The sequence below is a fragment of the Paramormyrops kingsleyae genome, chromosome 17, assembly GCF_048594095.1.
Source record: "Paramormyrops kingsleyae isolate MSU_618 chromosome 17, PKINGS_0.4, whole genome shotgun sequence".
NCBI classification, from domain to species: domain Eukaryota; kingdom Metazoa; phylum Chordata; class Actinopteri; order Osteoglossiformes; family Mormyridae; genus Paramormyrops; species Paramormyrops kingsleyae.
Window position 1 is genome coordinate 20,884,660 of NC_132813.1, and position 103,403 is coordinate 20,988,062.

Sequence of the window (103,403 nt, forward strand, 5' to 3'; positions counted from 1 at the left end):
AGCTGCTGGAACCAGCTACGTAACCAACAATCAAGCCATGTTGAAAATTGCTCAGATGAGGCGTTTTAGCTGTTCTAATGCACAGTCTGTGCACTCGATGTATTGAGCTGTAGCCACATAATTTGCTGTTTGAAGGAGCAGGTGTACTGGGTAAACTGACCACTCAGTGTATATATAGCTATATATATATATATATATAATGTTGGGGTATCTGGGACCTATTTTTGTGCTGTACTATCTAATACGCCTCTCTTCATTTCCAAGAGAATTGTTAAAACTAAGAAAAAAACACAAATACGCAATGAAAAGGAGAAGAAAGTGTCGCAATCGAAACCAAAAAGGGCGTAGAAAAGACAAAAAGTTGCTGGCCAGATCGTCTGCATCCGTATAATTAAGACGGAATTCCTTTTTTCCCAGCTTTCATCCCGACTGAGACACTTTCCCACTTTCTTTACAGCTTCCATGTGCTCCATAAAACATCTATTTTTGGGCATTTTGAGGTATTAGTTGCTGCAAGCAATTTCACACACTGTAGTAGAGTACTGCTTTTAAAGACTACAGACCATCAGTTCAGTAAATGTGTATGTACTGGCAGGATTTGAAATGATCATATTTAAAAAGAAATTTATATACAAGTCAGTTGCGAACACAGCTTTTGCGATGATTATCCATTCATCCATTTTTGTTCCTCTTGTCCAGTTTAGGGTTTCAGGCAGCTGGAGCTGATCCCAGAACGCACAGGGCATGAGGGGGGGCACCCTGGATGTGATGTCATTCAGCTTTGTGTCCATTTTAATATTCATACCGAATTGCTGTCACCCTCGCAGGTGTAACACAATGTTCCATACACAATTGTTTTTGTGTTTAGAGGTTTTTGCGCCACACTACAAGTTTCTATAAAATCCATCCATTCATCCGTCCATCCAGCCATCCATCCATCCATCTTCTTGCCATTTGTCCTGCTAAGTGTGATGGGCCTGACGGAGATCCTCCACCTGGTGCATCTCACTTAAAGCATTGTGACATTCATGTGTTTTCCTAAAGCTCATAATATCTTGCTAGCTGCATTATTTATAACTTTTCAAATCAGGCATTGAAGTGATCAGACTGTTATATTTTCAGCAAGAATTCTTTGTCTCCGTCAGGGTCTGTCGGCAATGGGGAAAGCACTTGTCAGCTCCTCCCTGTTCTTCTGCTGCTTTTCATGCTATTGATCACTCTTCATATGCCATACTATCTTGCTGATTCATCAGCACTTAATTAGACCAAGTGATGAGTCATCAGATGAGTGGCACGGAGGCTCAGTAATTAACATTTTGGCCTCACACCTCCAGGACAATATGAAACTGGGTTCCATTACCCTTTTCCCTGAACACACTGCCCCTTGTGGATGCAATTAATAATTGCAATGCACAACTATTTAAGCTTAAAATACACACCAATCAGCCATAACATTAAAAACACTCACAGGCTTAAGTGAATCACATTGATTATCTCATTATAATGGCACCTGTCAAGGGTGCCACTATATACAGTGGTACCTCGGTTCTCGAACTTAATCCGTTCCGGACTCCGGATCGAATCCTAAAAAGTTTGACTTCTGATCGAATTTTTCCCATAAGAAATAATGGAAAAACAATTAATTGGTTCTCGGCCCCCCAAAATTACACCTAAATATGTTTTTTAGCATTTAAACATAAAATGAACAGGATAAAACAAGAAGAGCATTTTTTCTTAATGGCTTCCAAAACAATTAAGATCTTATCCCAACATTACCCCTGTCCTGCCCCGATCGTCTGCTCCTTCCGTGTGCCACGCCCCCTCGTTAACCTCGTGTGGGATCCCCATGTGATCAGCTGTTTTTTGTCATTAGTCCTCTATATTAAGTCCACGTTTCAGTTTGTTGGCTTAAAGCAACGCATTCTAATCCTGACGCAATGCATTACGGTTAGATGCACTGCGACCTCTCACCCAGCTGCACAAACTGGAACCGCCTCCGTGACGACACACCTTTGCCCTTATTGGCTGAAGTTTAGTTACACGCATGACGTTTGTATCCCAGGCAATTCCGATGCGTAATCTATTTCTCCCGACTATCACGTAAAGCAGTGAGAACTGGTTTTCAGTTAATTTACCTGGTAAAATAAAGTTTAAATAAATTACATAAATGCTCTAATAGTACACGTAAGTTAGTGGTTTATTTGTTGTTAGTTACTGTAATGTTGCGCTGCTTTATTTGGTTAATCGTCCAGTCTGTGAAGAAGGCATTCAAGTAAGAATTGCATTGTAGTATGACTCATTTCCTGGCACGTACAATTTATATTAGGTCAGCATTGATGGTTCGACTTCTGATATTCAGATCGAGTTCTAGGTCAAACTGGTTTGTTCGACTTTCAAGTAATTCGAGTTCTAGTGAGTTCAAGAACCAAGGTACCACTGTATTAGGCAAGTGAAAAGTAAGTTCTTGAAGTAGTTTTGTTTGAAGTAGGAAAAGCAGGCAAGACTAAGGATCTCAGCAACTTTCACAAAGGACAAATTATGATGGCTAGACAACTGGGTCAGAGCATCTCCAAAACAGTAGGTCTTGTCGGGTTTTCCCGGTATGTAGTAGTCAGTACCTTCCAAAAGTGGTTCATGGAAGGCCAACCAATAAACTGGCATTAATGCTGGCTATGATAGAAAGGTGTCAGAACACAGAGTGTCAGGGTCGGTACCCGTCTGGCCCTGCCCCATGTGTTTTGTCCCCATTTGGCCAGCAGGTGTCACTGGCCATCCTGTTCCCACCTCTGTCTTGTAGCCCTAAGTCCCTATTGTGTTTCCCTGTTCCCTGTTTCCATGTAGCTCAATGGGTTGAGTGTGATTCTGAAACTCACATCCCTCCACTTATGGGCTCTAGGGTGACAAACCTCACCTTTTGTTCAATTTATTTGGTATATTTTATCCATAGCTTCTGGTATTGTTTTTTCTTTGACTTTGCTTTGTGTTCCTGTCTATAGTCTTCCCTGCCCGTGTCTTTTTGAGTTATGTTCAGCTTATGTTCCTAGTCTTTCCTAGTGTGGTTTTCCCTCTGTGTTTGTTAATGTTTCCTAGTTTCTTGTGCTCGTTTATTGCAATGCGTTCCACCTGTTTCTTGTTCTCCCATGCTTATATTGATTGGTTGATTTGGTAATGGCTCACACCCTCCCCGTGTTTACCTTGTTGTCTGTACGTATTTAAGTGCCTCCCCTCATCTTGTTCTTCAGTTAGTCATTGCGTGTGGTTAGATGTATGTACATGTTGAGCTGTATATAGCTGCTACTGTGTGTTTGTAGCTTTGGTTGTTCTCCAGTCTGGCTCTCAGTTCTACTCTCTTCCATAGTATGTTACTTGGTGGTTCTTCTTCTGTTTTGTTTCTGACCCCTCATGGTTTCTTTATTTTGTGGTTCCTCCTCTCTGTTCTGTTCCACTAATAAAATCCTCAGTGTGCTGTCAGCCACTGCATGGATCGTCTTTCCCCTTGCCATGCCCCGCTATACAACACACTGCATCGCGGCTTTCTGCATATGGAGCTGTGTAGCCACCCAGCGGGCCAGTCAAAGTGCCCATACTGACCCCTGTCCACTGCGGAAAGTGTCTACAATGGACATGTGAGCAGCAGAACTGGACCATGGAGCAATGGAAGATGATGGCTTGGTCTGATGAGTCACACTTTCTGTTACATCATGTCGATGGCCAAGTGTGTGCATTGTTTACCTGGGGAAGAGATGTACTATGGGAAGAAGACAAGACAGCAGAGGCAGTGTGATGCTCTGGGCAGTGGTCTCTTTCAGCAGGATAATGCGCCGTGCCACACTGCAAAAATTATTCAGGAATGAAGAACATAACCAAGGGTTCATGGTGTTGATTTGGCCTCCAAATTCCCCAGATCTCAATCTGATGAGCATCTGTGTGATATGCTGGACAAACAAGCCCAATCCATAGATACTCCACCTCGCAAATGACAGGACTTAAAGGATCTGCTGCTAATTACTTGGTACCAGATACCAGAGGACACCTTCAGAGGTCTTGTGGAGTCCTCAATGTTAAGCTATTTTGGTGGCATGATTGGGATCTACACAATATTAGGCAGATTGTTTTAATGTTATGGCTGAACAAACCCTGTATATAAATGATTATGGATAATCTCAGATGATGACGTTTCTCCTGCTGTACTGTAATAATATTGAATCAATATGGAAGCAATGTTAATCAGCCCCACAGTGCTCACACATACATGTTCAGGCTTCCAGCTGAATCTGGATGACGTCTTTGTCAATTCAGGTGGTCTAACCGGCGGTTCTCAAAATGTGACATGCATATCACCATTGGAGCTCAGAGCGCCCCTAGGTGGTATGTGAGAAGACTATATTTGTTTCTGTGAGTAAGGTTACTTGGATTCCCTCACGTGGTATGTGGCTGGTGTGGTTTGAGCTGAAGTGATACTTGGTCCAGAAAGTTTGAGACCAACCCGCTTAACAAATACTCTGGTGGTACAGTGGACCAAAACAACACACTGCCTAAGGATGAAGCAGAAAAGTTGATCCAAGCATTCCTGGATTCCAGACCAAACCTCTGGTGGTCAGAGTGCAGCTTTAACAGTTTTTGTGTCTGTATTACGCTATACTCACCTCTCTGTATTACGCTATACTCACCTCTCTGTATTACGCAATACTCACCTCTCTGTATTACGCTATACTCACCTCTCTGTATTACGCTATACTCACCTCTCTGTATTACGCTATACTCACCTCTCTGTATTACGCTATACTCACCTCTCTGTATTACGTTATACTCACCTCTCTGTATTACGCTATACTCACCTCTCTGTATTACGCTATACTCACCTCTCTGTATTACGCAATACTCACCTCTCTGTATTACGCTATACTCACCTCTCTGTATTACGCTATACTCACCTCTCTGTATTACGCTATACTCACCACTCTGTATTACGCTATACTCACCTCTCTATACCGGCTGCATCCTGGAACATCTGAAATCTTTTTTCTCATCTGAACAATCTCCTAACACAGATGTATTATTCCCAATAAGACGGTTATATTGTGAACCAAACATAATGAAAAGGATACTAAGAATAAAAACCGCAAAGGTACAAGAGTCCATAAACGCAGAGATGCTATATTCATCTAACCACTCCAGTGCGGTTTTTACAGTATAGTGCACATAAGCTCCCGCACTGTGGGCTTTTTAAGTGCAGTGTGATGCCTCCCTGTTTAGCGCCTCCTGCAGGCGGCTGAGGGTGCTGTCTCCCTGGTGCTCCTGTGGTCAGTCAGCCCTGTAGGCCTGGCTGCGGTTGGAATCTTCCTTTCCCATCTTCCCTCCTGCTTCCTGTCTTTGCTATCTGAACCACCGAATCATGGAATTGACCCAGCGTTTCTGGTCTGCAAGCATGTCCAAAGGAAAGGTTAAGGTAACGGCCAGACTCAGTGTGCTGGGAGAGCTGTCTATGTCATTTCCCTGTCTGCCGCTGCTGCCATCATCTTACTATCCCAGGTGCTGTAATCTACTATCAATGGACTTTCATACATTACTTACACTTTATTCTACCACTTGTGCTTCTATATGCCTTATTTTGCAGAATTACCACCTCATTTCCTTCTCTGAGTGAATTATTTTTATCTTCTACCATTACTGGGATTTTTTTTCTCTTTGTCGATTGCTTCTGAACAAATGATTGGTTAAGAACTACTTGTCACTGCTTGCTTGCAATATGTTCCCTGAAAAAAACATCAGGGAGCTCTAAAGAGCTATCACACAACTTTCAGGGGATGAGGAGCTGAGCACACAGGTCTCTGTTATGATGGCAGCTGCAAGGGCACATGGGTAGAAAATGGGTGGCGATACCAGTATCTGCAGTGCAGTTATCGAAACAAACAGCTGTCATCATTTAGAGTAAATGATGCATAAACATTAACATCATCAGTGTTATTATTTATCCATGCATAACACAGACCAGCCTGGAATGAAATCAAAGGAATTAATCACATTAAAACACCACTAAAAACAGCCCCACACACACACACACACACACACAGCCACCTCCATCCTCATAGACTGTTTGCCAGATGCTGCCATTTTCACACCTGATTACTCTGAGGGTCCGGAAAGCCACTTAGTGGAATGCACGCTTGGCGCTTTGTTATTTTCAGGGAAGGAGGGGCCTTCACCAGGTCGGCCCCCCAGACACGTTGGCCTGAGGAGATCCATCCTTCATGAGACACATCCTCGGGCAGTTTGACCAATGCCAACTCGTTTCCTGGCCCCAGTGTTCCTGACTTGGTGAAAACACAGCGGTCTTGTCATGCCAGCATCTCACCTAGGAACAGAGGAATCTCTCTCAGTCCATGTGCTTTAGACTGTTCCTCAAGACCATCGCATCAGGAGACCTTAAGATGCAATGATCTTACCAAAGTGCATTATACTTAGTAATATAAGATTCACTGCGCAAAAAGTCAAGGCCTCCATGGAAAATATGTCGATGTCCTGTTTATTGCTGCAGGGAGGAAGAGAGAAAGAGACAGTTTTAGATGCTTCTCATATGAACCAACTGATTGATGCTTGAGAAATATGTCATCCTCATCGTCCATCTGCTCAGCATAAGCTTAAACAACCCCTTCAGGGAGAGAGAAATCGCCGTGTTTATGAAATCTCTCTATAATCACTGAAGACAGGCAGATAATCTCTAAAGACAGGGAGTGTGGTGTGTGAATCCAGCTCACTGATCTGCACAGTGCAAAGACGTGAATCTTTTGCTCCCTGTTCCAGTCCTTTATTCTGCTTGAGGGCTGTTTTGATGTGTTGGGGCGGTATAGGAAAGGGAGGAAAGGGTATAGGGAGGAGGGTGCAGTTTATAAGCTGTACACAAACAGGTGGCTATGAAGAGCCACCCTTACTTAACCGTGTCTTTGGTTCAGTATCCAGTGAGATATGATCTCTGAGTGGTTGTAATGCTTGGGACCTATTGTCTCTTGGTGTCTTGCGGCTGGTTAGGCAGCGTCGCTTAGGAGAGCACCTGGGGGGTGGGGTTTTGGGGAGGGGAGGGACAGGCTGCTGGCGGTGCCCTGGGAGGCTGACGTGGTAAATGGAAGAATACGGTACCGGGATACAAGTGAGGGGCTGCATGTGTAATTGGCAAATGATTTTACCGGCTGCCTGTTGCCATGGAAGCGTGGCGAGCTGTGCTGCACCATAAGGTGGGGCGGCACATGGGTTTTAATGCGACACGTTTCCTTATTGATTCTAATTCGATCTCATGTTATTAGATCTACGTTTCCCCCCCCCCCCCCCCCCCGAGGGCCATCTGATAGCCATACTGCTCTGGTACGATGTATGTAACCCCCATACAGCCAGCTGGACATGGGGGTGCCACCCTTACTGCGGGGCTGGATTTAAGAAGCAGGCAAAGTGGAACTTGGCAGGTCCAGAAGCACTGAGATCGACTGCGTAGAATGTGGTTAATGTCGAGCACGCCCCATTTTCCATCCATTCCTAATTGTTTTCCTGAGACGCCGCTACTCGGCTGACATCAGGAGTGTGATAGTCGGCTCGGTGGGGCAGTTATTGACTTAGGGTGAGAGAAACGCTCCTTTCAGTTCACACAGCAGGCAAAGGTCCTTCTCCGGAGCCCGGGACCAGGTCAGGGCGCGGGGCCAGGGAATTAGAGAGCCAGGCTCCTGGAGATGTTTAATTTGTGTCGCCACGTGAAGAGGCATGTCCAACCAAGCGAGGGTCCGTACCAGCGATTAGAAGGTCAGGCTTTTTTTTTTTTTTTAGAAGAGATTGGTGGAAAAAAACACATAGCAACGACAAAAACAGGAAAATCACAAATGAAAAGAGAGTTTGACTCTCACTGCTTGAGAAATGGATAAGATTGGAGCGTTGTGTGCGAGAATGCTAACAGGCACATGCTATCATGGCCATCAGTGCACCGTATGCCTGCTAACATCAGCACTGGGGTTATTGCCATTTTAGCAATATTTCATATTTTCCTGGATGTGTACGTTAAGAACATCCGACTTGCGCACTATGATAAATCCTATTATATTTATAATTTACACACGCACTACTTTGTAACGCTCATGAAAACGCGGCTTCAGCAGTTCAATGGCTCGAGGTACCATGCAGTATGTAGCTACTATTATTGTTACTGTGTTGTTATTATTGTTTTTATGTGCTGTATTACTATTTTCCCAGCTAACCTCGTTCACAGATCCGCTGCCTGTACAGCGGAGTCTTACAGCCTTTCCCTTACATATTGAGCTTCTCAGTCATTCATCCATCGAGCCATCCATCTTCTGATTGTTTATTCAGAACAGGGTCATAGGGCACCTGGCGTCTATCCCAGGTAGCAAATGGCACAAGGCGGGGGACACCCTGGATGGGACGCCCTGGATGGGACGCCCTGGATGGGACGCCCTGGATGGGACACCCTGGATGGGACGCCCTGGCGGGGCACACCCTGGATGGGACACCCTGGATGGGACGCCCTGGCGGGGGACACCCTGGATGGGACGCCCTGGCGGGGGACACCCTGGATGGGACGCCCTGGCGGGGGACACCCTGGATGGGACACCTTGGATGGGACACCCTGGCGGGGGACACCCTGGATGGGATGCCCTGGCGGGGGACACCCTGGATGGGACGCCCTGGCAGTGGACACCCTGGATGGGACACCTTGGATGGGACACCCTGGATGGGACGCCCTGGCGGGGGACACCCTGGATGGGACGCCCTGGCAGGGGACACCCTGGATGGGACGCCCTGGCGGGGGACACCCTGGATGGGACACCTTGGATGGGACACCCTGGCGGGGGACACCCTGGATGGGACACCCTGGCAGCTCTGAGACCATTTTATCAGCAGAAATTAGATTGCTTTCTTCCATTGATGTACAATACTGTTCCCAATACGAAGCCGATTCTGTGTTTCACCAGATTAAAAAAACATTTCATTTACAGGACAGGAAACAGTGATAAGTAGGAAACGTACAATAGACACAGAAAGCCTTTGGAGACTGTGAAAGGTAGCCGGGCAACCCCAGGGAAGAGAAGGGGAAACCGAGGGTGAGGAAACACGCGGAAACAATCAAGCGGAGTCCTTCGGCAGGAAATGACACGCTCGCGGCTCTTTGTTGCTTGTTCGGAGATGAAAGGAAACCGTGAGGAATTTGGTTTGCCTTATCTTTGCAACATGCTGGTTAATATTTCCTTAAAATCTGCACCATAGACATCTTGGAACCCCTTGCGACAAAACTAAATGAGGAACACTACTGAGAGAACCCACAATCCTTTGAGATAACATTATTATTAAAATATTATTCTTATTCAGTGCTGACAAGTCGACTCCTGGTGGCCATAGACACAACCAGCATTGCACTGGAACCAGCAATAATGGTTGAACCGGTTGCAATTAGAAGATCTGGTTGTCTATATCGCTAAATGGTGTTAACACTTCTGTTTGTAGTGCTATTTACAGCTACACTTTCTTTTAAAGAGTTACAGTGTTAATTTCATGAAGCTCGCTATTAATCTGGAAGCTGTTTTGTGGTATTGGAGAGAGTTAACTGTCAATGGTGTAGGAAGAAGAGCAGATCAGAATGACTTGGAGATCAGCTTTAGCATACGGTTTCCATAACGCTAAAGTATTGTAGCCATACAGCATGTATACAGCAGATAGTATAGTATAGTATAGTATAGTATAGTATAGTGTGAGTAGTGAACTGAGGCCCTGGTGTAGAGCATGCAGACTGTGCCTCAGCCACTCGGAGAGCCCAGCCAGGGAAAGACCTGCCCCACTAATTAGCCAGATGATCAGAGAAGCCCAATTACCAGCAACAATCCCGGGGGGGGGGAGGGTTGTTATGTGTCAGGCGTCCCATAGATGAGGGTGGCGTGAATATAGTCTTCCTGGTGAGTGTCGGGTGCGTGCCGGTTATGAAACAACTCTTGCACGTTTATGGGATTTTCCCCCTGAATCGAATCAAAATAAATCACTTTTATTATTGCGTCACTATCACTAGAACAAGCAAATCGGTGAATGAAAGTCTTGGGTCCAGAGTTCCCCATCAGCAATGTAATACGCCAAATTATTTCAATCTGTACGAAGGACGATAACTGTACAACCATATATGCTAAACATATGCACAAAATTCAGTACAATAAACACTTCATACAATCTGTCGGTACAGTTTAGTGCACAAAAAGGCATTCTAAGGTGTGTAATGGAGAGTGGGGTGGAGCGCAGGCAGCAGACACCGGGCTGGGAGCGGCAATCGGATCGCCTGCCCTGGGGAGTCAACAATTTACTGGCCGCTTTGACCCCCCAACAGGCTCCAAGAATCCTGACGCCCCTGAACTGTGAGGAAGATGACTGACATGTCACAGGGGGGAAAAAAATCGAAAAAGGCCAAAAACAAAAAAGAGAAAGATAAGGAGACAATGCATGAGGACGGGAAAATGGGGGCAAAGGAACTGCCCTCGGGGCAGAGCAACAGACCCCCAAGGAACACTTAGATTAAGAGATTCAGGCAATACGGCTCAGTATTGCTGAAGATGGACCATTGCCTTTGATACTGCCCACTGTGGTTTGGATAAGTCTCTGTCACTGTTACAATACAGAGAACTTTCTAGAAAACTTGTCAAACAGTCAAATAAACTCCACACTCTTTTCACCACTTGGAGCTTTGGAGCTTTATTTTCACATGGAAAATTAATTATGAAACTGCTTTATCCATCCATCCATCCATCCACGCATCCATCCATCCATCCATGCATCCATCCATCCATCACCATTTATCCAGTACAGGATCTTGGGCCGTTAGCTTACATCAGGAGACGTAGGACACAGGGCAGGGGACGCCCTAGAAGGGACACTGGTCCACTACAGGACACACACTCACACACACTTAGCTTCTTTGGCAAACAAAAAGCAGCGATCCAGCTAACCACATGTCAGACTGGAAGAATAATAAGAAGAAGCGTCTGAGAGGAAGAACGTGCAGACGGCAGACACCGGGCTGGGAGCGGCAATCTCACCGTCTGCCCTGCAGCACTGTCTGCCCTGCAGCACTGCTGCCATATTTCTTAAAATGGCAAAGGAAGAAGCATGACACATTCCATTCAGAAAAATCTCTGCAAGGTGCCAGCATGAAATATTATCCCATAACTTATTTTCCTTTCCACCATCTGAATAGTGAGGAATATTTATATCTATGTGTGTAATAATAATTTTCATAATTTAGGGCTATCTGCTCTTACTCTTCATGAAGTACAGGCAGTGGCAAGGACTCCATTATCTGGGTTATTCAAAAAATTATGTTTTTTTTAAGAAATATAATAATATCCATTATTATGGAAGATGGTGTACATTGTTGTAAAATTGGCCCTAATTAGGTTGGACGCTTAATGTCAGCCTCTAAAATTAGCTGGCATTGTTGCCTTTATTGTCCAGCCTATTTCCAAGCCCAGGGCTCGGCCGTGCCTCATGCAACCTGCTGTCTTTGAAAGCAGCTTTTCTGCATATGGATCACATTGTTATTTCTGTGCTGCTTTTTGTCTCTTTTTGCAGCAAACCTCAGGGGAGGGGCACATCGGTGTGTGTCGCGACGGTATCCTCCCCCAAGCACGCGGCGTCCCCTCCCGCAGCCCGGCACGCCTCGTCCTCCTGGCCCCGCCGCGGTGCCGGGCCTGTCCGGGCGTGCCCGGGCGGAGCAGAAGGCCGCCGCGCGGTGCCAGCTGGGCCTGTTTACTTTAGAGCCGGCGCTCGGCACTCGGCACTCTGGAGGACCTTCCTGCATGAGCGTCCCCTTTGGGCCCTAATTCCACACATGTGTGCTACTCCTCTAGACACAGACACATATAGCTAGATGTATCTAAACCTGCTCAAGATTCTATCAGGTATTTATAGTGCATTTTTATCACAGAAGTTTGAGAAAATCAATATTATGACCTACCTACTAAATAAAGGGGCGGAGCTAGAATTTTATGACATAAGTTCAGAGACCTAATCTGCCCCCCCCCTCTAAGAAAATTACCAAAATGATAGATATCTGTACATAATTAGTGTTATACTCCATGTTTAACACATTTACCGAAGGGGCTTCCCATTAACATTTACAGCAGTACGATCATTATTACGTGGTACAGGGATCATCATATTGAGAATGGTTGTTTAAACATCTGCGCTAAACAAGTCATTCGGGGCTCATTCAGATCCACTTGGGGCCTGAAATTAAAACAATGTCACTGTGGATTCATTCCTTTTTCACTTGCTATACACTTGCAGACTTTCCCTGCAGGTCGATTTTGCAGCTCCATGAGAATTACCCTTTTAGCTTTTTAGATGCTAATTATTTACTTGCCCATTTTCAGCACTTTCTCTCGCTCCCTCTGTTTCTCTCTCTGGCTCCCATAAGTCTTCATCGCAATTAAATTTCGCCTGCTGTCAGACTGATCGCTCAATCAATTAGCCCGCTTATGGTACGCTCATTAGCAAAAGAGACTCTTTACGTTTATCTGGGACCTGCTCGCGCAAACAGCCCTCGGGGTACCGAGATGAGACAATTACGGAGGGTGACAACAGATGGTACACAGTCCATGACGCGTCACAGTCACCTGGCTGTATAGTGATATAGCGGAGGCCCTGAAAATGGCTGTCAGTGACGTCCACATGTTCACGCTAATAGTGCTCGGTGCCAAAGCGCTCTCTGCAATCCCCCACCCATCACCTGTAACCCCATTAGCAACACTGCCGCTATTTACTTATCTGGGCCTATTAAATGGCAACTGGCAATTAAAATGGTCATTGCTTTAATAATCTTAATTAATACTCTGATTAATATAAATTTTCCCTATGTCATCATCATCATCATCATCATCTTCTTCTGTTTAAGGTTCCATGCTTCTGTGACTGGACACAACAAAGTGTATCTTGTCTTCGCGGGGGATCATATTGACACCTGAGGCTAATTTGGTTTTATTTTTTTTAACTTGGTTTCTGCATGGGAAATCACCAATGGTTTGCTGATAAGATAGGATAAGCATTTTCTAATCTGCGGCAGTCGATGATTAAATTGATGATGGGTAATAACATGAGATTAATTCCATCACCTACACTGTCTTGGGAGACATTGTTATCTTTTCATATGCAGTAGAAGACCCAGCTATCTTCCCAAATATCACACACCCTGGGCCCTGTAACACTGGCAGCCCCTTTCCCAGGCTGGAGGGCATTTTAAGTGGGGCGGCATGACGAAATCATGCCGAATCCTTCCCTCTCTCCCAGCGCCTGTCACCTGTCACAGTCAGGGTCAGATTTATTTTTGTCAGGCTTCAGTAACAATGTAACAAAAGATGCTTCATCTAAGAATAAAATGTCGCACAACACAGCTTGCGTTGTCTCTGTGCCCAACAAGAACCGATAAATGTTTTCCTGGAAGCGGCTGGCTCGGGGACGCCGTTGCACATTGAGGAGCCGGTTCACGTGCGGGGTGGTACGTCGGGGGGGGGGGGAGACCGGCTGCACAGCAGGCCCTGTTGGCTCTCCCTTCACTGGGAGATGATGAATGGGGCTGGAAAGGCTCCAAGCAACAACTGGGGCAAGGGGGGGCCAGGGTGAGAGACGTGGGGGTGTGTGCGGCAGGGACGGAACAGGTGGCAAGCGCAGACTTGACGGCAATTAGGTGTACAAATCTTTGATTAGGCTCCTGGGAAAACAATCATTAGGGCTGGCAAATGGACCCCTGTCCCCCCTTCTAAAGCACAGACACACAGACACACACCACATGCACACACACATACACCACATGCACACACACATACACATACACACACACATACACCACATGCACACACACACACACACATACACACACACATACACCACATGCACATATACCACACGCACACATATGTAGGGTAAACATATCCTTATGGGGACCGCTCATTCACACCACACACACACAGACACACCACGCACACACACACACACACACACACACACACACACACACCCAACACTCTGTGGCAAAATTAGCCTCCTATTATCTGTGACCAATCTTTTGCCTTTTCCTTCCTTTTCACCTCCTCTGCCTTTCTTTATCTTTCTTCACCTTTCTTTTCCTCCCTTTGCCTCCTTGTGTGCATCTGTGGGCCAGAAGAAGCTGAACAATTTGCCACCTGTGGCTCTAAAAAGTGTCTGTTTGCCGCTTCTTCCTGCTTCCTGCTTCTGCTGGAGATCGATGATCAATCTATGGGGGAACGTGTGTGGGTGGGGGGGGGGGGGGGGCGGGGTGGGGGGCTAGATAAGCAGGGAGTCTGGCTGCTCTCGGCTCTTACAGGGTAAATTTCCAATTTCCAGGCAATAGTGTATTGCTTTTATAAGACAGAGAATATCTGGAAGGCAGATCCAGTTCTAAAAATCCTGCTTTAAAGGATTACAATGAACAAAATACATCTAATAACCGATCTTTTCCATTCAAGGTGTGAAAATCAAGGAATTGCATACTGTAAGCCAACCTCGGGAACTTTCCAAGAAATGCAAAGCCTATCAGTGTGTCAGCCCTGGCCGCCGCCTCCCTGCTGCCGTGACGGAATGTGACGGAATGTGACGGAATATTTAAATTAGCCTGAATTTGTCATAATATGTTAGTGGATAATCCTGTCCAGTCCAGGGTATATCCCAGCCTTGTGCGATAGGGTGCAGCCCCCCCCGGCAGCCCCGATCAGGGTACACAGCCAGAAGAAGGAGGGAGGGATGGTGGGATGAATGGATGGATTTTTTTTCTTTATCTCCTTTTACTTCTCCTTCTGGCCAAAGGAAACCACACCTCAGCCAAACACGCCCTGGTGTGTCATGCATGTCAAACTGAGCCATAGCTGCTCTAACATGCTGTTAGAATGTAATTTGGCATTCTCTAGTCCAAATATTTCCTAATTATAACATTGCTTTCAGATAATGATGGTAGCAGGCCACTAAGTGCAAGATAATGCATTGTCTAATGTTATTCTGAATTTGAAAATAGATTGTCGACCCAAGGTCTCAAACTCAAATCACCCAGGGGGGGGGGGTGCTGAAAGGGGCCGCAAAAAAAACCCATATATGTATAATCTGATGGTAAAACCTGGGGAATGGTGGGGAAATTGCTGAGCTTGGTGCTGGCTTATAAACATGATTAAAAACATGTCCTAGACTTAGGATATAGGCCCAGAAAAATAGCCAATACTGTGTTGTGCAAGTTATTTTGTGAATGTCTGTTTCTTTTAGACATCACAAATGTGGCAGACATCCATGGCAGCACCGTAACTGTCTCTCCTGTACTGGCTTGCGGTGATACCCTGCCGGTGATGCTACTTCAGGATAGGAAATGTGTACCGGGGTGTGGGTCGGTGCTCCACGCTGCAGAAATGTGTAGCGGGGTGTGGGTCGGTGCTCCACACTGCAGAAATGTGTAGCGGGGTATGGGTCGGTGCTCCACGCTGCAGAAATGTGTAGCGGGGTGTGGGTCGGTGCTCCACGCTGCAGAAATGTGTAGCGGGGTATGGGTCGGTGCTCCACGCTGCAGAAATGTGTAGCGGGGTGTGGGTCGGTGCTCCACACTGCAGAAATGTGTAGCGGGGTGTGGGTCGGTGCTCCACGCTGCATAAATGTGTAGCGGGGTGTGGGTCGGTGCTCCACGCTGCATAAATGTGTAGCGGGGTGTGGGTCGGTGCTACACGCTGCATAAATGTGTAGCGGGGTGTGGGTCGGTGCTGCACGCTGCATAAATGTGTAGCGGGGTGTGGGTCGGTGCTCCACACTGCATAAATGTGTAGCGGGGTGTGGGTCGGTGCTACACGCTGCATAAATGTGTAGCGGGGTGTGGGTCGGTGCTGCACGCTGCATAAATGTGTAGCGGGGTGTGGGTCGGTGCTCCACGCTGCATAAATGTGTAGCGGGGTGTGGGTCGGTGCTCCACGCTGCATAAATGTGTAGCGGCGTGTGGGTCGGTGCTCCACGCTGCAGAAATGTGTAGCGGGGTGTGGGTCGGTGCTCCACGCTGCAGAAATGTGTAGCGGGGTGTGGGTCGGTGCTCCACACTGCATAAATGTGTAGCGGGGTGTGGGTCGGTGCTCCACGCTGCAGAAATGTGTAGCGGGGTGTGGGTCGGTGCTCCACACTGCAGAAATGTGTAGCGGGGTGTGGGTCGGTGCTCCACGCTGCAGAAATGTGTAGCGGGGTGTGGGTCGGTGCTCCACACTGCATAAATGTGTAGCGGGGTGTGGGTCGGTTCTCCACACTGCATAAATGTGTAGCGGGGTGTGGGTCGGTGCTCCACACTGCATAAATGTGTAGCGGGGTGTGGGTCGGTGCTCCACACTGCATAAATGTGTAGCGGCGTGTGGGTCGGTGCTCCACACTGCAGAAATGTGTAGCGGGGTGTGGGTCGGTGCTCCACACTGCAGAAATGTGTAGCGGGGTGTGGGTCGGTGCTCCACACTGCAGAAATGTGTAGCGGGGTGTGGGTCGGTGCTCCACACTGCAGAAATGTGTAGCGGGGTGTGGGTCGGTGCTCCACACTACAGAAATGCTCACGGTACCTTTGCCAGAGGGGAAAGAAGAAAGTTACGGATGGTTACTGCTTCCCTGTAACTAATCCTTACCAAATACCAAGCCAACCAAAAAGAGCCCAACATCCTTTTCCAAGGCTGAGCCATGCCAGTCGTGGGACATAATTAAATAACTCATGTCCTGTAGGCCTCGTAGGGGAATGAAGCAGAGTGGAATTTCCCCTCAGACAAACAGGCACAGTGTTTCACAAGTCTGCCTTCGACTACAACTGCACCAGTCAAAAAATACTGACTTACCTGTTCATATTGGTAACTGATTGACTAATGTGATTAGCAGACCATCAAGGGTTGGACAGCTAGTTCATCATGAGATGCTATTTTCCCCTTTTGGTCCAACCGTTCTATTGGTTCAATTTTGTTGAATTGAACTGAAATGAATGTACAGTAAGAATTTGTCAAGAATGGATTATGCAAACAAGTGAAACTGTCTGGGTTCTGAGAATTTCCATATAGAACCGAAAAAAGCTGATAGGATTAATGTGGAAATATGGAAACTGGAGGAAGCAGTGCAGAAATGTGACAGGAGTGAGCAGGGAGTGACCGCACAGAGGTAGTGACAAGACAGAGGTAGTGACAGCACACAGAGAGTGACAGCACAGAGGGAATGACACCAGCATGGAGTGACAGCACAGAGGGAGTGACAGCATAGAGGGAGTGACAGCACAGAGGGAGTGACAGCACAGATAGGGTGACAGCACAGAGGGAGTGACAGCACAGAGGGAATGACACCAGCATGGAGTGACAGCACAGAGGGAGTGACAGCATAGAGGGAGTGACAGCACAGAGGGAGTGACAGCACAGATAGGGTGACAGCACAGAGGGAATGACACCAGCATGGAGTGCCAGCACAGAGGGAGTGACAGCATAGAGGGAGTGACAGCACAGAGGGAGTGACAGCACAGATAGGGTGACAGCACAGAGGGAGTGACAGCACAGAGGGAATGACACCAGCATGGAGTGACAGCACAGAGGGAGTGACAGCATAGAGGGAGTGACAGCACAGAGGGAGTGACAGCACAGATAGGGTGACAGCACAGAGGGAATGACACCAGCATGGAGTGACAGCACAGAGGGAGTGACAGCATAGAGGGAGTGACAGCACAGAGGGAGTGACAGCACAGATAGGGTGACAGCACACCATTGGGGAGTGACAGCAGCAAGGAGTGACAGCACAGAGGGAGTGACAGCAGCCAGTGAGTGACACCAGCACAGAGTGACAGCACACAGGGAGTGACAGCAGCAAGGAGTGACAGCACAGAGGGAGTGACAGCAGTATGGGGTGACAGCACAGAGGGAGTGACATTGGAGCAGGAAGTGACAGCAGCACAGAGTGACAGCACAGAGGGAGTGACAGCAGCCAGTGAGTGACACCAGCACAGAGTGACAGCACACAGGGAATGACAGCAGCAAGGAGTGACAGCACAGAGGGAGTGACAGCAGTATGGGGTGACAGCACAGAGGGAGTGACAGCAGTATGGGGTGACAGCACAGAGGGAGTGACAGCAGTATGGGGTGACAGCACAGAGGGAGTGACATTGGAGCAGGAAGTGACACCAGCACAGAGTGACAGCACACAGGGAATGACAGCAGCAAGGAGTGACAGCACAGAGGGAGTGACAGCACAGAGGGAGTGACACTGGAGCAGGGAGTGACAGCAGCACAGAGTGACAGCACAGAAGGAGTGACAGCAGACAGGGAAAGCTGAGGTCTAGAGCAAGGGGCAGTAAAAATAATTCCTGATTCAGTAACAGAACTGTGCACATTTGTGGGTGTTGGGTGGGGGGAGGGGGCTGCTGGGAACTACAGAGCAGGGGCACAAAGGCAGCCCTGTTTATATCAGAGGTCAGAGAGAGGGGAGGAGGGCAAGTGCTGGCAGAGAGACTGGTGAGAAGAAGAGGGAAGGATCCTCTAAGGCCATCCGCCGTAAAGTGCCCCCTTCTGGCTAATTGTAGAAATTCAGTCAGCAGGATTCAGCTTTCAGCCATGTTTCAGGAACATGAGCTGGAGGACTGGAGGGGGCTGTACCTGGTCCATCCAAAGTTACTGTCACCTGTCCCACATTTCCAGAACCGTGTGCCTGCATCTGTAGTTTCTTCCAACCACAAAACAGGAAACTGACAGAAGTAAATTGATGACAGAGAATAAGAGACTCCTGTTATTTCTATAGGTGGAACCCATGTAAAGCTGATACATGCGAGTTCAGGGCACCACGGGGAGTAAGATCTGATGCTTATGGGAGTCTGCTACAGCGATGTCTCTCTCCTTACCACTATCCCAGTGACGGCCGGCTCTGTGCTTTCCCGGCAGTGATTGTATTTTATCATCAGAAAATGTGTTTAGCAGCCTGAACTTCCAAACTTTCGTGGGAGAAGAAATGTGCTGTGGGCCTCTGTTGAGAAATGGCCAAATGCTGTGGGCAGGGTCAGTACCTTCGGCTGCAGGACGCGACACAGCAAATGTGCAGTGTTTACTTGACATATCCGTCATTAATGCAGCGTGCGTCCTGCTAGACTGGTGTGGTGGCTTGGTGGGCAGCACTGCGGTCTCACACTGCCAGCGTAGTGGGTTCAGTTCGCACCCTCTGGCTCAGAGCTTAGAGTTTGCCTGTCATCTCTGGGTTTTTCCTCCGCAAGTCCAAAACCTCACGGTCCTGGTGGATTGGGGATGACCCTTGCTGGCCTGGCACCCCGTGATGCTGTCCCGAAAGATGGAGGGATGACCTACCTCTGCTGGAGCTGTGCCGCTTTTAAACATTGGCCTCTGAATCACTTGGCAGTGAAATGCGTTCCAGTATTTTGAAGTATCATTCCTGTCATAGAGATCCAAGGGTCCGGTTTCTGTTACCATTTGTTAAAAGGCTCCACGCTTTGTGTTATTCTGCCCCGTGTTCCAGCCTTAATCGCTGTCCAAGGAAAATAAACACGGTTTGTCTTATGGTGTTGGACTCAGCAGCCGCAAGCAGCAGTCGGATTACAAATGTGAGAGTAACATACGGTCAGGGATAGTTTTAATACAGCAGCTCATTTTGCTGTGCTGGTGCTGGGACAGAACTTTGTGCAGAGATCTCACCAGCTATGTCTCAGGGGGGAGTGGGGTACCACGGATCATTGATAGGGGTGGGGTGGGGGGATCAGAATTAGGCAGACAAAACAGGAGGCTCATGGCCCGGTTATCAAACCGCCAGATATTCAACAAAAGAAAGAAAAAAGGTGAAAAAATAAACAAACTTATGTCAACATATTTTAAGAAAACTTTTAAACCTGACTGCACACCCCTTTGTCTAAATAAAGGCGGACAAACCATAAATTCAGACCAATTAAAATGTCACAGCTCGGTACACCGAGTGTCGGCGTAAATCACGGCGGCCACAGAATACCAAAAATATGAAATGGGCCGGTGGAGGGATGGGCCTCGCTGGCAGGCCGTGGCTGCGGGAAGCTGCGGGGGCGGAGCCTGCGTGATAGAGGCCCGTGGGCCGCTGCGGAAACATAGAGCGCCCTCTTCTCAGGGGCCTTAAATAATTCAGTACCAGCCATGTCAGGCGCCATAAATATTTACCCATTTAGCCGGTCTTTCAGCTCAAATGCAGCTATTAACCATGGGACCAGCCGGATAAATTAGCAATTCAGGTTAAACACCAGGCTCGTTAGCCATGATCTATAGTTGGACGTTGGACTTTATATATAGTGTGTGTTAGTTCTGAGCCTTGGGATGATAGGAAGAGCCCTGAACTGACTGCAGAAATGGCCTGTAGAATTACTCTGCACATGGGCGAGCGTCATTATTTTTCACCAGTGAAGCTGTTTAGGGTCCCTACTATTTATTTTTTTAAGTCCCCTTCCTGCAATTGTTGAGTGTTTTTGTGAGTGTTAATTTTTTGTGCGTTTGTTGGGGGGGGGGGGGGGGTTAGGGGGGGCAGCCCACAATCAGCATTTATACCTGCCTGAGGTGAACTTTTTTGGTGCATAAGTCTCAGAAGTGGTGTTTGCTCACTCTGGGTTGGACAAGCTGTTATTTTACTGAAATAAACCCAAAACAAATTGAGTATTTCGGGCTGTTGTTCAATTTTAGCTTTCAGTGGCGTCAACTCGGACTACCGCTGAGAATCATGTGTGTAACTTTGAAGAAGTGCACCTTGTGATCAAACATGTCAGCTCCAGACACCCCCCCCCCCCCCACGCCTCTCTATCGGAATGCCAGCTGCACCACTGGGAGCGGGTGGGAGTGGGCCGGGGAGGGGTGCCAAATGGGACAACTGACTCTCCCAGAGTCACTGTGTTACAGGCTGTTCGAAGAACTGGGCTCACATCCAAATTCTGTGAGGCGGACATCTTTGGGAGAGACTCTGGGTGGATGCGGGCAGGGCTGCCATGCAGGAGGGGAACATTAGTGATCTGGGTTGAAGGCCCAATATCATTAGCTTTCATGGAGCCGAAAGTCTGCAGGTGTCTCTTGGAAGACGTGTGATTAATCCCGGCATCCGCCAGGAAGGTATTCAAACAGCAGAGGCGTAGCACTCGCTGGCGTCTGTCACGTGAAGTAAACGCCATCTGCTGAGAGATGGGATACCGTGGTGAGAGAGTGTTTAGCCTGAGAGTGTGTTAGACACTCTCTGAGCTCTCAATTCCCATAGCTCCACCCATCGGTGTGACTCGCGTATAGAGATGCCCTCGAAAACACCATCCTTGCGGGCTACGTCTCTCATGGTGACGGACACCTGCATTAGGTTTGTGACAGTTTCCTTCCTGCCTCGATGCCAGCTGGTTTCCATGGAGACGCTTACAGTAAGAAAATGCCAATTACAATGGACGTGTTGTTTCAGATGTTTGGCTTTTTTTTTCCCTCCGCACGCTTGGTTGAAGGGTTCAGACAGTTTAATTGATGACTAATTCTTTGTGCTATTTTACCTTTAGCGGGCAGCTGCCAGGGGGCAATTTTCGCAAGTAGGTCACGCGAGGGGCACTATTTACCATAAATGCCTTAATGATGCACTGCCACCAAGGAACTCCGATTTCCAAAGCTGCGACTATAACTATCAACAGTGAACTGGACTTTAGCCAAAAAAGGCAACACGCAGAAGAAGCAGTCATAACAAACAGATATGTTGCAGACGGCTTTCGGCAACAAGATGCGATTGTAATAAAAAAACACGGGAAAGGAAGTGAGCGCCAAAATGGAAACGCGGGCTGGAAAATGAGTGCATGGAGTGAAAAATTAGGATGTCAACAGTTGAATGGTGCCATTGTTATAATACCTGGCCTCTCCGTGTCGGGGCATGGTACGCGGGAAGCTCTCTCCTGCAGGTCCTGTTCTGCTTCCTGTGATGGAGCCTCGAGACGGAAGTTTTCAGTTTTCAGCCCCAGGGCCGACTGCGCATTGTTAATAAAACACGCAGCTCTCAGTGTCCCTTAATGACCCTCACTACCATAACTTTTAGTTCATTGTCCCATGATGCCCTATGATGGACTGGCATCCTGTCCAGGGTGTCGCCATGCCCAGTGCAGCCTGGGATAGACTCCAGGCTCACCAAGGCCCTGTACAGGAGGAGCGGTTCATTCATTTTGTGAAGATGGATGGATGGATGGATGGATGGCCCTTGGGTGAATTTTGCCTTGATGCAAAACAGTGTTCAATATTGGCTGGTGAAGCACTCCGCACTGTGCTGTGGGAATGTGTCACTATATTCGCTAGTGTCCCTTCTAAGATGGCCAGATGTCAAACTTTGTTACGCATTGAATATTTAAAGCTGTAAACTTTGCGATCCTTTGCCATGGAAGATGGATCGACTCTTTGAGGGTTTCGGGGGGGATCAGTGTCACCATGGCGATGACTGCTGTGACCAAGCAGCGTTTCCTCAGCAGCGTTTCCTCAGCAGCATTTTCTCAGCAGCATTTCCTCAGCAGCGTTCCTCAGCAGCGTTTCCTCAACAGCATTTCCTCAGCAGCGTTCCTCAGCAGCGTTTCCTCAACAGCGTTTCCTCAGCAGCGTTCCTCAGCAGCGTTTCCTCAACAGCGTTTCCTCAACAGCATTTCCTCAGCAGCATTTCCTCAGCAGCGTTTCCTCAGCAGCGTTTCCTCAGCAGCGTTCCTCAGCAGCGTTTCCTCAACAGCGTTTCCTCAGCAACGTTTCCTCAAAAGCGTTTCCTCAGCAGCATTTCCTCAGCAGCGTTTCTCAGCATCATTTCCTCAGCAGCGTTCCTCAGCAGCATTTCCTCAGCAGCGTTTCTCAGCAGTGTCCCTCAGAAGTGCTCGCTTTGCAGCCCCGGACTCACATAGCTTTGGTCCTTTGGAGGCCACCGCTCTGCCCTGCCCGTCCCACGCTACTCCGCTCCAAGGGGCTCTGCTTACCCCAATCATGTGATGACCTCATGCCCTAAAGCTCCCAAGGGACCCCCGACCAGACCCCCCCCCCCCCCAACCTGACCCCCTGAGCAGCCCTGCCAGCTCTAGAGTTACTCCAGTGTCATTTCCTGCTATGTCAGTGTGTACATGCAGTGCAATGCGCACATGATCAGCCCCACCCCCCGTCACGGAGAATTCAATCAACATGTTTAAAGTTGCCTAATATGTTTTGCACTGTTATTCCTCAGTGGGAATGCTTATGGATTCAGATTTCAAATAAGTTAAGTGCCAATAACTGAACGGTGATAGAATTCTGGATATGATCATCCTGAAAATACCACCAGTGATGTGTCACAGCAATTTCACTCGTGTTATGCTGTCACTTTTCATCGACCACAAACATCCCTCAGTGTCACCCCCATACACGTGGAAGGAGGTCGCAACTGGAGGCGCATGGAATGCCGGCTGTAATGTCGCAGGAAACGCAGCAGGTAGACGTAGCAGGGTCATGCTCTGGATCAGCTGCCTCTGTAACCTTTGCCCCCCCCCTGTTCCCCCACCCCCCGCCCCAGCGATAAAGAGTCCGGTTACTGGAGATAGGGAGCAGGTGACACAGTGTTTCCTGGACTTTGCGCCCAAGCGATTGCGGAACCCGCCTCTGGATTCAGCAGCTCCACAGGGGGCCCTTAATTACCCCCCCCCCCGCCCTGTACCAAAGGCCGTTCACCCCACTATGTCGTCATGATCTCCACTAATCCCATCACCAGCCACGAGGTTACACTTACACCCCCTTTATAGATTCATCAACAACCAGCCCCACCCCACCATAGCACCCATTCACATAGCTCATCCAGGGCTATATTTGCCACAAATCCACTCCCCCCAGCCAAATAATTAGACAGCCATTGTTTTGCTAATCTGGGAGCTTGTGATTCCTTTCCTGGTGCTAATGCTGTTACAACAGCTACTCGCTGGCCGTCCGCGATTGCATTAGGCTAAACGAGGCCGCTAGCGTCTCTTTCAGTCGCTTTCAGAGCTACTCGTCTCCGTTCCTCCTCAGGAAAAAGGAAGCAGGATTCACTAATGGTTCTCTTTTTTTGTCGTGCTTTTCACATGCCGGCCAGCTCGTGAGGGATCGGATTCAGGCGTGCGGGGTAATCACGGGAGTCACGCGGGCACTGTGCACATCACGCGCTCTTAGACACCGCAGACGGGCAGGTTGTCCACCGCTCTGTTTCTCTGTCTCGTTTCCAAGATCTTTGTTTCGCTTTTGCTGACCTGCGTCATGAAGAGCAGCATTCCACAAAAAGGGACAATCGAAAAATTCCGCATTCCATGTTCCACAATCCGTGCTGGAATTGCTGCATTTGGTTTCAGCATTAAGGAAATCGGAGTGCCAGACCGCTTTAATTTCGGTTGTTAAATGTGTGGCATTCCTTTCTGAAATGCCCTTGGCGGCTCCGTATCGCCCCTCCTGGTGTAATCGTGGCGGTTCAGCGTACACCCTGGAGAGGGCCGAGTAGATTTGCTCCACCTCTGCCTGAAAGCCCCCGTTATGAATGTTTGGCATGGATTTTGGAAGCGACTGGATAAGATTATCTAATAGGATATAAAAAAGTAGGACACACTGTGCCTGGGACCGGGAACATGAATAAGCAGGGCCTGTTTCTGGCTCCGTGTCTCGCTGTTCCTTCAGCTCCAGTATCACTCTATTCATTGGGGGTCTCCCTGGGCCAAAAAGGATAAAAACTTAAGCAGGGAGTAGCAAACTGGAGGGACAGATGACCCAGTCTGAGAAGGGAACACTGACGGAGGTCAACCGGTCACTCTTGACTGGAATGTACCAATAGGAAAACGTCACAAGGTGATCAGGCATCCATACAAGTGTGCTATGGAGATTAATTTCAGCAAGGTGTCATTTCAGTAAAGCATCATTTCAGCAAGGCATTCTCTTTTTGTCCCTTCAGGCTTGCGTTAAAAGGTAGCTGTGCCACTTGCTAGGCCAACCATTCCCTGGCAACCAAGAGGTGTCCATGCTGGGAAGATCTGGAGGAGAGGAGAGGGGAATGTTAAGTGCAAGCTGGACTGGGAATTGGAATAGGAATCGCAGGTAGGTGCAGGTCTGGATCAGGCAGTAGAATGGTGTGGAATGTTACATTTTTAAACGGAATACTGCTTTTTAACTCCCTCAAAAGTGTTTTGTCTATATTATATATCAGAATAAGATATGCATAATTGATATGTGTGCACCTAAGCATCTTCAGGAACTAAGGTGACCGGAGGTGTCACTCAGATGTGACATTTAAAAGGCTGTGATCTCCGGCAATGCAGCAGGGTCACCCAGCCTGTCTATTACATAGAGGGCAAAAACACAGCACACCTGTGTATATGCAGTGTATGTTTGCTTACTCTGCAGACATGTTTGTCAAAGCGACATACAACTGAGGATCAGAGAGCAGGGTCAGCTGATGTCCCCGAAGCAGATTGGGTTAAGGACCGTGCTCCAGGGCCCAGTGGTGATATGATTAGTCTGCTATCCGCAGGATAGGAACCCACAACCTTCTGTACATGACCAGAGAGTGCTAATCCTCTATGCTACACCCTGTCCCTGTATGATCTCATTTAATTAAAATATATACATGTATCTAGACAATACTTTTTAAAAGTAAAATGAAAACAGTTCCAGAAATGCATTACTTGGATGGAGACAGGGAGTGTATTCACTTACCCAAAGGACTGTGAAAGCTGGCTGTGTCATTTCTGAGCTAGCTCGTTTAAGTCTCAGCCGGATTTTACTGCGGGATTCCTTTTTTTGAGAGAGATTGCATCCTTAAACCAGCTGGTTCCAAGCCTGTTTTAATTTCCACAACTGAGAGCAGAGTAGCTATTGGATTACAACGAAATACTGTGCGATCCAAGCAGCACGTGTGTGTGTCTGTGTGTGTGTGTCAGGCAGTCCCTGATGTGGGGGTCAGAACCCGGCCTATCCACCCCGTGAGAACATCCCCAGTGTCGGTCCAGAATCCTCACCCCTCCTCCCTCCCGTTTATTGTGCAAGCCTTCCGAGCGGCCCTGCACAAATGTGTTTGCTTAGCTAATGTGAACACTTTGTCCGGATTCCTGGAACACTCTCAAAGAAAGGTTACATAATTTCCAAATAATGCCACACTAGATGGCAGCACCCCCCCCCCCCCCCCACACACACACACCCCCCACGCTGTTGTTGCCACGTTCTGTTTTGGCGCACCGTACGACGAGGAGACAAATTTTAACATATTCACGAGGACCTGCGGATGGGTGTCGGAGAAAAGCGCTTTGGGACACAGCGACCCCCCTAGGGCGAACATGGAGGCTTCGTGCAGGTTCGGATTGGGGTGCGCTGCCCCCTTCAGAGATCGAGTTATGGGCAGGCGTCACAAACCTCCCGTCCATCAGGAGGTATCGTGTGTCTGCTGACCCCACGCCCCCCCCTCCCCCCCCCCCTTGCCCTGTCCCCGAATTCCCTGCTGCGTTGGAGCAAGCTCCCTCACACTGACCATCACCCGTCGGTATCTCCTCTTCCAAAGATGTGCAGAAATAAACAAACAGTAAGCGGTGGGTGTCCTTCTTCTGCACCGATTCCCACGTACGAGCGCCAGGCGGGGTGGGGGCTGTAAGCGGAGCCCAGTGCTTTTTAAAGGGGCAATACAGGACGGCTAGAAGCTGCACCTGGTCTCTGCCAGCACCCAGCAATGACCTTAAATGTAATCATCACTACTACTATTCTGATGCCTGGCACTTTATTACCAGGTGATATAGAATAAAATTACCATTTATTTATAAGATCAGTTTAGGTTACAGGCAGCAGCTCCTGCGCTGCATCCCCCTTAACCACCGGGGGCTGGGGGCTGGGGGCTGGGGGAGGGCAGGTCTTTAACTGCAACATGAGCTCCTGACCCTGAAAATCGCATGTGTCATTTTCTGTCCCAAAGCTCCAGATGTGGTGCGGGGAGTTGTTCCCGGGTGGATGCGTGAAGGTAGAAAGTCCCACTACGGGATCGATGGCCGTCGTGTGGCAGGAGATGGAGGACAGGGAGGGAGGGATGCTCGTGCACAGACGAGACACCACGGCGCACGGCAGCGGGAACAGCCCCGAGCCGCCCAGCAATAGTGAGCAGGGTCACTGGAGTTATGCGAGATGGTGACGTCCCACTGGTCAGGTGCCAAATCCCTGTCCTCCTGTCTGCCCGCCTCGGCCCCCACACCTCTCCAGGCCCGAATCAAGGAGATTCCCCACACAGAAGGTCGTGTGGAACACCCCCCCCCCCCCAGCCAGGTCGTGAGAGGAACAAAGGAGACATGAAAGAATTATCTGCGGCATGTCACATGAACCCCCTCCGCTAATTACAGGCAGGAATGTCACAATCAGGATGGGAATTCCCCCCCTGCTGCCGCTTTCCATCCTCCTGATTTCGAACATCTCCCGCTTTCTGCGTTGAGGCTCCGGGGAACATGATGGCAATCCTGCAGGAAGGCAGAGGGACAGGCAGCGGAACAGGCAGCGGAGAGGAGCAAACGGAATGGAGGAGGCCCAAGAAGCCAGCCGGGGGGGCAGGGGGGGTGCTGGTTACTCAGTAACCCAGGGCTAGAGTCAGCTGTCACCTTTGGTCTAGTACCCCCTCGCTCGCTGGCCCCGGCAGAGATTCCCCGGACGCCGTCCCCTGACGCATGAACCACGAGAAGGTGCGGCGGGATTGCTGACAAACATGCATGCAGACACGTGCGTGAGTGAGCACACGCTCCGACACGTGTTCACGGCCACGGACGCGTGTGCAGATGCACATATTAGTGTGCAGAGACACACGCTGAGAGGAAGGGAGAGAGCGAGAGAGAGAGGGAGAGAGACAGACAGAGAACTGGCAGAGAGGTGAGGGGACAGTGTGTCTCCGACATAGTGAGTCAGAGAGCGGTCAGCTGGGGGTGGGGGGGGGTGCGCGTTTGGGGAGGGTGTACAAGTCCAACACGGAGAATCATCCGCAGAGAGAAGAACACAATGACCAGCCAGCAGCATTCACCACAGACAAGACAGCACAAAAGAGAGACCTAACAGCACAGTTGTCAACACACCAAGGTGTACAACCACAAATGTACACATCAGTAACTGTGTGGAGCACAGACAAGGAGCACAGAACCCAAAACAGCCGTGAAGGTATCAGAAGGACATGCAAACTCCACACACGCAGAAGCAGCATGCACAATCCTGCAAGCACAAGACAACACACATAATTGTTAGTATATAAGAATATACAGTATATACTATATAACACTATGTATGTGCACTTACATCTATAGAAGGTTGTCATCTAGCCACGTATTCTGGGCAGGGTGGAGGGCAGGAGTACACCCTGGTCTAGCACAGGACACAAACACACACACTGCCAAACTGAAATACAGTGTCCAGCTACATATACCACTATGCACTGTATGTCATGTATCCTGAACCCAGAGTCAACCCAAGGAATGACGTCCCAAACAAAGGGAACGGTCTCCGCAGGCTGATGTGGCGAGTCGAGGCCGCATATATATATCAGAGTAAACACGCAGCCCCTACCTCAGTCCGATCTCTACATTCCTGAATCGCTACCGATCCGGGTGTGTGACCTTACCGAGTACACCCAGCGACAGCAGTCGGAGGAACAGCTCCCAGCAATCCAGAAAATGAAACCAGATAACCGTAACAGAGTTCATCCAGCAATGGTAGCAGGTTAATCAACACATCATCATCTAGTCAATTAATTAAGTGAGCTGATGGTGAAATTTAAGGAATATCTGGAATGGCTGGGGTACCCCTGAGGAGAGGTTTGGAAACCAAACCGGTGTCAAAGATACCAGTAAGGACCAGATTTTGGAGAACAGACGAAATTCTTGTTGGTTTTTTATTCCTCTAATGTTAACTGCTTTTTTTCTGAGCAAATATAGACGTACTACCCAAGATAATATAATGCATTCTTCTTCTGACTATAACAGTAAAGGTTTTTGAAGGAACAGTCCAGATGTAGCTGAAGAATTGCGGCTGGCAGGTCCTGCTCTGTGCAAAAGCAAACCGTCCGCACTGCTGTGATTAAAGATGAGAGAGATTTAAGAGCTGGGCACACGTCCCTGTTTGCGCATCACGGCATTAACCACACACCCGCCAGAATAAAAACGCCAGCTCTGAAGCCATAGTGTGAGGCGGCGATTCCCAACCCGGCCCTCGGGGACAGACCATCCATATTATTACTCCCTCCTGTCTGCGTCGACCGGACTGGGAAACACTGGTGTAAGAGAAAGTGGTTAATGGGGGCTGTGTTGACAAGCTACATTACAGAGAAAAGTGTAACCTTGATTGCCGCTGTGGTCACAGGGTTCACAGTGGAAAATAAATGTTATCCGGATGAACAAGAATAACTTAAGAACAATAGTAAGAGGCCCCTGTGTGAGGAAAAAGGGGCCAGCATGCAGTGGTGGCAGGTCAGTAAAGCGAGTGAAAGGGGTGGGCTGGGCGTATGGCCACACCCCCTCCAGCTGGGCACATGGCCACACACCCCCAGCCTCGTTCATGCCACTGCATTGTCTATCATGTATCAGTGCCTGTGTGGTCACTCTGTAGATCCTCTGCCTAATGAAGGGCAGCCTCTTGTGCATCACAGGCCTGTCTCTTCTGCATGGCTCACAACACGGGGGTGGGGGGGGGGGTCTACAAAGAATAACCCTCAGTGCCACACCAAAGGAGTCATTTCAGTTTAGGACCATCTCTCTGGGAAGGCTGGGTACAGAAAAGGGCACCAAGAGGATCCAAAAACGAAACGAAGCAATTTCAGCAGGCAAACGCTAACGTTTAATATGCGCTATTTCCTGAAAACACCACCCCTCTAGAGGCATATTATTCTGTAATGACTCAAGTTATATTTCATTTTAGATAATGGTGCAGCCTTACAGCTCCGAGGATGGGGGTTTGAGTCCCACCCCTGACTGGGCCTCCTTTCGTAATCCAAAAACATGTTAGGTGAATTGGTTTCTCTAAATCATGTGTATATTCCCACTGGTGGACTTGCATCCCATTCACGGTGTCCATAGCCTTGTGAGCAGTGCATTATGGGACATGATCCAGACTCATGCTTGCTAGATAATGGATGTTACAGAAAATGGATGGATGACACACAGATGAACTCATACAGGTGTGACTCATGCACTCAAACAAAGACACCGCGACACTGAATTCGGAGACATGACCACAGAGCTTTAATGGTGAGAATGCTGCCGTTCATTCAGCTCCTGCCCAACTTAACACGCCAAGCTGAGTGCGATTCGACCAACCGGTACATCCGAGGTCCAAACCCAGCGCTATGGACTCATCATGCTGCCGAGACAGGGGGGCAGAGATCATTTTGGCAGCTGTCTCAACACGCAGGGGTCGCGAGCTGTACCTTGAGCCAGATGGGGAACTTATTTTCCTTGGGGTGTGAATGGGGGCCGTCCTATTTATTTTCACGCCAGGGCTTTCCAATTGATGTTCTTCTTCCGATCATTAAAAAAAAACAAGCAGTTAATCCAGCTCACAAAGGCGAAGGAAAATAAATGGCCTGAAAACAAGGGGAGGGATTGCACGTAGGCCGCAGAACAACACGAAAATCCGTTTTGAACTCCGACACTTCAGATAAACTTCTCTCAGGTCCCTTCCTGCAATTCAGCTTGCAGTCGGCTTTCAGCAGAACAGGCACCTTGGCACTCGCTAGTAGACGGGGTTAATTCTCGTAAGGCGTGTATTTTGCGTAAAAACAGCAAAACAGCATAAAAGTGCCATAAAGGACTCAAAATAGGAAAGGGGCCCAAACAAAGGGATGGAAGGGTCTAGAACACAAACAGGGAGCAAACACGTTTACCCAGCTCTTAACAATCAACCAATCAGCAGCTTCACCTGTTTATTTCCTGCACTGGACCGGCTCCTTGGTCCCATTTCAGATTGTTATGTAGAGACCTCCTCTCAGCACAAGATGTTGAACACAACTGGAACCAGTAATGCACTCAGAGCAAATCTTAGCTTTGATCTCTACGCTACAGGCAGCCATTGTCAAGGTTGCAGCATACAGCTGGACCTTCAGCTTGGACCACACTCAGCAGGCCCTCATTCACGCTGCCCTCGTCTTTCCATGCAGCGGTTGAAGTGAATAGTCACGATGAAACCCGACTTGGGATTTTATGATGGACTGACTTCCAGTAAAAAATAGCACCTTATGACACATCAGTCTAATCGAAGCAGCTTCCCCTGCAGAATGTGTGTCTATGGCGATGCTTCCGCCTTTGAGATCATCTTTAGAACAGCATCATCAGAAACTCATTAAACTAACAAGTGATGATCCTAATTAGTGTTCTTACACCAATGGGCCAAAGGAGCAAAACCCAAGAAGGTTCACCAAAGTGGTAGCTTCTAAAAAATATATAATTAAGAAGCAAAGTACCAAATCGTACAAGCGGTGGAATATTTAAATATCTGCATTTGCGCTTTAATACAAAGAAGCACAAAGAAAATCAAGTAAAGCTTTAGGTGGTCACCTAAGCTGCTAATTACACATTAATTAAGTGTCAAACTTGTGGAAATGAGGGTTTCTAAGTTACTGCTGGGACTCCATGGAAACCGTTAACATTTCCCCCAAATTACGTTTACACTTTATTATATAATTACGAGTAAAAATCCACTGGCACTGTGAGGATTGCGTCAAATGATTATTTTAATAAAGTCCCTGCAAACCTTCAGATGTCAGGGCTGAATGGAGATAGCTGTGGGACATAGAGGCGTGTGATGCAGACCGACGGCACAAACTGCTTCCAGTTACATCGGCAGGTGTCGCCGCCCACCCACGCCCCACCCACACCCCAACCACGCTCCGCCCACCACATCCACGCCCCGCCCACACTCAGTCCACGCTGGAGGGTATCTCCCAGTCAATCAGGATGGCGTAACTGGCACGCTGGGACCTGACATGAAAGTGGCATTGGGTATCACAGTACAGCCAGCTCTCCCCCTACCAGGCCTCTCTGAAGGGGGAGGAGCCATGGGGGACAGACTCGCATGCGCGAGATTTTGATGGTTAACGGCGTTTTTCAAAATGCTTAAGGAAACGGGACAAATTAAGAAGAAAAACCAGGTCTGTTCCTGATAAGAGACCGGCGGCAGTGTGGGGTTCTGGTTCTGGTTCTGGGCTTGGTGTCACTGCCAGCTTTAGTGACTAAATCGCTAAAGTCATGACTAACCCGCTACAGTGACTGGGGAGCGAATCACAATGTGGGTAAGAACAGTAATAAGTCCCAGACACGCATCAGTCATCCCAGATTCCACAGAGATCCGAAGAAAGGTCGGTAGTCTTATTAGAACCAATCAAGGCCCAACACCAGGATCGAAGACAATGTATTCACAAAATAAAGCATGCTTAGGTGCTGTTCTTCGCCTTGGCCAGCTCTCCACTGGTGGACCTGTAAGGGGAACAGGCATGGACAGCAGGGGGCGCCAGGGCTCCTCAGGAAAGCAGGGTTTGCACCTGCTGTGTGGTTCGGTGCAAGACGCTCTCTGGCTCCTTGTAGCCGCTAGCTGGGTCGGTGACAGCACCGTACACATCGCCATAGGCCCGGCAGACCAGCTCTGTGGACTGCCGGAAGATCTGCTCCCTGGGAAGACAGGGCGGGACAAGGAGGAGCCATGAGGACAGACAGCCATGGAGTGGAGGAAGACAGACTAACAGCACAAAACACAAAGGATCCACATCATCAGTTCAGCTGCTTTCACGGACATCAAGGCGTGCATTACGCGTTTCATACATACGGGTGCCGAGAGGGAAAAAAAATGCAAATATATATTCAGCCATTATTTTATTACTTTAGCTTTACATACCTGCTAGTAGTCATTTGCGTTATGGGTACAAGCTGACCTATTTACCGTTTACTGATTATTAAAACCTGACTTGTGTACCATCATGTTCAGGCAGGTTAAACAGGACTGTAAAGTCTGACTGGACAAGGCCATTACGTCAGTAAATCATTTCAGTGTTTAATCACTGACCACAGGTCCTGTTCTTCAGCCTGAAGCAATGATGTTGTCTAAGTGACCTGTACCTATTTTTTTGCTTTTATAGTTAGAATTGATAGTATTATTTATTGATCATAAAACTATTAATAGAATTAATAATCCTGCATTGATTTATTACTGTGATTCGCCAGTCTGGGTTACACGAAAATAAATCAATACCCTTCAGATTTGTGAATTCGACTATGGGGGTACAAAAAGCAGTAACATTCAGGTGCCCGTAATTGTTGACGACAAAAGCACAGGTAGCTTGTGTGAGCTACACGTTCTCATGCCAATATAGGAATGGAGTGAAGCTTTAACTTAATCAGTGGCAAGGACAGGACCTGAACTCTCAAGTGCTGTAAACAGAGCAGCCGTTTTGCTTAATAGCTGGCAGGGACAATCGTGTGGCTTGTAGCACCATCTAGAGGTGCAGTACCACCACCATCTAGCCCATGCAGACGTGTGCTTGTTTACGGCGGTAGTAAGAATCCACCTTAAGTGTGGATTAATCAAATGCTTCAGTATGTTTGGGTCTAAAAATGCGAATGGTATGACGAAAATCAAATAATATCCCAAAGCACGGGCTGAGGACTCCGCAGTTTTAATAGAAGATTTCACAACAGGAAGTGGCAGCCACCCCTGCCTGGCGGCCGCCTGCCAGTCCTGACGGCCTGTTTTGGGTTTGCTCCCCACTGCGGGGGCACTCTGGGTGGTACACAGCACATGTCCCTGATGCCTGCCCCACCCAGAGGCTGTAACGGCCAGTAGGAGCCACCTTAAGTTCCAGAACGGCCTCCGCCTCCCAAAGATTCCAGTTACAGTCAGCAGAATAGCAGGCCAGAAACACTGAGCCGGGCTTTTATTTATATTAGGGTGACTAACAAAGGGAAGCTTTTTTTGATTAAGCTGTTTGAGTCTCTGCTACAGTCTCACTGCGAAACGCTGCCAGCGCATCCGAATTTGGAGGTGCCAACGGGAACGTTCTCATTCTTCCCAAAATGTTTGTTCAGTGTGTGCCTAATCTTTTTAGAATCTAGCATCTTTCTTGAAATTCCCACTGTGTCCTGCTGTTTTTACCCTCGCGGAACTGCGGAATTTGAAAATGATGGATCCCATCTCACTGCATACAGTGACCCAACTGAAGGAGCCTTTCCCTGCAGTGCTGTTCCTCTAATGGTCCTCATTCAGGTGAATCGATAATGGGCTGCGCGGGGGGTGGGGTGGTGGGTGGGGGGGGGATGGGGATTATGCTGCCAGTCATATCTTTGGTACTGAAGCCAAACGCCTTGAAGGTAATGGAATAAGCGACATCCCGGCACAGGCAGTGTGTTCGGGAACACGTGAGCCCCGTACATGCGTGTATACGTGCACGAGGCTGCACTCCCACCTGAGCAGACGGCACGCGGGTTTATTTGGGCCTCACAGCCCCGTTAATGGAGAACATTAACCTCAGGTACATCGTTCGAAGCTGCCCTCGGTTTCCAGTAATTCTGATTCATGGTTCTAATTTCTTCAAATGTGGCCGCGCCGTATCCAAACAGAAATCCACGCAAATCACGCTTTCACTGATGTTGTTGTTATTGCGCCAGTACTGAAATGACGTGACCCAAACGTTCTGGTTGGGCTCAGACTATAAACACAAGACAATCGGAGACCCGATGTACCTAAGATCTGATTACGATGCCATCACCTCCACATACACATACAATCCCCAGCCAATAGAAATCCTCTGACAGCATTCAGAGTCCAATGAGCTTTCGGTTTACATCAGAACTTACTTCATTGCTGCACTAAGCAGGAAGTTGAGCTGGGGCATTAGCAGGGTGTCAGGAGAAGCCAAGTAACGGTCAAACTGCACCTGTGCATAAAAGGAACAGGGGTGGAGGTGACCAATGAGAACTAAGCACTGATGATTTAAATAAGCTAATTATTATAATAACAATAATAATACCATAGCTGCCTTCAGTGACGAACTATCCATCCCAGGGATGCTGGACAGGGGACCCTTTGTGACAGAAACGCACCAAGTGAGTTTCCCTCCAAAACAGCAGAGGGATTCACCCTGAACCCCCCCCCCCACCCCTCTTTCCCACTGAGCCCAGAACGCCACCTGTTTCCCAACAGCGTCTCCTGGTCTGTCTTTTCCATGCTGTTCTGTTCCATTAATGGGACATTTATATACCAAAGCATAACGGCACGCTGCCATGTGGCAATATATTACCTCACCGGTCACAATTTATCTCACATTTTAAATAATCTGATGCATCGGTGTGACTGATCTAATCACCTGGACCACAGTGCGGAGTCCCAAGGCACACGTGCAGACACCCAAACTCACACAGATCACGTGCAATTTAGGCAGAATGGCGTATTACCTCTGCATTTCTTACGCAGAACAAACCCCTGGGATGCGATCTTCACACCCTCAGAGCTGGGCGTGCAAATCTAACCCTTATATATTTAGGGACACATATTTACTTTCAGAAACTATACACAGAAGTATACTGCCTATTTGGGTTCCCATGCCGAGTTTCTCTCTGGAATCGTGTCCTCATTTTCTGAAGTATTTTCATACTTTTAGCACATTTAATCTATTTCTTTTTTCCAGCAGACTGATGGAGCTGAAAGCCATGCCAGGCTTGGAGGGAGGCCTATTAAAGGCCAAAGTCACCACGGCAACGGCAGCACTGACGAGAGCCCACGTGGACCGCCAGCAATTTACCCGGGAAAGAACCGAAATAACCTGTGCTAAAGCCTGCATTAGGCAACGAGGGCAGGGGGGGGCCGGGGGGGTCATAAAGCCTGTGATATGGGTGTTGCTCTGGATACGGGTGTCCACTCGGCAGGCAGAAACACGGCGAGATAAAGGGGTGTGTCGGGCAGAGAGACTTGCGCTCGAAAACAGGCAGGGATGGGCACCTTCCTGCCCCCTACTGGTCAGAGGGGGAGGACGCAGGGGTGGCGGGGGGGGGGGGGGGGGGGGGGTCACCTGCTCCTTCCCGTGCTGCTGCACGCAGTTGTAAATGTAGCTGAGGCCTGCCCGCGTGAGCACGTAGGAGGCCTGCTCGTTGATCAGAGTGTCCAGGTGCGCCTCAATCTATGCACACGTGCAGAAGAGGAGAAAGACTTGGAAGAGCGATTGCCACTGACATAGCCACTCTAGACATTATCTGTATTATCTGTCACCTATGACCTGCGACGGACATTCTAATATTAATCTGATATAGGGTCTCTCTCTAAAGATCTACAGTCAGACACAATAAATGCTATGAAAACCTACACACATCGACTGTTTAGACTGTCATCCATTCATCCATCCATCTTCAAACTGCTTCCTAAATATACAGGCATAGTCAATATGAAGGCTACCTCAGAAAGCACCGGGAGAGGAACGGAGCCACCGGCCCCAAAGGGGGGAGGCTATGGTGGTAGTCGCCCATTCAGATAAATATGTAGTATAAATTGCAGATGGTGTTAATAATTTAAAAGTAAGACTGTGGAGCTGTATGCCGGTCAGGAAATCAGGTGTGAAAGGCTGATTAAACGCTCGAAGGCAAAACCCTGGGCCAGACAGACACTCAGGGTGCCGCTTGACCGTCTGCCTGCTAGCTCAAAGTTTAATGGTGTTTCTCCCGCCCCAGATTGAGCAATAACTAGAAAACTCAATTACAAGCCAAACCAGTAACACACGGCGCATGAGGAAAGTGTGAGGTAGATAATTAAATTGGTGCCCTCCTTGACCAAAGTGGTGAAAGCCACCGTCAGGGAGGAAGTGACATGCGCCCGTTCCGTCGTTAATGATTGGCTGGCACAGAAATCGGATTTTCCCCTCAAGTAAACAGGACAATGCAGCAGTAACAGAGGCGTTAACATAGCGACACGTCCTCTGACTGAAATGGGGGGGAGGGCCGGGGGGCGTTGTGAGTGGTGGAGCTGCACGTAGCCGGAGTGAGAGGGTTTTAAGGGGAGGGGGGCCGCCCCAAGTAACCTGAAACTCGAGCATCTCCAGCCGCTTGTCGGTGAATTCGAAGAGTGCCAGCGAGGTCTTCATCATGTACAGCGAGTTCACCATGTAGGTGGCCATGTCGGCCGGTCCCAGGTTACTGGCTGAGACCGTGCAGAGCTGCAAGAGCGGGTCCAGGATGCAGGACAGCACCTGGCACAGGGGGCAAGAGAGACTGAGAGTCCAAAGCAGCTCGTGCAAGTTTACAGGGTCCATCCATCCATCTATCACCATGTGCCAATTACACAAACTAGACTGATGATATTAACAACATACAAAATCCATTTTAAAATGAGATTGATACTGAACAGAGTAAATTTCAATGAAAAATAACCACCATGGACACATATTCTTCAAGTAAACTCAGGTGTACTTTGGATGCCTGATCCTTGGTGCTGGTCTTTAAAGGGAAATCAAGAGGGAAAACTCAGGGACTTTCAGCAGGAAGGGTTAGGCAGATCAGGCTGGGTGTGGGGCACGTTACCTGGGCAAAGTCAGCCTGGCGGGCATCCAGGGGCACCACCGAGGAGTCATGAGAGGCCAGCACCTCCCTGAGCAGGGACAGCGTCTGGTTGAGGGAGCCGGTGGGACCCAGGTCCGGGGGTGGCAGCTCCACCTGGTGGCCGGAGGAGTGCGTGTGAGAAGAGGAGCCAGAATGGGAGCCAAAGCGCGTCCAACCAAGAAATATCCCCAAGACGTAGACAGTCAATTAGAAAATTAATACTATAAGCTGTAATATATCCCATAATATGCGGACTTGTTTTAATAACCTGATCTCAGTTCATACAGAGTGCTAGTGCCCCTCTACTCCAAACAGCATGCTTAAAAACACTCTGGCTAATTGGCTTGATTCAGAGGACCTTGTGTCCCAGACATCAACGGGGCCAGAGGGCAATGAGTAACGTTTCAACGGCACCAGGATTCAATCAGCACCAATCGGAGGGCTGCCGTGCAGAGCAGAGGCGGCCAGCTGCCGCCATCGATCGGCGGCCTGAGGCCTGATCGCAGTGAGAGGCCGGCGTGGCTGGCCTTATTTTGCTGCCAATTTTACAGTCCCTGAGAGTATCGCTGATGTTCCTGAGTGCCACGAGCTCGATCACAGAGAAGAGAAACTCCAGGATTCAAGGAACCTTGTTGACTTCCAGAAACTTCTATATAAAGGTTTCCAGATCAACAGCACCTCTCCTTTTACCCGGAAAACTTCAATCTTAAACAAGGGCATCCATCTGTTATCTATCACGGTACAGAGTCCACATCCCAGAAAACAAGAGGGAAAGACGAACAAGGCAGGTGCCTAAATCTCATATTTATACAATGCATAATGCATTTCATTTAAAATGTGTTTATATACTTCACTTGTAACTGATCTCTTTAACTACTACACCCTGAGAAACACACTTGATACAGATGCCTACTAGAGCGATGGTGTGCAGCTCAGTGGATTAGGATGCCGTGCCAGTGATCAGAAGATCCCATGGAAAAATAAATCAAGTAAATGAAATCCCTAGCAACTGCCCTGGCTTTTGGATGTCTCGGGGGCCTCGCACCTTGTCCATGAGCCGGCTGGCATGCAGACTCAGGCTGTTGAAGAACATCTTCTTGCTGAGGACGTGCATCTCCTCTATGGTGATGAGCAGTGTGGCTACGGCCGTGCCGATGATCCCGCTGTGGGTGGAGGGGAGTGCGTGCTCACTTCACAGGACCGGAGAGGGTCGTGAGTACTCAGGCGGTTCTGGCCCCCCCAGGTTGTACAAACCAAGGTTGGCCTCTACATCATCTAACATGGTACTGATGTATGAAGACCACTTGGACTGGTTGTGATATTGTTTTTTTTGTTGCAAGTTTGTCCCATGAAAAAGTACATTTTGTAGGATAATGTGCAAAAGTGCAATAAATAATAACCAAAACTGGTTGAATATCGAAGCCCCAAACAGCCTGCATAAGGAGATCAATGTCCATTCTTGACTTGCACCTCTTGGATATTCCCCCACTGAATCCATGTATGATCAGCAGGTGACAGTACCTGCCAGGTAAATCTGAAGCACAGGCTTTAAGGGTGCTGGTCTTTGCAGTCCCAGCCCGAGACGCCCCCCCCCCCCCCCCCATCCCGCCTGCCCTCAGCACCCACCAATCCTAATACAGTGGAAACTGCTTATAGTGATCAACTGCTTACATGGATCAAAAAGCTTGGGGCGGAATCATTCCTGTACCAATACTGTTTAAAGAATTGGCTCATAGTAATCAAGCTGCCTGCTTTCAGTGTTCATTTTGGGTCTTTTTATACATGACAGTATATTGAAAAAATTAAAACTTTTTTTTTTTAACTTTACTTTGGAGCGCCTTACTCTGCTTTGAGGTAACCCATCTGCTTCTGGCAAGCTACCGGAGGCTAATGCTGCGTGTACAGAAAACATGATGGGCCAAAGAAAGTCATTTTCTCTCAATAACAAATATAGACTCATCAAAGCTCATTATAAACTGCCAAAACTGAGCCAACGAGATGCAGCAGCAAAACTACAATAAGCGCTTTGAGACAATATAACACTGTGAAAATGTGCTTTATAAATAAAATTAAATTGAACTGAATTGAATATATATGTACAGTACCATACTGTATTATAGCATATTTGAATTGCATACAGTCCAGTAATTTCATTTGTGCAGTACTGTAATTTGAAAAGCATTTGAAACAGCTGCACTGTATTTTGAAAAAGTCAATAAAACTAAGTAAATAGCGACACTGTCCGTTGTGTTACCTTATATCCATGTAATAAATATACAAATGTCAGACATTTATCTGCCTGAGACAAAGATAAATCAATTATAATGATCATCCACTTATAGTGATCAATTTGACAGACAGATAGAAGTGATCACTATAAGCAGTTTCCACTGTATCTCAGGCTTGCTCTGATTGGCCGGTGTCAGGATGACCCAAGTAGGTACCTGATTGTGTGGTGGTAGAACTTAAGCAGGTTGGACAGCTTATACAGCAGCACTGGACCCGGCTCTGCAATGACGACCTGCTCTAGACGCACCTTGAAGAAGATGAAAAACCAGGTAACACCTGGACAAAAGCCGACAGACACAGGTAAGCCAGCAGTAACAGTAAGTCTTAGAGTTCAGTTCCATGTAAGGTCCATTTGCTGATAAAATGCTATGTATTTAACATATAAATTAATTTGTCTACATTGAAAAATACAAATTTACTCATCAATAATACTGGTGCTTTACCATTGTCATACAAGAACCGACCTGTACCCGAGCCGTACCGTGCAGAGAGACTAGTTACAGCTCGCTTCAGTTTTCCACTGCAGAACGGTAGGCTTGGTAAAGACGTTGCTGGATTTGGAGAACGACAGTGACGTAAAACCGAAGAGACTTTTTTTACTGATCACACATAAGAACATAAATTTACAAACGAGAGGAGGCCATTTGGCCCATCGAGCTCGTTTGGGGAGAACTCAACTAATAGCTCATTGTTGTTAAAATCTTATCTAGCTCTGACTTAAAGGAACCCAGGGTTTTAGCTTCCGCTACACTAACAGGAAGACTATTCCATACTCTAACAACACGCTGTGTAAAGAAGTGCTTTCTCAAATTGATTTTTAAATGTTCTCCTGCTAATTTCCACTTATGGCCACGAGTTCTAGTATTTAAACTAATATTGAAGTAGCCATTTGACTGAACAGCATCCAGACCTGTTAGAATCTTATATACCTGGATCATGTCCCCCCTTTGCCTCCTTTGTTCAGGCTAAACAGATTCAGCTCAGCTAACCTCTCCTCATAAGACATTCCTCTAAGACCAGGAATCATTCTTGTAGCCATACGTTGCACCTTTTCTAAGGCAGCAATGTCCTTCTTAAGGTATGGTGACCAAACCTGCACATAATATTCTAGGTGAGGTCTCACCAAGGAATTGTATAATCGTAGCATCACCTCCCTTGAGTTAAACTCCACACACCTATAGATGTAACCCAACATTCTGTTCGCCTTTTTTATTGCTTCCCCGCACTGGCGAGAGTGGGACATGGAAGCATCAACATACACACCGAGATCTTTCTCGTAATCAGCTACCTTTATTTCAGTGGAACCCATAAAATATCTGTACTTTATAATTCTGCTCCCTGCATGGATTACCTTACGTTTATCTATACAAAATTTCATCTGCAAGGTATCAGCCCAATCACTAATTAAATCAAGATCCCTTTGAGGCCTCTGTGCTGCTAGTCAAATATCAGCTATACCACCCACCTTTGTGTCATCTGAAAATGTAACCAGTTTACTGTATGCATTGGTGTCAATATCATTAATGTAAATTAGGAACAATAGTGGTCCTAAAACTGAACTGTAGCAGTACCCCACTATGAATGCAGGACCACTATGACATTGTGCCTCTAATTGGTGCACATCATGATTTATTAGGTACAATAATTTGTTTACTGTATGTCAATTTCTGCAAGCATGTCACTTATGCAAATATCTAACACTAGCAGAATTAATATTCGCTTGTGTAAATTTACATTATGAATTAATTCCGTTCAGCTGTTCTATAGTACTTTATGTGAGGCTGGAAATTCCAAGTTATTGGGAATGCATCAAATTGCAATGTGCGATACTACCAACAATGAATAATAATGATGAATAACAATATCTCCTTATTTCCTTCAGATAATCCATGCGTATCGACACAGAACACCAGTATCGTGTATTTTAACTAATCAGATGGTGGTGACACAACCAGTGGAACAGCGCTATAAGCTTGTCCGTGCTTAGTAGCTTTCTGTTTGCTAATGAGTCAAAATATCACTACCATAATGCTGGAATTTCCACAAAAATATACCGTCCTTAAAACTTGCAGAGGCATCTTATAGGGGTCAGGTTTACATAATATGGGAAAAACATTTATGGCAAATAACACGCAGAATAGAGGTGATGGGAGATTTTGGCTCTTGGGACCGATCTGAAGGTTTCCCTGGTACAACTAATGCTGCGTTTCATTTCAACTCATAACTCGAAAAATCTGAGTCCCTGGTTGGTAATTTCAACTGGAGCACCCCCTGTAATCAGAACTCCTACTCGGAAAGTCGGAGGAATCTACACAACCCCGACCTCAGAACTGAAGATAGCTGCGCCCTTTATCAACAGAAGTTAAAGCTATAGTTTTATAGTGTTTATCAGCACTTACAATTTATTTATGGCTCATTAAATCAGTCATGCACACAGTACTGTCCAACTGCTGTCTGTGGACTACAGTATTTTTATGCACAAAATTCCACATGATGTGTTGTTATCAACTGATATTGTTAACAATGGCTAACAATGAACCTGGCTAGAACTGGAGCCTGATAAAGAAAGTAGGATTTCTTGCTTAGCTGGATAACTTGTCGGATTTAAGGTAATCCGGGCTAAATGTAAATGAATAAAGATAGATGTCATTCCAATTTGGGTAAATTAAACTTGACAAGTTATCCGGCTAAGCAAGAAATCTTGGGTCCCTGGTATTGCTTAAGTGGCTTTCCGACTTGCTGTACTGGTAAGGGGTTAATTCTGGTGTGACGTCATTTCCAGCTCAGACCTCCTCAGACCTCTGAGGTAAATGGAATGCTGCATAAGCACACCAACAGATCTAGATCAATCAACACTCTAGAGGCCAGTCAGCTGACTCTCTCCCCAAAGAGGAAGTTAAAGAGCGACACAGCTGCCTCATTGGCTTTACCTTGAGAGGTCTGCACACTCCTTCAGTGATATGGCCCACCACTTCCTGCATGTTCTCCTCCACACCTGTAGGAGGCAAACAGACAAAATCATCCACAACCGCTTAGCCAATATTAGTGTCTCTGTGTGGGCAATGGGGTGCGAAATGGACTGCCATTCCAGAGTTCCCTGTATGGTGCTCGATATTTCCCGTCAGATTCATTAGGTACAGATGAGAGGATGGAGCAGTGGAAGGACGCCGTGTAGGGCAGTAGGGCAGGTTCTGTACCTGGCATGGTGACCTGCTTCAGAAGGGCCTCCAGGTGTTCCCTCTCTGAGGCGGTGGCCTGGTGAAGCCATGCCAGCATGTCTCCCACGTACCTGAAGGGGGCGCCAGCTTCAGAATCAGCAGGTACACTCTATACATATACATGTAAGACTACATCATGGATGTCAGCAGACAGGCATGGTGAGAGTATGTTACAGTGTAGTACAGCCAGGAAAGCTGGGAGATATCTGAAATCAGATAGTGAAGAGTTGCTGGAAGTAACTCACACAGTGAAGCACATTAGAGCATGCGACGCAGTTGTAAAGTCAGGGATATTCAGGATATGTAATGAGGTCATCAATACCTCAGGGGATCATGGGAATGCATTTCTATGGGACGCGGTGTTCCTCCTGCCCCTCCCCGTGTGAGGGCATCGATAAACCCCCGGACCACCGCAGATCTCCGGGCTGTCCCGAACTCGTCCAGTGTGTACCTGTGAGAAGCCAATAAGCAAACAAGGACAACGTGAACTCATGGAACGCGAACTGTCCAGTGGGGCCACTGTGAGGAGGAAGGAAGCAGCTGGAGAGATGCAGGCCACATCTACAGAAGCATTGCTTCACCAGGAAATGAGTTAGCACCCGTCGATGATGTCAGAGTATTGCCCGATTGAATCAGATACAGCTACATTTGCGCAACCTTTTTCTAGCGAAAACAGGTAAAATGTGGTAAATGCTTGAAAACAGTGATGTTTGCCTTGCTAGTTTATGGTCACTGGTGACCCTTTTTCTTCAGAGATGGGAACTCAAAGACAGATGACTATCTACGAGCAACATCTGACCCCTAGTGGTAAGAATGTGGCATCACAGCAACACAAAACCACCCCTAAACCGGCTCAAGTGCCAGAGCCGCATTCCTGGTTGTTGTCGCCGGTAAACACAAGAGTAATAGTGACAATGCCAACATTCAGGTCGGCGAGGTCACCAAGTGCTTTGGGGGTGAGAGTGATGCGGGAGTAAACGGGGGCCATATGATAGTGCAGCTCGTTGGATGACCATTTTTATTGGGGGGGGGGGGGTTACTGACTTGTAAAGGATGGGTCTGTCCTGCAAGGCCTCCATAGCCTGGCTCAGCACTGGGGTGATGTCACATGTCTCCTGGGTCAGTCCACGACACTCATCTAACGGGGGGAACCAAGAGTGTCACTATTAGCATCACGGATACCTGAGATCTCTCCGGCAAGGACGCCATTTCAGTGCGGAGGGCTGGGTGTCACCCAGTTCATTAGGTGTGACTGTGCGTATGAATGCCAGCTTTGCGCCCAGTGCGGCGGTACATGACCATCACGCCCTCACTCCAGGGGGCACTGAGTCACAGCACTCACTCTGTGCCCAGCGGTACAGCTGCTCGTAGGACGTCTCCTGCAACACCGCCATCTGCTCCATGATCTCCAAGCTGCAGAGAAGAACCACACGGTTAGTCAGCGCTGAGCAGCAAGGCGACGCTTAAGCTTCCCCTGCCCCCCGCCTGCCTTTTCCAACGCGATGAACAGTTTCTTGTGAGTACGACTCCCACACTCTGGCTGTAACACAGGACTGAAGTAGCGGCAGAGGTAATCAGTGCGCCCCCTCCCCCATCAGGACACCCCAAAGCCCCCCCCCTCCCCCCCACAATTCCCTTACCCGGCGGTCTGCTGGTTGGTCCGCAGCAAAATCTTCACGTCCTCATGGATTTGCTTCACCCGCCTCAAAGCCCTGAAGAACTCCTAGAAAAAGCATCTCCAAAGCTCAAATATCCATCCATCCACCCATCCATCCATCCATCCATCCATCCATCTGTTTATTCTGGACAGAGGAAGCCTAGAGTCTGTCCCAGGCTGCACTGGGAGGAAAGCTGAGGTATTCCAGTCCACCACAGGGGACGCATACATGCCAATTAGCCTAAACGCTTCACTCTGGACTGGAAACCAGAATACCCGGGAAAACCAGAACCGGAGAGAGAACATGCCAACTTCAAATGCAGGGCAGGGGCAGGAGTCGAGGCCGCATTCCAGGAGGTGTGGGGAACCCGTGCTACCTGCTAAGCCAGCGAGCTGCCCTTCTAAGACACTGCACCTAAAGGACCCGTCAGGAGGTGTGTAGGCGCTGAGAGCGGCGTTACCTGCGTGACAGGGCCGTCCCGCGCCCCGCGCAGGGTAGCCATCTCCTCCCCCGACAGCTGGAATTTGGAAAGGAACACCTGGGCGACCTGCGCTCGAATCTCCAGCCGGTGACTGGGGGGGAAAGGAGGGGATCGTGAGAGAGGACACCACTGAACCACACTGCTGACATCATCTGCATGGAGTGAAAGGCTGTGCGCTTTGTCTTTTCAAAGAAAGATGACATTTCCTATTTACATAGTCATACACAAACCAATCCCCACCCCAACACCCAATCAGCTCAGATTGCCTGCACCATCATCACACAGCCACTAGGAGGAAGCAACGTGCCACTCCACAATTCCCATGTCTGCAAAAGTGTGGATGAAGAGGCTTTAACACAAAAGCTCCATTTGCTCTCAGATATTTTGAGCTTCATTCCAAGCATTCTGAGTGGGGTCTCAGTCTGAGCTACCTGACATTAACAGTATGGGGTGCGGACATTCTCTCTCCGAATCTGTTTCTGTGGATGAATGTGGGACTTACTGAGAATACATACAAACAGACATTATAAAACACGATCCACACTGAACACAAATGCTTCATTTATAACCTAAAAACCTGAATACGTTTATTAAAAAAAAAACACACACACAAATTTAGACACAAAAAATACTGCACGATATCATGCAATATGTGATTTTTCCACGAGTAGAACTTTTCTATCGATAGGTGGTGTCTGCTAAGTTGGTGGTGTTGCTGTGAGTTGTGTCAACAAGCAGTGCTGACAAATGTGATGTGATTACTGCGCATGAGCACAATATATCCTGCAACCTTAGAAGCACTATATCAGAAGAAGATGGAAACACGCAAAAATCCCTAAGACTTTTTTTAAAAATGAAGCATCATCCTAAGATTGCATGTCACTGTAACCAAGCCAGTACATTTAGGAAATGTAAAAACAGTACGTGTTGTACACATCTGCATATAAACTTAAAATCATTCTGTAACAGCAAACCTCTAACATGCAAATAAACTACACAGTGGAAAAGAAAGAATGTCTGGTGTCAGATGGTAATTATTCTTTATTAGTTGGATAACTTGAATTATGAATAAACTATACTCCTGATAAATGTATACAGGAAGTCGTTCTACTCTGGGCGTTAACTGCTCCTTCCGTACTGTGTGCAAGACTTCCCACTAATTTCTACCATTGTGACCCACTGCTCTTTAGAGCATTAGTAAGCTGCTAATTAATAAGATGCTACATCGAGTTTCTCTGATAAGGACTGTCTGGTTCGCGCTGAAATTATCCTACCTGACATGATGCACCCTGTGGAGCAACCAATGACAATGTAAACTAACACACATAATATGTGATTCAAATCTCTGCCGGGGGAGTTTCACAGGTCTTCAAAAATCAGAGAAATCTTACGGCCACTTTTAATTCCGGAAAAGACCGGCCAGAGGCAGACCAAGGAAAATCGACTCGAACCCCTGGCCTCCAGAAACGAGCTGAGCTCTGCCCGTCTCCCTGCTCCTCCCATTCGTAATCTGAATGAACCCAATCGTCTGCACTTTTACTAAAATAATTAACTGCAGGGAGACCTTGCATCCCCAACGAGGCTGACCGGCTCATTCTCCTCCAGTCACTGCGCAGCTGCTCAGTATCTTGCCAAATGGGAGCTGCAAATCTTTCACACGCACAAAAAAAATTGGGAATTGGGAAAAATGGAGGGAGGGAAAAAAGCCTGTATTTCACAGTGGCCTTAATATGGCTTTCGCTGTTCGCTATGCGTGTGGGAATATTTCTCTAGCTCCCGACGAGCGTGAACAGAGACACGACGAGCAAACGCGCATACGGGCAGCGGTGGGGGTGCCGGAGCTTCCGTGGACAAACAACGGCAGCCTAGCGGGGGTCTTCCGCATGCCAGGTTCACACGCACAAACTGCACTGACAGCTACCTGTGGGGAGCACCATCTGCCTGCTTCTCAGCGCGGGAACCTGACCCTCACTGGCGGCGACGCCCATGCCCCCTCCCTGCCTCTCCTCTCCTCTCCTCTCCTCGCCCACTTTGTCGTTCCCCCCTCCCTTTCCGGATATCACCCTCTGGTTCCCGCGGCCATCGGTGGACCGTAGAATCACCAACTGCTGACACCTCACGCCTGCTGAGCTCAGGCCCAGCTCGCCGGGTCACGCGACCCCTGCCTCCATCACAACTCACAGGCCGGAACTGGAGCCAGGGACAGACGGGGGGGGGGGGGGGGGGGGGGTGCTGAGATGCACTAACAGGCATTAAGATCCATACAGTGAAGGAAAGACAGGCAGGCAGGCAGATAGACAGGTGACAGTGACAACCGACTGACCAAGACTAATGGACAGCCAGGCATCAGAATCGACAGACAGCTGTCAGAATCAAGACAAAGAGACAGACAGGCATCACAGTCAAGAGACAGACAGGTGTCAGAGTAAATAACAAAGAGGTGGGACGCCACAGATGGACAGATGCACAAACACTGAGGTTCAGACAAGACAGTGTCCAGAAACATGACAGGCAGACAGGCGTCAGTGTCAACAGACTGACTGAGACAGACAGACAGACATCAGAATCAAGACAAAGAAACAGACAGTCATCAGTCCACATACAGACAAACAGGCATCAGAGTCAACAGGCAGACAGACAGGTGTCAGAGTAAACAGGGGGATGCCACAGACAGACAGAAACACAAACACTGAAGTCCAGACAAGCCAGTGTCCAGAAACGTGAGCGGCATACAGAGAAATGTCCAAAGTCCCAGACTGAGAGAGACAGACACAGAGGTGCCCAAAAAATTCACCATGGTAACATCAACCCATTTGCCCTATTGCACACTGGCTAGACAGATAAGTGTCATTTGATGTATCAATGCCTACTGACAACACATCATTTCTTCCCTTTATCTCCCCTAGACAGACACCAGGACACTCCAGGCCAAACAAATATAGCGTCATTAATTACCTTAAGCACAGGAGCACTGAGCTATTCCCATCTTCACAAACATAAACCGTTATATGTTTCCTTTATCCTTTCAACAAAGCCTCAGCTTTCACTGAAAGCACTGAAACTCTGCGGTTTGCCACTTTTAAAATGTCATTTATTCCCACAGCCTCAGGCAGCTGAAAACAGATACAGACCCAGGCTTTTTTCGTTAAGTCAGCAGGGGGTAAACGGGTGAAATAATATTGGATGACATTTATTTTGAAGCACACAAACACACTCAAGGAAGCGCGACGTCTCGTTCATTCAACAGGGGGCTGCCCTTTATCTCCAGATCTCGCTCTGATTGTCCCATAATCGGCTCCTCTGAGGAGAGGCGCTCGACAACTTCCTCAAAGGAGACTTTTAAGCAGAAACGAGGCTTGAGGACCGACACGCTGCTGGTAGAATGAATCGCGCACAGCATGATCTCGGGGCATTGAAAAAGGGGGAAAAAATGATGGCCGTGCTTCCAAGAGATGAAAAAATAAATCAGGCATTGCTATAAAATCAACAGGATGCAAATTTGAATAGAATTCCCTTCCTCTCATTCACAGTCATGTATTTAGCAGACAGTCTTATCCAAAGCGAGGACACATTACTGAGAGAAACCAGGGTCAGGCAGCTCTTGGAGCGACTCAGGTTAAGGACCCAAGTGTGACATCACTCTGCCGACCTCAGGATTTGAACAGACGACCTTCTGGTCAGAGGCTGAGAGTTCAAATGCGCAGAGCCATACACCAACCCCTGGTGCCACGGGCTTGGCCAAAACGGGCTCCTTCAGCCTCAGTGAGGTTCCGGCTCAGTCGGGTACAGGGGGGCTGTTTGGCTCAGCAAAACGGATTAAGCACAGAAACACAGGCACTAAGGCAGAACCGGCACACGGGGAAGCGGTCACAAGAGTGGGTAGGGGGTGGGGGTGTGGATGGGTTGGGCGGGGGCAGGAGAAAGGGCCTTGATTCAGTCAGCTGAGAAGCTGCATTTTTAGACCAGTCTCAACCGGGTCTTCAGAGACCCAAAGATGGTCCACGCTTTTGTTGCCTGCCAGCTCCCAGACTTGATTGAGAAACAATGTTTTAGACTCTTATGCCTAGCTTTGTGTACACACTGTACTCTGGTAATCTCTCCCCACCCTATGATTTGGAAAAGCAGGTGACCAAGCCAGCTTACTGCTACTTTCTACTAGGCTTGGGAGGTATTGCAGTAATACGATTTCAGGTACTCTGCGGTTTTTTGGGTATACTGCAGTATTTTGAAATCTTGGCGACAAAATACCCGCACCCTGCCTTCCAAGCAAATTCTATTGGCAAGATTGCAAAATACTGGAATAGTGTTGTTTCCGTAAATATTGTAAAAAATACCATGGTGTAATGTCTGGAAGGTATAAGGGTATGAAAATTAGACACTGCTTAAGTCTACTTTCCAATACGTTACACTGTTTCACACAGAAATGATTAGAGGAAACGTTGTTAAACAACAGATATTTAAGCTGCCGTCAAAACAGTCCTTAACAGACCTAAGACTGACTTCCAGTTATACCTCGTCTCTGAATTCTTTTCACACTAGGCAGAACCCCCACATGCCCCCCAGCTGCAAGCCCAGAACTGGGACTCACTTTTCTGCTTGCAGCTCATTGGTTTTCACGATCAGGTCCTGTGTCTGGTCCTTGGCCGCCTGCATTGGGAAACCCAGGCAGAGATATCAATCAGAGCCAATCAGAACCAACCGAAGGCCACTCACTCCAACTGAGGCACAAATACACAACCACTCAGAACAGTGCGTAAAAAAAAGTGTATTATCACATAGTGGAACATTTACCTAAACAACTCAAAATGTCAATCTGTCACAAGAGCATAACAGAATTACTTTTTTTCCCCAAGTGATCACATGGGCCACAAGAGTGATGACTGACTGACACCAAAAATAATCAAGGTGTTCCATGATGTATTGCTAGGCAATTGGGGGGGGGGGGGGTGATATTTATCATTTTTATGGTAATAAGAGAGGATAAATGGAATATAAAATGACACAAAAATAAATGACTATGATGTTACCTTAAGCCGGTTGGTCATCTCCTCACAGCACGTGCTCATGGCCTGAACATCCTCCTGCACACCCTCAAGTTCCTAAGGGGGGACAAATGGACACAGTTTAAATGAATATTCTTTACTCATTAAATGTATTTGGGTGACTTTTTCAGTTAAAAAAACAAAAAAAAACATGAAAAGTCTCAAAAACAGAACCAATACAACTACCTGTATCTTACTATATCCAAGGTTTTTTTAAAAAATAATTTAACTTTATAAAAATGAGGGGTGTCCATTCTTAGAAGACAGGAAGCAGTGTTTTTCAACCCAGTCCTGAGGGACCCCCTGAGAATTTTTTTGCTCACCACAAAGTTCCTTGCATACCTGAACCAATCAACAAACAACACAGAAATCTTGGTACAAGTGTGCTGGGAGCTGGGAGGAAGTAAAATGCAGACTGTTGGGTTGAGAAACACTGCCCCAATGACTGTGTGGTGGTTATACAGTGTCCGCACCACATTCCTCCACAACATGTTTCATACACGACAAAGCATTATGATTAAGGTCTATATGAAGCTGGGCTCAGGCTGCCCGGTATTTATGGGATTTTTTGTTGCCAGTAATAAACGTGCGATAGCGCATTATCAGCTTACCTGCTTGACATCCTTAAATATCCGGACGAACTCCTCATTGATGGACAGGCTGCGTCTCTCGATGTCGCCGCGGAGGTTCCTGCGTGTCCGAAGCGTGTTCTCGGCGAAGAAGGCCGACAGCGCCTTTAAAGCTTCCAGCATCTCCTACGGCATGAAAACAGGCCAAAATAACTACATTATAATTAATCATAGAAATATGACAGGCTTGTTGTGGAGTAATATGTCATGCATGCGCAAACACTTTCGGCTACTTATTGCAAAATAGATCACTTTAGAGTCAAATTCGATATCAATATCTAGCGAATGTGCACTGAATTTAAGTATGAAGCAACTTGTTCATAAGAGTGCGTGGAAAAGACATGAACCTAAGATCAATGAAACTAATCTGAAAAAATAATTGTCCAACCGGCAATGTATGCTTAAAACTGCAAATTGTACAGTATTCTATTACTCCATATGGCTTCAGTATAATTAAGGTAACTACCTGCCTGTCGGATAGATACCGGATTCCGGCTCTCAGGACATTGACAACTGGAAGGCAGCTCTATACGCATTTCTTGTTAACTAACCTTGTCATTGTCCAGCCTGGTTTCCAGGATCTTATTGAGCTTCCTGGACAGGGGATTATTGGGTTGAGGTGCCGCATTGCCTCCACTCTGAATGAAATTAGACGTATCCGATGATACCTCTACTTTAGCGTCAGCCATCATCAACAGCTTCACACGTCACAGCAGAAAGTGTGTGTCCGTCTGAAATTCGAGTTCGTGGGGAAACATGCAGTGTTACATCAAGGTTCCCACCGCGACCAGGGAGTTGTTTAAAGCATCAGTAGCCTATTATTATCGATCACTGATAATTTCTTTCATTTTTACGATTCATATAACGTCATCCGCGTGCAACTGTCAGTTAAACTACAGTGAAAGCATCAAGAAGTGATTGCGTCCGTTTTGAATGGGAGTTCCTAGAGAAACATTTGGTAGGCTATTATAACAAGGTTCCCATCGTGCTAATTAAGGGAGCCGTTTGAAGCCCCTGAATTATATAAATCAGTGACAATCTCTGTTATTCTTACGATTCGTAATATTCCGTCCGTGTTCAGTTGTCTAGTTAAACTCTCATGATACAGGCTACTCTCATAATTCTGGGTTGAAGGCGAGCCACCGAGTCCAAATAATATATTGAAATTAAGTGGATGGAATAAATTTGATTTTTTTAAATTTTCTGTAACAAATCAACGTTATGTATATAGGCCTAATGTATAGAAATACATAGATAGTTATTGAAAAGGCTGCTTTCGTCGTTTAAAAAGGTTAAAGGTATACTAGGCTAAATAAAATATAATAGGCCTATTTGTAGTAGAAAATTCTTTTATGTGATGCTTACGTGAAACAAGACGTTTTGGTAAATTAAAATGGAAGTGACAAAATAGTGGGAAATAGCTTTTATAATGTATTATCATAAAACAGGAAGACCATTTGATTTTTAATATCCACGTAGGTTTTGATGGTATTTGGGGGCGCCACAAGGTTAAAGCTCCACAGGGTTATTTCTCATATTAAGATGTGAATAATTCAAAGCCCATGTCTCGTCAGTTTATTACTGAACAATTTTACCACCTATTATACAATCCACATAGAGCAATAATTTCTGGCCCATATAAATAAATCATCAAATAAACCATTATTCATCGCAGGTTCGAGGATTATTAATCATGCGACAGGAAGGTTTTAAGAACGGTAAGAAAGTAACTTCCATGCAGTTCCACTTTCAAAGCAAATACTCCAAAAATGTTTTTCATTAACGATGCATTAATTTTGGCGAACGTTGAGGGTTTCTAAGGTGAAAACACGATTTACACGGTTAGGCTACATTTATTTCCCAGTCTACGTTCCCAGTACACAGGCAGTTCGATGTTTTAAAAATTATAGCCTACTACAACGGGAAATAAACGGAAATTACCTAAAAATTGCTGCTATTGGAGAAATTAGAATAAATGGAATAAAGTTGTATAGATTGCTTTCTGTGGTGGTGTATGTTCACATTTAAAGTGTGTTATTTGAATAGTAAATCATTGGTTCATGCAAATATTAAAATTAATTTCAAGTCTTCGCCAAATGATCCGCCTGCATGTTTTCGTGGGTGTGTCTCTATGCCAGTGAGGAGAGATACCGCGACCGCTAGTCCAGCCCAGTGGGTGGAGAGACTGGATGCAGGGTCCCCTCTTGATCCGACGGGCTCGCATGCTCAGGGCATCTTACTGTGGGCTGTCATCGCAGTAAGAAAACGCCTCGCAGACCGATCGCAATTAATTTTCCAGTATTCCTGTCCGATGAACCATAAGGGACGCCAAAGAGAACGCCTGACATTTCTTCGGATATATCGGTATCTTTTTCCTCGAATGGATCCATTATTACTTTAGATGGATTCCTGCAAAACTTTCTGTATATAATTTCAGTAGATCATTTTGCGATCTGAAAGTTTGTCGCGCTCCGTCTCCATTTAAACCAATGGGATAGCGTCCATCGCCATGTCTTGGAATATGTAAGTTTTGATATGTATAGGCTAATTTCATATTTACGTTTCCGTATAGTTTTCATAGACGTGTCTAACTCAGAAACGTTACGATCACAGTTGTCTATAGTATCTACAGCTGACTTGCATGGAATACCATTCCTGATATGCGTGAATGTTTCTCAGTTTAATTTTAATTTTTAATTTGCATCAGCTCGAGCATATTTAAATAGCTTCCGAAGAAAAAAATAAATAAATGAAATTCCTCAAACTTTATGTGGATACTTTGTTACTTTTGATATAACACTGTTTTATAGTCTACATTGTAGATTTTATTCTTTCACACATGCACAGCCTTAAGCTGTTTTTTAATGAGCATGATGATGTTAATTAGGTTGTTTGTTAATCTTTTGTACGCGGCTTGTTGTCTGCATTTGTCTGCTAACCTGTAACTCCTCACAATCCAGGTGACAGCGATTTGTCACTTGTCTTCGCAGGTTTCATCATACAGTAAACCTGAGAATGGATCTACCTTTCTAGCTACGTGGGCTTTAGATGTAAGACGTGCAGGAGATCGTTTTGATTAAGTGAAAGTTACGCTTCAGAATCGGCTCATCTTAACAAAGTTTGAGATCGGCGATGGCGTCCAGCCTGACTTCCGTCGGCATCGTATGGGCACTACTGTCCTTCGTGAGCGCCGTTGCTTCCTGCGTGGGCTTTTTCATGCCCTACTGGCTGCTGGGCTCGCAGATGGGCAAGCCGGTATCGTTCGGGACGTTCCGGCGCTGCTCGTACCCTGTGCGGGACGAAGAGCGGCAGGCGACGGTCATGCTGGAGCAGTGCGGGCGCTACGCTTCCTTCCAGGGCATCCCCAGCCTGGAGTGGCGTATCTGCACCGTGTTAACTGGGGTGGGCTGTGGCCTCCTGCTCCTCGTCGCCCTCACCGCCCTGATGGGCTGCTGCATCTCCGACCTCATCTCCTGCAGCATCGGTCGCGTGGCCGGGGGCATCCAGTTTGTGGGGGGTGAGTCCACTGCCAGGCAGTTATACTTTCTTCCAAATAGGTCTTCACTTCTCCCCTTAATCGTTTCGTTTTCCTTCTTAGTTTTAACGTCAGCCCGCAGGTGAACTGACTTACTTTTTATGTAATTAGAAAACGATAAAAAAAAAACATGAACAGAATAAATGTGAACACACCCTGTAATTTTGAAGGAGCAGAGCTGTGTTCCTCTACCTTATATGTATGTATCTCTACAGTATACAGTATGTTTAGATGATATAGGTACCTTATTAGTGTCTCCCACCTCACCCCCATGCTGTAGGAATTCCAGAGCCGCCCCCCCATCAGATTTTATCCACAAAAAGCTGCCTGGCTGTAGCAGAGAGCATTCTCTAAAGACTACCTCCTAACTCATCTTCTTCTGCCTGGCCCTCTCCCTTCACATTGACCTCTCTTCCCCAGGCAATGAGAGCAGCTTTGACGGGGTTGGGGGGGGGGCTTCCATTTATCTTCATTTGTTGGCCAATGTTTTCACCCCGGTGGTGCTGCAGGGCAAGCAGATTTGTGTAGTGCACAAAATTTCTGAGGGTTTTGGAGTCATGGTTTGTGCAGCAGAGGCTTATAAACTTTAGCTCCATGATCTGAGACTCCATGATTGGCCAGTCAGGGTAAGGAATTCTGGAACAGGAAGGAACTGTGTGTGAATGGCTGCACATGATGCTCTCTTGCTGCTGAGGTTTGCTTAAGACTCATATTTTGTTTTGATTACTAGGTCTGTTCTTTTTCTTGTATGTAACTGGTGTAACAAACAAGAGGGATGCCAGCATCAGCCTGCAGAAAACAGCAATTTTGCATAGTTATCTTTTTTGTTTTTGTTTACAACTGAGGAATTGTACATTATTGATTTCCAATTTCCAGTATGCAAACTGTGTAAAACTAAGTATGAGAGCAGTGTGCATTGTGTGTGTCGATTTATGCTACAGTTTGTAATGCACCCTACAGATTAACTAAGGAGCCAATGAGCAGCTGAGGAGGAAAAGTGATTATTTGGTGGCTGTTGAAAATGTTAGCAGACACTTTTATCCAAGTATACAGTTTGAGAAAGTATGGTGGGACAATCTATGGAATAGTTGGGGTTTAGAGTTTTGCTCAAGGGTGAAATCGTTCTGCCGACCGTGGGATTAGAACCAGCCACCTTCCAAGCAAGAATATAGCATCCTAGCTGGGCGAGCAACACACCGCTAAGGACAATGTGATCTTATTCTTGAATATATCTTCCGTGGTGCTTTTATATAAGTATTCATTTAAAAACACAGCCTGCCCTTCTACCCAGTACAAACGGCCTCGTCTTCGTACCACTTCAACAGATCAGGGAGAGAGAGGAAACTAGAAGGAGAGAGCCAAGAGAGGCAGAAAGTGCAGGAGGGGAGAGCTGCTGTCCTCAGGCATTGTGGCTCCTGCTTCCTCCATTGTCCCGCCGTAATGAAGAGCGTCTGGCTCACAGAGGCCCACGAACAAACGGGCTACCAGCGATGAAAGCCCTTCCCTGTTTCTGCCACTCTTTCACATCTCCCTCCCTCTTTTTCGGTAGATAATGAGTCAGCTTTCCCCTATTTCAGTTGGATACAATCGTTTGATTAAAAGGAATTGGTAATATGAGACCCCGACAGGAGCAGAAAGGAGGCCCCCTGGTGGTTCCTGTGACAACCACCAGCGGCAAGGTCAGGAACCACAGTATGGAGAATGTATCACTGGAGATGTCTTGTCAAGATGCCACTGCCGGTCCCTTAAAGATGGATTGGTGCATTCTAGTCTATTACTGCATAGATATTCCACTGCAGCGGTGGGGCTGAACTGGACATGTCCACTGGGGTTTGCCAGCATGGCATGTTAATGAGGCTGGCGATAAACTGGCGCATGTGCGCGACATTCAGGCAGGGGGCCCCGCTGAGCCGCAGCCGGATTCCCTCTCAGAGGCTCCGCCTTTCATCTCGGCAGAATTAGTTATAGCCGAGTTGCTGGAAAAGAGGAGGTTTTCAATTAGTGTTCTGATACTTAATTAAAATCGAGGGGGGGGGGGGGGGAGGGTGATCAGAGTGGGGGGTGGGAATCATATAAAGAACGAATCCTGCAGAGTGTGCAGAATGAATCCATGGATGTCATAAAATGCAGAAAAAGCAGGCCACTGGACATGTACAGGGTGTCTCACTGTGTGAAGTGCCAGAGAAGGTGCCGGAATGTCTGAGGGCAGATGAGGAATATTTATGCGAGACCCAATGTTCATGATGTGCATGCAGATTTGGCCATTTTTTATGTTTGTGTAACACTTAGACTATAGATACAAAATGAGCCTTTAATAAGTAAACAGGACTGCATCAATAATTCTGTGCCGTCTTCTTAATATTATTTTTGTCAAAATTCCCAGATGAAGCCCAAAAAAATGTAGCCTAGTGTTTAATGCTGCATTTTCTATATGTTTATTTTATGTTAAATCTTATATCCCTTCCACTTGGAAGTAGAAAAGCAGTAACAGAGATCGATGTATTGATGACATTAAGCTCCAAGCATTGTAATGCCTTTATTCAACCCATAATTGATTGTGCACTAGCAATGACAAACAGAAATATCAGTAACAGTTAAGATAAGAAGTATTTCCTATCTGAGCACAGATCTATGATAGAACTATATAGCATAGATCTAGAGTAGCTCAATTTTACCTCAAATGGTAACCTTCCTTCTCCTCCATTTATACTTGCTAAGGTTCCAGGGATTTTTCTTACCTGCTGTGTGCTTGGGAAAAAAATGGAGTCTATAATAATTTGTTTTGTGTTTTACTCAACATATAGCTCAAGTTTACCTCAAATATTAACCTTCCTTCACCTTCTGCCAAACAAAATGCCTCACACGTCCCATTAGAAGAGAATAATGATCTGGGAGATGAGTGGGCCAAGACGTGGTCCATCAGTTGATGTTTCTGCACATTTAGGTAGGGAAAAGAGGAGCTTGTGGTGGCAGACAGAGGGGGAGGCATATTTTGGCTCTGGTTTGGAAAGCAGAAGGAGGAACTGGACCGAAACAGCTTGGCAGGTAAAAGTCCCCTGCTGGACTCCTGTCTGGCACCGGTAAGGGAAGCGGCGGAGAGATGGAGACGGGGCTCTGGTGTCCTTCTATCCCATGATTCATCCTTGTGTTTCTTAAAGGGAAACAGCAAGTTGAAAATCCGGATCAGCTTTCGCTCACAACTGCGAGCCGTCACAGCAGTCAAAGCAAAGAGTCAAACAGATGTGGAGGCCAAAGCAGGTTCTGAGCGCTGGACAGACCTCCTCACACCAACACGGCGGGGCGTTGGGGCGTGTCCTGGACATCTGCCATTGATTTATGCATGTCTGTCATTATGGGATAGGCTGTCAAGGTCGCATTGCAACACGAGAGCCCAGCTGCTCGTTAAATAATCCACATCACCCGGCCGCTACGGGATTGCATGTCGTTGATCTTGATGTTGCAGCTAATGGGCTGCTGGACTCTTAGACCAGGGGCAGGAAGTGAGCCTGGTCACCATATAACCCAGCCTCCAGTGGACCAGTTCATACCAGTTACCCTTACAAGGTCATACTGGACAGCAGATACTTTAATTGCTTTACGTACCCTATAGACAGATATTAGAGGTTTTAGAACCATTAATACTTCAATATTAGTTTAAATACTAGAACTCGTGGCCATAGGTGGAAATTAGCGGGAGAACATTTTAAAATGAATTTGAGGAAGCACTTCTTTACACAGCGTGTAGTTAGAGTATGGAATAGTCTTCCTGCTAGTGTATTGGAAGCTAAAACCCTGGGTTCCTTTAAATCAGAGCTAGATAAGATTTTAACAACTATGAGCTATTAGTTGAGTTCTCCCCAAACGAGCTTGATGGGCCGAATGGCCTCCTCTCGTTTGTAAATTTCTTATGTTCTTATTACAGAAAGATCCTTAAATACCTGACTGTGGATAATAGCGAGTATGAGAAAGAGAAGCTTTCTGCAACCTCCCTTCACCTCTCACTTATTGATCTAGAAGTTTCCAGAGTCAGCAGTTGAAGCTTTAAAAGCTGACCTTGACCATGCCAGACCTGTTAATGTGTGTCGGCATGGAAAACCAGGATCTTACTGTCATCGGAAATACTTCACTACACCTTACTGCTTTGTTTTTGGCTCTATTTCAGTATTAAAAATGATGACAAGGTCACTGGTTTTAGATTTATTGTACAGTAGAGCATTTTTTTCACTCTAACGAATAATTAAAAAGTGTCTGTCATTCCAATTTGCCTGAAGCCTGGAAACACAGGGCACAGGGGACATACTGGATGGGAGACACGGTCCGTCACAGGGTACAGTCTGGGGGATTAGCCATGTCAGTTCATATTGTCGATTGGTTTGGGATTGCAGGTGGAGACGGAAATGTGTAAATGCCACACACTGAGTGCAGGCGGGTCGCTAACCCCCATCACTGAAGGTGTGAGATAACAGTCCTTCCCAGTCAGCCACACTTCTTTCTGAATCTTTTGTTTTTGTCACCCGCAAGTCTGAAGGGTATCCCTTTGTCAGTCATCATTTTTGCTGCCAGCATGAGTTTTGGATTGTATTTCACATTACAGCTAGTCAGAGCCGTTTCTCTTCCATAAAGAAAAACCGACACGACAGGGGAATCGGCAAAATGAGGTCCATTTGTACCGGAGAGCAATTTCATCAGACAGACTAATGTCCACATTAACATTTCCCATCGCATTTCAGCTGCTTTTTTTTCCCCCGCATCTGTTTAGTAATGAGATGCAAGATGAATGAGGCCCATCTGCGCAGATTTAAGGAGGAGGATAACAGAATGAAGCGTTTGTCTTGATGTGGGACAGATTTGTTCTCTGCCTGTTTTGATGCCTTACCTGAATGGAAAGTCTCTCAATCACCTGGGCATTGTGTTTTAGATAAAAGACACACTTTGCCTTATTAAGCATTTTAGTATGATTAGAGGTGCTGGAAATGACAATATGCCTTTATTGTCAGAGTTCTCTCCTGGTCTGTTTATCTCCATCTGTTTTTTCTGAGCCAGTGTCATCATCTGACTCCTGTGACTCTTTCTTTTCCTTCCTTTATTCACCTACATTTTCATTTGTTACTAAGGTTTCAGGGATTTTTTTAATACTTCACCTTCCCCTTTTTTCTTCATACTTTTCTCTCTTTGTCTCCACCGACGTTCCACCCGTCACCCTTTGGGTTTAGTGCTGAGGGATTGGCGGTATGGATTTGCTTGTGGAACCAGTAAAAACTCAGCCTGTTAGGATAAGAGTCTAGCTTCTTTCTGGATTTATCTGGCTGAGTAACTCAGCAGGGGAAGCCCAGGAAAGGTAAATCTCCAGCTTTCATGTTGTTTACACGCTCGTTAAATCAAGATCTAGTTTCTTGGAGCAAGTGGTATCTGTGGTAGGATAACCACCTACTCCATGCACTATTAGCTACTTCAGGTTTTACAAACTGCTTTAAACCTGAAAGGTTCCTTTGCTTGGCTACAGGAGTTCAGTTCTTTTTGTTTATTGACTGGTTTGTTTCCTTGATTGAAAGACTCATCCAGCTGTTTCACATTAGACACACATGCATGATTATAGGAGACTGACCAATCAGCACACAGCAAGAACTCAGCGCTTAAGTGAAATCCAGGTACTTTTAATTGAAATGGTTGAAATGGTAGTTTACAAACCCTATCCTCGTTCATATTGTCCCCCCCGACATGAATTACATGGTCCCCCTAATTTGGTGCCATTGTATACCTGTATAAATTAGACCAATGAGCAGCAGCCGTGTAAATTCCAGAAGCGAGTGACATGGGGAAGGGCAGATGTGAAGCTCTATGCCAGCCTTAACAAGCCCCCTCCTCCCCATTTGATCTACACCTTTGTTGCTGAACACAAAGGTCGCTCAGAAGTGGATCTTAAGGTGTCGCCGAGCATCTTCCTGCTGACTGGGCTGAGCTGTTTGCGGCAGACGCTGCTGAGCTCAAAGGCAGGTTCTCCCTCTGCCATCGGCGTGTGTTAGGGAGCGCCGTAAGAGGACGGCAAATGCACCTCGCGCTCTCAGCAGCGACCTCATACTGTCACAGCATCAAAGCAAGATTCTGTCATGCTTTTTTTTTAAACTTCTCCCCACGATTAGAGGAATTCATTGGGAAGTCAAAGCTGGCAGAAACGTTGAGTTTTGTGGGAGGCTCCTATTTAACTTGTTGGGTTAGTTTTATATGATCTATCTGTGGACGGAATTATGAGCAGGCTGGAGTGCTTGTTGAGATGGTGTTTTGGCTTCCTGTCAGCGTGGCTCTGCCCGCTGAGCTGTTTGCCAAACCTTAGCTATTTTTACAGCCCCCAGGATGCCCTGCTTACCCAAATAACAGCTCTGTGTCCTGCAAACGCTGAGTGATGTCAGCCTTTCCCGTGTCTCTGTCTGAAAGCAGACTGCATCGCTTCGGTGCGGTGGCGCTCTCTCTGTCCCTGTTAGTTTAAGTTAGGTCAGGATGGAGATTTAGGAAGTGGGCTTTATGCCCCAGGATGAAGCAGCTCAGCTACAAAAATGGCTGCTTCGTTTTTGCTTATTTATTTAGGCTTGAAGTGATCCAGAGCTTTACGAGTCCATAATGTTATGGCACTTCTCCACTGCCACCCAGAACTGAGGTGCACGGGAAAAACACGGGTTTTCCATTGTAAGATATCTGAGCCATACCCATGCTGACACGACTCTGCTTACTAGCAGGGATGAAAGCATGAGTAAACTGAACTGGTTGCATCACCACCATCTGATTGGTCGAAATGCAGACAGATACCAGTGATCGCGTCGATATGTATGGATTATCTGAAGGGAAAAAGGTATATTCTATATATTATTCATTATTAGTACCATCAGATATTGCAATGTATTGATGCATTCCCAATAACTGAAAACGTGAACATTTCCAAGCATCCGCTTTAAAAAGTATTATAGAACAGCTGAATAGAATGGATTCATAATGCTAATTTACACAAGCGAATGCTAATTCCGCTAGCGCTTCATGCTAACATAACACGGTGATCCTCGTAGGCGTGCTATTGGAAATAAGTGCATAGTAAATCATGATATACACCATGTCAATACTAAATAAGCGCCTCTTTGGTTTTATGTCACTGTCGCTCCCAGTAGTGCCTTTACCGAGTTGGAACCGCGCGGTAGCTAGTCTGTCTTCGCGCTTCGGCTCAGGTACGGCTTGGTTCCTGTATGCCAGAGGAAAAGTGCCGATAGACGTAGAGGCTTGCACGAGCCCCCCTGCCGGGAGCACTACAGCTGATGCTCACCGTGCAGCACATGCCCGTGGAAATCGCTAGAGCTCCTGCCATATTTGTGCAAATTCCGCTGTTGGCTTCTGCATCTCCATATTTGGCTTTGTTTTCTAATGGAGGGAGAACCAGCCACAGAGCCGCTTCCAAGATTTATTTATGACAAGCCGTTTTAAAACTTTGTTTTATGAGTCCCAGAAATTACTATGTATCCTGAGTATGTTTAAAAAGAAAGCTTCCAGTAATCATGTCACTAACAAAAAAAAGTTGCGAGCAAAGTTAAATCTTACTTGGGATTATTGCACCTCTATACTCATACAGTTCCTTATGTATTTTTCTAACATTACATTTATGTGTTATTCTGATGCATTATGGGTACTATTAGCATTTTATTCTGGACTACATTAGCAACTTATTTAGCAAACGTCTTTAGCGAAGCAAAATATAATTGAGAAAGCTGGGTAAGTCAGTCCCTGGAGCAGCTGAGGTTAAGGACTTTGCCTCATGATGAACTTCCTCTGCCAACCTCAGGATCTGAGCCAGCAACCTTTCAATCACAGGGGCAATGTACGGAGCCACTGAGCCACACACTGCCCCTCCGTTGTTCTCGCTGCTGAAATAACCACCAAATTCATCACATCCGTCCCCGGACTTCACACTGGCTGGCAGTAGGCATGCGAGGGAGGCAGAGGCTCTGATATGGGAAGCTGATTAGTCTCCTGTCCTTCAACTCACCTCTGCTCATGTTTCACATAATTACTGCTGAGCAGCCCCAGGACATCATGAAGGTCCCTGTCTAAGCATGATGGACAGCCAAATATTGTAAATAGTTCTGTGCCCATATTTTTCACGTAGATCATTGTTCGGTTGTTGCACACCTGTCAAGTTTCTAAATAACTCTCTGGACGTTTTGGCTCCAAAGCATCTCCTCGCCGACGGTTCCCTTCTACCCTCTTTCGCTTTGCCTCGTATTTCCTGTCTGCAAAAATATAAACCAAAAATATAAAACCTTACAGTGGTCTCCTGGGTCTCTGCCGATAATCTCAGAACTGCTTCTGTTTCACCTACTTTTCTTTTTTAAGAAATCCACTTCTTTTCCATTTCTGCTCTAGCCAGTGAGAGACAGGCGAGTTTAAAGATTTGGCTGTATTTCTGCTATAAGTGAATATCTGTTTCGGAGCCAAAGGCTGAAAGCGCAGCAAGATGGCCGCCCTCATGCACCTGACCAGGGGCCTGCACCGCTTAACAGGTTCTGGGTCGTTTTTAGGGCCTGGTGCTACCTGGAGAAGGTCTCTAGACTGGATTGAAAGTCGTTCTTACGCAAAGTGTTTGGGGCTGCTTGAGATTCTCTGTTTTTGTCTTCTATGAGCAGCTGACCTCCTCTCTTTGGGTTTGGCCCACACACACAGGGCAGCAGACGGTGTCTGCGTGTGCGGTTTCGGGTTCGGAGCAAACCGCCCCCCCCAACCGCCCCAGCTTGTCGAAAGCAGCTCAGTGAGGCACCGTGGGTAAACACCGGATAATCTCTCCGGGTCTCAGGCCCATAATTCGATAGCGCATGTTTGTGAAGGCTCTATTCCCTCACCCCAGAGGTGGAGGGGGGGAGTCTTTTATCACCCACAGCTGTGAGGGTTCTCAGTGTCAAGGTCAAGCCCAGTGGGAACGCGAGTTGACATGACAACAAGCTCGGGAGACTCAATTGTCGATCCAAAGTTGTCATCAATATTCTTACACGCCATTGATATTTATGACATAAACTTTATTGAACCCAGGGGGGAATTTTATACTTTTGTTTCGACATATATATCCATCCATCCATCCATCCATCTTCGGACTGCTTCTCCTGGTCTGGTAGCACATGGCCAGAGTACCGTCCTGCATGTGAGGTAAGTCCATTGCAGGTCTGCTCAGTGCTGCCAGCAGCTAGTTTAGGGACAGAACCCCAGACAGACCCAGGAAGCCCCAGGCACCTCGCTTCATTCCCTCTGCTGTTTTTTCTGTGTCTTTGTTGGGCTCTCCCTCGCTCAGCTAGCATGTTAGCGTGACCTTGACTAGTCCCCCTGCAGACAGTGACCGCCGCACTCACTGTGGAGACCCTCCCAGCCTGTACACGTCTCCAGCTTCATTCCAAGTCGCCTGATTTATGTGGCGCTGAAATGGTGAAATGCCACTGATTAATGCAGACAAGTAATAATATGATGGCATTAAGCACTGCTCTGACCTTTATTGTTCCCAGGGATTAGGATTCAGGCTGGATGTGCAATGATTTAGAAAGGAGCGCTGTCACTTTAAGGAAGAAGAACAAATTGAAAGCCATGCTGCTCAAAAGAATTTGACTGGCTTATTATTTCAAAATAAGAGACCCTGTCAAATTGCCTTAATGCTGACCCTTCGATTTGGAATTCTTCTCATTCTTTGAATTTCGAGGTCCATTCATGTGCTTTGTGAAACCTCAGAACTAAATGACAGGGTAATAATGTGAACTTATTCCACCGAATAAGAACAAAAGAATATGTGATACTGAGAAAAGTGCAGATTTTGTCACACACGTAACTCTGATTATAGATGCAAGACTAATAGTATATCAGAAAATGAAGGAAGAATAATTGAATTTATGCCTTTTATGAGCTATTTTCAAAACAGTGTCTGGTTTCTAATCTCTTTCCTTTATTTAAATGCATGCTTTTAGATTGTCAGACTTAATAACATTCTGCTGAATATCATTTCTGCTATAAATTGAAGCTTTTGTGCGCTTGACTTCACCTGTTTGCTATAATCCCCTCTAATGGTCTGTGTTCTGCTTTGTCTTTCTCCTATATTTCAGGAGAATTGGTAACTGTATTCAGGCATGGTGGTTCAGTGGGTAGCCTCACATCTCCAGCACTGAGGGTTCAGAGTTTGCAGGTTCTCCCCATGTCCTGTGGGTTTCCCTTTGGTACTCGGTTCCATCCAAAGACATGCAGTAAGGCTACTTGATTATGGCAAAAATCATAATCGTGATTATTTTGTTCAGTACTGAGATCACGATTAACATGTCAAGCCTTTCTTGAACTTTTACAAAAACTCATCTTTTTAACAGTGGATTTCCTTGAACTCTAAATAAAATTCAACTGAGAAACAAAGAAGAAGGGGCTGGAAAAGGCTGCCCTGGTTTATAGCACAAGACAAAACGGGAGCATCATCGCGAAATGGAATACGGCACAATAATCGTTTTACCTTGATTATCTTTTCTAATACTCGCTAAGGCAAAAATCATAATTAAAATTTAAATTTCATTAATTGCTCACCCCTAACATGCAGTTAGGCCAAATTTCTCGTAGTGTATGATTGTGTGTGTATGAACCCCACGATGGACTGGCATCCCGTCCTGGGTGTCCCCTGCCCTGTGGCCCACGATGGACTGGCAGCCCGTCCTGGGTGTCCCCTGCCCTGTGCCCTGTGATGGACTTGCATCCCGTCCTGGGTGTCCCCTGCCCTGTGGCCCACGATAGACTGGCATCCCGTCCTGGGTGTCCCCTGCCCTGTGCCCTGTGATGGACTGGCATCCCGTCCTGGGTGTCCCCTGCCCTGTGCCCTGTGATGGACTGGCATCCCGTCCTGGGTGTCCCCTGCCCTGTGCCCTGTGATGGACTGGCATCCCGTCCTGGGTGTCCCCTGCCCTGTGGCCCACGATGGACTGGCATCCCGTCCTGGGTGTCCCCTGCCCTGTGCCCTGTGATGGACTGGCATCCCGTCCTGGGTGTCCCCTGCCCTGTGGCCCACGATGGACTGGCATCCCGTCCTGGGTGTCCCCTGCCCTGTGCCCTGAGCTTTCTGGGATTGTCACCATGCCCCCCCCGCAACCCCACAACACTTTGAGGATTGATGGGTGGATACATGGATGATACCTGCATCTTTCTTTTGTTGGATATCAGTTGTTTGTCTTCCAGGTTTAGCCTGATGTGTCTGGCTCCCTGTTTCACTGGCGTTGCAGTGAAAAACAAACAGCTCACTGTGGCCTCAGCAGTGTATTTTAGGAACACTGCTGCAATTCTTTTCCTAGATATTTATGGGTTTTACAAAAACAGTTAAAAAAAAACCCCAAACATAATTAGAAGCTTATAGAATCTATTACCTTTGTCCTTATTTCAAGTATCTGATCTTGAAAGTGTTTCTGCTGTGTCTGTTTAAAAACCTTCAAGTTAGCTAACGGAGATGCAAACGAAATGCTGAAATCAAAACTACTTCCATTCAATCCTGACCAGCCTTGTGAGTCTTTTTTATTTTCAGCCATAAATTATGCAGATTGAGTTGACAGACTAAAGCAATATAACTAATAATAAATGCATGGAAGAATGAAACAGTCGGTTTAAACTTCGGAAAGTCAGACTTTGCGAAACCCTCAGTCTCTCCGGTTCGGACAATTAAATGAAAAAACAAAAACGATTAATATTCAGTGGTTCCTTACAACTTTCTGCTTAACTGGTTAAGATGCTGGTGAGATTAGCAAACCAAGATAAACACTTAACATGCATGTAACCTTCTTAGTACCCAGATCCTTGTTCTTGTTTGTTTTTTAACATGTAGAAAATATATACATTTACATTTATAGTTATTTTTGGACTCTTTTGTCCAAAGTGAGGCTTTTAGTACGAGCATATTGCTCTCCAGTTCAGTGTGTGGCTCAGTGAGCTAAGCTTCTAATCAGAAGGTTGCCAATTGAAGCCTGGACTTGGCACATCGGTGGCTCCTTGAGCAAGGCCCTTAATCCCCAGCTCCCTGGGTACTGCAACAGGTGGCTGCCATTTGTGGCCGGCCCCCTCTCACCTACAGAGAGCAAGTTCTGGAGGGCATGCAGAGACTTTCCCCATGGGGATCAATTAAGTATGGATTATTATTATTATTGTCAAGGAGTCAATTAGGCAGCTAGGTTGCAGCTAGTGCAGCTAGGCTGAGCTTCCAGTGAAGAACTACAACAAGTGCAAACATTTATGCAGTCCATACAAATCCAGAAGAAACATGTGCACATTGTGTTTCTGCTCTACAGGAAAGGCCATTTGCTCATGGGCAAAATATATCTGGCAACCTGCCCTCAACCTTGGAGAAGTCTTCTTGTAAACCCTGGACCCCTCCCCTTCTTCTGACCCCGCCCCTTCCCAAGCCCCCACCCCCTTCCCACCAAACCCAATCATGACCGCTTCTTTGACATTGACCACTCAACCAGCTCCGCTTCCTTCCAACATTCCCAACCTTCACATAATCCTATTTGTTACAAAGAAACAATGGAGGATGAACAAGTCGTTTTGATAGTTACTTGTTAGTCATTGGGAGGATCAATCGTGTCTATGTCTGTAATTCTTATTAAATCTGACCAGCAGATCGATCTTTCGTTTTCCCCCAAATAAAACACGATGTAATATTATCCCACTGATAAGCGCTGACAAGTTTCACTGCCAGCACCGGCGATATTAGACAGAAGTATGACCATATTGATCAATTTTTTCTATGCAGAAATATGGAGACCCAAGCAGCGAAGTGTATGAAACGATCCATTAAATTTAAGAGGAACAAAACCATTCATTGCATGAATCTTCAATGGACACAGCCTACAAAGGCTACGTGGGCCTTGTCTTTCGAAGGATATAGCCCCTGAATTTGGATACAGTCCTAGTCAAGACTAGGTACTGAAAAAGGGTTTCGGAACTGCCTCTGAGGTACTACATTTGGGTCACATTCCTCCAACGTGGTTCCAGAAAAAGGTTCTGCTTCCTGAAAAAAAGTTCCTGCTGTGTGAAAGCGCCCAGTACATTAACCACCCCTGTTGGAAAAAGGTCACCACAAGGATGAGCGCAGAAGCCGGAGAACTACTCCAGCTGCACAGTCTGCTTCTCCCTCTTAAATTTACCCTCATTCATCCATTATCTGCAGCCTCACCCTGAATATCCCAGCGCCAGCATCGATATGTAAGATGACACCGTAATGTGTTGCGTGAAACCCAAGACAAAGTAACCCACTAAGTGTAGTTTTCTTGTTTTTTTAAGTCATAAATCTATACTCTGTAAAATAAGTTGTTGCTGTTCCTTTGTTCCTCTTGTAAACTCGCAGGGCAAATGAAATGAGTACAACAAGGCATTGTTTATGATAAAGGTATCAAGAAATCAGCCCAGAGGTGAGGAAGGAAACCTTACCTTTCTGTTTCTTTGATATTCAGTGTTGCTCTGAAGCTCATTGTGTGTTTATGTTGTCAGTTGGCGGGGGCGGGGGGGGGGGCGTGTAGCAGTAACAGTATACTTCTGCCTTGGTTTCATGTATGTACCGTTTGGTTGTATGTATGTGTGCACAAGTTTAACGGCAGATCATATGTTTTCCCTGCACTGGAGGCAACCCTTCTGTTCCTTAGCAGGACAGTGATGTCATCAACAATGCCATTGTTCGGTAGTGTAACAGAAACACCAAACCAGGGCTAGTAATGCAGTTACAGCAGGACAGAAGATAACCTTTGGTAAGTTTTCGTTGCATCGATTCTGGGATCGTGTTACGTTGGATCTTGTCCCCTTTAGTGCTCATTGATATTCCCATAATCCACATCATTCCTGGGATGTCACTGTTTCGCCGTATCGGTTCAGCTTCTCCATCAGTCAGCGCCAGGTCTGTTAGGCTGTGAAGGTGTGATGAAAAACAAGGAGATACAAAAACAAAAGCGTGAAGGTTGGTCTCAATTACTGCTCAAAATAGATGGTAGGGCAGAAAATACCATCCAGGACATTTGCGGTATTGTCATCCAGTTCATAGCATTTTTAACATGGGCAGAAGGTAGTGAAGTAGCTAAGGGTGATACAGAAGGTTGCTGGTTCATGTCCAAGGAAGGGCCATGTTGTAGGTGACTTGAGTAGACCTGGATGTGAATCCTTAATATTTGATATATACTGGTGTGGGATAAGTTAGCATTAGCCAAACTGCATTTTGTAAATGAAGAAATGGGAATAGCAGACTATTATAGCTGCATTGCAGAACATTATTTAGGAGGATGTGGTCCACATCTCAGGCCACTGGGCACCTTTGAATCCAACCTCATTTTTGGACTCAAATATTTTAAGCAGTTTCAGGAAATTCGCCCACAGATTGGTCAAAGAGGAAGAAAGTGACTCATTTAACTCCAGGGTCATCTGAGCAATTCTGATGTTAATGTTTTTGTTTGAGTAATCCTGTTTGGGCCTTGGCAATAGCTGATTAATTTTCCCATGCCAATATGGCGATATGAATGTGAATTTTAATTTCTTGATTATAAAACAGACAAGTGAATAGGGAACGATGGAGAGTAAATCTCAACGTGTGGGAAGCAAACTCCCTTAAAGCAGTTTCTTAACTCGGTCCACGTTTTCACTCACTCCCAGCTCCACCAAAAACGCAGACTGTCTGGGGGTCCTTGTGGACTTACATTAGAAACACTACCTTAAAGATCTGCTTGGTTCTCTGGGAGTCAATATACTCCAGCAGCAACTCTAGATCCTACAATCCCAGCTGTGAGTGTAGGGGGCAACAGATGATAGAAAGCATATACAAAAAATCAATGCCCAGTCTTAAGCAGGCAGCATTGATACCCAAACACTCATAGCCCTTGGCTGTCCCTCTTTTCCTCTTGGCTTGTCATTCCAGTCCCCCAATCGCATCTCATGGCTTTCTCACAGGTGCTTGTGGAATCACCCATCACACTGTGTTCCTCCCACCTTGAAACCTGCGTCGAGACCGGCTCCTGCATGCGTTGTCTGTGACTGCACCCTTCAATTCAAGGGATGAACAATTAGATCTTTGTCAGATCATGGGGAGTTCATGTGTGACAATGTGTGCTTTGGGAGGGTGAACGGGGGGGTGATGCGCGACAGCCCCTTTCTTCTTCGTCTGATGACAGTGGCAAGGGAGATGCAGATCAGACATGGGCAGCGTCGTGGGGAGGAGACGTGACGCCTGACCTTTCCCTGTTAATAAATCAATAATCACCTCAGGTAATTAATCTTGATTAGCATAGTTATATAGCTAGCCGTAAGCAAACGACACCCCCATGACTTGGTTCGGCACCTTTCCAGATGGGTGTGGGGATGTTTTTATGAGAATTTTAGGGATGGGAGAGCAACCGTTCCCTCATCTCATTCCCGTCACCCTTCGTATATTTCATAAAAACGCAGGACATTGCTGTGTCTCTTTGCATATTCGTTCATCATCATTTAATGGGGACTTTGAACACATGACTCATTACATGAAGTGTAAATTAAATTAATAGAGGCAGAGGGTTAAATGTTATTAAGTGTTCATGGATCAAATGAGACCACGCCAATCCAGAGAGTGAGGTTACATCGGGGGGGGGCATTCCTGTTCGCTTTATTGTGTCCACCAGCTAGGAGGCGCAGAGTCTGTATGAGTCTCAATTATGATAGACTGGCTCAATCCCATGAAACCCATAGTATGACCTGTAAAGGAGCAGCCAAAAAAAACACAAACTGCATCCTAGAATAGGGGTAGCATAATATGTGGAGTGTGGTCTGCCTGGGGTGGGGCTGTCTTGGGTGGGGTACCGTCCTGGGGGCTGCCACGCCTCTGCCTCTAGCTCGCTCACGGCGCATTGGTGGGCCCGACCTGCCTTGGCTGACCAAACAACAGCTTTCCCCCAATCAATCTTCCTTTCGCTCCTACCTCTCCTCTCTTCTATCGCTACCTCACAATGTATCGCTTTAATCTTCCCCATCACACTAAAAGACAAACGGACACACACCCACACACAACACATGCCCGTCATTATGGGGAAAGTACAGTATGCAACCTCAACAGTCCACACATATACAGTATACTAAATAATAACACTTAATGGTTCTGTCATTGTATTTTTGAGTTGATTTCATTATTATTATTATTACTATTATTCTTTCTTCTGTTCTATCTTTCCTTTCCAACGATTTGCTGTCACCTTGTTATATGTTTTTTGACCCTTTAAATAAAAAAATGAACTAAATAGTAACAAAGGTGGAGCCAGTTGGGTGATGATGAATTTCACACCGCTAGATAACGCCTCCCCCAGCTCCTGCTTCCGCCACGTGGCGTTAATCGCCACCCCATGTTCTGACTCTGACTCTCGTCTTGCTGAGTCTCTGGGGGCTGTACAGCCATGGCCCACCCCGTCGATGTCCTTTGTTCCTGCACACTTTCTTAATGGATCGGCTGCTTTCTGGGAGCCGAATCTAGCTGTATTAGCATAGATAGAGATCAGAGATACCTGGGGTTTATTTCCATGGGGTGAGAGAGATGCAAGTGATAAGGTGGCCTCTCTGTTTCTGTCTCCTGTCTCATAGAAAGTCCCCCCCCCCCCCCCACTAGTCATGCAGTGTTCATTAGTCTGTTCCCTGGCCGCTAGCCACACACAGCATAGCAAGTAGATTTTGGAGACAGGTTGTCTGCTGGCTTGGTTTTCAGTTTAGCAAATTCCTTTTGCTTATTTTACACCTTGGTATCTCTAACAGACCTAATTCCCTGACAATGGCGCGTGAGGTTTTTGTTTGTGATACATGTTGCTACATTTGGCTGGACACAATTTTATCGCAAACATTTATGTATAGGTTCATTACATTTATTTAACAGGCACTTTTGTACAAAGTGATGTGTAACTCAGTATCAGGGATCAGAGTCAGCCAGCATCCCTGTAGCCATTGGGGTTTTACTCAGGGGCTACACAAGTAGTACAGCTCTCAGCTGGCCATGGGATTCAAACCAATGACCCTCTGACCATGGGCATAGATCCGTAACCCACTGCAGAGCAACATATTTTTAATGTCTTCCTGCTTGCTTATGTGTTATTTCCTGCAGATAAGACCAATGTCAAAAATGAGGGCAATTTATAGGGATTTTGCTGTTTGTTTACCTCACAAACTATAACTTCCTGCAGTAAAAAGCATACGAAGCGACTATATTCAACTACGTAAATAGAGAGTTGAGTACAAAGATTAGGAACCTTTATTATGCGCTGTACACCATCCCCAGCCAAAGGCAGCGCGGGACTCCGCGGATGGGGCAGGCCAGGCGCCATGCACACACTGCCAAGCTAAGGATTTGCCACGGATGCTGTAATGCCCTGGGTATCAATAAAGACGCAAAGGTTAGGGGAAATGCATTCTTTTCATTTGTTGCAGTTAAGTCTTATTTCAGTGCTTTTGCTCCTGTTTCTTAGTGTGGATTTAAAGAAGGTATTATTTTGAATAGCATTTCTGTCCACAAGACCTTTTGCTCTTTCCAATTTAACATGTAATTTTGTGCAGATTTATTCCTTGTTTTGGATATTTTTATATTGTACAAGCAGCAGTCCACTTTGCTATGCCAGGGATTCGACCAGCAAAGGATGTGATCATTTTAGAACAGTGCTAAATATATACATATATTTATGTGTGTGTGTATGTGTGTGCATGTGTGTGTGTGTGACAGAACTCTGACCAGAATCTGTTTTATAATTGTGTTTTCTGGGACACTATTGTGGGATTATTAAAATACGGATGGAAGGAGTATTGCAATTACAATTACAATTACACTTGATTAGCATTATAAGCAGAGTGTGTGTGACAGTATGCAGACAGCACATGGAGTGGCGTCCTTCAGGGACACACGTTTGCTGGGTTGGCCTCGGCTCTGCTGCGACATATGGGAGGATAATAAAAAGTGGGTGGAGCTGGGAATGTCTGCTAAATGCTCTAGCAGGTGAAGATGGCACCTCAGGTGGAGGGGGTGGGGCGTGTATCGGGGGGGGAGGGGGCTGATCTGAAGCATCTCCCGGCAGAAGGGGGTTTTTGCTTCCTGCACCGCCCCCCTAGTTCTGCAAGCGTCTGGCTCTGGCATGATCGAGAAGCTGCAGGAGTATCTGGTCTTGACGAGGTGCGGCTCTCCTGTTTGTCTGTAAAAGCAAACCCAGCTTCTGTCTCAAAGTGAGTAACAGTGAAGAGAGAAATCAGGTATTGTTCCAATACTCGGAGTATGTAGGTGATTTGTCCCAGTATTTTGAGTATATAGGTAATTTGTGTCAATATTAGCAATATACAGTCAACATGTCCAAATATTAGGAGTATATAGATATTCTGTGCCAATACTAGGAGTATATAGGTAATTTGTCCCAATAATAGGAGTATATTGGTATTTTGTCTCGTAGCAAGAGAGAGAGAGCAGCTGGTTTGACTAAAATAGAAAATTAGGTTGTAAATACAGTGGTTTTAAAAATGTAGCTGTTGAATAAATTAGCCATGCTCATGTATTCTGTGGGGGGGCATTCAAGGTCATTCGGACAAGTGTATTAGTGAGAATGACAATGATGTCCACTTCTGGAAAATGTCAATTTCTTGTCTGTCACCTATCAGAAGGTGAGCCTTGTGATTTAAAAGCCTTTGTCTGAATACTATGTAGAACCACAACCTTCCTTTTCTACATATTTATTTTTTTTATTTGTGAAATGAGAAATGAAGTTCAGCTTGACATCATCTTTGGTGGTGTGTGAAGGAATACACCACTTGTGTGTTAGCGGTTTTTCTCACCCACCAATCAGGATGTATGTCACAAACACATTAACATCGAATAAGAGGATGGGTTGCATGGGGATTGTGCTTCAGGAGCTGAGGGTAGGATTCACGCTCTTATCTTGAAATTGGCACTATATATTTTTTTTTCCTGCATGTGATCGCAGGCCATGGTGCTCAGTTAAGCCAGCAGAGTGGAAGGCCATAATGATATGTGTAATAAGGTAACTGGTTGGTGGGGAGATGCCTCCTATTCATCACCTGCCAGGGCTTGGACATTTGTCACCAGGCAATTAAGCGGCAATCAGTCACAGACACCAGGGCTGCTGGTTTCCCGCCACTCCTACCGCTCTGAAGCCTGCCGGTCCTGATCCGATGGCCGTACCACAAGCTACCACCACACGTCCCAATTGGACAGATTGAACAGTAGAATGACGAGCAGGCAGCTGATTGGCTGGCTCGCCGCTCGGCCAGGTTCAGGTGGGCGAGGGTGGAGGTGACGACGTCCTGTCAGGGCTGGGCGGTGGAACGGAATAAGCCGGTGACAGATACGCCCCCCACCCACACCACCCCACCCCCACCCCACCCGGCCCCCGGCCACCCTCAGCACTCTCCCATGCTGCCCGCAACGCCCCCGGCTTGGCCTTCCATATGGCCTCTAAGAGGAAGCCAGCACCTGAGTGGGGGGGGGGGGGAGAACCGCAGCCTGGCGAAGGGCAGTGATATAAACACAGGAGCCGCCTCCACTGAACAGAAGCTGCAGGCGCAGATGGGCCGCTCCAGTCCCCCAGCCCACATAGCTGGGGGCTCCGGAGGCTGAGAATCTGTGTCGCCTTTAAACCCTGCGGCAGAAGCCTTTCAAAGGGCCCGTGTGAGTCAGAAGCCAGAAATGGCTAAGAACAATAGTCTGTCTTTTAACCAGTGGGTGGTATGTAGCTGGGTGCGATCGGGTTCTCTGGCACCGGGAGGGCATAGGCTCACGTCAGATGGCTGGCAAATTTACCATGTGGCTGCTGGACCCTTAACCCCATTTGCTCAGGGACACTGACCCAGGCGGCGATAGCGTTACCAGGGTGCCACCCTTGGGTGGGCACTGGCTTATACAGTACGGGGCGGGCACCAGTGTTCCAATGACATGGGGGTGTTAGCTACAGTAAAAGCTGTTATTTTAATTTTGCAGTTCTGATGATTGGTTACATTTGGTCTGTCTCTGTTAGGTGGGCAGACCCTCTGTCTGGTTGGCCACAGCCTCCTTCCCTCATTGTCTCCTCATATTCCTTCTCTCTCTCCCGTTTATCCCCCCACCCAAACTGCGTACCAGTGGTACCCATGGCCTTCAGCCTCTGCATTGCCCCTGCTGTCCCCCCACCTCTCCCCTGGACCAAAGCCTCCCACTGTTTTGTCCCTCATCGATTCTCCTGTGCTGTTCCTGAAGCCCCTGGGGGGGCCCGATGTGTCTGCCCACACACAGGTGCACACCTGCCGGAGCATGTCTTCCTTTTCCTGTTTGTTCCGCATGTTGTTCCTTCTTCCAAAGGTCTCGGTATTTAGGTCACACAGGGAGCCCATATTCTGATATCTTCAATATCCACATATCCAGCACACAGGGAGCGGGTTAGGTTTCTGTGGCTGTGATCGCCGTGCTCAGCAGCGTCTCCACATTTCTGCACTAGCTGAATGGCAGATCCTGCGCTTCAACCTCAAGCTTTGCTCTCACCTCTGTGTGTATTTATGTGTTTTTAAAAAGAGGAGAGCGAGATCGGATATGTTGGGGAATAAAACACATTCCAATGTCCCTGTAAAAATAAAGCTTCATTTCGGTTCTGGGTGAGTCTGGAGCTGTTCTCAGGAAGCACAAGGCGGGGGGGCACCAGTCTTTGGCAGAACACGCTCCTGCACACATGACGGGCCTGGAGGGGGAACCATACCTGGAGAAATACTGTGCAAATACATGAAGAACAAGCCAACTCCAAACATAAAGAAGTGAGGAAGGGAGTTGAACCCACAACCTTAAGTTGCGATGCTATATTGAACCACTGCGTGGAACTACTAGACGATATTCCGTTATAAGCGAGTCCACTATAACGGAATTTTACTGTATACAAAATCCCTGTTGGGGCGCATGATGTTGAGTGAGAATAGTGTAGACAGAAATCCTGCAGCAGATTATGTATCGATTGTGCCTCTGTGCTGATCCGTTGTCCGTGTTGCCGCCTGATGTGGTTCCTCACAGTCACACGCGAGCTGTTTGTCGCTCTCTTCCTCCCCATTGTCCTGCTCTCATTGCCAGGTCCCGTCAGGTCGCTCCTTATCTCTCTCCCTTCCACTGTAAAGAAAGCGCTCTTCCCCCGTTTCCTCCACACCTCACGGGATGATCAAAGCCCCCATTTCCCGCCAGGCTGAGGGGTGTGGAGGCGGCGTTTGAACAGAACAGGAGATCCACCGGAGGATCCGCATTCTGTGAGGCGGCCGTCGGATTTAGCCCATTCGCCCGCATTTCATCTCCCGCGCTTCTGAAAGAGTGGGGAGAAGAAAGCATGCCCACGTGTGCAGTTACAGATAACCTGGGCAGCTAGATAAGGGTTTGAGTGTCATGGATGAGGACAGGACAGGAGTCCAGAAAACGGAATGGGCAGGTCACACGGGAAAGAAAACGTCCCCAGCTTCTGTCACATCAAAGATTATGTTTGCCGACCCTGCCGCAGGAATTCCTCAGTTGGACGGATGTTTCTGATTTGATTCGGGCCAATGTGCTTCCAGACAGTAAGGAGGTAAACAGGCTTTGTCAGGGCGCTGCTTTGTTTTGCTCTCTTTCTCGCTGCGTAGGGTTCGGGGCTGACGGTAAGCAGGTCGGCCAGCTGTGCCCTCCTCTTAGCCCTCGTCCGCCTTGCAGAGGATTTAAAGACAAATGCTGGACTGGGAGCAGCGTAGCTGGACCTGAGGAAACACAGATTTCCTTTTCTGATTTTTATGACCAGTCCAATAGCCATCCACCTAAAATCTCCATTTGATGATGAAATATAACAGTGTTTCCCTATTGGGAACCGGCAGTATGAGCTCCCTGCCAGACGGTCCATGGTTTTCCTGAGAGGGAGCAAAAATGTGGACTGACTGCAGGTCCCGAGGACCGGATTGGAAAACACTCTGTTCTATAGTATTACTGACAGTCTCACTAAGAAGTCATCCTTGCTCTCATTAAAGGTTGGACCCCCCCCCCCATCTGCATATTCCTCTTTCTTTGATATCCTTGGGCCCATTTGTGCAACGTGGGGCATTAGGGTGGATCCCATTTGCACCTCCTTCATCAGGATCTCCCTGATTTCCTGGCTGGAGTTACTTCCTTGAGGTCTGTGTGTGGAATACTAACAAGGCATCTTAAGTTGGGGGGAGGAGCTGGACTAGGAAGGAGTAAAGGGGCTGGAAGAAAAAGACAAGGATTTTTTTTTAGCAGCGGATGGGGGGGCGATTTATTTCTGTCCTATTAATGAGCAAATCTGTCAAGTGAGGCCATTCTTTGCAGCCATAGACATTGTAGGGCAGATTGTTCTAGTTCACGGCTGATTTCAGTTTGTTAATTCTACCCTCTGCTTGTCCTAAGGGGTCCCCATTGTTTGCTGGATATGTGTGTTGAGAGTGCAGCCACCGTCTCCCATCACTACATAATGCAGATTTACAGAACAAAGCAGGATTCATTAATGTCTAAATGCTTTGCAGGTAGTGCAGTAAGCCTGCCTTTCTAATGTGTTTGAATTATTTCTGGCAAGATGTCGACAGTATGCAGACTTGGTCATTTAGAAAGCTATTGTTTCCTTTCTATTAATACATTTGTTCAGTTAAATAATTGACACTAATGAAATAATTGAAAATAATGGGTGTACTTGGATTGTTTTCTAATTGGAGGAGTCAACTGTCAGTCAAATGTGGCTCCTCCCACTGACACTTTCCATAGGACTGTCATACAGTAACTAATGTCCATGTTGGAAATGCAAACATTTTGTATCTAGATTGTATGTGTAAGATGGGCACTGTTAGATCCGTTTGCTAGCTGGGTTAAACAAGAATGTCAGTGCTGCTGCTTCCATTTTGCAGTTTCAGTACTGTCTTTGAAGGGCTTTCAGGTGGAAAATAAAGTAAAACGGGTGATGGAGAAGAAAAATGCTATATTTGTTTTTTAATAGATGAGAATAAAGCTGAGGACTGACTGCTGCCCAGTCATGCAGCCAACACAGACTGACATGTAGAGAGGATTCGACAAAAGTGCAATACTGCAGTAAAGTTAATTTTATTCTTCTTAACTTCAGACATGAAGAACAGGGTTCTAAGACCATTACTTCTTTCTGTTAGTTGTAAAATTGGAATTCGATTCACCATTTCGGAGTAGAAAAAATAATGCATTAGAATTTGAGGTCTATCAAAAAGAGAATTCTAAAATATACTGCGCTTTAAAAATGATGGATTTTGTGCAATGACATGTTTTTTTCACCATTAAAATCCTATCTTGCTTGTATATACCAGCACCCACTGCATTCCAGATATATTAAGTAAAAAATGCTTATGATTAGGCATCAAGAAAGCCAGCTTGTTGGTCTAGACCAGGGGTCTCCAACTCCAGTCCTGGAGAGCTACTATCTAGTAGGTTTTCTGTCCCACTTGGCTTCTGATGAGCCACACCTGGCCCTGGTATTTACCTGAGAACAGGTGTGGCTCATCAGAAGCCAGGTAGGATAGAAAACCTACTGGACGGTAGCTCTCCAGGATCGGAGTTGGAGACCCCTGGTCTAGGGCAAGGGTTGGGAACCTGATCCATGGAAGGCCAGTGCGGGTTTTTTGGGATGACCTCTCAATCAGCCAGTAATAAAGCAGTTGGTCTCAGCTCCAGTCCTGGGCACCCACTGTGATTGGCTGATTAAGAGGCCGTCCCGACATACCTGTACCCACACTGGCCCTCCATGGATTCGATTCCCTGCCCCTGGCCTCAGGGTATGATCAACACTTATGGTGTGTGAGGGCCTGGGTTCAAATCCCTGCTGAGCCCATGTCTGTTTTGGTAGTAGAGGTTTTCCTGTAGCTCCTGTAGTATTATGCTAACAACCAAACTGTCATGTGTTCAACTCCCAGAGAGCATATGAAACTTGTAGCCCTTCCCACTGCTGTAAGCTGGTTTGAATAAAGGTGTCAGATAGAAGATTTGTTAGGGCTAAAGCCAGAATTTTAACAGTAATGGTGTTTCCTTGCCAGAACAGATGAAATACGATTGCCTAGGGGCACTAAAGTGTGTCTGCAAATTCTTGTTAAAAGATACCAACTCACTAGTCGTGATGTTAACACCATCACCCAAATTTCCCATGCTTAGTAATTAATTCCTTACCTAACCCCCCCCCCCCCCTTAAAAAATATTATGGCATGGGGGTTCTTGAAAAAAAAATGGTTACTCAGCGAGGAAGCTGAGGGCACAGGGCAGGGGAGCGTGCCTGACGGGCGCCAGTCTATCGTGTGGTCAGTGTTACAGTACTTGAGATGCACCGGCAGTCAAATGGGTGGGGGACCAGCAAACAGAAGAATTTCCAGAGAGGGCACTGTACCAGGTCAAAACCCAGTAAAGGTTCATATATGGGAAACAGGTGAATGGGTGCCGTTTGGCCATTGGTCAGGCAGTGAAACACTTGACCTGTAACTTTGGTTGTCATCAAACACAAAGCCCTTGTTTTTCATTGCAAATCCCAATTGAGTCTCTGCTTACTCCCTTAGCTCTGGAAAGTTTTATTTCCAGGGTGATTAGCAGCAGTATTGTCTGCCCTCCGTAGCTATTAATGGAAACAGGGGAAGCACAGTGTCTTTCCTTCTGAGTCTAGATGGAGAGGTTGCCTGTTCAAGCTGCATTCCCTTTGATTGGCTGAAAGAGTCACATCTGTCACGAAGGCCCGTCTTTTGCGTAGGGCTACGGGTGGATGGTAGCCCTAAATACACAGGGCGGGCTGACGCGGAAGATTCAGCGCCTGGGAGATTAGCCTCTGCCTCACCGAAGGATCTGACCCCGAGGTCTCAGGGACCCATTGAGTTGTCGGTGTCCATCTGAGCAACTAATGTGTCGGCTAGAATTAATTGCACTTCTTTGTGCTCCTGCCGTGACACCGACCACTTACCCCAGCCCCCCACCCCAAGCTCAGAGACACGTAGGAGTATTTAAGATTGACGCTGGAGTGTAGCTTAATGCGTAGCTGTGGCACTGTGATTTGACACAGGGTGTTGGAAAGGAGACAAAACACTGATTTATACTGATTATACAGCTAAAGGCATCAACGCTGGATTTCCTCAGACTGCCTGAAGCCCCAAACACCTTATTAGCGTACATTGGGAAAATCCACTGGAATTGGAATTGGGGTACATGGAAGGCACATCACAGAAAAGTAATAGCTACTGGATGAAAATGAGTACTTTTTCACCTGAGTACTGCATATTTCACCTGAGTACTGTCTATATGTACTTGTACATTGCTATATGCTATTTTTTTTCTATTTCTTTATTGTCCTTTTAGCTTGTATGGTTTTTATTAAGGCTTCTACAGGGTGATCCAAAGAAATCTCATTGTACTTCCACAGTGACACCAAAGGTATCCTGAATCTTCTGTGAACAGTATCTCTATGATTCCTTATTTATACATTTAACACCATTACTGCTACTTTACTGTAGAAAAAAGGTCAACTTGTCTGATTATGTGAAGGTAGCTCTTTACAGTCATTAATATTGTAATGAAGGATATGGACATTTCAGGCACTTTCAGGTGAATTTGGGCACAGCATACGAGATTCCTTTTACTTTGAATGAATGCCTGGTAAAATGCAGAAGTGCCCTTATAATTATGGTTAAACACATAACAATAAAGCCTCTGGAGAAGTGGGGATACTGCCTCACACACACAGGTGAACTCATAAGGCTGTTCACAGCTGTGGCTGACCCTCTCCGCAAATATCACTCCCCTTTTGCTGAAATACAGAAAACCGTTTCTCAGTCTGTCCCAAAGCTGATGTTACATAAAGATCTGAAATGCATTGAATCACTGTTGTGGTAGAGCTGCCTGTATGCAATGAGCTGCTTTTGTTTCTCATTATGAGTAGTGGGGGGCATTGTGAGTAGTGGGTGGTATTATGGCTAGTGAGTGGTATTGTGGGTAGTAGATGGCATTATGGGTAGTGGGGGGCATTGTGGGTAGTGGATGGCATTATGGCTAGTGAGTGGTATTGTGGGTAGTAGATGGCATTATGGGTAGTGAGTGGTATTGTGGGTAGTAGATGGCATTATGGGTAGTGGGGGGCATTGTGAGTAGTGGGTGGCATTATGGCTAGTGAGTGGTATTGTGGGTAGTAGATGGCATTATGGATAGTGAGTGGTATTGTGGGTAGTAGATGGCATTATGGGTAGTGGGGGGCATTGTGGGTAGTGGGTGGCCTTATGGGTAGTGAGTGGTATGGTGGGTAGTAGATGGCATTATGGGTAGTGGGGTGCATTGTGGGTAGTGGGTGGCCTTATGGGTAGTGAGTGTCAGTTCTCCCCTGCAGAGTTTGGGCCTCTGCATGTGTACAGTTTGCACGTCCTCCCTGTGTTTATCTGCAGTTTCTCCAGCTGCTCAGTTTGCTCCCACAGATGTTCGGTGACCTGGTGTTCAAATTGGCCTTCATATGTATTGATCCCCATGCATCCTGGGACAGGATCCAGCTTCAGCATTGGATAAGCAGTCCTGCAAAATGGATGGATGGATGTTATTGCCTGCCCTCCTGTCGTACCCCCGGCTGGCAGGGCATTAAGCGGCCCGCGGGGGTTCAGCTGAGCACCGCGCTGCCAGTGGGCACGTTATGGCAGTAATCTCCCGCTATGGCTTTTCTCAGGAATCCCGTTAGGAGAGTAAACGGGGATAAAGCATTATATAAACAAGGCCAGCGTGCCAGGTCCGGCCCCACACCCAGGGCGGCGGATGGGAATCGGAGCATCCGGGACCAACCAGCATGTCAGAAACTGCTCTGGAGCCAAATCCGGCCGCGCGGCAGCACTGGGATCAGGAGGTGCCTTCACAGGTCGACTCAAATACATTAGCGCTCCCCTTGGTACATATTAAAATCAAATATGTTTGGAAGTTTGGAAACCATCCCTTTCCACTTGAAAAGCCTGTTTCATAAGCTGTAAGAGTCTAGTAGGGATGGAGATGGAATTTTAACTCGCTGCCTTTTAAGCGCGTTGATCCTGTATGTATGGCTGAGACGCGCCAGCCTGTCAGAGCCAGTGTTCCGAAGTGGATTTCTCTATCCGCCGCTCCGCCGCTTTCTGAGCCTGCCGGCTGAGATTGCTGGGAGACGGCTGTGAAAAATCATGCCGGGAACGTGGCTTTACTCGCCCTTTCCTCTCAAGCTGTTACACACACACAGACTCTGCAGGGAGATTAAGAGCACAGGGAACATTCCTCCCCTTTGCGCAGCCCATCCTGTGAGAAGCTCAGATAGGAAAACACGTGGATGACCCAGAATCCACCTCTCTCTCGCCGCCCCCCCCCACCCTATGGCCCACCAAGCCCCCCCAGTTTGGTGACATGGTGTGCAGAGGGAGGATAACAGGCTCATCACCCCAGATACCCTTCATAGATTGCTTCACCAGTCACTTGAGGTATCACCAGCCTCCCTCCTCTCCCACCATCAAAGGGGGGGGGGATTTTTCATCCTTCCCACACCAACCATTGTTCCCTCCCTCCCTCCCTCTCTCTCTCTTGCTCATTGCTGAAACAGGTTCATTCTCCATTTCCCCACCCCCCCACGCCAAGCCCCCCCAGGTCTTTCTTAAGAAATAAATTTAAATCTCTTTATTAAGGCCATCGAAAGAAAACCTCTGAATTTTCTGCATTCCTGCAGATAAAGGGGCAGGGTTTTTTTTTTGGGGGGGGGTTAGCCCTTTAAAGGAATTCCAGCACGAGATTCAATGGCCAAAAGCCACGTCGGAATGGATCCTAAGGGAGGCAATAGGAAAATAGCCAGGCAGACTAGGGATTTACTGGCTGTGTCTCGGAGGCTACTCTCCCTGACATCTATCCGCATGCGGATGGCTGTCACCCATCCTCAATGGTCACCATAGCAACTTTAAAAATATATATCTGAGATTAGACTCATACACACACAAAACACAAGGAAAAATCAACAAAATACCATGTGCAGCCTTCAGCTTACTTTGCATCTTGTCTGTATCCCTTACAGCAGGTGAGATAATTATTCTCACCTTGGACGTTGCAGTGTTTCACTATCATAGGAAGATGCTCAGTTCTGCTCTAGACTGTAGAAATTTTGCAGATGTCCCCCTGATATAGTTCATTTACTGCTTATCCCAGTAACTCGAGGTGCATTTATCATGATTTTAACTGCAGAGGAAGGTGCAAAGGAATATAAAGATTAAGCTGTTTACACCCGACATAAACACCCTACAAAGCCCTGCAGGTTTTGTAACTTTCAAAAAAACTTTATGAAATTGAAGGTATTTTTCCTGGAGGAGCAGAGCCTGTAATTATACAGATTAACATGCTTCTGGTCTGTGGGCATGAAATCAACACAGACCTCAGAACTGTTTAGTGTGTTACAGGAAGTGAGGGGAACATTAAGAGCCTGTGACGGTACGACCAGAGTGTTTCTCTGTGCCTGATCTTGCTGAAATGGATGAATTCTGGGAGTTGAGAGGGAGCAAAAATGTGGACTGTCTGGGAGGGAGCAAAAATGTGGACTGTCTGGGGGACCCCGAGAACCGGGTTGAGAAACAGAGTTTTAGAGAATTTGTCATGCTTGATATAAGCACACAGCCCTGGGGACCGTGAGCATGTATTTCAGCTGATTTTTTCCATGTGAAATCATCACACAGCACAGGCCACACAAATACCAGGGACTTACGAGAGACGTTTTTGTGCTGTCAGTCAGAGGACGTGGAATTAGGGGAGCCCACAAGATGTTTGTTTCATGTTTTTATTTGTGGGCTAAATGCTCACTCACGCACACACACACACACACACACACGCACACACACACACACACACACACACACACACACACACAGAGGTTTGTGATTATACCTTTGTGGGGACTCTTTATTCATTTCTAATGGGTAAACTCTAATCCCAACATGACCACCTTCATCCCTACCCAACCTTAACCTTAACCATAAGTAACCAAACAAAATAACTTTCAGAATTTGTACTTTTTTGGTTGCATTCGAAGATTTTTGTGGGGACCTGAAAAATGGTCCCCACCGCGTCAAAAAGCAGGTTTTTATTATATTATTATATTGTGGGGGACATTTGGTCCTCATAGTGTAATATAAACCTAATCCAGACACACACACACATACACACACACCCCAAGTTCATTGCAAAGTAATGTAAGTCATGTAACTGCCCACTTCCTGTTTCCATTTCCAGAATGTTCTCCCATTGCTTCCATTCCTCTTTCTCTCAGTGGCTCAGGCTGGAATCAAGACAGAAGAGGTCTGACATAATTAAGCCCTCGGGGTAGACAGCAGACCAGAGAAATTAAACGCCTGAATGAAATGTGCAGGACCACCTCAGTTCAGACACTGTAACCATATTGCCACTATTGCGTGTTTTTTTCTGCGCGAGCGTCACGTTTGAGAAACTGGGGGGTCTTAAGAGAGAGAAAGGCAGCCCCTCCCCCAATGTCACCTTCAGAGTGTGTGAATGTGGGTGCGTTCACATTTCCTACTTCATTCTGAGGGGAAATTAAATCCAATTACACACCTCTTTAACTAACAGCATTACTTGGCAAATGAAAATGAAAATTCCAGCTTTTTGTTTAATATTCAGTGAGAAAGCATAACAGTAACAGCACACTGTCAGGAAAGGGTACAGTCCCCCCCCCAAGGCATATACAACATGAATGTATCCCCAATGTTCCTCAGAGTCCATTTCTGTACCTTAAAAGGTACATTTACCCACAGCTAGAGTATAATTGGCAGAGCCTTGAGGGTACAGCCCCAGTCACAAGTAATTGTACCCTCAAAGGTGCAAATTGGTACTTTTTTCTGACAGTGCTTCCTTCATCGGGACCATCAGGTTCCATAGCTCCAAGGTCCACTTTCACTGTAGGTCCTTCAGGGAATCACTACAGCATAGAATCTGAGCTTTCCATTTATATTCCTTGCATTCACAGCTATGCTATCAGCTCTGAAAGGGCATGGAGTGGGTCTGCTTTATACAAATACACATATCTGCCAACTGCTTATCCAGTGCAGGGCCGAGGAGATCCCTGAACCTTTCTCAGGATGTACCGAGGCATCCTGGACGTGGTGCAGGTCCATGAATGCACACAATGAGTAATTTAAAGATGCAGATTCACCTAAATTTTATGTTTTAGGACAGCTGGAGGAAACCGGGCCGTGTAAATGTGTGGGATTCAAACCCACAATCTTCTGTGTATGAGATGACAGTGTGTCCTCCTGTGACACTGAGCCATGACATCTGTGATTGAAGGAGCCCAACCTGTCTGCTTGAGACACACCGTTTTATCATTTAATTGAAAGGCTGTATGAATAAGGAAGCTGTTAGTAGGAATTCAGGCCCAGGGTGGACAGAGGCAGATACACTGTCCTGGAGTATATTCCTAAAAGCTGTAAATTCTAATACAGTGGTGAGCTCAGTGGTATTCAGTGTAATTACAGTTATTATGGCACCAGAGTGCTTTTCATAAGTGGGCCATTGTTAAATGAAACATTCTAATATCTTCCTTACAGCTGTAACACATTGCACAGCCCGGCAAAACCAGTGGTTTTAATTTGCTGTGGATGGTGTCCTGCAGGACTCAGATAAACGCCAAGGTTTAGCTTAATGCTGCGGAAGTGGCGTATTTTTTCAATTCAATTCAATTCAGTTCAATTTTATTTCTATAGTGCATTTTCACAACATTACATTGCCTCCAGTGAGCAAGCCAGAGGCGACAGTGGCAAGGAAAAGCTCCCTAGAAGGAAGAAACCTCAGGAGGAACCAGACTCAAAGGGGGAGCCCATCCTCCAGGGGGCAGCAGAGGAAGTCAGATGAGCAAGATGGAGAAGCCGCAATTCACACTGTCCCAGTTTTAACATTTGAGTTTCAAAGCAGGGGGGCAGGCAGGTGATGGCAGGCAGGTGCTGATGCTGCTTCTGATGGCAGGATGAACAGTGGTACAGCAACAGGGAAGGAAGGAGAGATGTCACAGGCAGAAGGGCGAGCAGGCCGGAAGGGCGTCACAGGTAGAAGGGCGAGCAGGCTGGAAGGGCATCACAGGTAGGAGGGCGAGCAGGCCAGAAGGGCGTCACAGGCAGAAGGGCGAGCAGGCTGGAAGGGCGTCACAGGTAGGAGGGCGAGCAGGCCGGAAGGGCGTCACAGGCAGAAGGGCGAGCAGGCAGGAAGGGTGTCACAGGCAGGAGGGCGAGCAGGCCGGAAGGGCGTCACAGGCAGAAGGGCGAGCAGGCCGGAAGGGCGTCACAGGCAGAAGGGCGAGCAGGCCGGAAGGGCGTCACAGGCAGAAGGGCGAGCAGACCGGAAGGGCGTCACAGGTAGAAGGGCGAGCAGACCGGAAGGGCGTCACAGGCAGAAGGGCGAGCAGGCCGGAAGGGCGTCACAGGTAGAAGGGCGAGCAGGCCGGAAGGGCGTCACAGGCAGGAGGGCGAGCAGGCCGGAAGGGCGTCACAGGTAGTGGAGACGTCACAGGCAGCAGGGTAGGCAGGTTATCTTGATATTTTGGGGTCTCCAGGCAGCACAGCCCAGGAGGAGTAGAGGAAATAAAATGTGCAATTTACCAAAGTAGGGGAGACTAGAGGCAGCGCAAACAGTTAGGTGAGTGCAGTATGTGAGCTCCGGCAGATACGGCTATGGTAGCATGAGTCTTTCAAGTCTTGGTCATGCATCCGTGTGCCTTACTGTTAACTCCTTCATGAGGGGAGCATGGAGATCTCAATATGCCATATAGAGAAAGTTTTCTTGATGACAGACAAGGCTGAAAGTAGCCTTAGTCTTCAGGAGAATATTCGTGAAATGCTAAATTGAGGGATAGGATAACAAGGTGAGAGTGTGCAGCCGTTCTGCCTCCTCTCTGTAATCACAGATGATATTAAATCTCTGTCTCCCTGGGTGGCCCTCTGCCTCTCACTCTCCATGCTCTCTCTCCCTGAGAAACTCTTCAAGAGGTGCTTGAAAAATGCCTATGATATTATTAATGACAGATGGTCAGCCGCTGGTAGAATGATTGAGTGTTGGTGCATAGCTGTAGATTTACACAGCTGAATGAAGTGCGACCATGAAGATATCTGACCACGTTGTTTAGTTCTACGGCGGCACTGAGGCTCAGTGGGTAGCAGTATAGCCTCACGCCTCTTGGGTTTGGACCCCATCCCTGGCTGGGTATGTGTGGGGTTAGGATTAGGCCTGTGGGGGATTAGGCCTGTGCTCTGTGCCTCCTGGGATTGGCACCTTGTACTGGACAAGTGGTTATAAGATGATGGTTGGGTGAATCTTTTCTATCCCGAATTTATTGATTGGTTGATTGGAAATATTGTATGAAATGTGAGGGAAGCACAGATAACTCACCCCCCCCCCCCCCCCGATGCTGTCCTTGGCGTGTGCAGGTTTGCTGATCGGATCCGGATGTGCCCTCTACCCCCTGGGATGGGACAGTGAGGAAGTCAGGCAGACCTGCAGCAACAACTCAAACCAGTTTCAGCTGGGTAAGTCTCTCAGCCGCCTGCGCAGAAATGTCTGTGCAGTCACGTGCACGCGCGATAGCCCAGACAGCCGTGGCCCAAACGCCACGCAGGCTTCAGACCAATCGCACACATCTAAGATGAATCGGGAAAGAGAATGTAGAGAAGCAGAGACCTATTCATGTCAACGTCAGCTGCTTGTGGCGACCCCCCCCCCCTGTTCGTGAAGCCTGCGCAGGCGAGAGCCTGGGTGTCGGCTCCCAGCCATGATCCAAGCTGTTCCCCCAACACCACCCACCCTGCTGAGAAAAACCTCCCAAAATCATCACTGCACCCTTGGCTGTAAATTGCAGAAACAGAATCAGGTGTATTGGCCAGTTATGTTTGTCTCCAACTGTCACTCATACATACAGTCAATATATAAAGAGACAATGGTCACATGCAGGCTGGCTGATATAAACTTAGCATGCATGTGTAGTTGGTAAATGTACAGAATGTGCAAGAGTCCATGTCAGTGCAAGGAAAAGATGTTTGCCTTTGATCTAACTCATTAACAACATACAAGTATTTGATAGGAGCTCATTATTACAATATTCTGGGGAGTGCTTTTTCTTCTTATCTGGAAGAAAAGAATTTTATCATAATATTTTGAAATGTCTTACGTCCAAATTTAGCTGCACTGAGAGCTGAAGAAATGAAAATAGTCTGATTTTGTATTTCATGAGATATTCCTTTTAATATGCATCAGATATGAAGATGAAATGAAACACAAGTGAAAGGGAACAGGGAACAACATTGTCCATTACCCACAGCATCGCTCAAGCAACTTCTGCAGAAGTTCGACATAAGAAGGCTGTACATTTTTTATTCCCGGTTTAATTTCCAGTAATTCAAAGTCCACAAATGCTGAGTGTCCTAAACTGACAATTGGCCACCCGCTGGAGCAATTCAATGAGCTTCAGAGTCAGAGGTTTTAAGTAAAAGTGACGGCAGGTGGTATAATTAGATTGCATCAAGTTTCTGGATCCATTGTGGGTTATTTGAATTCCCTGTTTAAAAAAATTAAATAATTATTTAGAAAAAAGAAATAGGTTAACTGTATGACTCTGGAAATCAACTGGGTAACTATGCATTTGATATCCTGATGGTTTTGACCTATCAAAATGAGATCTGAAATACTTCTAACAGTTTTGGCCTATGGTGATTAGTGAAATACATATCTTATTTTAAAATTCTTTAATTTAACATGTTATCCTCATTTTGTTTAAAAGATTTAGCTTATATTTTGCACTGTATAAGTTTTAATGCAAATACAGCAACCGTAACATATGAAATGGTCCCAAATCTCCTTGAAATTAATTTTTATCAATTTAACAGTCAGATATACTAGACGGGTCTGGGTGGAAACTTGCCATCTCCTCGTTTGATCTATATTTTGCTCATTAGTTGCAAAAAGTTGAAACTAAAATGAAGTTCTTTGAACCACCCGAGGATTCCTGTAGCTTAGGCTTTTCAGAGCAATGCAGGGTGTACAATAGGCACACGTAGTACAGTATGAGGCGCATGGTGGAATAGGGACAGTAACTGCATGTCTGTTGGCCTATGAAACGCAGGGAGAATATACAAGCTCACTAAACATTAAGGCAGGGCAGGATTCAAAGCCCCAGCCCTGGGGGCCTGAGGCAGCAGGGCTGGCTGTTTGAGGCACCATGCCATCCTCATGATGGGACAAAAAGGATAAAATACCAGGATACACTCAAGCCACTCAGTCTCCATTGGTTTCCTTGTATGTTTGTTTCTGTAGGGTCCTGTGAGATCGGCTGGGCTTTCTACTGCACTGCAGGGGGTGCTGCCCTGGCCATTCTGGTGTGTATGTGGCTGGCCTGTTTCGCCGGGAAGAGACAGAAGCACTACCCCTACTAAGCCTGCGGTCGATGGGGTGGGACGCTTGGAACCACATTTCCCAGCATTCCTCAAGGCTGGTCATCTGACGCATCACAAGAGACCAAACACCTTGGTTGTAATACCATTGCAGGACTGTTTTTATATATCTCATATTAGCGTGTATATTTGTACATTTATACAACAAAAGCCTATAACAATATAGAAAAGCAAATCTATATCTAGTTCACATTAAAGCAGTTTGGTTTCACATAAGCAGTCACTTATTTGTAATGTATGTATTATGATTCTGACTAATGGAGTTCAGTCCTGATTTTTAAGAGCATATTGCATTGCATATTTGTTGTAAACATTTTAAGTATTCATGGACTGATTATTATTTATGTTTTTATACATATGTAATACAGGAAACTTAGACTAACCAAACTGCCACTGATTAAGGTAAAATTAGGTTTACAATTGATTCAAATGTAAACAATTTATCAATGTTCCCAAAAGTATGTTATTAAATGTATATTTATAAAAACCTTCCTGCTTATAACCCCCCTTTTCATTTCCTCAGGAGGTCAGGTTGCCTTTTTTCCTTTTAAGTCACAGTCCACACCTTGATATCAAAAGAAATGTAATAAACCCCCACTTTATTTGGCCCTGTTTGCTTTAATTCCACCTTGTCCTTGCTTGTCCCCACAGTGGAAAAACAACACTATTAATTTGCACTTTTATGGCAGTCTTCTCAACCTGATCCCCAGGGTACTGTAACATAAATATAATTCATAAATGTTACAATTAAAATAAAAACTATTCACATTTCCAAGAATATTACGCTTCAGTGATTAGAGTTATATATCAATAATCATTATACAGTTCCCATCAGGGGTAATTACTCTGGCTCCATTTTTCAGAACGCCATTCCCTGTTCTTCATTCATACGCAGATGGACGTACATTATGCCATGACCTTCAGAGTCGTACTTCCTTTGAATCCTGCTACGAAAGAAGCTTTCTCAGCATACTTCATGGCTGGCTGATAAGCCTTAGATGTGCATTGAAGTTTTCTCCAGTGAATACACGTGTTGCTCGGAAGAATTTTGTTAAAGATTCAATGCAATGGGGATTACTGGCCTCACATTTAACAATTCGTTCTTAAAACCGTTTCCATCTAATACACATCATCTTCAAGTTTTGAAATAACGATAGTCCATTATGACTTTGTCAGCTTCATCCCCGCTGTTTTGCCGAAGATCCCATTCGCTTATATCTCTGAATATTGAATGTTTAATGTGCCCGTTTGGTGATGGTTATCGTACATGTATATTGTGTAATATTACAATGATTTTTTTTTTACATAATGAATGCTTTTATTTGATCATATATGTAAATAAATTGCTTTTGTGAATGCGGTGTGTTCATTCAAGTGTAAAAAGCAATACGAAAGTGTGACGAAGAACTTTGTTTAGCTTATTTCTCGCTGGGTTATTTCCGCTTTGTCTCGGTACTGCGACTCAGGAGGGAGCGTGAAAATAAACTGTGCTGAAAGCCGCGATTTTCTGATTTATATGCAATATTAATCCCGAGAGTCATTTATATTCACGAATAATGGGTCTGACGCCGCAGCTGCCCTAGTTATCGCATCCGCGGGTGAAGCCCTGAATCACAGAGACAGATGCTGAAACCCCATCAATCCTAAGCGATTTACAGCGAGGTTGTCACATAATTACAGGTGCCGGCAGTGGAGACATTCTCACAACCCGACATCCTGAACAATATTGGGCCAGAAACATGCCGTTCGATGAAATGCAGACCAACTGCACATGAAACAATAAGATGACTTGAAAAGTCGTGTTTCTGTCTCACAAAGCTGTTTGACTACGTTCACATCGTCAATTGTTATGAATACAATTCCATCTGCTTCTTGAAGACCAAAAATAAGTTATCGGTGACTATTTGTCAGTTGATGTAACTCTGTAATGAAACAGTCCATTGTGGGTTATTTGAATTCCCTGTTAAAAAAAATAAAATGTCAGGAAACAAACTAAACTGCACATGGCTCAATAAAGACCCTGGTCTTCTTCTTGATTGCCCCTTTCCCCATGGGTACAGGGCTCAGTGCCCACACAGGGGACCTCAATCAGCACTCTGGGGGGGGGTGGGGGCTCACTCAGTGATCCCACAATTTAATAGGTCAGCACTCCTCTTCTCTCTCTCTATCTCTCTCTCTCTCATCTCCACTGATGACTGATACCACTTGCCACTGTAACAAAGCATCAAACAAATGTCTGATCATCGTGTGCTGACACATTTGGGGCAAGCGAGACAGCTATGTACTCAGGGCTCCCAGGGCCAAGTGAAAGTCAGGTACTCTGTGCTCCTAGACATAAGGGTGGGCAAGTTTCAAGCTTAATAATGTCATGTGTGTGCATACCTGCTTACAAGAAATTACAACATTTGAAGATATTTTCCAAAAAGCACTGCCAATTAAGAAAAAAATCAAGACGACGCCCAAGGGCTTCATACAATACAGATGCTAACTTGTCTTCAAACAGAGCACATGAGTTTCTTGTAAATATCAGCTAGTAATTTCACAGAGCATTAATTCAAGATATTTTGCATACACCAGGTGGAGAGGTGAAAGAAAACTGATAAAAATTGCATGACGGTGTTAGAGGCAGAGTAAACCAAAACAGTAACACAGAGAAACCATAACAGGTACAAGGAAAATCCAAAAAAAAGAAAAAAGCGAGGTAGACCTTGGGGCAGCCTTGAACACACAACTGGAGGGGTGGAGGGGTGTGGCTCAAACACACACCAGTACATTGGCACTAACCGCAGTCTCTACTGGCTTGAGAAGAGCAGAGTTATGGAACTTTTCCCCTAAATTAAATAAATAAAACAAAAGTTTTAATGGTAGTCCTTTCCTCAGATACAAATTATCTTTATTTTCCTCTCACCTGTCTAAAGAGGACTGCGATAAACTGACCAGCTATTGGGTATTTGTAACGGGATGTCCCTGAACAAACACAGCTGGTAAACACTGTTCTGAGCCAGACTATGCAAAGGGCGCCATTCAGAGGTGTACATGCTTCCACCTGGTGGTATATTTGTGATTTTACAACTAGGTAAACTCCAGTTTCGTTTACTTTCTTTAGGATTTTGTGAATCTGTCAGTAATTAGGTGGCATGAGCTAGGCAACAGCGCTACCCGCTAAGCTTCGATGCTGCCACTATAATAATACCATGAAATAACCACTAAATTTCTGCAGACTAACGACTGCATTTAACTTTTCTTTCATGTCAAAATTAAGCCTTAAACCTCATCTTAACTGTCCCATTCACAATGCAATGGATGCAGATCTTTATTATTATGCCGCAAACTCCTGGCAGGATAATAACGCGTTTTTTCTTACTCTTGTCCACTGGCTGGTTAAAGGCACATCAGTCTAATCGATCACACTCCTCGCTGTCTAGTGTAGACACAGCAATTTACAATACAGCAGACTAAAATGCAAGCATTTATTGTAGATTCAGCTGTTACACATAGCATAGCATACCTCCAAAGTTCCAGGATATCTGTGACACTAATTCAGGAAAATAATTAGTTTTAAGAAATATGATATACTTCTTAGGCATTGGAATGTTATGTAATTTCAGGGCTAGACATAAAAATTAACCCAAATGTAATTTACGTCATCATATAATTGAAGGAGGGACAGAGTCAAATGACGCGTAAATGTCTTTTTCAACCATAGAATCCCTTTGAGGGATTCAAAAAATGAGGGCCAAAACAGAACAAGAGGGTGTTACATCATACCTTAAATATAGCAAAAGTATTTTTACTGCTGATATAGCACTGGCTTTAGATCACGTGATGCAGGGTGATCGCTCTGCAGGGAACCATGGCCATCTGTTGCCCCTTCAAACATTGTTCCAAGATACATATACGTATAAATATAAATATGTGTGCGTATCCAGTATGTTATTCCCCCTACAATATCACTTATCTGCACCTCAATTGGTAATAGCATGAGAAATTAAAATATGTTTGCACTAGATGAAATAAAATGAGTTCCTGGAGGAGACTGACACGAAACTAGAAACAGAAAAGCAAAAATGACATTCGATACCATAATGCAGGATTATGTGAGGGCACTGTTATTAATTTATTAATGCAATTAAATTAACGCTCCACGATTTTTTTCGGTGCCGGGCAGGTTACAAAGAGATACGCGCTTATTGCCCCCTAGTGGCAAAATTGCGATAAAACGAAATTCAAAATTTAACTTCCCGAATCTCTGTCGCCTGTAAAATATAGCTATTATTGATATATTACACTGACGTTAATACTTTACTGTAAGATTGGCAACAATTTTCATTTAAATCTATAAAGAAAATTAAATGAAAACGTAATATTGACTCATCATATTAAATATCTAATTGTTAATTCAGTTCTTAGTAAATCCTAGATGCACTGTTAAATTCCTGCTTAGCTGAAGACCTAATCTCTAATTTATTTTTTAACTACAAAACTGAAAATAGTGACACGCACACACACGTGTTCTCGTGCTTATCGCTTTTATGGAGGAATGACGTCGGCATCCTACGTCATGCACAAGGCGGAAACACACCCGTGTCCCGTACGTGGGCACAATGCATGGCATTGTTGTGAATGGCACGGCTACGGGAAAAGCGTTTTTAATATAACGATAACTAGGTAATAATTATAATGACATTTTTCGTTTTCGTCAGACACACGGCGCAGTTTTAATGATATGATGATTAAATTGTTTGCGAATTTTCCATTTTGTTTGAATTGGAATAATGTCGGCTGCCCATTGACTCGTACAAATTATGCGTTTTTTGCAGCCTGTAGTTTAAATACGTCTGAATATGGAGGGCTACACAATCCTAAAAGTAATCGGTGATGGGTCTTTTGGTCGAGCGCTGCAAGTCGAGCAGAAAAGCAGCTGCGAACAATATGTGATGAAAGAGATACGCTTACCGAAGGTAATGCCCTTAACTGTCATCCTTGCCAACACACTACATATTGTTTTCTCATTAACAGAAAGACGTGCTTAGATTTTTATATCTGAATTATTATAGAGTCCGACGGGAATTCAGAATTCCAGGAGGGAAGCCGTACTCCTGTCCAAGATGAAGCACCCCAACATTGTGGCCTTCAGAGACTCATTTGAAGGTGTTTTTCATTTATCTTTTAAGAAACAACTTAATCTTAAACATGACTATGACCGATAATTAACAGGGGGTATTCTTTGTTCTGCAGCTGACGGACATTTGTACATTGTCATGGAGTACTGCGCTGGGGGGGATCTGCTACAGAGGATCAAGCAGCAGAAAAACACCCCGTTCCCTCCCGATATGGTAATAAAACAGTGTAAATAAATCAGAATTCGGCATCGCAGCTAGAAATTTTCCTAAGTACCCTGTGCTTGTGTAATCACCTACAGCAACTGAACTGAACAGCGCACTGCTTACTTGTTGCTTCCAAAGTATGTCGCACTAGTATGTTGCAGTAGCGCCCCCTATTACACCAAGGTGAATTACCCTACCTGAGTTTTATGTCTGCGTGACGGTGACACTTTTTTAGATCCTGAGCTGGTTTGCTCAGATGTGTGTTGGGACAAAGCACATCCATGATCAGCGAGTCCTCCACCGGGACCTGAAATCCAAGGTGAGCAGGAAGCCTGCTCTTTTGCCAAACCCCATAGATGCAACCTGTATTTTTTTGTCGTCTTTCCACATTTCATTAAACCTGTGTCACATTGTTGTTTGCTTCCGGTGTTTTCTTCCTCCTTCTGCCTAGAACATATTCCTCACCAGCGATGGCGCTGTTAAACTGGGAGACTTTGGGTCATCATGTGTTCTTAACAGGTACAGAAAGGTCCTCTGTCGTTCTTTATGGGTCAGAAAACCTGATGTCATTGTTAAACGTGCTTTTGCTCTCATTTTTTCCAAAAAGTGCAAAGGCCTATGCGTACACCTATGTTGGAACACCTTACTATGTGTCACCAGAGATCTGGGACAACAAGCCATACAATAATAAGAGGTAAGATGTAAAACTGCTTTTCAGATGGTTTGTAGTTATGTCTGATTCAGCTCTTATCGTGTACTGTTTTGCAGATAAAAATATTAAACAATCTGGATTCTTAATGCCCATAAACCCCATTGACGTTAAGTTACACAGACTTTAACCTGGTTAGAGTGCAGGATTTTATTAGTCTCTGTCGTAATGTGGGATAAGGGGACACAGAAAGTAATGGTAACTATAAATAAATAAAGTTTGAAGTTGCTGGTTGCACGGCTGTTTCTGTACAATGACAGTCAGACTGTTTGTGACTACCTGCTGAAACTGTAGCGAAGCACATGATCTAATACTGCTTCAGTCATCTGGAGTAGCTGATGGATCTTTCTGTGTGTTGCAGTGACGTCTGGTCCCTGGGCTGCATCCTCTATGAGCTCTGCGCCCTCTCTCACCCTGTGAGTCCGCTGTCACTGTAGCTATCCATCCTCTATGAGCTCTGCGCCCTCTCTCACCCTGTGAGTCCGCTGTCACTGTAGCTATCCGTCCTCTATGAGCTCTGCGCCCTCTCTCACCCTGTGAGTCCGCTGTCACTGTAGCTATTTGTCCTCTATGAGCTCTGTGACCTCTCTCACCCTGTGAGTCCGCTGTCACTGTAGCTATCCGTCCTCTATGAGCTCTGCGCCCTCTCTCACACTGTGAGTCCGCTGTCACTGTAGCTATCCGTCCTCTATGAGCTCTGTGCCCTCTCTCACCCTGTGAGTCCGCTGTCACTGTAGCTATCCGTCCTCTATGAGCTCTGCGCCCTCTCTCACCCTGTGAGTCCGCTGTCACTGTAGCTATCCGTCCTCTATGAGCTCTGTGCCCTCTCTCACTCTGTGAGTCCGCTGTCACTGTAGCTATCCGTCCTCTATGAGCTCTGTGCCCTCTCTCACCCTGTGAGTCCGCTGTCACTGTAGCTATTTGTCCTCTATGAGCTCTGCGCCCTCTCTCACCCTGTGAGTCCGCTGTCACTGTAGCTATCCGTCCTCTCTTTCTTCCTCCACCTTTTTGTTCACTGTGGGGTTCTGTGTCTTTACGCAGTGAAGTTCAGTAAGTTCTGGTCAAGCAGAAGTTCTGATCCATGGAAAGGGGGATGATTCTCATCACCATCTGGACCAAAATCATCAGTGCAAATGCATTTTATTTTGGCAGCCAAGTATACTGTCATCCTCTGTCATCAATCATTTATATACATATTTAATAGTAATAATAGTTCAACATCAGAAAGTAAGTTTCATTAAAATAAAATTAAAAATCCATTAAACGTCCCTCCCCAGGGGTACTCTGCCTTCCTGGGACTTCATGGTGTACTGCAGCCCTGCACAGGATAAGTGATGATGAGAAAATTTATGGATGGATTATTTCCTCTTAAAATAAAATTACCCACAGTTAGATCGCAATTAGAGCGAAGGAGAGAGCAAAGACATTTAAATCTAATTGCATACTCTAGTGGAAGATCTGAAGTCATCCATCTCCACTTGGCGTGAGCGTCGTGCAGGATCCCTGTGAGGAAATGGACTCGTTGGTCTTTCACACATCCTGTCGAAATGGGGGAGCACATGCCATCACCTTAAGGTTTGGCCACAAACAGTCACTACGCTAAATATTAAATGGATGTTCCTTAGATGCTGAAGCAGCTTGTTCTGCTAACCAGTGAGCTAGCTACAATATTTAGCCTCTGCTCGCTAGCTATTCCTTTAGTTTTTGCTACATCTGAGGTTTGCCCCAAAAGTGACATTTTGATCAGAGCCCCAGAAACAACAAACCCACCGCTGGCCGCTGCCACTTGAGCGGTTCTCCCTACCCAGTCCAGTTTCACACGTCCCATCCTCACCTTTGCCCCCTCCGCTGTCCATCAGTTCCAGGCCAGCAGCTGGAAGAGCCTCATCCTGAAGGTGTGTCGAGGTGCCTACACACCTTTACCTGCTCACCTGCCCTATGAGCTGCACTACTTGGTCAAGCAAATGTTCAAGACTAACCCCCGGGACCGGCCCTCGCTGCACACCATCCTAACCTCGCATCGTATCTCTAGGCTTCTGCAGAAGCACCTGCCCCTTCATGTGAGTTCAGTCACCCTCTCAAATTGTATGTTAGGCTGAAGCACTGGTTCAGTGAGGACTATACTGCATTATTGTGTAAAGTGGCATAGGTTTGTGCCCTGACATAATTGTAGATAAACAATTATAAATAGTCACATTTGCACCATTATCAAAAACATCTCTTACAATCTCTTATTTGAATATTTGTACATGTTTCTGAAAAGCTGTGATTTTCAGACGTTCCCTTGACTAGATTTTACTTACAGCAGGTCATAGCTGACAGTCTCTTGATTGGCTATTGTGCAATATCCAGGTACATTTGTGTACTATATGGTCTGTACATATACGTGCATGTGCTAGATGCTCAGGCATTATCTCCCAGTGTGTAAATGAATAAACTGTGGAATCAGTGCAGACACTGATTCTTATAATTGCTCATCAAAACTGATTTGTACAGATTTGTGGTTATTTTGTGCACTTTTTGGTCTTTAAGAAATACCAGCATTTGAGAATAATTTTGGCTAATGGGGTGGTATGAGGAGAGCTTAAGCCTGATGCTTATTTACACGTATGTATTTAACCAAGGGACCAGTTTCTCTTGCTCAGGTGTTACAGATGTGGTGTCCAAAGTTTGATATTAACCCAAGCAGAAAAGTCAGTGCTCTTAGACGGTTCTGTACTCTAGGAGCTGAAGGAAGGAATGAAGGAAGGAAGAACTTCCAGATGGGAGAGGGATGAAGGGGAGAAAGTTGCTGCATTCCTTGGGCAGAAGACCATATTGTCATCGTCTTCAGTGGGAGGTAGAATTCTTCTGTTGTATACATACATCATTCTGGTGTTTAGCATTTTGAACAGTGATAGGTTCCCAAATTATTAATGATGCCTGGTGACACTGAGACTGTGGGACTGTTGTTGTAAAGACCTTTTGGGGAAAGGTAATTGATGTGGTTGATTGCACAGATTTTAGGGCTGCAGAGAGCAGATAAATTCATGCACTCTTCTGCCAAAAATCAGAAAGCTTTTCTGAAACGTCGGACCCCATGGGTAAGGGTGAGAGGGAGCGACCTCGCAGGAGGTGGGCAAGGGAGCCGTCGGAGACCGTGCTGGAGGTCCTCGGAAATGCTGAACTCACCAGCACCTCCTCCTGCACCTCCTCTTCCAGAGAACATAGGAGTAGCCCAGAGTTCACCCCACGTAAGGACCTAGCTTTACTGCCCACCACTTAAGTGGTCAGTTTGCCATTTATTGAGCTCTGTGTTTATTAATGTCTCTGCCCTTCAGGGAGCTTGATCTCTGAGGAGTCTGAGATCAGCCATCGAAGGCAATGGGACAAGAGCCCCCCCGAGAGGCTGCTGAGTTTGCTGGAAAAGGCTCCCGTTAGCATGGCTTTCAAAACCTTCACTGTGCTTCGGCCAGGTGAGTGAAGGTGGCCGAATGCTTAAAATTAGGGATGATCATTTAGATTAATTTTCCCAACCGACAACCGGCGTTCGTTATCCGAACATTAATCGTTAACTGATCAGATTAGAATATTAAATTAGAATTGAATGAAAATAGAACTGAGGAGTGTCTGATTAAATATGCGAACATTTTTTTTCAGTTTTATTTTAACATGTGCGAACAACAGCACACAGAACATATTAAGAACAGAATCTGGATTCACACATCGTCAAATTTTCATGCACCTGCATCGTTTCCGACAACAGAGAAAAACAAATTTATATAAATAAAAAGAATAAGTACTTCTTTTCGCTCGCTTCATTTTGCTTGCCCGGCAAAATACGTCTGAAGGCACGTGTGGTTGCACGTGAAAACGCCCCATGAGTTAACAAATAGCGTGTGTGTAGCATATTTATGCCGCAAAACTTTCTACTACTACTACTACTAATAATAATAATAATAAAAATATATATAAAAACATTTTAAACCGTTTAACTGATAGTAATAATCGGTCAAAATTCATTCTTTCGGTTAACGGTTAAACGGTCAATATGAGCATCCCTACTTCAAATGACATCTGAACCAAACGAAATTGACCACAATCTTCGTTTTATGTCACTCCCCAACCCGAGAGAACACAGAATGTTTTTGATGCAGCAGACCCACATACAGAATGAAAATAAACATATTGTGATGAGTGCGTGAATCATTTTAATGAAGAAGATGACTCAGGAAATGGAAATTGCTCTCTTTATTAACAGCCGATATTGGTTTAACACTAGCAGTGGCAAAGACAGGGAAGCCGGCAATTTACACGACACTCACAGGTACACTAATGAAACGTGCATTCCATGGCAAACATTACGTGCAATGTGTAGATATACAAAAAGTTCGATTCTTGTAGATTTGAAAACTGGTTCAGCCAATTGAAAAGAACCGGTTCAAAAGATTGGTTAGTGCTTATAATGTTTCTCGCTAAGACCTTATTGCAGTTCGCTTAGTGCTTTTTGCTGAAAATCGCACAAATACAATAACGTTGTATTGGACTTGGGTACTAATATGTCATTCACACTAGAAGAGATATCATGCTTGTAGCAGGACTGAATGCATACGGCAGCTGTACCGAGTGCCTTCCTTTCTAGCAGTTTCACATGAAACCAGCAAAGTTAGTTTGATCTGTCTTGTCTGAAGCTACACTTGCTGTATGAAGGTCACTTTCTCTTTCCTCTGTGTCCCCTTCAGATGGTGACAATCCCCTGGTCGGCCCTCTGTCCCCAGCACGACGCGATGACACAGACGGACTTGTGGGAGATGCCGTTGACGACTCCAGACTGGAGCCACGGTCTGACGACGAAGACACGTAAGTCATCTGCTGGAGATCCAGCTGACGAGGCCCGTTGGATTTAGGTAGCGCCGCATGTCAAATGGACATCTTGATGTCAAACCTGAGGTGTATTTTATGTTGTAGATACAATCAGTCACTGGCACAGGTCATGCCTTGTGATTCATCGCACAGATGGATGCTAAGTCATGTTATTACCTTTCAGCCACAGGGTGGAGTTCCAGCTAAAGGCCCTCGTCATACTGTACATATCTGATGTGGCTTATCTTGACTCAGCGGACATGGTGTTCACTGGACAATAAAATTCAATAGTTATTTTTGGGGTCTTATCTCTGTTTGCTGCTGCAGTTTCTTGTCACACTACAGCAGTATATGGCAGTGATATAAGAAGTGTATGTTTACAGGGACTTTGAAGAGGAGTCTCCGTGTGACTGGGTTGGGGAGCTGGAGAAGATGATCACTGCCGGAGAGTAACAACCCACAACTACCAGGAATAGTTTTCATGAAAAGTATTTTTAAGTCTTCATTCTGTTAAATGGCCAAACTAAATGTATCAAGATGTTGATGCTGGGATTTATTTTAAACATATCTCAACTGCCAATTAAATATTTGTATTACTGTTGAAGTTTGGTATGTCCACAGCTCTAAAGCTCTGTCCCAGTTGTCTCAAAAAATTTGTTTTCCATATTCTTCCTGCTCTCATTTGTTACTGCTGGCAGTGCACTTGGAGACAGAGGTCATTACTGACTTGGACATACCTTGTATTTTGTCATTTGATTATTTGAAAAAAAAATGGCTTCCACATACGTCACAAGCAGCAAGGGGTCCTAATCCAGCCAAATATAGCCCGGCTCATAGGGTGGCCTAGATAGCGCCTGACTGGATTGCAAGAATTATCAACAGGAAGCGTATAATCCAAAGTGGGGGTTGGCGAAGGGGACGAGGGTATAAAAAGCCATGTATATTTTAAGAGAGCAGTTTATCTCCCTTTTTAATTTTTGCTTCATTTTCACTGCTTCTTGGTTTGCTGGACTTTTATAAAGCACATTTTGTAAGATAAATCAGTGTGACAGCACTTGCTGTATGTGCTGAAAGTGCAGCACACTGATAGACGCACACAGAAGCACAGGTGTGTATGTATAAACACTCTCAGCTGCCACACTAGTAATCGTTTAGCTTTTCTGTGTATTACTTATTTGTCAGTGTTACTTCCATTGTGGCTAATTCTTAGCCGTCAGTTTTTTTCATAGTTTTGTATTCCTATTATTTTATTTCAGGAAGTTATTAAGTGGAAATAATTAATTTGTAATTTATTTAAGAATTTGAAATCAACTATTTTGATAAAATGTAATGCTTGTTTAATACTTGTGTTAGATATCCAGCAGTGATCAATAATTATTAATGAGTTAACTGCCTCCTACCTACATCGTAACTAGAAAACTTGGTGTGAAGCTACCAGCAAAGTTAAATTTTTCATTAAATTATATTGGGTCAATCGCTGTATGAATCACTGAGGTCCAGGTCCACGTGGTTTTGAGGTGCAGTGTAACTGCTAGCCTTTCAGAAGATCAAAGAGCTCCCTGTGGCATCGGCCATTTTGGATTATTGTGAGGCCCACTCCGAAGTATGATGAGGCCTACTCTGAAGTATTGTGAGGCCCACTCCGAAGTATGATGAGGCCTACTCTGAAGTATGATGAGGCCTACTCCGAAGTATAGTGAGGCCAACTTTGATATATTGTGAGGCCCACTCTGAAGTATGGTGACCATTGACACGGTGGGACTGAAGGGGTGCTGATGCAGCGCCGTGGTTGGGACTGGAGGCCCGTGGTGCTTTGCTCCAGACATCTAAGTGAGTCTCCCTCCCAAATATGCATGTACAGTACTACTCAAGAGTTTAGACACACCAAGCTGCCTACAAAAGAGAGTGATAGTGTCGCATCACGTGACCTGGTCACCTGACTCAAACACAGTAGAGATGGTTTTGGAGAAGTTTGAACAGAGAGTGAAGGAAAAGCAGCCAATGGGTGCTCAGCATACATGTATGACCTCCTTCAGGACAGCTGGAGAAGCTTCCCAGTAGGCTGCCTCAAGGGCCCAATGGTGGGATCTCTCTGCTGACACAGGGATTTGAACTGGCAACCTTCTGAGTCCCACCCCACAGAGCTGCCCCACCTCCCTCAGCAGATTAATTCTTTTTGGTCAGTGCATAATTCCATATATGTTATTTTATAATTTTGATGTCTTTATTCTAAAATGTAGAGAATAGTATAAATAAGCCTTTCTATGAGTAGGTGTGTCCAGACATTTGACAGGCACCATATGTACAAGTGGAATTCAAGGTCCTAGTCCATCTGATGAACTCTCAGGACCTGGGTAAGGTGCCTATCCAATGTCAGAGGGTATTGATGCATCTCAAGAAGCTTACAGGAGAATGCACCAGTAAGCATAAGACCCTGTTAGTGCGATCACCGCCCAGGAGCCCTTCCGGAAACATGTGGAACAGGAGTGACACACACAGAGGTGGAGAACAGTACACCTACCGCAAAACCGAAAAAGGACAGCGTTAGAGATGCCATGGCAACGGACGATGAGCGACAGGTTATGGTCAGGTACTTACTGTTAGGATGGCCAGAGCACTTTGGTCAAACACATGCCAGAGTTAGAGAGTTTCTTTCTATATGTCATCTGTCCATAAATAATGGGTTGGTGACTGAGGCTAATGGAATAGCCATACCAAAGTGGTGGTGAGGGTATTAGACTGCATACACTGCAGCCATCAGTGGGGAGTAAACACCTCACTACGATGGTCTGGTATCGCTCCCCAAATCAAAGAGAGGGTCGTGCCCTGCAAAGTCACACCAGCTCAGTCCAGAGAACCACTCGGTCAACTCTCACAGAAGGATAGTCCCAGCCTCCTAATCTGCCAACTGAATTAATTTACTATATAAGTGGCGTAACGTGTCTGTAATCGGAAGGTCGTTGGTTCAAATCTCCAACTTGGCAGAGTGATTTCACTATTAATCCCCTAAGCAAGGCCTTTAAATCCCAGTTGCTCCAGGGACTGGTGGACCCTGCTTTCTCTCAAAAATAAATCTCGCTTTGGGTAAAAATATCTGCTAAATATGTCCAGTCCTGGAGGGCCGGAGCCCTGCACATTTTTGGGTTTCCTTTCATTTAACACATTTGCACCTTCTTGTGCTAATTACCACACATCCCTTGAGCTGATTAATTTGTGGTGGAACTGGGAACAAGCTAAGCTACACAGGGCTCCGGCCCCCCAGGACTGGAGTTTGACACCCCTGCTCTACACTATATGTCTTCTGATTGCTGTGAACAGGAGATATGCCAAATATGCAAATAATTAAGATAATTAATTAAGTTTGTGGTGACACACATACAGGGAGTATTTTGGCACTCCTTGCTTTCCTAGTCATCCAGCTCTCCTAGCCATCTTCTATTCTAGAACTTGGGAAACAAATCTTGTAAACCACAAATAAAACCTACAAATGCTGAGTGCCCCTTTGTAGGCTGCTCAACACGTTCCACCTTCCTCCACTTCATGACCTATTTCAGTGCAGAACATGCAGATCTCGGGCTGCTGACATCTCTGTGTGGTATTTCTGGGTTTGAACGACTTGAAAGGAGAGCAGAGGTACAGAAAAGT

The 103,403-nt window shown here is 46.2% G+C and overlaps 3 protein-coding genes and 1 long non-coding RNA gene across 6 annotated transcripts; 3 read left to right on the forward strand and 1 right to left on the reverse strand.

Annotated features, from left to right (window-relative positions):
- The first annotated feature begins 24,130 nt into the window (after window positions 1–24,130).
- Window positions 24,131–36,350, forward strand: LOC111851297 (uncharacterized). The gene is made up of 3 exons (XR_002839984.2): window positions 24,131–24,848; window positions 24,952–25,094; window positions 35,674–36,350. It is a non-coding gene; the product is annotated as an uncharacterized lncRNA (long non-coding RNA).
- On the reverse strand, window positions 30,222–51,662 carry cog6 (component of oligomeric golgi complex 6). The gene is made up of 19 exons (XM_023826062.2): window positions 51,439–51,662; window positions 50,870–51,013; window positions 50,244–50,315; window positions 49,805–49,863; window positions 45,196–45,307; window positions 44,718–44,800; window positions 44,420–44,490; window positions 44,122–44,215; window positions 43,400–43,528; window positions 43,057–43,148; window positions 42,790–42,854; window positions 40,015–40,106; window positions 38,616–38,733; window positions 37,553–37,684; window positions 37,054–37,221; window positions 36,055–36,162; window positions 35,017–35,070; window positions 34,844–34,923; window positions 30,222–32,665 (listed from the first exon to the last, which is right to left on the reverse strand). The coding sequence occupies exons 1-19, from the start codon at window positions 51,577–51,579 to the stop codon at window positions 32,518–32,520; spliced, it is 1,962 nt and encodes a 653-aa protein (XP_023681830.1). The 5' UTR covers window positions 51,580–51,662; the 3' UTR covers window positions 30,222–32,517.
- Window positions 51,663–51,819: 157 nt separating this feature from the next.
- LOC111851296 (LHFPL tetraspan subfamily member 6 protein-like) lies at window positions 51,820–90,383 on the forward strand. The gene is made up of 5 exons (XM_023826063.2): window positions 51,820–51,845; window positions 53,026–53,410; window positions 53,878–54,404; window positions 86,865–86,963; window positions 88,744–90,383. Exons 3-5 carry the CDS (start codon window positions 54,020–54,022, stop codon window positions 88,860–88,862), a joined length of 603 nt encoding a protein of 200 aa, XP_023681831.1. The 5' UTR covers window positions 51,820–51,845; window positions 53,026–53,410; window positions 53,878–54,019; the 3' UTR covers window positions 88,863–90,383.
- A 3,072-nt stretch (window positions 90,384–93,455) lies between these two features.
- Window positions 93,456–101,232, forward strand: nek3 (NIMA related kinase 3). 3 transcript variants are annotated; one of them, XM_023826040.1, is made up of 14 exons: window positions 93,456–93,548; window positions 93,701–93,841; window positions 93,938–94,031; window positions 94,119–94,216; window positions 94,443–94,526; window positions 94,659–94,726; window positions 94,815–94,901; window positions 95,278–95,332; window positions 96,776–96,976; window positions 97,641–97,755; window positions 97,970–98,149; window positions 98,237–98,371; window positions 99,638–99,755; window positions 100,142–101,232. In XM_023826040.1, the coding sequence occupies exons 2-14, from the start codon at window positions 93,725–93,727 to the stop codon at window positions 100,209–100,211; spliced, it is 1,422 nt and encodes a 473-aa protein (XP_023681808.1). In that variant the 5' UTR covers window positions 93,456–93,548; window positions 93,701–93,724; the 3' UTR covers window positions 100,212–101,232. The 3 variants fall into 3 exon arrangements, with proteins under 3 accessions (XP_023681808.1, XP_023681809.1, XP_023681810.1); XM_023826041.1 differs by having other exon boundaries at window positions 93,456–93,841; XM_023826042.1 differs by lacking the exon at window positions 97,970–98,149.
- Window positions 101,233–103,403: the final 2,171 nt, after the last annotated feature.

Bases quoted from the DNA above. Each gene is read 5' to 3' on its own strand.
- cog6 (XM_023826062.2), bottom strand. From the start codon at position 51,579: ATGATGGCTGACGCTAAAGTAGAGGTATCATCGGATACGTCTAATTTC. The intron at 50,316-50,869 runs GTAAGCTGATAA...GTCCCCCCTTAG, and splicing joins TATTTAAGGATGTCAAGCAG to GAACTTGAGGGTGTGCAGGA. The intron at 44,801-45,195 runs GTAACGCCGCTC...TGCTTTTTCTAG, and splicing joins GGGACGGCCCTGTCACGCAG to GAGTTCTTCAGGGCTTTGAG.
- LOC111851296 (XM_023826063.2), top strand. From the start codon at position 54,020: ATGGCGTCCAGCCTGACTTCCGTCGGCATCGTATGGGCACTACTGTCC. The intron at 54,405-86,864 runs GTGAGTCCACTG...TGGCGTGTGCAG, and splicing joins GGGCATCCAGTTTGTGGGGG to GTTTGCTGATCGGATCCGGA. The intron at 86,964-88,743 runs GTAAGTCTCTCA...TTGTTTCTGTAG, and splicing joins CTCAAACCAGTTTCAGCTGG to GGTCCTGTGAGATCGGCTGG.
- nek3 (XM_023826041.1), top strand. From the start codon at position 93,725: ATGGAGGGCTACACAATCCTAAAAGTAATCGGTGATGGGTCTTTTGGT. The intron at 94,527-94,658 runs GTGAGCAGGAAG...CCTTCTGCCTAG, and splicing joins ACCGGGACCTGAAATCCAAG to AACATATTCCTCACCAGCGA. The intron at 94,902-95,277 runs GTAAGATGTAAA...TGTGTGTTGCAG, and splicing joins AAGCCATACAATAATAAGAG to TGACGTCTGGTCCCTGGGCT.